This window comes from Polyodon spathula, chromosome 6, assembly GCF_017654505.1.
Source record: "Polyodon spathula isolate WHYD16114869_AA chromosome 6, ASM1765450v1, whole genome shotgun sequence".
In the NCBI taxonomy this organism is placed as follows: Eukaryota; Metazoa; Chordata; class Actinopteri; order Acipenseriformes; family Polyodontidae; genus Polyodon; species Polyodon spathula.
The window spans coordinates 69,096,628-69,229,208 of NC_054539.1; the positions used below are offsets into that span (position 1 = coordinate 69,096,628).

Consider the following 132,581-nt stretch of genomic DNA (forward strand, 5'->3'; position numbering starts at 1 on the left):
TTTATGGATGGGTTAATTAATATGCCTTGATGTCTTACTTAAATTTAACTGCATCACAATCTTAATGTAATCATTATACAACGTCATCATTTATCTGATGTTTACTTAGGGATGTATTGAAGAGTATTAAGTGTACAGCAAGAAAATGGTAGATCTTTTTTGTTGTGGTAAATGAATACACAACTGTTTAAACATTTTCAGGACATCTGCTTTTTGGATAGGAGGGGCGTGTTTCCCGTGGGACGACCACTAGATTCTATTTAAGTTATGTAATCTTTTTTTATATGTGTGCATTTCGTGCACTTCGTTGTGTAACCCTTCTTCTGCGTGAAGGAGACACCGCACTCTCAAGCGGGCAGTCAAAAGCCTCCGAGCTGCACAAGCAAGGGCAGCTGAAAGCAATGTTTTCTTTCTGTCTTCTGCGATACTAACAGAAGAGCGCGGTATGCGGGTCTATGTAAACAGTGTGGTCTTTTCAGCCAGATGCATCCAGATGGCTTGGGAGCACCACGGCAGAGTTTCAGTTTAACTTCAGCGTGAGAACACTTCTTCCAGTCAGCTACTGCTGCTGTATTAAAAATTATAGCAATCTTTCAACTGTAGACTAGACTGTCATCTGTCATAGAATAATAGTCAACAAAGTTATTTGGGCAATAAAGTTTGTACCTCGTAATACTTTTTACCCTACTTTTCAAAGGAAAACGCTGTATGTATTTCTATTTTTTTATTATTTATTTATTTATTTATTTTATTTTACTTTGTTCAGGCTTTCCAGTTCTGATGTCAGCCTAAATAGAAAAGTTAAATTTTAACTTACTCAATGTGCGATTCGCCTTTAGTGGAAGGCAGGGGTATTCAACCACATCCCAGACATCAGAAAAAATGTAACCACCAGAATCTCACGCATTGCATTGACTTTGACGACAGCTAAATCACTTATTATATAATCTCACAGAGGACAACACCATGGGCAGTGGAAGCAGCAGAGGGAAAAAGATTTCATCTGGATTACAAAAAGAGGATCATATGTACATAAATAAAAAAGAAAGGAATGGAGGTGACAGTGATCCCAAAGAGGAAAAGCGCTTGTATAACTCCTACAAGATTCAGCAACTCTCCGACTTCAGCAAGTCTAGCAACAGGTCTGGCCTAGGCTGCCACAGCGAAGGACACGACTCGGATTTTTCAATCGACGACGATGAAGACGACATAGAAGGAGAACTAGATCGAGTTTTGGCAGAATATGAAAGTCGTGATTTTTACTCGAGCAGAAAACATCAAAATAACTCCTTTGTCAGATCAAACACCTACAGTTTTTGTAATTCAAGACAGGTGTACAAAGGGTCTGACTTTAATTCGACGCCTTACATTCAGAAAGTGGACCAGATGAGAAGTAACAAACAACCTGGCTTTGGGCTCTTCGGCCCAAAGGACGTGCAGCAGTACAACCGAGTCCAGATGTGTGAAGGCACAGTGGTCCGTCCTTCGGAAAACAACATACCGGTATTTAACAACAGAGACACCTGCAGCCAAAACATGATGAGAAACGTAAGTCACAAATTAACCAACACAGAGTTGTTATTTGACAAAGTTTCTTAACATCAGTTAATATATGCCATGTTGATTCGGTACCGTCTGTTCACTGGGAAAAACAATGCTGGCATATTGTTGTGCTCTGCGTTATTTAGTATTATACAGTAATTTATTATTATACATTGTACAAATGAGAATCAGGAACGAATTGAATCAGTGGTGTGGCTATAGGCTTATTCAGATATGTGTTTAGTTACTGTTTTATTTATTTAAAAGTTTCCCTGTTATTATCAGTTTTCGTATAATTATCTTCATTTGCCTATTGATATAATAGCCTGTAGCAGTATTTGTCATTTGTAATAATTCTGCAATTCAGGACAGGTTCGCTGTATTAATTTATTATATATAAAGTACTTTAAAAAATATGAATGGTTCTTTATCCTCAGTACATTTTTGCTACACTGACATAATTCCTATCCACTGTCCAAGTCTTGTAAAAACAGTTACCACGCAGCTCCATGTGTTGCAAAATGTAAATGCTTACATTAAAAAGACATTAAACTCATTTTATATAAAACATAACTACCTACACAGTTACACGTACAAATATCTGTAGGCTATTGAAATTCGTAAATATCTTGCAGAACAGTTGTTTAATAAAGGAAACGGTCGACATATTCCGTGCCATGATTCATTTTAAAGACGTAAACAGATCGTTTTGCCAAGTTCCCAAATTAGATTACTTCATAACCTCTTTTTTCTAGGGTTTTTTTTTTTAATTTTTTTCATGATCATTAACAATATAGGGCAGTTTATCATGGATATATATATGTGTGTGTGTGTGTGTGTGTGTGTGTATGTATGTGTATATATATATATGTGTGTGTGTGTGTGTGTATGTATGTGTATATATATATATATATATATATATATATAGAGAGAGAGAGAGAGAGAGAGAGAGAGAGAGAGAGAGAGAGAGACAGAGAGAGACGTTCTCTGTGTATCCGTGTTTTCTTTTATTGTGCTAGTGTTGTTAGTACTGTCCTGGGTATGCCTGATGTTAGTAGCTGTTAAAATTTCTGTTCTTATTGGGTCAAGTTCAAGGGTAGAGCTTATAAAATGTGTGTGGGTTTCTGTGCCCTCATCTGCATATAAGGGGGCGGGGCCGTGGGAATAAAAAGAGGCTGTGCCCCCAGTTTGGGTCACTTTTCTTCCTGGAAGCAGAGTTGCTCAGAGCTGTGGACTCTGAACCTGCCAGTGAGAGCAGCAACAATAAATAGTGTCAATTTCCGAAGAGCCTCTCTTGTTTTTCTTCTGCCTTGCCGTCATGCTACATTGGCATTAGAAGGGGGATGGAGATCGATCAAGGCAACATGAAGAAAGAACCTGCAAGAGACAGCATGATAAGTGCTGGAGAGGCTGCTCCAGTGAGAGAAGGAGTCCTGTGAAGCAGACCAAGTTTTGGCCAGCGCCAGAGAATGGCACCTACCGGCAGGCTCAAGCACAGCGCTCGGCTGGGCTCTGGGAAGCGTCGCGATGAAGACCAAGATGGAGTGAGTGGGGGAGGCAGAGCGACCATCAACTAACGGCAGAGAGTGGTGCTTACTAGTGGCAGAGCGCACGGGGCCCGACTGGGTCAAAAAGAGTGCCATGCCAGAGAACCAGAACAGAGAGGGATGAGCGGAGCTGTAATGGTGGGATGACGGACTGAGAAGCTGCCCAGTTTTGATGGCACCACTAGCTGGGAAGCATTTCATGCCCAACTGATGGTGCTGGGCAAACTGTGCAGCTGGACAAAGAGGACAAGGCCCAGCAGCTGACAGCGGCGCTGAGAGAGGATGCCCAGGTGGTGCTGCTGAATGTTGCAGCCTGAGAACGGCAGGGGCAAGCGCTGTTCCAGTTTGTTGAAGCCATGGGACCGGGTGAGCTCTGCAAGTCCCAGCAATCCGCTCTTCAACTCACCTAGGAGTGGGAGGATGTGACCCAGGAAGAGAGCAGCACCATTCTCCGGCCCACAGTTCGGGGAGATGAACAAGAGGGAGGCGAAGCGGAACAGGGCACCATGCAACTGCCTGAGATCCTGCGGGAGATCGTGGCTGTCCAGCAGGCCATTTTGGAGCGGTCGGCCACACCAACACCATCTACCCACCGCCACTGCTGGAGATGCAGTCAACCCGGCCACATCCGTGCCAACTGCCCCCGGCAGGAGCCGTGGCCCAGACCCAACAAGCCACTGGTGGGAAACGAGTGTGGGCCGATGTAACGGGAATCATCGATCCACTCCTCCAACCCCAACCTGAATGCAGCGCACACCGCGCCAGCCATCGTCAGTTGAAGTTTGGAAAGTTGAATCAGAGAGTCATCCTACACCACAACCACCTTGCTCCTTACCAGCAGCAGGCCCCATCTCACCAGTCACCATGCCACTGCACTCCCCGCCAGGATTCATTTCCGATCACCCCTCCACCAGGTCCAGCCTCACCGGGTGATATGCCGTGGTCAACAAGGATGCTTCTCCCTTCACCACTGGCATCACAGACCCATGCCACCAGCCTGGAACCTACAGTGAACTCTCCCCGCGATCAGGAACAACCTCCCAGAATCTGCGGAAGCCTACCAGGTACCGGGACTTTGTGTCATACGCTGCTGAGCTGGGTGCTGGAACCGCTGCCTAGCTGCTCTGCTTGTTTTCTGGACCAAAGGACGGTATTAGGTCAGTCATTCAAACTGGGTTCCAGTCTGCGGACCTTGCCGGACTGCCAGTGCCAAGCGCGGTTGTAACCTAAACCCACTGACGGGACGCTGAGTTGCTTTTTGGGGACAAAAAATGTGGGGGCAATGTGACATTCTTTGTATATCCGTGTTTTCTTTTGTTGTGCTCCATCTGTAACCACATTGTGTTAATACTGTCGTTCTGGGTATGCCTGATATGAGTGGCTGTTAAAATCTCTGTTTTTACTGGGTCAACTTCAAGGGTAGGGCCAATAGAATTGGTGGGTTTCCACAGACTCGTTTGCATAAAAGGGTGTGGGACCACTGTTTTTGTTCTGCCTTGCCGACGTGCTTCAATATATAGGAAACTTTGGATTTTTATCCAGCTGTTTCATTGGTCAAAAGAAGGTCACATGGCCATCAATAAAAAAAGTGGTCTATATTGCATGTAGCAGGTAATATTGAATGTGATTACATCATTAAGAACGTTTTTGCCAGGCTCCATATTCAAATCCTATTGCATGAAATTTGATATGGTAAGAATTATCTATCAAAATATTCAATTACATCATTATAGAGGATTTTGCAGTCACCCGCACTCTTTCTAGTTTAACCTTTCTTTCTAGGTTAAGTTTCTATTTATTTAATATTTTTTCCTGCTTCGCACAGTCCCGCCCCAATCAGACAAACACAGCAAATCAGCAGGCGTTAAGGTCTGATTGATGGAAACGATCCTCAGAGGAAGTAATTCCCGCCCCCGGACAGGTGTGTGCTTTTGGTAACTAGTTAGCAAAACTATTCATTCTCTTTAGCAACAGTTCACACAGTTCACACTCACTTCATGTTCAATAAAATCAACTCATTTGTGTGAGTTGAATGACCCGACCTGACTTAATGTCCCGGAATTATGGAGCCTTCTGATAACCCTACTTTGGCTTCAGGCAAAATAACCCCTGCCAGTCAGTATTGCTCTCTGGGGCAATTGTTTTCTGATATGTGACTCAAAACTGTTGCGTGTGTGTGTGTTGTTTATATTTATTTTATTTTGTTCTTGTAAACACTAACTCACCCTCATTATTAATATAAAGGACTCCCAGAAGCAGGGAAGGACCCAAGATTTGAAGAACAGCAATTTGGCAGACATGTGAGTACCTTGCTCTATATTATTCAATTGCTGCTTAATGTATAAAATCAAGAGCTATACGATTTATTTTCATCAAGAATATTTTCCTTTTTTTTAAGAACATAGCTTTACTGTTTGTAATTATTATTATTATTATTATTATTATTATTATTATTACATAATTGCACATAACTATTTAAAATTATTTTATAGAAACCAAATGTTTTTGGGTGCTGCTGTATATCTTTCCAAGGATAAAAGTAACAGATTACAAATGGCACTGCCATTAAAAAGTTACAAAGACTTCCATCCACAGAAGGTTTAATGGAATATCATAACAAATGGTCTGCATTAGTCCTACCAGCAGTTCACGAGCAGATGGACTCAATAACAATTGCTATGGTTTTCTAACTTGTATATTAACAGTAAAGCAGTCTATACTATTATAGGAAGGCATATAATATTATAGGAAGGCGTGTTTCTATGTTTGGGTTATATGACACTCATGGTGTGACACCCACATCCTGTTTACTTCCCTCGTGCAATTACACCTATAATATCACAGAACATTCTACTGCCCTTATATAATGTAAGGGTTGCACATCACACTGCTGACCAGCTGTTAGCAGTTACTAGAGGCTACTGTTCTGTCAAAGCATATTTAATAGTGTAGGAATGAAGCCAGGATGGATTGTACTGTGGGACTAGAGAGGTCAGATCTCAATAACTGATCAAAGATCACTGTTGTTTTCAGATTGCACAACAGCAGTGAGAATGCAGCCACGGTTCTCTATGACGGCTCTGAAGAGGAACTCATGTCCAGCATAGAGCGAGAGTACAGCTGATGGGCAGAGGAAATGAACGTATCTAAAACAAAGGCACTTTACATTGCAGAAACACTAGAGTTTGTTCAAAGAGATGGTGAATTGATTCAAGAAATAGCAACGTTAATCAAAATTTTAAAAATATATAGAATCTGTTTTCTGAAAGCAGTGTTTTGGTTAAATGTGATGTTTTGTGTGGGAAAAGCTCGTTTGGTAATTTGTAATGACAGAATTGTTGACATACGGTGTGTATGACAGCAGTGATTCCTGAAAGGTATCGACATTGTTCTGGAGAGAGATGTGATTATCACTTCTATTCCTTCATCGACTGTACCTCATGAAATCAGAAATGTGCGCAGTCTTGGAAACAGAAGCACCTGCCAACCAAGCGCCTGCTGTAAAGAAGGAGCAGATCTGCTGCCTTGCCAGTCAGCAATGAAACTGATGTGCAACAGGGATATGCAGCTTGTATATATTATATATATATATATATATATATATATATATATATATATATATATATATATATATATATATATATATATATATATATATATATATATATATATACACCAGGGATGACATTTGCATAACAAATTCATTAATAACATTTGTTCATGTTGACTGCATGGAAAATATCAATTCCTTGCTCTGAAAACTGAGCGAGAACCATTTCATTTTGTACCTCAATCCATTAATATCACTGCTCACAAATTAAACATAATGTCAAAACTGAGGGAGAGAATGTTTTTCTAACTGCGCTCTGGCGTCTGAGTTATTTGAGCCCCCTTGCAGTATGCTTCATTTCCTGACTTCGCCCAACATACCTTAATTGTGCTGTGCTTGCCTGAGAAGGCACTCCACTCCACAAAGCCTGAATTATTCAGCTGGAGTTTTGGAGGGAAATCCCAGACGACTCAAATGTCGAGCAAGCTGCTGTGCCTGTGTATCTCATTGGCGCCACCTTCTGTATTTTAAAATGAAGTACAACCATTTTGGATTTCATTGTATCTATTTGCAAGAAAGCGACAATTGGTTTATTTCCTATTGATTAATAAAAACAAGCTATTCATAAAACTATTACTTGTTAAACTTTTTTTTTCAATTTGTAACCAATTAAATGTACTTCTTCTTACAAAAACACATCCCGCTGATATAGGTATGTTCATTTAAAGTTTTGTAATCTTTTTGTAAAGCAGCATGTCCTCTCGTTGTCGTTAGCATGGTTGGAAACACTTTAGTTTAAGTGTTGGTTATGTAATTAGTAATATCAGCAGACTGGTGCAATGAAGTGGTTTTAAACCAGTTTCATGAGCTCTGAGGTAGGAATCTCATTGAGGGCTGACTGCTTTATTGCAAGTTGACTGTTCCACTTGTAGTGTGTCATTAAATGTGTCAAACCTTTAAAAAAAAGTTTATAAATTCTTTCTTATGGATCCCTGAAGTAAAATGCTGCCTAATGTAATTATTTTATAGTTTCAGTAAGTTGCATTTAAAGTACCCTCCATTGTTAACATCATGAACGGACAAAAGCTTTCTGTGAAAGTTTGCATTCATTCATTTTTTTAAATAGAAATCCCAAATGATTCAGATATACATCTCTCTCTATATATATATAATATAAATTATATTATATGACTATATATATATATTTATATAGATATATATATATTATTATATAAGAGTTATTTTGTAAAACACGGACGACAAAAGTGAGTCGAAATGACACACATGTTGATCTATAGTGTATAAAACATGTATTCAGTGTGCTTAAGCTCTATGTAGAAATGTCAATAAAAAATCAGCATTTTACATAGCTTGTACTGTAATGTTTTCCCTTAAATTGTTTTATTACATTGTCTATATAAAGGTCAAAGTGAAGGGTGCCAGTAGATGTCTCTCAGAGTTACTTTATAGGGATGCTTAAATGTAAACACATTCACAGGAGGTTCCTTGGCAGAGGTCTGATTATGGCTCAAATCACAAGTGGAATTAGTTTTGTGTTCTCAGCTTAGGTGACATTAGTCCACATTACAAAACCACTGCAGTTTCAGATTTTGGCATGATTCTTGAGAGTGGTCAATTTAATTTAGCACAAATACAAAAAGAAACTAGTCAAATTAATTGACAAATGTTTAAACTAGCAGGCTTTCCTCTCAATGTCTCTCTCTCTCTCTCTCTCTCTCTCTCTCTCTCTCTCTCTCTCTCTCTCTCTATCTATATATATATATATATCTATATATATATATATATATTATATATATATATATATATAATCTTTGTTATATCTACAAACCCTATGGTTGAGCTGAAGTATAGTTATGAATGAACTGCATTACTGTCTTAGATTGATTAAAACCAACCAAATGGGAAACCATTCATTATCAATAATAGCTTGGAAGATGCTTGCAAAATTTGTCGACAAAACTAGGGAGATTAGTTGGCACAGATAACGCAGCAAAGAACATTCTATAGGATTAGTATCAGTTAACTGGCAAATGAAAACACTATGTAACACAATTTTTGTTCCTGGGTAGTAAGTGTTATTTCCTAATTGCTTATGCATCAAAAGTATAGAAAATGGCTATTATTCCCCACAGACTTTGCTTTTGTGACCAGGACAGTGATATTTTGAAATGTTACTACTTCCAATGAGAAAACGGGAGCTTTTGTGTCTTTTCGTTCACATAAAGTCAGAAAAAAACAACATATGAATCCAAATTAACATGTATTTATGCTAAAGTAATACTAAAATGACTACAAAAGATTTAGAAGTGAGTAGTTTTGAGATTTACGATTATACTGTACATTTACAGTATAATCGTAAATCTCGAAAAACTGTAACCTGTAAACCTGTAATCTCTATAACCATCCTCAGGAAGTCAGAAAGAGATATGCTAGGACTGACCCACAAACACCCTAGCAATAGCTGAGCTGAAAACACTTATCTTGCTGATAGAGAAGGCTGTTTAGCATACAAAACCAAATAAGACACCACTTACTTACTCAAAAGATATGAGCACCTGATAACCAGCTATCTCAAAACACGCCAAGAATTCTGGGTATGCAGAACATAGATGCAAGCACAGGTATGCTGTGGGACAGTCGCCTTGTTGTTTCCAATCGGACCTGGGTTCATTCAGTTTTTGTATGTACAGAATACTGCAGCTAAATAAAGGTGAAGCCCCAAAAATAATGTAAACAAATAATTTAATCAGTAATTTCAGAACCAGGCTCGGTAGGAGAAGAAAAGCAGCAGATAATTATTTTTGAGGAGTACGGCCAGAAATTTTATAAGGTTTTCTGAAGTTTGTTGCTGGGGGTCCACACAGCAATAAGTTGGGCATAAAGCACATGTTACTACCATTAACAAAAAAATGGCTATTATTCCCCACAAACTTTGCTTTTGTGACCAGGACAGTGATATTTCAAAATATCACTATTTCCAATGGGAAAACGGGCAAATGTGTGTCTTTTCGTTCACATAAAGTCAGAAAAAAACAACATATGAATCCAATACTGTAAATATCGTATAATCGAAAATCTCGAAAAACTACTCACTTCTAAATCTTTTGTAGTCATTTTTGTATTACTTTAGTATAAATACATGTTAATTTGGATTCATGTGTTGTTTTTTTCGGACTTTATGTGAACGAAAAGACATTTGCCCGTTTTCCCATTGGAAATAGTGATATTTTGAAATATCACTGCCCTGGTCACAAAAGCAAAGTTTGTGGGGAATAATAGCCATTTTCTATACTTTTGAGGCATAAGCAATTAGGAAATAACACTTACTACCCAGGAACAAAAAAAAATAATAATAATTGTTACACGGTGAAATCGATATGAAAAATGTGAGAATTAGTTGTATGCAGAGCTCAATAACTGCTAGTGGTGCACAAAAGCAGCATTTCAGTACAATAATCTTAGCATCTGTGAATTCAAAGTTTTGCAGTGTTTAGGGTTTCAATAATAAAAGCCTACATACTGCATGTATACGCTGGAAGATAGGGTCATTCTGTGAAATGAGCCATATTATGATGAGCAACAACATGTGACAGGTTTATTGTGTTTTAGAAGAAAATAAAATAAGCTGTAACGTTTTAAATGTACATTCAACTGTGTTTCTAGTTTTAATTTTACACAAAAAGGCGGCTTCATGAGGAACTAGGAGCTCGATATTGACGGATACAGATAGACTAAACGGAATCAATCTGGAAATGGAAATGCTGATGCAGGAGGAATGTCTCCAATGCTCCCACAGTATTGTTCAGGACTCGTGCTTTCACTTCCCTTGTTGAGTCATCAATGATCCTTTCCAAGTATACACTTCCCTATTCAGATCGAAAGCTTTGAACTTTTCTTGTGCAAAAAATTGAATGTGACACTGGTACAGCATCTGCTGGGCGAGACAACCAATTGCAGCAGCCTACCCTCTCAGCACAACTCCACAACCAGAGCCTGTGAATCTGGATTCCGATTGGCTAGGTCTTGTTAACGGGTAACAGATGAAGAAAGACAAAGAACTGCGTCTACCCATTCACTCTCTGTGCTTGTTAACGTTTATAACACCTATGGGAAAACCTTACTGTTGCGTAGATCTAGTATATCAGTACTGAATCACAATATCGTGCAATAATTTGATAACAAATAAAATCCACTGCCAAACATTGAAATGGAAAAACACTGGAAGACAGTATATTGTTATTGTTTGGATAGTGACACAGCCAGACTGTTTTCATTAATGATTTAGAAACGTTAGGCCAGGAAATGATAAGCTAGTATGGTTTTCTACAGAAGCATGCTTATTAAACATTATACAAAAGGATCGAACAGGTATTTGATAACGCCTGTATCAAATTAGTATTATAGCCTTCATTTGTACAGCCAGTCAAGGGCAGGGAAAGCCTAATGATAACCGTTTCTCAAGATACTGTTAAAATGTTACATTCATTCTTGTTGCTATGAAATATTAGAGCTTTATTTTGTAAAAATGTTTATTAAATATCATGTAAAGTGATACAGTACATAACCACAGTGAATCTTTTACATAATCATAGCATTTTAACATTTGCGTAAAAATATTCCAATTAATAAATGCAATTCAGTACATACTTTCATATATAGATATACACAGATACATACATTGAGACATCCATACATAGACGAGGACTTCACACAAAGTCTTTGGCAAAAGAGTGCAATCTTTTTTGCAAGATTATTTACAACACAGCACATTTTTCCTTTAAAAATCGATAAGCAAGTTCAGTGCAAGGTCTGCTTTCCATAAGCTAGTAGCAGTCTTTCTTTACAACAAACCGCCAGACTCCTACCAACTTGCATATGTAAGCGGATGGGTTATTTTGAAGCAGGAGCAAGCACACCTAGGGGAAGAACGCGGTTTGAAGCAGAGTGCTTCTCTGTGGTTATTCTGTTCAGTTTTCCCACTTCAGTTTGCCAGTTCGGAACTCTCTTGGTGGTCATGTGACGGCGAGCATGTTTTGTCAGGTGGTCGCTGCGCATGAAGCGTCGATCACACACGGGGCACGCAAACTTCTTTTCTCCGGTGTGAGTCCTACGGTGGCGTGACAGCTCATCGGAGCGTGCAAACTTTTTATCACAGCCTTCCCAATTGCAGCTGAACGGTTTTTCACCTAAAAATAAATAAGCACAAAATTACCTAAAACAATGAAAAACCTTTAGTCATATATTTTTAACAACCCAACTTAGAATGACACCAGTACAAATCCACTAAGGCTTGTACCAGTTTTACTGACATTAAAATATATTTCCAACACATATACAATACAGGTGGATCTAGTAAGAAGCAGTACTTGTATCCAACCCTAACCCTAGCCTGACCTTCAAACTGATTCGCAGACCTCCTTCAGTGGTATTTTATCTAGCGATATTAACAAGGTGCTAGTATTAAAATCCACCACCTGTTTTGATTATTAACAAGACCCCATGGTGCTCCCATTTTTAGAGACAAGCTTTTGTCCTTACCTAGTTTTAAAGTTTCTATGGAAAAATACATACATGTACTGCAAACATCAGCAACTGATTCTGTTGATAGTTATTATTTCTAAAGAACACATTTATGTATCTATTTACCTGTGTGAGTGCGAAGATGTGCTTTGAGGTGGGAACTTTTGAAATAGGTCTTTCTACAACCTGGGAAGTTGCAAACATAATTCCGTCTCCGACAAAAGTCCACCTGCGATGTACAGCTGGGACCTGAAGGCAGGAAGACTGGCGCAGGAGCCAGGGGCAGTAACTTTGTGTTCCCAAGGGTCATTACGGTTTGTGGGCACTGAGGAAGTGGTCCAACATGGGACTGTGGAAGGACAAACATGACAGTGCCTTGTGGTACCACTTGGCCTCCCATAAGGAATGGCTGTGAAAAAGGAGACATCTGGGGTAAAATGGGTTTGACCCTACTTGGCTGTGCCTGTGCAGTCTGGATGAAAGTGGGTATATTTCCAGCATGACTGCCTGCATGGTTCATTTGGCAGATTACAGGAGGGCTAGCCACAGGAACAGAAGGCATGGGGCTGGCTGTAATTTTATTTTCAGTTCCCCTGCTGTGTTCTGGCACTACTGAGGACGGTGCTAGTGCAGGCAATTTCTGTTGGTCCTGCTTTTCTGAACAAGACACAGAATGCATTTCGTTTGGAGCAGGATTTCTCACGCAGTCCTGTACAGTCTTTAAGACGGTATGTTTGCTGTGCTGCTGGTGCTGCTCTGCTGAAGGAATGTGCTGGCAAGGGGAGCTGTCAGCAGTGTGACGTATTACGCTGGTTGCCATGGCTCTGCAGGGACGGGAAGCAGTCTGTTGCTGGGGTGACTTCTGGGTGGAACACGCTGTGAAATCTACCAGAGCAGGCCTCGCACAGCCAGATACGGTGCTGCTTGATAAACCAGTTGAGCAAATGCCTGAGTTTACAATGACAGTTTTTGGTACAAAAAAACTCAACGGTGAAGATGTAAGGATTGAGGTGGCTGTGGATGCCTCAGCAGAGTTAGGGCTGTGTGGTGGTGTCATACACTAAAAGATAAGAAAATAATAATAATAATAATAACAACAATCACAATAACAATAATAATAATGCATCAATTGACCAACAGCAATTTCAGTTTAAAGGTTAATTCTCTAAGATTTAAACACTCAAATAATAATGTTACAAACACTGTGTCAAACATGCAAATGAGTCAAGTAGATCCTGGGTGAGTCTTTGCGGTGTGCCTAGAACGCACTGAGCTCTAAAATTGGGTATTTACAGCAAGGGTTTGAAATCCGACTTCTCCTGCACCCCGTCCTGGATTCCAGGTATGCTGCATTACTGAAATACAATTTCAATGTGTTTTCACAAACAGGTCCCACTTAAATCCCACTGATCAGACATTAGATTAACTATCAAGGGATACTGACACCACTATAGGTGAGGAGCAGTTTATTAAATAGGGCCTGGGTGCTCAGACACCTGTACTAAATTGAGGCTAGAGGGTGCAGAACTACAGTTTCTAACCCTGCAGCTAATCATGTGTTTTTAACTTTAAAACAAAAGAAGTAACCCAACTTCAGACCTGTATTAGAATTGCAATGTGCAGTTCAAACTTTCTTAAAGTGTTACAATGCAGATATGTGATTTTGAAAGATTGCACTGTACTGTACTTCTCACTGTTACTTACCAGCGATGAACACAAAACGAAGTCCTTCTGTAGTTCCACTAGGGTCTCTGTCTGAATTAGTGAGTCACAAGAATCCGAGGCTGGGGTGAGCGGCCTCGCCCTGAACTGGTCCTGCCTTTGCGCCCTCTGCCCCCCGGAGCTCATACACAGAAGAGCCTCTACCGCCTCGAAATCGTTCTGTTCCAGCGTGCTGCAGGCGGAGCGCTCGCTGTCGTGGCGCTTTCTTTCCATGATAGATTCACAGATATCCATTATGTCAACCTTAACAAAAGAAAATAATGCGTAACTGACTGGGAGTGCACCTCAACAGATAAACCTAAAAAAAAGATGTCAATACATTTTCTGGTGCAATACTCAAGAATGTACTGCAATGTACACAGGGCTTCTCAATTAAAAGATTTGTTACCCAATTCATGTTGAAATAACCCCTTACCCCGTTAAACAAATAAATAAAATACCTGCAAAAAAATACCCAGTGCAGCTGGGCAATGTCCCGCCTTCCTGGCTTGTATCTCGCATTGATTTGTTCTGAATACTGTAAACCCACCCCACACACTGAGTGGCAGCACATTCATACATTTCTATTGGAGGATTGTAACAAACTATATTACAGTACGATAGGGAGTATTTCCACGCTCATGGAATTAAAAACCAGAATTACAAATTGTGGTTAAATATAAAAAAAATAAAAAATAAAAAAATGGCTAAACAAACCCCCCCCCCCCCCCCCCCCCCCCCCCCCCCCCCCCCCCCACCCCCCCCTCACCCACCCCCATAAGGATTTCATTGTGGACGAAAGGAAACGTACAAAGCGTTTAAGTACTGTCGAGATGCTATACACATTGTGACAGAAAAAAACGAAAACAATGTCATACAGTATATAAAAAACGACCCCCCCTCAAAAAAAAACAATTTACATATAACTCGAAGATATCTAAAAATAAACCACCTAAAAATTAAATGAATAAAAACCGAAAAACAGAAGTCCTAAGTAAACACTAGGAATTTGGGAATCGCTGGAAAGCTTCACATTTCACACTAGTACATAATAATGTATTTGTAATGTATCTACGCCAAACAATTTCTGTAGCTCGGTAAGTCGTTTTGAGTTCATAGTATCTCTAGTTATCTCTTTCAAGAAAGCGACACTGAACCGAAGTTTAACTTGTCAAGACAGGGTGCCCATCAGTACCTTCATATATGCTTAGTTTACGTGAAACCGGGACATTCCAATTATAAAAACATTACGAATGCAAATTAAACAGAACTTTAAAAACATAATTGATGCATCAAATTGATTCAAACAAAGAAACTGTTTACTAGGTGACCGATGTGAACAAAGTGGCAAGACCAAAGAAAACCCTATGGCATTATTTTCTTTGGTGGCAAAGTATTCTTCGAGACTGGATAAACTATCCCCTATACTTACAAAGAGAGGAATACAGAAGGTGTAATCCATTCAAAAGAACAGCACGGAGCAAACACATCCGAGAATGCCTTTTGAAATAGGATGAACATAATGAATCTGTTAATTAAGGACATCTGTCTCCGGTAATAACATTGATAAGAATTATAAACTAGTGCTGTAGTAATACGTGTTGGTGTTGCTGTTCTTGTTTGAGGCACCTTCAGCGAACAGGAAAACGTCTGTAACTACACTTCCGTCAAGATCAGGTAAAATAGGTACAGTCTGCAATCTGAGTCACAGACAGCGGCTAACACGAGATTATATAACTGGCACTCTTTAGCAAAGTTCTGTGTCTTTGTTGCTGATCTACTCTTACAGCACACCCTACAATTTAATCGAAAGCAAGAGAACCTCCCATTGCAAAACATATTATCAGACTGTGTGACATCACCGGGCAAACAGCCTGGCGAGAGCAACAGGCGTGGATCCACAGGGGGAAAAAAATAAATACATCAGGAACTATCCATTTCCAGCGTGCACCCCCTGTAGTACAAGTAGTTCACTCTTACTGAAACCACCCTCACAAATACATGGCAATAACGGTTTTGCCAAACCCAGGCTATGTATGTGCTGTGAATTGCCCTGCTCCATTTGTTTTCTTCCTTTTTCTCTAACAGGAATAACTTTTCATAATGTGCGGCCACGATTTTAAAAACAGCACATAAACACGTTTCAGCGTTTACAAATATTGTTCTTTATAATGCATTCAGCAAAATCTTACTCAAAATGGCAATCAGTATCTACGGTAATATCGCAGGTATGTGTTTTAATAGGTTGCATTCGGGGAGTAACATTGTAATTATAATAGTGTATAATGTAGAGAAATGACCATCTTTAATACAGAAGCGTTTTTTTGTTAATCAAGTGTTGCAAATGGCAATATAATCTCTGCAAAACTAGACCCGTTACCTCTACAGAAATCGGCAGTTGTAATCTACAGAAATGTAGTAACAGTTACATAACTTGAGGTTCTTTTAGCATCAGTTAAAGTAAAAAATGAAAAACTTTACCATAAGAATAGCATCTCCTCTACTGATAGAGCGGAACAAAAGGCTACTGATAAAATGGAATATAATGAAATATGCCATTCATAGAAAAATATGAAGCCATACATTGCATACAACATTACTGTACTTACCCCACTCGCGTCTTCCATTTCAAAGCTCTGACAGGAGGTCAAACTTCTTAAATAAAAACTGTATAGTCGCTAAGTTAAAACCAGTGCGACCGCTCTGCAGTTACAGCCCTTCGGCATTAAACCCGCTCAACCTCAGCTGTGTTAATCACAAAAAAGGAAAACAAAATAAAGCGACCCTGGCGGATGGCAACACGCTACCAATCACAACCAAAGGTGTAAAAGCTCTCGACCAATGGGCGAATAGATAACGCGTGATCAGTGCATGATCGCGGGGTGATTGGAGGAAATAGGGTGCTTGGCTGTAGAAGGCGTGTCGGGGGAGTCCCCGGTGTCAGAGTGAACCTGATGAACCAAGAGCAGCGAAAGTAGGGGAAAGGTCGCCGCGCGGAGGAGACGCACCGCTGTCTGTGCCAGCGCTCCAGGGCAACAGGACGTGCATGTTTTAGCAATGTCTTAAAAGACAACTGCTAAAGTTTTACGCAAATAGTTATCTGGTCATTGTAAAAGGTAGTATTCTGTGATACAGTTTCTGTTACTGTAACATTGTCGATTCCATAAAGTTATCATTTCACTAAATTTGCCTTATATGCCTGGCCTGCCGTTTACCACCAGTAAAGAGAAATTGCAAAAGCTCGCAGTCCGATTACATCCAACGAAATGTGTTGATTTATTTCTGTTCATGGAACTGCTTCTGCTTAATCAGAGACGTTGTTGAAACCCAGGCACTCATTAACTCACTGCGTCCCGTGTTGTGATTTCTAGCTCCAGTTCTGCCAGTTTAGTCAGTCAGAACTTTTAACTTGCTGCACGTGCAATATTAGTAGAATATTCCAGTCACGTGGTGGAAATATAAGACTAACAGTTGCAGACAAAAGAATTGGCACCCTATACTTACTATAATTCAAGAAAACTTGTAAAATACAAGCATTTAGTAAACATTAGCCACCAAAAGAATAGGACTAAGACCAAAATACACAATTTCTGGTTGTTTAACAAACTATCTTTGTAAGAGAAAAACAAAACAAAAACAACACTTAACAATTTCAAATATTTGTTCATGACAAACGTATTGCCACCTTTACCGTAAGTCTGTAACATGTAATATAATTAATAAAAAATATATATTCACTGATTGAAAACCATTTCACGGCAATTAAACTGCATCATAAAGTCAAGAGCCAGAAAAAGAGGTCATTGTTTCCAACATCTGCTGAAAAATAACATATTGTCAACACAGCAGATGATGGTCAAGACAAAGGAAATGGCTACAGAACAGTATCAAAGAAATATGCAATACCAACGTCCACAATCACAGCAACGATCAAGAGAACAAATTCAACTGAAACGCTTGAAAGAACTGGCGCTCCAAAGAAAATCGCAGGCACAGCAGGGAGGAGAATCATCCGAGCAGCAAAAAACAAATCCGAGATTAAAAGAAAGATTTAGAAGCATCACATCATACTGCATGCATAGGACTGCACAGAAGAAAACAGAGAAGAGTTGTGTGCACACAGACCTCGCTGCAAACCACTTTTAAAGAAAATTCATATAACAAACCGTCTTAAATAAGCCAAGAAATATGAGCAGAAATCTGAAGAATTCTTCAACAAAATTCTTTGCTCCGATGAGTCTAAAATATAACTTTTCCCCTAAAATGAACCATAGTATGGTTGGAGAAAAAAAAAAAAAGCCTTCAATGAAGAAAATCTTGTAGCTATAGTTAAACATGGAGGTGGTTCCATCATGCTATGGGAGTGTTTTAACAGTTCAGGGACTGAAGACATTCGTGTGATTGAAGAGCCAGTGAATGCAGTATCAATACATTCTGCACAGTACAATGATACCTTCTGCTCGTAAGCTGATTAACAGAGTTTATCTTCCAATGCGACAATGACCCAAAGCATACGGCTAAGTCAACTGTGGAATTCTTGAAGAAAACAAAGTTATTTAGAGGAGAAGGTATACCAGATATTGTGACAGATTACTTGAACATGTTTTCTAAACCAATAACCTAACTAGTTGCTCCAATTTGTGTTCTTTTACATTCCACAGTAGGTTCCCATCCCCCAGCCTAGAAGCCACTAACATCAGAGCACTGAGACTGTAAACACCCAACCATCAAGGAGGAGAGGGGAGGGGCTAGGTGACAGACACTGGAGATTGTTTTCAGAACTAGCCAGCGGGAATGTTTGTCATGGCACTTCATAGGGGTCTAAATCTATTTGTTTATTATTTTTACCTTTACGATCATTATGTCCAGAGACCGATAAATTACTGCTGACGGAGCCATTGTCAATTATGGAGGCTTCAGACAGACTTGAGTGAATGCGTATCTTGTTATTAGGAAATTATCTCTGCATAATATTTCTACACAACGAGAGCGAATGTGAGATTCCAGCTACTTAACTTATCCTATATGTTAATATATAACTATATGTTAATATATAACATTCACATCTGATTACTATGGAGTAGAAAAGTATTCCTGGACTCTGCAGCTTCCATAATTGTCTCAATCAAAACTACAGCAAGAGCTCTACTTATATAATATCAACATGGGGTGGATGCTGTGAGAAACTAGAACCCAGAAGTATATACAAAGTATATACATTAATTAAAAAGTGTATTCCAGTTTGAGATGGTCCTGCCGGTATAGTAATAAGACCCCTTTATGTAACCACTCAGTCTGGTTAAGTGCCACAGGTTCACCTTGGAATTATTGACTAATTACCCCAAGAAGAAAGCCTGAAAAAAAGCATTTTAATTAATTTTAATAACTGACCATCAAAGGAGAAAATCAGCATTTATTCATTATAAGAAAAGTGGATGTAACGACCCTGTTAAATGTCAATAATGCCAATCAATTTATGCCAGCAAAGTAAAGACACCACCTCAGACTCCACAATTGCCATAAAAGCAGTACAGTTATGCAAGCTGTCTTTAAGTTGTTGTTGGAAACTTGAAGTGTAACATGAGCCTGACCTGCAGTAACACTTGAACGCGATGCTGTTGAGCAATGCTCGGGTAGCTTTAGGCATGCTCCTTGTTTAGTAAGTGAGGCAAACTGAATGAACCTAGCAAATAAACTAGGGGAAAGGTTACTCTGAACATGCGAGCAAAAAGGGACTAGTAGAATAAAGACTTTAGCAACAGAATAGGGGTTTCCTCTTGACTACCCAGAGAACTGAACTCGCTTAGGCGAGGCCAGACCGATCGACCTCCAAGGCCGGGAAGTGAGGGTCTTCCCCCAAGGGGAAACTAAGGAAATATAGTGGATGAACTAAGGTCTCACTGGCTAACTGAAACATCTAGTTGAGAGAGGTCAGACTCAGCTGACGCTCCGAGGCCACATGGAGAGCCTCGCGATCTATACAGGGAGAACAAAAGCGCTGGAAAAGAGATTAAAGAAATAAACACACAAAGAGGGCAAGGGGCATTCATCTGTGAATAAAACACTCCACCACTCTCTCTGTCGCCACCTCAGATGTTCTCTGGCTCACAGAAGATGGCGATTTCGTCTCTCAACTGTCAACATGTTACCCCTGAACGGCCTCCAAGCCTGCAAATCATTTTCATGCAGACAGCGAGCTACAGTCATTCTGCTGATGCGCGGGTTATTTCTTCCTGGAATATCTCATGTTGTAGCCACTGCAGTCTGGAAACGATTACGCAGATGGATCAGTTATCTATGATGGTCCTGGGCCGGTGTGTTGCTTTCCAGGACATGGCCTGTCCCTCACAGGGCAGGTTTCCTGGTTTCTGTGGACTAGTCTGCTGATTGTTGAAGCAACAACAATTGGGCAACTCCTCTCACAGACAGGCCGCCTTCAAATCATGGCAACCAGGCGATCTTTGTTATTCTAGCGGGGCATGGTTGTATGTTTCGCTGTTCTTGCGTTAATTAAAATCATGTCTTTTCGAATGGTTACTTATACAGATTCTTAAACAACTCATTTGGGCAATTTTACAATCAACTCAAATACCAAACACAGAGCACCTGGCGTTTTTATGAAATCACATGACTTGAGCTCAGTATTTTGTTATCCCAAGGAACAATACTACTCAAACAATCAACAAACCTATCTGCTCACTATTAAAAATGTAACTACCCTTATGTATGTGCCCAATGAGCTCCTGATGTAAAACTTAGACTGTTGCGTTTTCAGTGTGCATCAGTATATGTTCCACTGCTCCGATACCTAATTATTTAAAGTGTTGTTGTTCAAACGTATAGACTATGTGATCTAGAGCAAACGTACCAGCATGCAGCAGTTTAATCATAGTGTTGGATTTAAAATATTTGTGTATCCTGAAAAAAAACAAAGAATGGAAAAATGAAGATTCTCAGTACAACGAAAGGAGGATCAGCAATAGAATTAATAGAGCTGATGGTTAAGCATTAGGTAGTACTTATCTAAGAAGAATAAGCCCAACAACAATAAATTATGCTGTAATACTTCAAGTCCTCGATTGACCTTGGGAATATCTTTTCCAATAACCCAATTTCATCTGGACTATTTTAAGTAAATATTTAGCAGCATTGTAATAAGTGACCTGTGTTGGGCTTTGAAGTGGGAATGCTGGCACCAGCGAGTAAGCCTTCAGATAGCATGTCGACCCTATTGAGGAAACAGCAACAGAGTTTATGATATCATAAACAGGGTTTATTAAACACAGCATATTTCATCAATGTAAAATAAAAAAAAAAGCCATATTCAATGTTTTCCCTTTGATATAAACAAAAGAACAGACAGCCCACTCTGTTTTATGACAAATGGTTACGTAGTTTGTGTATAAGAAGTACAGCCTTTTACTAAGGAGACTGATATAAAAAAAAATAAACATAACAATTCTATGAATCGAAATATCCATAGCAGTGAGACAATGCATGACTGAAGTTACCATTTTGAATGAAAAAAATTCTAACAAAAGCAAATCCTTGTTAAGACAACATCTGTACATGGAACACATTTTGTACCCATTCCTTAACAAAATACTGAGAAGGAGACTGGTGTAAATTGTTTTTATAAAATACAAATATATATTTATATTATATATTTAAAATAATGTATTGCACTTACTATACACATAAGACTGGATACTTCTAGATAGGCTATAGTAACATGGATCAGACCTCCAGAACTGAGGCAGTAGAGTTTTTTAAAATAGAAACAGATTATGTAACTTTGTAATTTCAGTGATATAAAGACTCTGGCTGGCAACAATTCTACACACAGTTATGGAAACAGCACACTTAATAACACCACTGACACTTGCATTCCATGATGTTCACATTCCACTAATCATTGAAAGCACCAGAAATGTCAATACAAAGGGCAGTGGTGTGCCCCTCCCCCCTTCTTCTTAATGGTGGAGTCAGCTATATATATCTATATATATATATATATCTAGATCTATATATATATAATATATCTATATATATATATATGTAATTACATGCCATTCCAATGGAATGTGTTAAAATATAGGCTGTCTACTTCACATTGCTTGTCTATGATGCTGTGGACCTGCAACCTGTGGACTTAAACCAGACCCAGTTTTTGTGCATAACTCTTTATATTATGGCCATATTAACTGTAATGTACTTTTTTTTTTTTAACTTAGTATTAAACATTTAAGCTTTTCAATAAATATTTTATTGGTAAATCTTTTTTTTTTTCCTAGCCTCTGACTTATTTATAAATAACTGTTACGAAGAACAGAAATGACATCCTACTGTTGTTATTTCACTGTTATAAACAGTGGCGCATCTCAAGTACTGCTGCCTGCTTATCACAAATGACTTAAATCAGACACCTTGGATCAATGTAACTGTTAAAGACCAGCTCTGAAACAAGCTCTGTGTTTCTCAGTTCAACAACTGAGGACAGGTTGAAACAATAGAAAAAATATGATATTACTTTTTTTTTTTTAATGGAAAGAGGTGTAGAGCATGGTTAAAGGTTTTAGGATGCTGTTAAGATCACACACATGTTTTTTTTTTTTTTTAATCAATGGAATTTTGTGCTATTTACTAAAGATTTAGTATAATTTGGTAGCAAAATATGGACCTCAAGAAGCAAAGTACAGGCAAGACATTCTTATCTCTTATATTTTTACATTATGTTACTGTATTAAACATTATTATTATTATTATTATTAATGTATTTATTTATTTATTAATGGCATGAAGTTTAAAACAAAAAGTTCTTAAGAAATTCCTTCACACAAAAACATGGGAACCAATTTTCCAAATGCCCAGTTGATACCTGAAAGGCAACAGTTTTCAAGAAGCAGAAAACAATTCAACGCACAAGATAATAGATATGTGTAAACTGGTGTCCTCCCTGTACGCCGTAACACTTGGTACACTTAGCGTATTGACAAGCTTTGCAAGGCGAAATATTCAGGTACTTGATACATGACTAATGGACTGTACAATATTCTACTTCACAAATGCTCAAATTCTGAATCTCTCCGAATTATATTTCAGTAAGTGTGAGTTTATAGGATCCTCCCATTTCCTCAATCGCTATGTGGAAGGTGTCTTCATTGGAGTAATGCTTCACAATGTTGTCATCCATATTAACCAGGATCCTGGAACACATGAAGTGCAGGGTTAAGTTCAGCTGGCTAAGTCCTCTATACTCTTTTATGAAGCTATGAAACTGCTGATGATCAGGTTCCATGGACTTTACAGGAGTGATAACAAAGGCTTTATTAACACTAGCGAGGGCTGCCACTGGTTTTCTTGCTTATTTTACTTAAATACAGCTAGCTCTTGAAGAGATCAAAAAGAACTGAGATTCATGAAACAGATGAAATGCATAACTGACAGGGAGACCCAAGAACGTGGGGATGCACCTGTGTAAGCTAAAGAGAACAGCTTTCTGCTGTCTGATAAAAGTTGGTTTTGCTGACGGTACTCAGTAGGGGCGTGTCGATACTAGGATTTTCTGAGCAATTACCTTTAATACATATTTAAATCAGCAGGTATTAAATAAATCAATGTGTCAAAACAAGAATAGCTGGCATCCATCACCATTGCATTTGAGTACCAATCAATGGTGAACGTCCGTTTTAAAAGCCAATTTTGTTCTCATCCTGGGTGCTGCACCAAGAGAGTAAACCGATAATGAAAATATGTTGCAAAACTAGCAAATGCAACCTTTCCTTAAATAGAACTCAAGAGCTACCGCTGTGGAAACTGGGAGATGTATTTTTAATGTCAAATTTAATCAGAAATTACATCTTGCCCGGGACTACACTGCAGAGATGAGGCCCTTCTAAGGAAAGTTTAAAAAAAAATAAAATAAAATTATATCTTAAATATAAAAGAAATATAAGACTGCTTAAAAATATAAATGAGTTGTAGTTAGTTTGATCACAACAGGTTCTACATTAAATAACACTGCTAGATTGGTACTGATTGATCAATAATTGTGAAAACAAGGGAAACAGAGGGAGTGCATTGTTTTGTGTTGAGTAATTGACATGTTTTATTGCATTTAATTAATACCAACTTCTAAATTTCTTAAAAGGTAATTAGGCTAGAAGAACCACCCCTCATTCACCTGGAATAAAAAAATGCTTAGGATCCGTAAGGTCTTCCTACAAAGACCCAAAACTTCAGGAGGCCTGGCGTTGCCAAATTGTCACTTTAACTACTGGCCAGCCAACATCCGTGGCATCTCCTTGTGGCTACGTTTCAGCCCCGACCAGAACATTCCAGCTTGGTTAAGCACAGAAGCAGCCTCCTGTCAGGACACCTCCTTACTTGCGCTCCTGTGTTCTCCTCTTCCATTAACTAAATCTCATTTTAGTACTAATCCTGTAGTTGGACAAAGTCTCTCTTGACTGTGTACTTCGATTCAACCCCTACTGCAAAGGTCTGATACCTAAAACATATAATAAAATTATGTCTTTACACTGTACTTTACTTTCCAACCTAAACATACTCTAGGAGCAGGATTTCGGATTCAGAGTCTGGGATGACGACTGGGAGTCTGCTCTCACTCGAGTGCACTCTTCATCGGTTTGTGTCTGTCATGGCTTTATAACAGTTTAAAGTTCTGCACAAGGATTTATCTGGGTTTAGACCCAGCCTGTGACCAAAGTGGGTGAGCCCTTGCTACCCTCATCCATATGTTTTGGTCCTGTCCTAATCTACCTCACTTCTGGATGCCTGCTTTCGAGACCCTCTCCCAAATCATTCCACACCCTATTGATCCTAACCCTCTAACTGGATTGTTTGGTATAAGACTATCTGACATTTCTTTAACAAAACTCCAGTCTGACTCTTTGGCTTTCTCCACACTACTAGCTAGATGCCTGATTCCGTTTGCCTGGAAACAAGCTGCCCCGTCCACACATGCTCAGTGGACGAGGGACCTTTTGCAGCATTAAAAGCTGGAAAAAATAAAATATACACTTCATGGATCTACTGAAATTTTTTTTACTTAGCTTGGCATGCCCTTCTGCTACATACTAATGAACTTAGATTTCCACGAATCCCCTGATCTATACCTATCTGTCTAACCTTTTCCTTTCTTCTGAATGCAAACTGATTGCTTGCAATCTCTCTCTTTCACCTTTCACTCTTCCTCTCTGTTTTTCTCTCTGTCTTCTAAATAAAATTTAAAAAACAATCCTGGCAAACAAATTGATTTCATGATTTCATGATGCTTTATGTATTATATTATTATTTGAAATGTGTTTATTACCTTTGTTATTTTGTAAGTCATTGTGTGTAATTTCTTTACTTAACAAAACCAATAAAAAAAGAGGAACGGCCCCTTACCAATCTGAGAAGGAATTTCTCCAGTTGTTATTTACTCACCCTTTTTTGCACTTCTTGTAAACTTTTTCCACTTTTTCTATTGGCACATCATATTTGTCTGAAACCTAAAACACAACACCCAGCAATTATATTTCACGCTGGAATCTTCAAAACCCAATAACAACATAAAAACATTGTTACAGTTATAAAGAGCAGCTCACTGCCTACATCACTGGTTCCCAATCACCTAAGGGTCAGTTAAATAAATTAGGACTTGAATGGAACAAAGTCCTGAATGGGTATGGACCTTGAGGGTCAGATTTGGGAACCACGGTCTCAAATGGTTCATGCTGTCAAATAATGGCAAGTAAGTAGAATCTGAATAAAACTACACAATGTGATATAGCCCAGGGTGAATGCTGGCACACACAATGAGATATAGCCCAGGGTGAAGGCTAGTGCGCACAATGAGATCCAGCCCAGGGTGAAGGCTGGCACACACAATGAGATCCAGCCCAGGGTGAAGGCTTGCACACCCAATGAGATCCAGCCCAGGGTGAAGGCTGGCACACACAATGAGATATAGCTCAGGGTGAAGGCTCACACACACAATGAGATCCAGCCCAGGGTGAAGGCTCACACACACAATGGGATCCAGCCCAGGATGAAGGCTGGCACACACAATGAGATATAGTCCAGGGTGAAGACTGGCACACAGAATGAGATCCAGCCCAGGGTAAAGGCTGGCGCACACAATGAGATCCAGCCCAGGGTGAAGGCTAGCGGATACAATGAGATATAGCCCAGGGTGAAGGCTAGTGCGCACAATGAGATCAGCCCAGGGTGAAGGCTGGTACACACACAGTGAGATATAGCCCAGGGTGAAGGCTAGCGGACACAATGAGATATAGCCCAAGGTGAAGGCTAGTGCGCACAATGAGATCCAGCCCAGGGTGAAGGCTGGCACACACAATGAGATCCAGCCCAGGGTGAAGGCTCGCACACACAATGAGATCCAGCCCAGGATGAAGGCTGGCACACACAATGAGATATAGTCCAGGGTGAAGACTGGCACACAGAATGAGATCCAACCCAGGGTAAAGGCTGGCGCACACAATGAGATCCAGCCCAGGGTGAAGGCTAGCGGATACAATGAGATATAGCCCAGGGTGAAGGCTAGTGCGCACAATGAGATCAGCCCAGGGTGAAGGCTGGTACACACACAGTGAGATATAGCCCAGGGTGAAGGCTAGCGGACACAATGAGATATAGCCCAAGGTGAAGGCTAGTGCGCACAATGAGATCCAGCCCAGGGTGAAGGCTGGCACACACAATGAGATCCAGCCCAGGGTGAAGGCTCGCACACACAATGAGATCCAGCCCAGGGTGAAGACTGGCAAACACAATGAGATCCAGCCCAGGGTGAAGGCTGGCACACACAATGAGATCCAGCCCAGGGTGAAGACTGGCACACAGAATGAGATCCAGGCCAGGGTAAAGGCTGGCGCACACAACGAGATCCAGCCCAGGGTGAAGACTGGCACACAGAATTAGATCCAGCCCAGAGTGAAGACTGGCACACACAATGAGATCCAGCCCAGGGTGAAGGCTGGCACACACTAATGTTTGGAACCTCAGTGTCAAGACAGATAGCCTGATTAAATGTGTATTGCAGATATACCAATACACAGGCACACTGCAATTTAACCCACATACATAAAAACAGTCACATTTACAAATAAAACAACATTAAACATTGTAGTCCCCAGAAAAGGAATGTGGCCACTATAGGCTTGACTGCATGCTGAGATCACAGGGCTCTTTTTCTGCTGGCAACAGTAGTTTTCTCTCCCAGTGGACCAGGGCATTCATAGACCATTCTTTTTATAACCAAGCAGAGATTTTTTTCCTAACTCTCCTGGCATATTGCCAGGCAGCTCATTGGAGCTGTTCATTCATTAAAGATGACATCACCAACAAGGCTTAACCAATCAAAACCCAGGGACTGAACTCATGATGACCTCCCTGTCTGTCTGCGCTGATGACTAAGTCATTGAATTGCTGTGACTTCCCCAGCCTCCCTTTCTGTTGTGAAGATCCAGACTACAGAAAGACTGGATACTCACTGCTTCCATCAGTCCTTTCAGAGATGGGGTCTTCAGCAAAATTGCATCAAAGGCTTCCTCAGACTCTTTCCTTACATACAGCAGTACTAAAGGAATGGGAAGAAAATGTGTGTTACAAAAAAAAGCCTTAAACAACTTGTGAAGATTCAGCTACTGTTACTTGAAGGGTAGTTGTATTATAAGTTAACATTACTCTGTGATTAGACTGATGACTCAGGCTGGCAGGGCAATAATTGCAGGAATGAGAGCATGTGTGTTAAAGCACATCTCTAGTCTGTAAATGCATAGGAGCAAAAAAAAAAAAAAAAAAAAAACGGTTCAATTCACATTTTACAGAACAGAGAAAAACATATGCACTGCAAGCGTGTTTTATTTCTTTTTCCTGGTCACCTGACAAAGCTAGCACTCTATCCAAACAAACTGCAGCTGAGTTTTCCAGGACATTGACTTGAAAGGGCAAGCGGCTGTGTTGGCATGTGAACTTGCCAGGTACACATTACAAGAACAAGCAACATCAATTAGGGGTATACTGAAGTTCAGCTTTATCTGCTTCTCCCCCTACTCCAATGCCAGAGATCATGCATAAATAGATCAGCATAACCTATACGCTGACCCTCTCTAGAAGTTCTAAGGAGTGTCTATACGTTAAATCACCATTTTATGACAGGTTCTGAAGATATAACCATATGTAGGTACATATGGGAGCCTCAACTGTTTCCAGGAAATAGTCAACCCCCAGACAGGATTATCAAATGAGTCTGTTCAAATATATAAAGCAAACATCATAGCCCTTTTATTTGTTGTTTTTAAAAAAGGGTGTCCTATACCAAACCCTTTATTACAACTGCAGTTGTTCAAAGGGTGCCAGGGATCCATGAAAACAAGCTCAAAGATAAAAGTATAATAAAAAATTATTTAAAAAGACATAAAAAAAAAAAAAAAAACCTTTTGTGTGCTCATCTATCCTGGCGACTTTTCTCGGAGTTGAGCCGAAGTCTTCATTGGACACAAAGGATCCCCTTTTCATCCCAGCCCTAAATGAAAGCAAAACTGGACAGTGAGAATCAGCTTGGGCTTTTCGAAATCTGTGCTAATGCTACAAAAGCCCAGTTTTTCCAATGCTAACACTACAGCATTACAAACATGCAGCAGTCATTTACAAGCAATAAGAAAAAAAAAAAAAAATATATATATATATAATATATATATATATATATATATATATATATATATATATATATATATATTAATAACAATCCTTACCCTTCTGTCATATCTTCTGAGCCATATGGCTAAAAATAGAAAACAGAAAGTAACAGTTATTTTGTGCACTCTTAAAAAAAAGTTCATTTCTGCACCCATGACTTTTCATACTGTGGAGGTTGGAGGTTGTAGACTTATTTTATGACACATTGTCATTTTTATCTGGCCCTGCCAGACTCTTCAGTATTGTGTTCTGTGCCCACTGTAGAGAACATCACATCTACACAGTAATGGTTTGGGTCTGCATAATATCAGGTTTGGGTCACAACAATACAACCAGATACAGTATAGTTAAAAGAAGCTTTAACAAAAGGGCTGGGGGGCAGTGGTGGGGCTTACATGGCGCTGCAGGTTCGCGAAGTGGCGGTCAGGGATGAAGAGGATGGGCTGGGTCTCGAATTCACCCATCGTTTTGAAAGTTGTGATGTCAGTCCTTTTGACAATAAGTGGCATCTTGACATCTGAATCTGGAAAGAGAAAACTTCTTGTGGATGTGCAATCATAGATAAAGGTGTGGCTTGATATGCCCAGGGCAGCAATTATCATGCAGAGCTGCATGGGTTTCTCGTTCTTGTTTATTTACAGAATATTTTAGATATGAAATAGTTAAATACAAGAAGCTTTTCAGTATAGAAAACGGTTTTGCATGTGGATAGAGTTGTTGTGTGTGTGAAATGTATAGAAAATGTGTTTCGTCTTTTAAAAATACATTATCATCTAAAATGTAGTGCAGAAGCATTGCTTTGCGTAGCACCCAGCCTAACTGTGCCCTAAAGTCACAACCTCCCTCGTAGTTATTAACAGGATAATGTTTTCCTGTTTCAGATAGAAGAGTCCTGTTATTCCAGCTATAATATCCAAAGCCAGTGCCCGCCTCATTGTAATATTACAGGAAAGTTGTTTCCAGTGTGCACAGGCCCCGCATACGTACAGGTACTGAGGGGAGCGGGGAGGTCAGTGCCCTTCCCCTTCCTCCTGGACTGCTTCCTCTCCTCGTCCCGGATCTTGCGCTCAGCTCCCTTGTCGCAGAACACTTTGATCTGGCAGAAGGCACGGTGAATGGGCTTGTTGCTGTGGTTGCTGTAGCTGTACGTGTCGATCTGGAGGTTGAGGGGAAGGCCCTTGACGCCCTTCTGAGAGGAGAAGTCAGTGCTCAGACAGTTCACAGAGATGAAGATCTGCAACAAATGATATAGAGAGAGCCAGCATAAGCACTGGTGACCACTGGCCGTGTGTGTTCTGAATAACTAGGTTACATATGTTTGTTTAGGACAGAATTAATCTAGGACACCGTGAACATTGTTAAAAACCTGCTGTACAGTACACATCTCTTACACAAGGATACAGGAGCAATGAACAGTCCATACCCAAATAAATAAAGATGCAATATGTCATACTGAATTGTTTTGCATTTATGATCCATGGTGAGGTTTTATACCCCAGCATTTATTATGATAGCTCTGTGGTGGTTTTATTTAAGGATTTGCTGCCTTCCAAATGATAGGGTTTTTTTGCTATTGTGTTCAGTGGTAAAGAGTGTATTGTATTTATTTCAGTACTGTGATAGATATGCACACATTTTCAAAAGAGCAACATACGCATATGGCCCCCTGCTGGTAACTTTGTTTATTACTTTTTCAACGCTTTCAGGATAGTTAATGCTTGAAGGCTATGGGAAATCATTTTAACGTTTATTGCACAATGACGGATATCAATAATTAATGCATGAATGAATTGTTGTTATTAATAATACAATCAAATAACCAAAATAAAGTGTATAAGTATTGTGAGAGACTCACGCTCTCTCGGCTTCTTTTCCAGCACGTAAACACTGACCCAACACACAGGAACGTGTTTTAACAGCGCGGCTGCGCTGCTTTTATTTACAAAAAACAAAAGAAAACGAAACAAAACCTAACTCCGTTTCGGAGTACTTACTAGCTGTTCACAAATCCCTATACTTCCAACTGGACAGCTATGCCGTTTACGAGTTACAAAAACCTTCAAACAAACACAGTTTACACAGAAACACAAACTTAACCAAATGCAAGTCAGCATTGCTATGAAAAGATACACCAGGGGGCTGAGTTGAGACGGCACGGAGTTTTTTGTTCCCCCGTCACAAACTTCAGTGCAGACACACTGTTTGAGTACAACAGACTCCTCGGATTTCAGCAATTTCTAAAGGCATGAATCTGAGAGGGGTGGATAGGGTGCAGGAGTGTCTGTTTGTGTTTTTCTGTAAGTTATCGTTTACAAACTGCTAAAAAATATATTATTTGAAGTGACAAAGTCGGGATGAGTGATTATATGACAGCGATTATTATTATTATTATTATTATTATTATTATTATTATTATTATTATTATTATTATTATTATTATTATTATCATCTTCCAGTTCATTCATTGCAGGTAATTGGTCACTCAATTTCCTAGTTACGATGTACATTTGTAACTGTATTCAAGGTGGCTACCGAAACTTTACATTTTGTGAGGCAGCGCAGTGATTTATAATATGTGACAAGGCTCCAACTGTCCGTATCCATCCAATATACGAACAGCTGGAACCTTGCTCGACCAATCACATTGCTTGTTTCACGTTCCATTGCCAGCCCTGGATATATATATATATATATATATATATATATATATATATATATATATATATATATATATATATATATATAAAATACAGCGTTTTTAAACACAAATTACTTTTATTTGGATGATTAAATGTTACAATGACTTGCCATAAAAATAAACTTCAGAAACTGCAGTAATGTTGCAAAAGTATGATTGCTTCCGTCTACGAACACTAGATGGCACTACAAGCACAGATATTCTAAACTACAATCTCCGTTTCGCTGGCCACTGTTTAAGTGATACATCAAATAAGAGGAAAACTGATAGCCTTGTTTAGAACTTATCACTGAGGCACAACAGCCTTTGTGTATTGTGCAAACGCAAATCCTACATTTCCTCTTTCAATAAAACAAACGAAGACCACAGTTTTAGCAGTACCTGTAGCTCATATGCTATGGGATAGAAACACAGGATCTATTCTGCTCCTCACAATCAAACAATGCAGTTTTGTACAGTCAACTGTCCCATGAAAACACCTGTGCAGAGCTGCTGGTTAGGGAGTTATATCATCCTGAACCCACATCCTGTTTCAAGGAAAACCCAGCATAAGTCTTTCATGAGTAAAGTTCATACACATTGAAAAGCAATAAAGACTGGCTGCCACCCTGTTCTTCTGCAATCCACCAAGAGGAAGTGAGAAAAAAAGGGGAATGAAAAAGTTGGATGGAATCTTGGGGAGATCTTGAGGGGTGTTCATCACGGAGGAAAACAAACAGTCAACATGCCTGAGTGTGCAGCTCAGAGCTAGTCCCCTCATCTCAGGCTTAAGGGTCTGTGTCTCTGGAATTACTACATGAAGCTGCCATCCAGTCTTGCAAACCACCTTTGTCTACCTGTCTGGTGAGATTCCACTGCGGAACTGTCAAAAACAGACTTCTGCACAACAAAGTTCCTCATTCTCTGGGGCAGTGTTCACGGCTTACCAGAAATACATTTCGAGCAGCCATCATACACAAACAGTGCTTTTTGCGATGCCAACTGGGAAATTCAAAGCCCCTCTTTGCCCCCTAACCACTTCGCCACTGTAACAGTAAACTGCAGTTTACCTGTGCCTCATGAAAAACAGTAGACTTCACTGTGGAATCAGAGGAAGTTCTCTGCCTGGGGGAGTTTCAGTGTCAGTGCTCAGAGGAGTATCTGTTTCCAGATATAATCCTCTTTAATAAAACAATAATAATAACCGGTTTCTACTCCACAGCCAAGAAAAGCTAAAGTGACTTTAAACAATGTGTGCGTTTCTAAATAAAAGCCCAAACTTCCTCATCTTCAAACTCTAACTGGCATCTCCTGCCACTTTCAACCATTAAAGTGAGCGCTAGCTGGCGGGACAAGGGGCCTTGTTACTTTTACAAGACTGCCACTATTGTTTGGTAAATGAAATGTACCAAGAATAGAAGTCTGGGAGTTTTTCTTTTCTGGCTTAACTTTACCATGTAACTTACTATATGTGCATTTAATCAAACTTTCTTTTATATACATTTTTTTTTTTTTTTTTTAACCTATCGAGAAAATTTCACGTATTTGAACAGATTGCCTATTTTGGTGACAAAGAAGGTATGCAGTACATCATGTGGTTACCCAAAATGACCCACAAAAATTCAACTGTAACAGAGCTTAACATCATTTTTTTCGGGCTGCCGGGTGACTAGATAGCACCCTCCAATTCAGATTTTTTTCAGATCACAGCAAATTGTACAAAACCCCGAGAAATGATCACAGAGCAACAATAGTTTCTAATTCATGTCTGCCTCACCTTTGCTTCATCATTTATGTCCCAGGTGAAGGAGATGGCGTTGTATGAAATCTCTTCAATGTTGCTGATCGTACTGAAGCTTTCTTTATAATCAGCTGTTCAAAAAATGATGAAAAATATTAAAACACAAATATACAATGTAGTGGAGATACCTGGAGGGGATGCAGTGGAGGAGGCTATATTTTCATAATCGTTCACGCAAATTTAATTTGGCTTAAAACGTACAAAAAGACTCCCATTGTACCAGAGCCACAATGCTATGTAAGCAAATGAAGGTGGAGTAATTAAAAACAAAATGTTTGCCAGGAGAAAGAGGATTTCTCTTGTAAACAAAAATGTGTATCCAGAACATGTTCCCTCCTACAACAATGTTCGTTTTCTGTTCACACAATAACAACTCATTTCAATCACAGCGCCAACACTGTTGCAGGAGGGAGCATGATCTATATACACTTTATCATGCCTGTAAAATAAATGCTCTTGATCCCGAAGATCGTTCAAGGAAAAGTTAAGAAATGCGTTTTCAGCAGATTTATTGCCAGTTCTAACATGTGTCTAGTTTAAACAGTTTGTTTCATTGTCAAATCACAAAAAACAGTATCACCACAAAACATCAACAAACAAAAAAAACAATATGCAAATGGTAAATAAGTGGGCAATGAGTAATAGGAACACAGACAGCCAGAATAGGCCATTCCTCGTGTAGCTCAACTTGTAGCATTAGTTAGCCACTTTGTGCAATATGCAAATTACTTTTGAGAAAGCAGGGGTAGATGAAGCCGGCAGATCTCACAACTGTAAGTTTTCAAGGTTTGATGTAAACAGGCAATTATCTACCACTCACTGTATTTGAGTCACGTTTTTGGTAAAACATAAACAAAGAATAAACGTTGTCTTTGCTTTTTTTATTATACTGTACATTGTCAGCTTGTCTGTTTAAAAACAAACATGTTAAAAAAAACAACAAATAAAAACAGAAATGACAAAATAATACTGCAACGTGCAATAAACTGAATTTACAGTACAGTTAAACTAGGCTCCAAGTCCACTGCAAAAAGGTGCACCAGGATGTAACAGCCATAACCACTGACTTGGCAAACCTGAAGTGGGCGCTTACAAAAACCTGTTTCTGAAAAGGGGCCATACATCTTTCTCATTCCATCACACAGCTCCACTCACTTTGCTTATTTGTATTAAGCAACGATTAGGGGTTGGTTGCCGAATCAAGGACGGGTAATCAAATAGACACTAAAATAGAACCTGCTTAATTATTTTGATTCTGTACACCCAGCAGTTACACTGATGACTTAACTGTTCAAATTTTAAAAAAAGAGTAACTGCAGCCGTAAGGTGTGAACAGATAAATGAACAGAAACAGCAGTGAAAAAAATATGACATGCTGTGCAACAAACACAGTGAGCTAGTGATCAAGCAAAGCAAAGGCTATGAGTGGGAAAGTGCAGGAAGAAAACCGACTCGTCGATCAATGCTCCAGTCACATACTGTAAAGGTAAGCAATATGGTGCATAGAATGGGTTTACTGAAATAGGTATTTGTAGGAGACAACATAGGGGCCTAACTTTCCTGTTTGGGTCTTTGTAACCATTCTAGTGGTCCACTTTGACTGCCTTTATGGAAGTGGAAATGAAGCATGAAAGCAGAAGGTTTCTTACCAATGTCAACGCATCTCTGTTTGGCGGTGTGTTGTCGTGAGTGCCAATATTTCCAGTGCTTGAGCTGGTCATCCCTGCATTTCTCTTCCCCAAACACAACCATGACGACACTCTGCAAAATAATATAGTGAAATCCTGGCACCAGTATTTGTTTTATTATCCCAGTACGATTTAGAGTATTATACAGCAACTGCCAAACAGGCAGGGTTACAGTAAGGCGTCCAACAGTCCTAAAAACTATAGTTACAGGAACATTAAAAAAAGTATTTTAATACTGTTCGACTGTCGTAGAAGTACAATATCAATACAGGCTGTCTGAGGGGAGAGCGCTCACCCGGACTTTGCCGATTGGGTGATGCAGTCCTTTGGCCCTTCCGTGCTCCTTCAGTGTGATTGGATAAAACTGCCCCTTGTTCAGGTAGGTCATTGTGCCATCTCCCGACTTCTGCCGAAGAGATTTAGAGGCTTCCAGTGTGTACTCGAAATGATTCCTAAAATAAGAAACCCATACTATTTATCAAAATAAACAAATTAATAACTAAATAAATAATGTCCTTTTTTATTTATTTATTTTATTTAGTTGTCGCCAATGGATTTTTTTTACCCTGGTTTTCTCCCCAATTTGGAATGCCCAATTATTATTTGTATCCTGGTTCACCGCTGCAACGAAGGCTTGAACCCATGCCCTCCGAAACGTGCTCCTGCCAATCCATCATTTTCTGCACTCCGGATCCACAGCGAGACCACCAGACCTATAGTGCCGGAGGACAACGCAGATCTGAACAGCTCCACTGCAGAACAGCAGGTGGCCTATCAGCCACAGGGGTTGATGATGCACGGTGAATGGTGGATTCCCCTGCCGATCTAATCCCTCCCTACCTGGGCAGCGCTCTACAATTGTGTGCCGCCCCTTAGGAACCCCCGGTCCCGATCGCCGGTGACATAGCCTAGATTAGAACCTGCGATCTCCAGGCTACAGGGCGCATCCTGCACTCTGCGTGGAGTGCCCTTACTGGATGCGCCACTCGGGAGCAAAATAAATCCAAATATACCGTGTATACACGGTATACCGTGTACAGGAGATTGGATTCTCATCACAAATGTATTCAATAAGACAGAAATGATGATTTACCCTGAGATGTTGTCAAATGTGTAACCATCCGGCTCCATTCTTAGCTGCAGGTCTCTAGGGAAAGAAAACACCTGAAACGTTGAGAGAGATAAAGAAGATTGACGTTTTATATAAAACAAATTATAATACAGAAGCCAACAACATCCTTGTGCAGTATCAAACTGTGCTTTATTAATAAAAACTTTATTTAAATAACTCCTGAATGAAATCTTTGTGAATGGGCCCTGCCACATAATTTAGCATGTTTACATGTTTTTGTTGTGCATTTCCCATGCTTAGTATGATTAATCATGTTCCGATTTTAAATATAATTTTTTTTAGGTTTTACAATGAATGTCTGCATTTTACTATGTTTTTACAATAGTATACAGTAAACCTTTATAATGGTAAATATGGAAAACAATCTTATATTTTTGTATTATTATATAATGAAAGCATGCAACATTCTAATTTCCACTCTGTGCTACCACAACAGAAGTTACGGCTATCCAGCTCCTGCCAGGAAAAAAAAAAAGAACTTGGTTTTTGAAGCACATTACCCACTGTGGATTTTACCTCCTGGGCCTCGTCCTTGAAGCTCTCTGTGAAAGTGGAGTCTGGCGTCTTGCGTTGGGAGTTCTGTGGCAGGGAGTTGGGACTGAAGTGGTCTGGGTTGAGACGACGGTCGAACACAACGATGCGGCTGTCTTGCTCGGCACAGTGTACACCAGGAGGGATCCCCACCGTGAAGCCGTGGGACGGAGCTTCAGTCTTCATGGAGTAGTTGGGGACTGTGGCAATTGAGAGGGTTACCATGGTATCTGGGGAGGGGAAGTGGTTCCTCTTGTCCTGCTGGTTTCCAGGCATGACAATGTTGAGTGGAAGCCCCTTTAAAAGCTGTATCCTGTTCTCTCCTGCCAACGTGGCTGGTTCTGGCACAGAAACCATGCAGTTCCTGAACAAAGAACACACATATTTGTGTAGGTGTTCTTTCCATGTTGTAATGCACATCAACAATACATACAGGCTGTTAAGTGAACATGCACTCCTATGGATACGGTCACAGGTGTGCATGGGAAGTTCCACAGCAGAACATCTTAATTCACAATTACCAAACCCATTGGTGGTTCAGTTATTGGAAGAGTTTGTATGCATGTTGTATAAGTACTGTTCTAATTTACTTACAGCATGCCATGCATTAAAAACAAAACTACCCACTGACACGGAAATTTCTCACATAAAATTCAAATATATATATAGATAGATAGATAGATAGATAGATAGATAGATAGATAGATAGATAGATATATTGCTGTAAGTTACATTTTAATATATTGAGCAGTTTATTTTTTTTTATGATCTTGTACTGTATGGTCTTATCTGGGTTTGGTCCCCAAGCATGTGTCAAGGCTTTTAAAGAATCTTAAATGAACTAGCCGAGATACTTGCTTTGAAGCCACAATTGCCCATTGTAGTTCGAGTACATTGTTTCACAAAGCCCTAAGGTGAATATGTATACTTTTTATGTTTAAAATTTTCAGCTAAAGATTGGACTGGAGATGAGAAGGAGGGGGTTGTGGATTCAGGTGGCTCCTGGTCCACTTAGTAGCCCATTGTCTCGGTCTTATTTCATTTGTAATCGACACCATCATACCTTTTGGTGAGATCACCATCAGTCAAAATAAGTTCTGGTTTTGATGGCGAGAGCATTCTCTTTTCTCGTGGCACCTAGAGGAGATCGTCACACGGTTAGAATCACGCACCCACTCTTACACAAAGGCATAACAGAGGCATTGAGCCAAAGCCTGAAACCAAACTTGCTTTGAATGGGAAATCATACCATGTCTAGTTCAAATCTGCTTTTTCTTTTTTTTCTTTTTTTTTTTTTTTTTTTTTTTTACTGTTCCCAAACTGTAAGCACCTTGTAATAATCGTAGAGCAACCCCAAGGCTGCTGCGCTGTCGTCATCTCCGTTGATGCTCATCATTGCCTTGGTGGCAGCTGTGAGCGGATTCTCCAGGAAAGACTTCCAGGCCTCGTCCTCGTTGGTGTAGGATCTCCGCTGGCTGTACGGGGCTTCATTCTGCAGCACCAGCACTGCCCTTTTGCTGCAAGTCAGACATACACATTATTATATACAGCACTACCTACCTTTGACTTGCCCTGAAGCAAAGAACTTACACATACACTTGAAAGCTTGTATTGTTGTTGCTATTATTATATTATTTTTTAATTATTTTTAATCACGGTTGTCGTTTTATCTTTAGAATGTGTTAAATGTGTGTTTGGCTACTGCTGAGGTAAGGCATTGGGAAATCTCTGCTGATTTCTGGAATAAACACTTGCATAAGTAATCCATACATGGGTAACCCACCTTTAGCAGCCTGGCTTGTGAATGTTTACAGCACATGATAAGATGAAAATGAGTGGCTGGACTGTGAAAGACTTTAAACCTGTGCTAGTCTCAGGTACTCATCTTTTAAGGGCCAGCTCGTTTAAGCAGTGATGGAAACCTGATGAGCTCTACAATAGGGGGCCTTCAATTGATTTTTCAAATAGAAAACACAACTTTACCAAATGTATTTCCTATAGATGCTAAATACCCAGGGATACGGCTCATTACAAACTTACAGTAGTATAATAAACACATGTGGATCAAGTCAAAACATGGAATTTGAGCATGCTGAACATGATACAATTCTGACTGGACTGGTTTGTCCAGAATACTGGCCAAGCCAGTCAAGTAAGATTCCTCCAATCTTCTGCAAAGACACAGGTAGTCAGATATGATCATTCAAGCCCTTGTGCTAGTTCTGAAATGTGATCTCAGAAAGTATACCCAATGTGTTCTTTGATGGACAACTTGCGATTTGGGTTGCTATAATCTGCCAAAATCCTTCTGACAAGTAACACACCGAAATGGCTTGGACTTTTGATTAGACTCGAAAGCAGATTCTCTTCCGGTAAACATTCTATAATTTCCAAATGCCACATCGACTGCTGCAGTCACATTATAGATATAAGACTTATACATAACTCTCAGAACCTACAATAGCCTGGCAGGCACAATAATGTTAACATAACAAGATGCAACCTGTACAAATTGCCTTGAAATCCGGATTAATTAGAAACATTACCACTAATAAATATGCTGCAAATAGAAGAAGCTTTCTCCTCAGCTATGAAAGCTCAGACAAATGCCACAAGCAGTTCTAACAGTAACTAACAGTGTCTTAAATGATCTCATATTGAATCACAATGTTGAGCGATTCTGTGCTTTGAAAATGTATAAGTGAACTACACAGAGCAGGTCAAATTGAGTATAGCTGTGGTCACTTTAATTCGTTTGAATTGTAACACTCATATAGTCCTGTCTTAACTGCACAGGGGTTTCAGATAACAACAAATCAAACTGCTCTGTTACAGATACGTCTCTGTTGAAGAGTTTTGAAAGACTAAATACTGAACACTGAGGCATACAGAATTTCCTGAATTGTTTAAAAAAAAAAGAGAGACTGAAGGACTGGCCCTACAGTCTCTTCAGAAATGTACACCTGAGTGTTCTTCATTGCTTAAATAGTTCCTAATAAAGAGGTCACACTCTAAAATAATATATAATAATAATAATAATAATAATAATAATAATAATAATAATAATATCAGTTCCCAAGCTTAGTAGCTTGTGTCTATTCAGCTCTTCAAAGAATAGCACTAATTTCTGTGACCAAGCTGCCCCTCCCCCTTTTTACAGTCCTCTAACAGATTACCTGTGAATTAGTCAGAGGAACACATCAAACAGGATAATAAGACAAACCGATTACCGAAAGCACCATTTTCTGCCAGTCAGGTGTAACTACAGGGGGTTGTGCTCAGACAGGCACAAGATCCTGTCAGGTATGTTGTAACTACCAAAAAGGTCCATCAGAGAGTTAGGAGAGAAATACATGCAAGACATTGCAATAGAGAACATCTCAGGGATTACTTCCGCAGAGCAAATGAACCTGCCTTGTGAGGGCGAGCACATTTACTCAAAAGTATTTATAACACTGTAGGGATTTACTGGGAATGGTTCAGGATGGGGTGCTTATTCCCAAGACACAACACTTTACCAGAAACGAACTGTAAATACTTGCTTGTCAGTACATATATACACACACAGTATTTTCTGACAGTAGTTGGTATATATATATATATATATATATATATATATATATATATATATATATATATATATATATATATATATACACACACACACACACACACACAGTATTGTTCTGACAGTAGTTGGTATTTAGAGGCGTCTTGTTAGCACCGCTGTTTAAAGATGAATAGAGATTCCGTAATGTTTTCTTTAATTGAAATACTTTACGAACATACAAATGGGTGTAATGAAGCATCCCATTGCTGACAACAATGAGCAGCGAATGCACCGGTGTTTTTAAAGCGCTGTGTATTGAAAGCCTGCTGGCAAACCGATTGTTTAGAGATTTTAAAGAAGCCAAGGAACAACGCCTTCAAGGTGTTCCGCTTCACTGGAGCCTAATGTCTCTTCGTAATTTTCTTACGTATCTCAAGAAACTAGTACAGAAACCAACCAAGTAAGATACTAATGTATTACTAGCTTAGATTAAAACCGCAATTATTTAAATATGTAAGAAAACTGTGTGGATAGAGTTAATCAGAAAGAAACATGTTGAAGAAATATATACACAAATTAAAGCATACTAACAAGCAAAAAAGAAACGCATTTTCACTTGGACTGAAGTATATATATATTATACACACACACACACAAAGCGTCGTAGTAGAACGTTTTAAAAAAAAAGTCTCAAAACCTACAGTTACAGCTTTTAATTGCAGGTGCTCATATTCACCTGTGCGAGCTGCAGGTTGCAACTTGACAGGTGAGTCTACAAAACGTATCTAGCTACACATTGACTATATATCACACACACGCACCCGAAACTCCCGTCTGCTAAAATACAAACTGATGCAAGCTTTACCTGAGTCAAGCAACTGTGAATAAGAAGGCGGCTATCTATAAAGAAATAACTCGTATATTTTAATCCATCTGCCCAAAAGACAGGCAGAAATACATATCATTCACGATTCTCCACCTGAACAAACTGAAGTAACAAAAGCACAAAAGAAAGATATATTTGGCATAAACAACACACCTGTCCCTGTGGACTTCTCAATACAGTGAGACGATGAGAACTTACTTGTCCTGCTCTTGTGTCATCTCGAACGGTCGAACTGGACTTTCTAGTTAGGACTGTAAATCCGATCCGGCCGCTTTATTTGAAACCCTAATTTGAGACGCAGAATGACGGCTATGTGAGAGGAGTCCCAACAAGAACGGGTTTTGTTCGCTTTTCTCGCTTTTTGGGGTGTATACAGATTGCGAGGCCGGTTTTACATGTGATTGGGATTGGGATTGGATTACTTAACGAAGGAGGAGACTGCGGTGCAGTAGTATTGGTTTGCTGAGCTGGGCAGGGCAAATTTGTGAAATTGCTCAGGGGAAAAGCTGTCTTGTTGCGGGTTATGAATGGTGTGACAGAATTTGTAACTTATAATTAGTTTTATTTTTACCTGTTGCTTTTGCGTGTTTAATTAGTAAAACACTGCATTTAAAGAAAAGATTAATGTCATTAAAAAAACGAAGAACCGTATACCGTGAACATTGCAACAGTCCGAATTACAGTTACACACACACGTCAAACCCCTGTCCACACTAAAACCAATGTCTTTGTGAAGAACTGCAGTGTTGGATAAAATACTTTACTGGCCAATCTTGATACCGAAGTTGGACCGTTTGATTAGCTTTTTAGGCATAAGGTGCTGAAATTGGTGTAGCAGAACCCTATAAAGATATCAACGCACATTGGTCGCGTTCGTGTAGCATTAGGGGAGACAGGGCTGGTTATCACTCTTTTTACTTCATTATTTTCCTCAATCTGGTGACATGCTGCGAGGTTCTGTTCCTCGCTATATTGAAGAATAACTCCTCACGTACAAATTGATGTTTTGTTTTGTTTTTTATTTCAGCATAACTTTATTCCAAATATGATATTTAGACAGTTGAAAACACGCCGGTCACCTGGGACAACGTGCCCCGTACTGGGCTTGGGTGTCACACGATATGGGCTTGGTTGTCACAACGTATGTTCTTGCTTTTACAGTAGACAATAATGCAACATTTTTCTTTTTAAATAACAAAGCTTCTACTGTGTATAGCGAAAGAAAAAGTTGTATTTTTACTTTTTATGTGAACATAAAAAATACAGACCTATATATATTTGAAATGTTGACCCGTTACAAAATAATACCACAGCCTCCACAGAACCAGAGGACAAACAGTCAGTAATTTAAATAAGCATCATATGGTGACATATCCCACATTTTGGTGTAGAAAAAGTAGAAAGAAAAAATAATACTTCTTCCTATAGGATTTACATGTGACAACCTGCCCCAACCAGACTTTACATGATAATTTAATTCTCTCAGGACTACTGGGAGAACCTACTGGTTTTGTTTTTACACCAAAAGATATCCAGTATCTGGTTCTATTTAACATGGCTACCAGTTCAAACAAACTCCAACATAAATAACAAGATATGCTTTTTTTTTTTTTTTTTTTACTTTGGGTATGATAACCTTTATGTTAGATAGAATGGACCTCAAATTACAAGGTGGCTGACTTCCAGACAATAGAACACACATTTCAGTGTTAGCATCACCTGTCTGCGCCATCTGGTTTCACAGCTATGAGCACTGTGACAACCAACCAATTGCAATCTTAACATTCGTTTTTAGAACAGGACGTTTGACACACACAGCACTTACAATAAAAAGACAGCACTGGACGCTCAGGGTTGTGTTCAAGGCGAGCTTCCCTGGCTGAATATATCTTCAATTAAAGATGTGTTCACTGACCTTCATTGTTTAAATAAATAAATGAACATCAGCCTACAGTGTATCTATCACATCACTTTGTCTTATTCACTTGATTAGTGTATGCTTGTGAAACTGTTGAAAAAAGTAAATATGGACAAGGGGCGAGTGAAGGGAAACAAAATGTTATGTTTAGTTGTTTCGCAAAAAAAAAAAAAAAAGTGTCCTGAAGACAAGCAACCTTTCCATTCCTGTGTTGATGACGAGGGAGAGGATTAAACAAAGAAAGCTATTCCGCTTTAAATTATAATTAAACCAATACCATTTCTCTTTAAGCACTGTTGTTCGTACAAACCACACATAAGAGCCGCCCTTCAGTTTATTAAAAGGGCATGGTTTGTTTTTATTCTGCTGGGCGCAGATTTAGCGCAGTCACATCCATTCAGTTAGGCTCTTGATGATGCCCAGCCCGTAAGAGAGCCTCAAACGGTGACCCTGCACTGTCAAAACAAATATTTACGAGTTAAACAACTACACTTTTTGCAGCATATTTCGATACATCTTCGTGTTGTTTCAGAATATGCTTTAAAGTAGACACACGTTTGAAAAAATATGCGTTTCTTAAAACATTTCGCTTACATTCTGCTGAAGATGAGAAGTTAGTTTGCGTGTCTGGCTTGGTCACCCCAGGGAAGGGTGGCCTCCTGTATAGCCAGCAGGCGAAATTAATGAACTTTACCCTAAGTGTTGTTGAGTTGTTGTTGGTAAGGGCGCATGAAACAACGTCGCCTGTGCAGCAGGTGCAACTGTACAGGGGCCTCACGGGCTCACAGGGCCCTTGAGGAGTCTGAAAGCTTGGAGATTTATTATTTCTTTATTTTTGTTTTAATAAAGAAATAATAAAGTAATAATATTCTTCACATTCAGATATTACAACCTTCATGTTTGTATCATTGTAGCTACCGGTGCAGTGTTAAAAAGTGGTACATGTGCAATAAATTGCGATCTGATGGGTGCTTTCCTATTGTCAAACAGTAGTAAATTTACCATTAATTATACTTTTTTTTTTTTTTTTTTTTTGCAAACTTAAAATTGGAAACAGACAACCAATTTATCTAACAAGAAAAAAAAAAAAAAAACATTTCACTACAAGCAAGACAAAATGAGAAGACCACCGCAAAGTTGCACAAGTAAAAAAAAAATGTACAAGACCCAATGTATTGTGATAAACATTGCTATACTATATTTCTTAATGGTGGAAAATATGATAAATTACATTAACGATCGAAGCGACTGGAACATATGATGCATTCAATTGATGTAAACGATTTAAAAGACCGAAAAGTAAAAGTACCGGATTCTAACGTCTACTTCACTGTTCTTAGAGCAAGCACCACTTTTAACAGCGTACCTGAAAATAACACGACACCGCTGACAATAATTCACTTTGTATCTTCGCTCGATCCAACCCTGCGATTTTCTTTACAAATAAATAAATAAATAAAATTGGACGGAGATTCGCTTTGACCTGATTGGGTTTAAATCTCTGATAATGGAACTCGAATGTTGTCTTGCAAACTATGTTTAATCACCGTTACAAATCAATGCGCCCGAAAACATGTACATACAGTATTCATGTATTTTAACTTTGTCTGCTTGTTGAAAGAAAATATCCATTCTTGTACATGCAACTAGTCTCGACTTGAATGACGAGTTGAAATCAAACTGCACGCAGTCCGATTACTTTCAGCAACTTTATTTAAAAATATCAAGCTACGGTAGACTTTATGAATACAAACTGTGAACAAGTAACTGAACAAACAGAACGATCAGGATTAACACACACTGCAGATAACTATATATTTTAATTACTAAAACATTTTGATTTATTTTGCTAATAAATGTTAGGCCCTAACGGTACCATAACTACTGAAACGTACACAAAAATACGAAGATACGCTCCCATCCAAATACTTTTAATCTTTACAGGTTTTACAAACAGTTCACGAACCACGTTTGCTTTTCTGTACGAGGTACCTGAACTGAAGAACATCTCCATGTAAGAGAATATTATTATTATTATTATTATTATTATTATTATTATTATTTGGCAATTGGAATTGCCTACAAAGCTTCCAGCGCTGGGTTGAAGCGCGGGTGAACCTCAGATGGAACTCTTGAGCAAACCCCATTACTCACAGAACAATGAAGAGAACGTTTATTTCAACAAAAAATAGCGCTGCATAAAAATTACAACAAAAAAAAAATGAAACAAACTGTAAATGTTTGTTTGAACCTCCCCAGACAAGCCATACCATCAACTCCAACACTTGTGACATGCTTCATAGTAAATCTGAACACATGTTGTTTTGCAACTGCTTTTGACTTGCTGTATCTGAATTATTTTCAACCATGTCCACATACTGGAAGAGTTGGCATGTCTACTTTGTTACTGTTCAATCTTAGCACTTCACATTCAAAAGCCAGCATACAGAAGCTGCAGGCAAATATACAGAAGCACACTTTCATACTGTACAGTGCATCAGTGAAAAAAAAAAAAAAAATCCCAACAAAATCATACTAAGAGGCAGGGTTGTGCATGTTCTCCTGTATTTGTGTCATCATTTATGTCTACACAATTTCAAAGTTCATGCTCAAGTGTATGCAAAGTTTCCATGAATTTGAGATCAACCTCTGAACAGTATGGCACTGTTAACTCATAAACATGGGATCAAAACTTGCTTGCAAATGATGCACTCGTTTTCTCCGTTTTACCGAAGGATTCTTTGGTGCTTTTGCTTTAAGAAGCAGTCTTTCTACCTGATGAACCTCGGTATGCAGCATGGCAGAGTCTACTTTCAACATGAAGGAGAACAGATTAAGCACGAATATGTAACTCCGGGGTAGATGTGGCTCCTCCAACTTGAGATGCTCTTTACAGTACCTGGAAAAAAAGAACAGCTGCATTAAAACCCACCAAACTAAATACAATGTTCATTTTTATCTGTAAGCATTTCAACATTCAAAACAAAGACCAAGAGTTCAGACTGTCCGCACTGCATCACATCTTTCTTAAATGTATCCCGCATTATCTGAAGCTTGCTTGCAATGTTGAGCATACCAAAATATTATGACAATAATGACAAATCGCAAACAGACCCAGAAGCTCAGATTATGTTGATAAGGAAACTAGGTTCCCTATTAGTTAATTTACTATTTTAAATCAAAATACCAAAAACTCTGTTTTCATAAATAAAATTGATGTCAGACCCAACTATTCTGCCTTCTGTTTTTGCTAACCATTAACAATCCCATATTCACCATTCAGATCTTTGTTCTACGGCAATAAACCCCAAAATCCACAGGGGTCTAGACTCCAGAGTAACAATCCCCGAGCCACACGCAGAAATCTACCACGGCCCTGGCAAATTGTGTACCACGCAAGCCTACAAAAATGGTGGATACAGAAGTAAAAACTACACCTTTCATTTTACAATTACTTCAAAAGGTACACAAACATAGATGTCTTCTTGTGAGACACACTATGCTTTCTAGAGTCTGTTTCCTTCTGATTTTTATTTTAAGCAGGCCTTTCTCTAGGCTCAACTTTCTTTTTTTTCTGAAATTGATGATGACAGTGATAATAGAGCCCCACACAGGGGAGGGAGTGCTGTTGCAGCAACAGAAGTGTTGCATCTTAAACAGACAGTCCGTTTATAGGGGGATAGTTTAAACAGCAACGTTTCAGCAGAGGTCTCCAGGGAAGATACTATCACCACATTTACTGTTTTATGTAAACAATTAATCCTTCTGGATGCACTATGCATCTTTGTCCTTTATGTTAAGCAACCTTCCTCAACAGTTACCTGTATGGGGTTGTTTAGGGAACCACTAGCTGTAATGTATGAAATAGATTAGCTGTGATTAAAAAGAAATGTTGGTCAAAAAAAAAAAAAAAAAAAAAAAAGTTGCGTGTCAAACAAATACAATACAATTGGTTCTCATTTGTTTCGATTCCAAAAAATACATATTAATTTAATCCAGAACATACATTCCCAAATTATAACCCTTGACTTAAGGTTCTGCATACTGTCGGTAAGAGTTTTTCAAAACATAACTGTTAGTGATGAAAACTATTATTTAAAATAATATTTGAAAAAGTTCCAAATGGATGACAGAAATACATTGATTTGCCTAAAGCAAAATCGCTGAAGACAACACCCAAAATGTCCATTCCACCCACACTAATGTGTGTGTGTGTATTATATATATATATATATATATACACACACACACACACACACACACACACACACACACACACACACTGAATGCCCATTTCACCCTCCCACACACACACACCACATACATATATATATCTATATATATATATATATATATATATATATATATATATATATATATATATATATATATATATAGACAGGCACTGAATGCCCAACACAGAGCAAAATGCACTTAGACTTTACAATGGGTGGAGGGGTTCTTTCCAGCAGTTACAACATTTAACCTCTCCCAGCTAAGAACCTGTTGTAGTAAACAAGGATGCCTGTAGTCAAAACACTGAGACCCCAGAAGCCATCTATAAGCATGCAATGTTACAAGCAATAAAACAATTAAAGCCACAGAGAAAGACTGGTGCTGTGCTTTCTGTTAATGGTCCAGGTAGAGTTCCCATGGTTGGCACTAAATTGTCAATTAACTGTAGCATCCTGGGCCACAAAAAAAAAAAAAAAAAAAAAAATCAAATAGCAAAGAAAAAGATTGTCTTTTTTTAAATAGTTTTTTTTCTAATGTTTTTAATGTTGCAAAAGTCTTAGACATGTTGCATTATGAGAATCCGAGAGGCCACGTACCTTGAAGTACACATCTAGAGTGATTTTACTTTAAATGTGCATGGTATGGAGATCTTGTATAAAAAAAAATAATTGACAGACAAAAGTTATTGCAGTAGTGTTTCAATAAAACACATTTACTACAAGTGCACCAACTATTTGGAGCCTTGGTTCGGTTTTCTCGGATTAGGCTGGTTGCAGACTCGCCCTCGTTATCTTTGTCTGAATATTCACTATCACTGCCCGACAAAGTTAAACTGGGGCAGTTGGACCTCAACGGTTCATATAAGTATCCTTCTACTTGACTCTTTTCATCCATAATAAAATTGGATAAATACCGTCGCAAATAATTTTGTTAGCTGCAGCTACAGCCCAGCAGTGTTCTGAAATAGGGGAATCAACGACCCGACATCCTTACCTGAGCGCCATGCGAGAGACCCAATGCATAGTAGCTTAACACTGTTTTAACACTTTTATATCGTGAATTGGCCCTGCAGGGCCTTTATATCGGGTCACTGAAATGATTCTATATGCTCTACCACTACGGGTACGCTTTAATGTTCTTTTGTGCTGTAAACAAAGTATGTTTGGAAGAATTTCCGCTTCAGTGTTGCGCATGCCTGAAATGATGTAATGAAGGATTAGGCATACACTGCTAGATTACTGTTCACACTCCTTCATAAACTTGCAATACCAGTAATTGTTAATTGAAGTAGTAAATGTAGTTACCATAAATGAACAGCTAGCTACCATGCCCTTTTTATTTTGCCATACTACTGCAAGTATTTTTATTATTGTAAGTAACGTGATTTGTAACAGCAGCTGCGTTGGTAAAGTGCCTTATGGTATGTATCCAAGGGTTACTGTTGAGATCCGCTGCACCCCTACCTCAAAGACTCTCCTTCACATAGCTCTGACTTTGATTGCCTTTGCCTGGCAAAGTTTACTACTTAGACCCAGAGCAACCAGGTAGAACCTGTTTTTATTAAAATAAATTAATTTAAAAAAAAAAAAAAAAGGAAAAGCTTGTGTGTTGACTTTCTGGGATGAATCTGTACCCTGTGGGAAGCAGGCTCTGCTCTGGGATACTCTGCAGTTAGCATCCTGGCTGGAGCTATACAAACATATCCAGGATGTCACACAAATGAGATGCAAATAAAAGAGCCTCTCATAATCAAATATTTGAAATACATATAAAAAGTAGGCACCGACCTGGTTCAGGTCAAGATGTTAACTGTCACACCAAACTGCGGACAATCAGGAAAAGTCCTGATTTCAGAGTCTCTGTAATATATTTAATTTGCAGCGACAGAAAATTCTCAACACCATTCTCGCCAGCTACCGAAGAAAAGTTAACAGGCCACCATCCACCCCCCTCTTTGTAGTCGCTTTTGTCTTTCCATACATCAAGACATTTCCAAAATAAGCCAAGTTACTTTTAATTAGTATTTCCTTTCCTCATCCTTGGCACCTTTTCAGTGTTGTCATGTTTTTCCTCTGGGTCTCTCTAACCTTGTTGTTCATTTTCTCTTTTTCAATCGCAGTAAAAAAAAATTTTAAAAAAAGAAGATAAACTATTTTATAATGTTTGAAATCACTCTGAATCCGACCACAGATATTGCTCATAAACTATAGCTTATATTCTAACCTTTCCCTAGTGAGGATTATCTACTGTTAGTGCACATAAACAGATCCTGACAATGACTTATTTTGAAGTGTTGGTCTGTGTTAAGTACTGGTATTATAGCATTGTTAGTACTCTCTGTGGAAGCCACATATTTGATTTCCAACTTACATGCAGGTAAACTCAAGCACCTCTGAAAATGAACCTCTGAAATGAAGAGTCTTTGCGAAGGTGCAGAATAGTAAGAGCACCTGTACTGGTTTTGATGACTACAACAGCTGTTAACAGTACACCAAAATTACAGGGGCTGGACAAACAATCATGCTTCTGTGCGAATGAATCACAGTCCCCCGCAATGACTGCTTAATTGGTTGTGCTGGTGGCATATCGGTCATGTACTTTAAAACATATTAAAAGTCAGTTTCAGCAGATCCAATAGCTTTTGAAAGAGAGCACAAATAATAGATGTCTCAAGTGATGATTTCCCTATCACAGATGAATAGTCATTTAACTCTCTAGATCAACTTAAAAATCTTTCAGGTTAAATCACATTGAAACAATGGCTCTCCATGATGCCATACATTATCGAATGAGGTTCTGGATTTAGCACTGACTGTGCTGGTGCTTAACCAAAGATTGCTTTTGTTATTTATTTATTTTTACATCAAAACACTAATCAGGGACAAATGGTCTGACGGAAGTTGCTGGTGCACACAAATTAAAATTAGCCAACACAGTAAATCTTCTGTAATACAATACTGTTTACTAATTTTGACCTAGCCATGCTACACCTCTTTTCAGCACAGGCAGTGGGATAAACCGTCACAGCAGCGTACAGTAATGGAGGGCAAGTCCAGGCTAAATGCAGAGCACAACTCTCAGTACAATGTCAACAGCGTATGTTTAAATAAATAAATAAATAAAAAAATAATAACAAAAAAAGTTGTATGGATCCCCCCCCCCCCCCCCCCCCCCCCCCCCCCCCCCCCCCCCCCCCCCCCCCCCCCCCCCCCCCCCCCAGATATAATCTATGGTCCTGTTTCACCAGGACAAAGTAGGTCGTGGTGTCCAGTACACACAGCATGTGAGATAGAATTTCAAAAGGGGTACCACGATTGTGCTACCATGACATGTTACTGTATTATTTATTTATTTATTTATTTATTTTAACACTGCTGGTGGGTCTGCTTATATTAGGATTCTTCACAACCAAAGTGGATTAAATTAACCACATCCCATATTTACCACTTAGGGTTTTTTCTTTAAAGCCCCTTAAACACAGTTGGGTCCTGGTGTTGGTTCTTCTGGTCATTTGGGATTAGGAAGTTTTAACTGAATTCTCCTGTGGTTGGTACACTACTATTGAGTACAGCCAACAGTCACGCCTGCAACCTCCAAACAAACACATAAAGGAAAACTCAAACTCCAAAACAAAAGAATGAAAATCTGTACCAACTTACATTTTTTTGCACTGCTTCAGTGCAGTGTGCCAGTAGCCGGTGTTTACAGGTTCACAGACAGCACCCTCCTTCAGGAACGCCTTTAGGCTGTGCCCGTGGAAGCATGGCTTATCCTGGCTCTCCTCATCCCAGGTAAACTGGAAGCTGGACGGGGGCTGCTGTGGAGTCCTCGGGACAGATCCAGTGAGCTTCCTGAACTGCTGCTGCAGGTTGACCACCATGCCTGTGCCGAACAGAAACCAGATTCTGTGCTCAACCACAACAGGACACATTGCAGAGTTATTTACTGGAAGTCAGGATCAGAGATAACCCTTGTTAAAATGAATATTCAGGAGGTGTGGAAGTCTAACAAAACAGACTTTACCTTCATTTTGATTAATATTCCCATTACTGTGATGAATATTCATGTTATTGAATATTCTGTCCCTCGCCTTTCTGGGTGAGCGGTCTCACTGCTCCCATCTCAAACCGTAACCCCTAATCAAAAAGTGATTTCCTCCAAAAGAAACATCCCCATTACAGAAGTTACCTACGTTTTTTTTTTACCACAATACTTCTTGTTTTGGAGGAATAGAAGATGGGCTTCTTGCATTGCCACATGTACCTAAATAAATAAATACAAAGGACATCCTCATGTTAGTGGCATTTTCTTAATGTTACTTGTGAGAGAAAAAGAGAGAGAGAGAGAGAGAGAGATTCCCCCCTCCATTTATAAATTCACTTTAAAATGTCTTAGGCAGGGTGGACATCCCCCTTTTTTATCTGACTTTGAGGAGAACTAGATCAGTAGTAATACATATCTGGAAGTGTGTGCTGCGTCAGTGTGAATGAAACATGCAAATGCTATACAGCATCAAGTGAATGTTCTCTGTGAGCATCACCCTCTCGCATAACCTGTCAGCTCTTCATGGATACAAGACTGTCTCATTTTAGATACAAGTACAGTTTATACAAAAACAAAAAAAAGAAACCAGTCTTAATAAAACAAAAATAATGCTAACCCAATCGTTACTGAAGTCCCTGGAGCTACATTAGTCATTGTTATGTAAAGAGGTTGGCAACTATAAAACGTATTGATATACGGCTTGTTGGTAAACCGCCCTGTTTTTGCTGAAATGAACTCTGTATGAATTTAGTTCAGGTGAGTGGGATTCTAGCCAACAATTAAAATGACACCGCCCATTTGCTGCAACTATCAGCACTCCAGTACATGGGGTTCATTCGATCCGTTTTTTTTGTAGAATATCTTCATTGTTTTAATAGGTAAGTGAATACAGAAGGATAAAAGGCAATCTTCTAGACAATGCTACCTAAAAAAAAAACACACACGACCCCAGGTTTTATTTCCCCTGTAGCACCAACAATAGTGCAGATCAATACAAAATGCTGCTATGATCAAATCATTTCCCTGCAGAAATAAAATATCTGCATGACATGAACACCTGGCATAGTGTTACTGTACCTGGCTAAATCCTCTTCCACACCCTCATTCGCCTTATCCAAGGCCCGCTTCATAGTCTTGTACCATTTTCGGAAATTAAAACTTTCCACACCTATCAAAGAAAGTTAAATAGCACAATTTAGATAATATGTATTGATGATGGTAAAATTACCAAGAAATACTTTGTTGAGGGACAAGAAGAAAAAAAAGAGTGATTCACCTTTATTAAAACATTTAAGAAGCAGTGCATGCACCACATTGAGTTTGAAGAACCTAACAAAAAACATCAAGCCAAATGTAATGGATATGGTGGGCAAGGTTTTGGAACATGATTTATACAGCTATACCATTAGCAGAACAAACTAAATTGGAGTTGTGTACATATTTTAAATGTTGCACCCTTAATGAATTATTACTTCACATAATGAGGTTTTCATCTGCACAAACTGATCAACACATTTTCCATTTAAAATTCCAAAGGGAGGTGTTAATGCCATACTAACCACCTGTAAAATCAACCATACAGGAACTGTGTTGAGAATATTCAAATACATTTAACCAGAGTAGCATTCCTGCAACCGCAACATTTACAGCACCAAACATGTAATTATTGTATATAGTCTTAACTGCTCATAAATAGAATATGGTAAAGTTTACCACTTTTTTAAAAAAAATTTTAAGCATTTCAAAAACTAACATTCATCAAAACAGGACCAGGTGAATGTGAATTAAAACGTCTCTCAAAACAAAAAAGGAAGCAGAATTTGATTGCCTTTGAATAACCATCGTCCCAGTCCCCTCTCAGCCTCAGTTTACATTGTGGCTACTCCATGTGACGCACCGCATTACAAGAAGCTATTCAAAAGACACGTGGTGAAAGTGTCACAGACGAAAACTATAGGTTTACTCGATTTGTGTAAAAAGTAGCTAATAAGTTGCAAAGATCAGAGGCCAATTCTGCCGAGTCAGTGCACAATGGTGCGGCAAGTCTACGTTTTTGAGGTTTTTTTTTTGTTAATGGTAGTAACATCTGCTTTATGCCCAACTTATTGCTGTGTGGACTCCCAGCGACAAACTTTAGAAAGCCTTATAAAATTTCTGGCCGTACTCCTCAAAAATAATTATCTGCTGCTTTTATTCTCCTACCGAGCCTGGTTCTGAAATTACTGATTAAATTATTTGTTTACATTATTTTTGGGGCTTCACCTTTATTTAGCTGCAGTATTCTGTACATACAAAAACTGGAGGAACCCAGGTCCGATTGGAAACAACAAGGCGACTGTCCCACAGCATACCTGTGCTTGCATCTATGTTCTGCATACCCAGAATTCTTGGCGTGTTTTGAGATAGCTGGTTATCAGGTGCTCATATCTTTTGAGTAAGTAAGTGGTGTCTTATTTGGTTTTGTATGCTAAACAGCCTTCTCTATCAGCAAGATAAGTGTTTTCAGCTCAGCTATTGCTAGGGTGTTTGTGGGTCAATCCTAGCATATCTCTTTCTGACTTCCTGAGGATGGTTATAGAGATTACAGGTTTACAGGTTACAGTTTTTCGAGATTTACGATTATACTGTAAATTTACAGTATAATCGTAAATCTCAAAAATACTCACTTCTAAATCTTTTGTAGTCATTTTAGTATTACTTTAGTATAAATACATGTTAATTTGGATTCATATGTTGTTTTTTTCTGACTATGTGAACGAAAAGACACAAAAGCTCCCGTTTTCTCATTGGAAATAGTAACATTTCAAAATATCACTGTCCTGGTCACAAAAGCAAAGTCTGTGGGGAATAATAGCCATTTCTATACTTTTGAGGCATAAGCAATTAGGAAATAACACCTACTACCCAGGAACAAAAATTGTGTTACATAGTGTAATGTGACATACAGATCTACATACATACAGTGTACGGACAGAGACACCCCCATATATCCCCAGAATTAAATACTCCCATTAACTTACTCTAAATAATGTCAGTAGCAAGTTTCACCACCATTGAATAAGCGTTTTTTAAATGGAAAAATGTTAAATTGTCACCTACATACATAGGGACATTCATTGGCAGGATTTTGTTGAGAAATTAAAACACAGAGCTGAATTGTAACAGAAGATACAAATGATAAACACTCTACCGTTCAGTGTTGCAAAGTGGTCTACTGCCGTACCTAAACAACACAGATGCCAACAGCTACAACTCTGCCGTAGCAGCTACTATGTTGCAGGTTCTGCTACAGCGCTATGTCAAAGGAGTAGAATTCTACGATTTTTATTCAATAAATCGATACTCCCTTAACGTTTATTACATATTTCAATACCAAGTGTGTTTTCACTTTGAATTTATTGCCCTGAATACTGTATTTCACCGACTGTATTTTAACTGACATACTAAACGCTCTGAGATGGGTTTCTTAGTAACTGGTTTAGGGGTCCTTCTGAGACTGCTGCACAAATGTCATCTTGCTATCCTTATCAAATCACATGTTTACTTGGTTGTTTATCAGTTATTAAAATAGGATCAAACAAAAAATGTTACTCTCCTCTGTCTAAAAGATGGAGGCTGGCTTGTCAGAAATAAGAGAGGAATTGAACAAAGAATGGTTATTCATTAAAAGAAGTGGAGTGTCTAAATCTCATGTCAACTATGGATACTGCCAGACAGATTACTCTGAAACACGGTGGGCGTCATGACTATCACTCAAATAGGTAAGAAGAAACACCAGCAAAATCTGACACTCCCCATTACTGTAGTTTGTGCTAAAGGGTTTTGAGGTTTAACTCGCTTTAATTAATTAATTATTGGATACTACACAGCATTTTGCGTTTTGATAGTTGCAGATTAATACAAATGTAAACAAAACATTGTTAAATGTTTCTTGGTGTTATTTTGATAGTTTTTATACAGTTTTGGGGTTGAACAGTTCAGTCCAGGTTTGATAGCACTTAAGAGATCCTAAACAATCTTCATTACTAGAATAAGCAGAATTCCAAATTTTATATATATATATATATATATATATATATATATATATAATATATATATATATATATATATATATATATATAGCAGCCACTGGCCTTAAAAAAAAGAAGGTGGTAGAGAGAAAATGAAGGTCTTTATATTCTCCAACCATGGCGTGAACAGCCAAAATATGTGTTTCAACACCGCCCTGTGGAGATGGGGGCGGGTGAGTTGAGGTCACTTTGTTAATCTGATCCTGGACCAAGCCCACAGGTCACCTTTTAGAAATAATTTTCTACTGTTAATTAGTGGTGGATTTGAACCAGTCATCCAAAAAAGGAAAATGATTCTTATAGATCTTGATATTTTATCTAAAGAAATATCTCCTTCTGTCATTTAATCTCCAGCAGAATTTAAGAGGTGCACAGGTGAACTGTATAACTTACACATGCATTACAGGACCATGTACAGCCTGTTCCCTGCTGTATTCCCCTCTTCATACGCATGTCATTCATCTGAAACACTATTGCGATGTCCATTTAATCTGCAACACCAAGGACTCTGCCAGACGCTTCAATTCTAAATGAATTATTCTACAGAATAAATACCTTCTTTGTTCTTTATGTTCACTGACTCTGCATCATTAGATAATGACCTGCAAAATAAAAATCCACAATTACAACTCTCTCAAATACTGCAGAGTGCAAAACCTTTATTCATCGATTATCAAACACAAGGCCAAAGCTGTTTTGATAAGGAACAGTAGGACGTCTGTAAACCTTGAAGAGCCGTGTGAAGATGCTTGTGGGTCTTAATTCAGTGCAGAGTTCACGCAGACATACAAACGTGTATGTCTTTACTAATATAACAAGGAGACAGATAAAAAGAGGAGTTGCTCCTGTTTAGCCAATTACATTGCGGGAGTCTACAGTAAACATGTACAGTAAAATAATAACCATAGTAAATAAAGCAAATACTCTGTGTAAATTATATATAAGCTGTTTTTAAATGTAGTTGTATATTTGCAGATCTAGCATGTATTGATATTTGTTTTCTGTATATTCTTTTGTACTCAAATAACTAGATAGATAATATGCATGGATGGCTAATATATTACAATGTGATGGAATTATTTTTCTTCAGTCTCGTCAGTCAGCTGGTCAGGGTGTCTTTCTTCTTCAAACCCAATGTCCACACCACACTGGTGTGAAAGTGCACCCATGAGATAATAATACATAATAAACACATTTTTCCTTTTTGTTTTGTCATTTTTGCTACTTACTAGTTATATAAAGCACTTTAAATACAAGATCTAGTTTGTATCGTCACTTCTGTAATACAAATAAAAAGTTGTGTGAATAAACACACCTACAGCACTGAGGTTGGAAAAACTTGCAAAGAGGACAATGTACAATATGTGCTTTTTTCTTCTTCTCTTATAGTTTGTTAAACTCAGGGTTTTTTTCCCATAGTCTCCCCTTACATCGCATGACGTGCACATGTTAAAGCACACTGCTGTGCTGAAGGGGTGCACCATCTCACGGGAGGCACTTTCACATGCTTCACTGGGTCGGTGAAGACAAAGGGTGATAACCCAGTATGTCATTCAGAAGGTTGAACTAAGGAAACATGTATAGATTTGCCCACTTTTCTTTTTTTGTGTGTGTGTGTGGGGGGGGGGGGGGGGGGGGGGGGGGGGGTTGTGTTTTTGCTTTATTCTATAATATCGTGCTGTGTGCTTTTAAAACTTTATATCGATGATGAACTTGATCCACAGTTCTCCAAAATCCTCTTCATGATTTTTCCGACATCCTTTTAAACACTTCTGTACATCTCCGTTTCTTGCCATCAAACTGTTTTACGACTTTAAAATCTTTTCTCTCGCGTGCCGTCACGTTCACTGCTGTATGTGTTATTGCACGTGTCTGTTGTGAGTTACACTTCATAGTAGGAATATGTTGTTTACATGGCTTTATATTCCACTGGTATTCCACATACTAGTGGAATATGCAACCTCCAATATTCCAAATATGCAGAGGTGGAATATTCCTCTTCATATTCCTGATATGCTGTTTCCATGGCAGAATATATATTCAGATTATTTAGTATTCCGAATATTAGTGGAACATTACTGGCCATGGTAACGCACTGAATGGCAATTCATGATACTAGATGGCCATTATGACCCATAACTCTATGGGCACGATCGTCACAGAATGGAGAGCAACAGTTAAGCAGATGGAAATGAAGAACTAGTTGGCCAGGTCTGATGCAAATTGTTGTCACAACTACAATGTTGGGTCTTGGAAGGCTCGATTCTAAAGATTTCATTACAAAGGGACTGTGCAGGACAGAAGAGAGCTCTGCACAGAGTCGGTGGGGCAGGGGAAAGCCCTGCTTGTAAATAAATGTTTTGTGGTGTATTGTATTATTATTAAAAAGAAATGTATTGTTTGGTGTTTATTTAAAACAGGTGATGTTATTGGTGTTGTGTTTAAATGTATTGTGTCTATTTAAAACACAACGGTTTGTTTGTTATTGTTTGGCAGCATGGATTGGGTTAAAACCCCATCCCTCAAATGGGACCATCTCCGGATTGATTCATTTATAGCCAAACCAGAGATGGTCACATACACAAAAACCCACAGCTTTGGTTGAACAGGATGGGGGTGTTCAGACTGGAGAACGAGACAGCAAGGTAGAGAATTAAAAATGAAAGTAAAAAGATAACAATTGCTCCGTTCTTAAGCACGTTGGGATTGGAAAGACACTTTATAAATAAAATGTATTATTACGTGTGCTGGAAGCACCAGCACGGTGATTGTTTGGTGGTTTATTTTGTACAGTGTTTGAGACTTGTTTTGATTCAACCCTTTATTTTGCTCTGTGAACGTTGTTTTTGTTTAATTATTTTAATTAAACAAAATCAACCCCCAGTCCTGCCTCTGCATCAGCTTCCTGGTCCCAGGAAGACATCACTCAGCCGTCCTGTCACAAGAACCACCTCAGTTTGTCAAGATAGGTAAAGAATGTATAAAACATAGTGTAACTATAAATGTAGCCTGGTCCATGTCAAAAAAGTAATTTCATTGTCCTGACATCACAAAATAATTTATAACTTTCCCTGTCAGTCACTTGCCGTCCTTGAGCCTTCTTTAAGCACACACTCCACAAACGGCTAAAGAAATGTCCACAGCTAAAACTTTTTTTTTTTTTTTTTTTTTTATATACAGTGCCTTGCAAAAGTATTCAGACCCCTGACCAATATGCTCATATTACTGAATTACAAATGGTACATTGAAATTTCATTCTGTTCGATATTTTATTTTAAAACACTTAAACTCAAAATCAATTATTGTAAGGTGACATTGGTTTTATGTTGGGAAATATTTTTAAGAAAAATAAAAAACAAATATCTTGCTTGCATAAGTATTCAACTCCACACATTAATATTTGGTAGAGCCACCTTTCGCTGCAATAACAGCTTTAAGTCTTTTGGGGTAAGTATGTACCAGCTTTGCACACAGTGTCGGAGTGATTTTGGCCCATTCTTCTTGGCAGATTTGCTCCAGGTTGTTCAGGTTGGTTAGACAATGCGCGTGGACCGCAATTTTCAAATAGTGCCACAGATTCTCAATGGGATTGAGATCAGGACTTTGACTGGGCCACTGTAGGACCTTCACCTTTTTGTTCTTGAGCCATTCCAATGTTGCTTTGGCCTTGTGCTTGGGATCGTTGTCCTGCCGAAAGGTGAATTTCCTCCCAAGCTTCAGTTTTTTAGTGGACTGAAGCAGATTCACTTACAGTATTTTCCTCTATTGTGCTCCACCAATTCTTCCTTCAATTGTAACAAGATGCCCAGTCCCTGCTGATGAGATGCATCCCCACAGCATGATGCTGCCACCACCACACTTCACTGTAGGGATGGTGTGTCTTGAGGCATAGGCAGTGTTAGGTCTGCGCTACACATTGCGCTTTGAGTTTTGGCCAAAAAGCTCTACCTTGGTCTCATCTGACCACAAAACCTTTTCCCACATCACAGCTGGGTCACTCTCATGCTTTCTGGCAAACTCCAGATATGCTTTCAGATGGTACTTTTTGAATAACGGCCTCTTTCTTGCCACCCTCCCATACAGGCCAGTGTGATGCAGAGCTCTTGATAGGGTTGACTGGTGCACCATTACTCCACTCCCAGCCACTGAACTCTGTAGCTCCTTCAAAGTGATTGTTGGCCTCTCTGTGGCTTCTCTCACAAGTCTCCTTCTTGTTTGAGAGCTGTGTTTTGAGGGGTGGCCTTTTCTTGGCAGTGCCTGTATGGTGTGATGCAGCTTCCACTTCCTGATTATTGATCCAACTGTGCTCACTGGGATATCCAAACACTTGGATATTATTTTGTACCCTTTCCTTAATCTATGCATTTGTATTACTTTATCTCTAACTTCTGTAGAATGCTCTTTGGTCTTCATTTTCCTTCAGATTCACAGCCTTACCAATGATCCTTCAACAGTGGGGTTTTTATCCGGAAAATGTGACAGCAACTTTATTGGTTCACAGGTGGAGGCCAATGGTAAGAAAATTGTGTCCTCGTTAGGGCAATTTCTTTCATCGGTGCAAACTGGGAGCTTCCACAGCACAGGGATTGAATACTTATGCAAGCAAGATATTCCAGTTTTTTACTTTTCTTAAAAATATTTCCCAACATAAAACCAATGTCACCTTACAATAATTGATTCTGAGTTTCAGTGTTTTAAAATAACAAACAGAACGAAATTTCAATGTACCATTTGTAATTCGGTATTAATAGAGAATTGGTCAGGGGTCTGAATACTTTTGCAAGGCACTGTAGATAGTGCTAAATCCATATAAAACATGAAGTAAAAAAAAGATATGTAGAAAAATGAGCTGTGGTTGATTTAAGGCTATGCATGAAGCAACTACTTTTAACAATTTCTAAAATATGGCAAACCCAAATTGTGTCAATAGAATATGGTTTGTTTGTACGACATGATTACAGTAACTGAGACAAGCCTAGAACATGGCTGCGGACCAGTTATGTGACCTGCGAGCGTGACACACAGACATACAGTTGCACATCCACACCATGAGTTTAAAAACAAAATAATTAAAATTAAAAATTATGTATTTTGTGTACTTACCATTCAAATTCGTCATCCAGCTTAAAAATCAGTTTTAAAGCAACTATTACAATGGCTGCCGCTTTTACGTCATAGTTTATAGGGATGACAGGTTTAGCCAAGGGGTCAAAGGTTAAGGATGCCTCCTCACCCATCCCAGTCTTTTTTACCACTCTCCATGTGTAGGTGTGCATTTCATCTGGAGAAGCAGTACAGAACAGAACAAATAACATATATATATATATATATATTAATGAGTACACTCTGGTCATGTGATGGGAGTAATTCCATAAGCACCATACAGTATAAAACACAAACCAACTCCAAAATACAGGAGGAAAGATATTCTGTGTATACAAATTGCAATTTTTGCAATTATTGTTTTGTATACAGAATTGTAATTTCAAATGTATTTTACCAACCCACACCGATTCCACTAGCCTAGGGGCCTTTTTATTATTAAAGCTATTATTTGAAACAAATATGTACTCGATTTCTATTTACTGAAGAAACTTTTACAAGCAATGAAGAAGAAAACCAAGTATGCATAAGATCAAACAAAGCCAAAGAATTAAGCTATTGCCAAGTCAACAGCAGTTTTTAATCTACACATGGCTAACATGTTATTATTGCTCACGCAAAAACAGCTGCCAAAGATACGTGTTCCACCTTTGTGTTTCCATAATTACTCTCCTGAAAAATTAGACATTTCTATTGCTGAGATTTATTTGTAGCTTTTGTTGTACTGCAAAACCACCACATGGTCTACATATGATCAGCTGAAAATAACTTCAGCCTCTAGCTTGCATGCTCTACTCTCAAACAAGCACAGTGACAAATGACTGACAACCAACACCCCAGCACCTGTCTGTTTTGCCTTCACTCCAAAACCATTTGATTAAAAGGCCTGTTGCACTCAAGTTAGTAACGATTGCTGGAAGGTAGTGTATGCACCAGGATGTGTAAGAATACTTTAGTGAGGTCCTCATCTAAGGTAAAGCCTGGGGATTGCAATTCAAATTGATTGTTTTACATACCTGGCAAATTAGCTTCCATGAGGTATTTCACGCAAAGTACATTGGGATGCAAAACACAGTTTTCAGTTATTTCTGGAAAACGCGGCAGGTCCAAAAAAGCTGCAATATTGTAAATGTGTTGTAGTACACTTTCACATGACGGGAAGGACTAGAATTAAAAACAAAGAGATAAAAAAAAAAAATCACTTGTGACCTTAAACATCTAAACAGAGTTCATTTCCCAGTTATTTTGTGTTTTGCCATAATTTCTATTTACCCATTCCAAACTTTTTTTTTTTTTTTTTTTTTATCACTGTGGACTGAAGTGCAAGACTTGTGTGGATAATGACCTCATGCATATTACCTGTCAATTAACCCCAGGCTACAACCATCACAATGAACCCTCCCTAGTTTAAACCACCTTGCAATTCAACCCTTCTACTACTAAAGCTTTGCATAAGTCAGGCATGTCTGATCAGATCTGCGTACAATACCCAAACTCAAGAGAGTCAGGTCAGCGTCTCGCTCTCATTGTAAAAGCCTGTTAACAGAGGCGCACCTCCCTGAGATTAAATACAGCAATTAAAATAGATTATCACAGATTGTGTAAAGAACTGTTCAACCTGACAGATTTCCTTACAATGTATTAACTTAGACATTGTGAACAAATACAAAAGCAATGCTGGTGGTGCATCTAACCCACTAAATCACCAAACACACTATACAGGGTGAATCAGAAAGGATGCCGCAGCTTAACATGATATAGATCATTTTTGTGTTGGTGCAAATTTGTTTAGATAAGGTTATGTCCCTGAGCATCTACGAACTTAGTGACAAAGTTCTGTCATAAAAAGTTAGGCATTTAATATTTTAAATATTTAATATATAAAATAACTTTCAGGTAAGCAGCTCCCAAGATAGAGCTGCAAAGCAGATATCACAACTGGAAAAAGGAAGGTCATTATTACAGCACATAGAAAGACAGACTCCCAACGGACAGCAGTGTATCAAATTTGAAGTCAATAACTTACCATTTACAGGGTTTTCAAAACAAGCTGGCAACCAGTGCGATCCACCACCTAATACTATATTTGCGCCAGCTACTTTATTAAATATTATTAGATTTGAGTATTATCACTCAGTCCATTTTGTTGTATTATCAGACTGTAAGGTCTGATATTCCGCTATGTATCATGTATATCGTATATATATATATATAATATATATATATATATATATATATATATATATATATACATTCATACATACATACATACATATATATATATATATATATATATATATATATATATATATATATATATATATATATATATATATATATATTCGAAAAAATAGACAAATATGTACCCAGGTGCTTGTCAGAGATGTTTGGGTTCACGTATAGAGGCTGTATGCCTTATAGAAGAAAGGCATGATGGGATATCAGCCGAGCCCTTGTCAGCGGATCTACAAAATGTACAGAATGCGGTAACTCCAGTTTAATATAACAGTTGTGATGGTGACCAAACGTGTGTTTAAATTAACAGTTGCATTCAAGAAATTTAGAACAAAAACACTTAAGGTTTGGGTGTCGCACAAGTCGTGCCATGAACAAAATGCTCTGAAAACAAACAAAATTACTTTCATGAAAGGCTGTAATGCAGCAAAAAGATCAATAACTGAACAAAAAGGAATTGAAAATGTTACCGTACCAAGCTGAAAAGGTTTTTTGTGAACTCCAATAAACCAGCGTTACCTTTCACCCCCCTCAGCCCTACGTGCCATGATGAGATCAGTGCCCCTGAATGCCTTGTACGTGCCACTTACCTTAAAACGAATTGAAAACCCTGGTTTAGTCTACATAACGCAGAAACCAAAATCAAAAGGACCAATGGCAAACATCCATTTTTATTAGACGACACTAGAGAGGACCATTAATCAAAACTGCATACAAAATGAAGAGCCAACAGAATATCTCAAAACCCTTAGGGTCTAAATTACACAACAGTCGAAGTACACCAACCAACTCAGAATTGTAAATTAAAAAGGACTCAAAAGGTTTGTTGGGTTTTTTTTTTTTGGTTATGCAACATTAAGAGTTTGATTTTCACGTCACACAGATTGGTACAAAGCTGGCATTTGGTCACATGCCATACAGCGGGGGGGGCGGCTGAAGGTGAAGTTAGTTACGTTTATTAGGGATGCACCAAATCCAGGCTTCAGTTTCAGATTTAGCCTGAATATCTACTTTGTGAGCAGGGTTTCGATGACCCTCTATCCGCATCCCTCCAATGAGTGCAGTTTTTATTTAAATAAAAGACACGAATCCGGTGTCGAACCTAACTTTTGTATTTAATATTAAGAACACGTTCGATGAACTGTCGCAGCTCTCGACTCCCTAAATTACTGGTGGCGCACGCACTAAACACGTCAGGCATCTGCTGAATGCAAACATACCCTTGTATGCAACAGCACAGTCACATCACACACTTCATGGAGTAAAGTTATGCAGTAAACATGTAATATACTGTAACGGCAAACTGTTGTAGACTTGTGTGCTTTGTTTGTCAACATGCTATAAAAAAAAAAAATTTAAAAATCGGTGCACAGAAATTTCTATATATATATGTAACTGTCAGATGTGCAAGACGTTGTTGCAGAATATGCTTTAGTAAATTCAATTTAACGTGCCAGTACAAGTTGAACCAATGGGAAACTGTGTTTCATTCCATTTTTTTTTTTTTACTATTTTGTAGCCTATTTGATATGTGTTACACACACAGTGCATTTAAATCAGCGTGGGTTTTATTTTGCAAGGAGATTCTGGTCACTCATAACGGTAATTTTTCCTCATAGCTCTTGGGTCAGGTGGCACAGGTTGAAACGTCATTAAAGAAAAGAGAGTGTTATTATGGCAAAAAATGCAGCTCTGCTTTCTTGTAAAGGTAAAGTAAACTGTTCTGTATTTTGTTGTGTTCTGTTGTGGGGGTAGAGGTCTAGCGGTAAACTGTGTAAGCTTCAATCGGAAATCTTATTCAGGGATATATTTCCATTCGGCAGGGCCTAACTTGTAAAGAAAGAAGTGCCGGGGCGCAAGCAATGACAATAATACCGTCCCAAAGATCCGCACATTCAAAATCATAGCATGTTAATTTGAAAGAGTATTGCACATGCTAGTTTTACATGTTTACATCACATATTCTACATCATATACAAAGTAGTAGTACATGCAGAAAAAAAGAAAAATTAAAAGGCAACCGCAGGACAAGTAATCCATTTTTTATTTAAAAAAAAAAAAAAGCCTGTATACATGTTTTGTTATAGTTTTGCATTTAAATGGTTTAAAAAACAAACAAACTAAAAGGCATTCATAGGACTTGGTTTGACCCATGGTCTGCACTATATATATATATATATCAGATGTGTATGCAACAGAAGCCGCTGGTAGATTACAAAAACGATTAATTAAATTGAGGCTAGGTAGTTATCTTAGTATGTTTTTATTCTCTATTAATTAAATGATATTAATTGAAAAAGACAAAAGAGAACAAGAGTTATTTTTGTATTGTTTTGGTTTAATATAATATAGCAAGCTAATCCTTCCGATACAATATTTTTCATTAAAGTTGTTGTTGTTTGTTGAAATTAGTCCACTTTAATGCTTTGTTGTGTACTACTCATTTAATCAAACCAAGTAGTGTAAGAAGTTGCTTGTATCGTTCATGGCGTTTTTCAAATCAAGTAAGCTTATTTATGTATAAAAAACAACAATGGAGTTGCAGCCAGTGTCATCTTACTTAAACTTGGCACTCAAACTGAAATCATGAAGTAATTTAAAGTAGGCTACAAACTGTCTCTCTTTAGCACACACACAATAACTTGCAGACTTGACACAACTGTGCTGAGAATTTAAAAAGAAAGCATTTGATGAGATTTAACTCAAGATAGAGGGAATGTGACGGCACACCCAGAGGTTCCATTCGGTAATAAAGATACTGTTAACGAAAAGGCTCAAAACTATAGATTTTGCGCGTCCCTTGTTAGTAGATGCCAGTCTGATTTTCATTTAGTTTCCTTCAGTTCTCTTGACATATTTTGTAGATTCGGTATTCGGCCGAATCCCAAAAACTTCAGGTGTTCAGTGATTGAAAAAAAGTGTCTACTGTAAATGAATATACAGTACAGCATTCACACAATCTGGAAGTGTACCTGCCTCAACAGCCCAGTGCAAGACATAAGATAAAGAGACAGAAACAATTACACAGATCTGAAAGGCTTTGAATCCCATTCAGTCAACCAGGCATTTGAAAAGGCCAAAAGTGCACGTAACTTTTTTTTCCTATGGGAAATCTGTGATTCCTTTTCTCTTTTTAAATACGCAGGAGAGAAGATGTAATGATGCACCCAAACCCACTAAATCAACATTTATCTATATTAATACAGTGAACCACAAACAACTGTACAACACATGCATGAGCACCCGAATCCGGGCACAGCTCCTGGAACAAAGGAGGCTGCAATTCTAGAAGCTGACAAACCAATCCAGGTGGAACGATGAAGGATCAGGACAAGTAAGAACAAGCAGAAGTGTCACTTGCACAACTGCCAAAGTGAGCCGACTACAGTGCTACAGTAGAACTAGATCGCAGGCAGAAGCAATTTGTTCACCCACTCGCTACTTATGGATGCAACGCATTGGAAACTGAAACTATCATGAAAAGAAAGAAGAATAAAACAACTTGCAACAGAACCACTATACAGAATGCACCTGCTACTCAAAGAAAAATGTAGCGCCCGCAATAACGTGCTCTAGATTCAACAATATTCATGCGTTACAGTACGTTTCTTTACTATACTATTACGCTTTTAATACTTTAGAAGTGTCTCCGCAAGATCACCCTGATGAGATGCCTTCTTGATTTTACAGTTTCATTGCACAATGTCATTGGGCCAAACAAATCTATGCTGCGTCAAAGAACAAAGCAGAACTGATCCATTATTGTAATCAATTGTAACTATGTCCTCAAATAAACTATAGGATATGTGCATTTTTATCAGTAAAATGAAAACATGCATCTCCATGATCGATAGTTATGGTATGCATGTGTGACATGTGCAGCAAGTACATTTCATCATTTATGACCTACTTAAAACAGAATGTTCACTGGCAACTATAAGAAGCAACGTTACTGGTAATTTCACATAACATTGTGCCATGTCCAGAATCAGAGCAAAGCTGTGAATAAAAACTAAATATCCCTCTTAAAAAACAGGTTGTAGAATGAATATATGGATTACATATCGCTTCATTGGTTGAGATTTTTTAAATTTATTTATATCAGACAAATGACCTTGTTGAAACTTTATCAAGCTAACCATAAAGTACAGCAGTGTTATCAATATGGCCAGAGGTTAAAACAATGGAACCGTGAAACGGTTTGGACTGGACACCTGCAATGGAACTAGAATCTTAATCTCTCAGTGTTTGGGATTATCCAGGAACCATGGAATGGCTTTATTACTAAACCACAGTTCAAAGTCATATTACATTAGTGAATTTCATCAATACTGAAAAGAGTTTATGGCATATTCCCAAGATGATTAATATTCCCTATCGAGAACAATGTTTTTCCTGGTTTGTTTTATTCCCAAACCAGGATACTTTAAGCTCATCCATCTCCCATGAAGAGAGCGGGCTGGGAGACAGGACCCTCATGACATCTAATCTGCTGCTGAACATGCCAGGTTATGGGGGTCCAGTAATCATCTTCCCACATGAGCCACATTTTCCCTTTAATCATTGCACAAGGAGACCATGGCCTCATTTATAAAAGCAATTTGTTCAGGTCAGTACTGTATGTACACAAAAGTATAAAAGCATATGCAGTACATCACAACACTAAAGCAGCCTATGTCAAAGCAATAAAACACATCAAACATTCCAAGACCTTTAAGATTATGGCGACTACAGTGCCCAATACAGAAGGTACAGAAGGCAATACAGTCCAAAACTCAACGGACTACACCTCACCATCACTCTCTCTAAGCTGCAGCGACCTAACTAGCGTTACCCACACTAGCAAAAATTCAGCTGCAGTACAACAATAGGGTACTTATGTTAAACAGCCTGGACTCAGACACAAAGTTATAAACAAGACAGCAATGACATACGAAGGAGCGCAGGAAAGGGAGGAGGCTACATGAGCTTGGGCAGTATTTCTACAGCCCACTGCAAAGAAAACGCAGAAAGAAGGGTAACAGTGTACTGAGAGGCTACCAATCACGACCCTGGCACCTCCCAGTCATATAATTAAGTGGTAGCGTTATAGGAATAGCCACGCCTTAGATAATTGTTTCTGGGAACTGCCCAGTTAAAAAAAAAAAAAAAAAAAAAACAACCATACAGGAAGCTCTCCTAATATGCCACACATCAGCACCCTTACTGAGAATGCAACCAAGCCTGGTGCCGATTTCACACACCGAAAGAAAGCATTCTTGGGTTGTGCCTTGCTAAAGTCTCGAGGCTAAGTCATTTTTTTTTTTTTTTTTTAAATGTAGGAGATTTTATCTGGAAACACCCATTTCAAAGAAATTCAGGAAACACTGCAGAACAATCACGGGACCTGTGAACAGTTTACCGAAGGGAAACTCAATTGCTGCAGTAAAAGAAGATGACCACCCCAGCACTCACAACAGAAGCACCAACAGGCAGGGTCAAATGAAATGCATTCACATAGCTTTGTTTGTTTGTTTTGTTTTAACCACAGGCATTTATAGAGTAAACATGTATCCATTTTTTTATATACACACAATGGAGATGACTTCAGTACTTTAAACAAAGTTTATTGTACAATGCCAAAAGAAAAGGGCGTCCCTGATAAATAAAAGTCTAACAATGCCTCTTAAATTTTCATTTCTCTCCTCTTCTGATCTTTTCTCTCTGCTTAAATCTTTTATTCAATTCTCTATTTAGTCAGGTAAAATCAACATACTCATTTGCAGTGGAGACCTGCATCCACTACCACTGCTCTTGTGAAGTCACTGTGTAAGTCTTAGCTGTGTAACTACGGCAATCCATCAAACTGCCCTACACTTCAGACAGCCAAGGCTTTTGCAAAGCAGCCAGACTTCTCAGTGTTTCCTCTGAAGACGAGGTCTTTGATCAGTGTTTCACCTGCACAGAGCAGCGTTTCTGCTGCTATTTTATATGTTAAAAGGGAAAACACATGCAATGCAAGTACATGCAAGTCATTACTTTTGTGATGTTCTAAACACTCTTCATTGCGTTAATGTGGTGCAAATGATGACACCCCATTTACTGTACTCCACCTCAAAACCACCACACTTACTTTCATGCAAACAATTTCTTATAGATCGCAGCTCCAAAAAGCAATACCAACTTTAACGAAATGCATCCTTAAAAATTGTTTTGGAAGACACAATAACCTTTAGATGGAATTGAAGCTCTTAGTTGCATCAGGGGCCTGCAGACCTAAAAAAGGCTAATTGCATACAAGCAAGCTATTCCCCGTGATTACGATGAATGTGGACAGCTAATCAGACTGGCTTTACTAGCGTGTAGCTAGTTTGTTCTATTCAAGTGATTCTAACAATGAATAAACAAGCTCTTCACTTCACAAGCTCTTCACTTCGCTGAGCACTATGTGGTTCTCCTTTTATATCAGCATATTAATTATCTTGGGAATCCAAAACCACAATCTGATTCATTACTGACCACAAGATTGGGGCAGGAGAGATTGCAGCACAAAGTGCCAAATTCACAAAGAATTTAACACCAGTTGATATGGAGTGCTAGTTTTTTTGTTAATGGGAAATGCAAACTAGTAATGTTAGGAAAATTCAAAAAATGTAAAATGATCAGAAAAGGACCAGTGCCGTGAAGCTGGCCTACTAGGTAAACTATTTGTATAGCACTGAAGTTCTAAATTCACAGGAGATAGACAAAATATTGACTTTAAAATGCTGGTGTTACCCTAATATTTTAGATATTTAAAACAACAAGCGTCTTACATCTACCCGGAAGATATGCGTATCTTTTCCATACAACTTCAACTCCTCAGGAAAGCTCTGATACACATTGATGTAGGGAATGTGACCCTCGGCAACAAACCTGCACAAAACAAAGCAGACAAAGTATTAAAGCTAAAGCAGTACTGGAAATAAATGGATTACAAAGTAACTTCTAGTCCAACACTGTATTCAGTAACTTCTTGTGGTTTTTCACGCATGACTGGAAGTTCGATTTTTTAAAAATAAATACTAAATAAAAAATAAATAAAAAAAACACATTAGTCAGCAAGCATTACACATTGTCACAAAAAAATAGGACGACAAAATGTGGGCAGTTAAATATGAGTGTCAACAGTCAGATTTGATGGAAAATGTGTAATTGGAATGGCATAAACCTACACGTGCACTAAAGATGCACCATCATGGAAGAAAAACATTACAGGATTACAGAGGAAAAGATTCCCCAACTGAGATACCAACAGGAAATGAGAAGGGCATCTTGAACGTTCTCAGACACGAGGCTCTGACAGTGCAGTGGAAGCTTTGTAAAACAACTTCCACAGTCTTATTTTTCTGAAAGCTGTAAATGTTTTTATCCCATAGAAATAAAAATAAAACTGTTACAAGAGCACAACAATGTGGCATCCATGTTAGGTCACAGGCCAGTGTGAAGGTAACCGCTTAAAAGGTCAGCGTTCCCTTACCTCAAGAGCTCGGACAACGTGATTGATTCCCTCAGCCACAGTAAGGACATGGAACAGAAAGCCAGCGTCATGGGCATGCTCATGAGCATCTTGGCTCGCTGCCGCTGGGGTCTATGCAACCTGCCATCGACAGAGCCGGAGCACACTGACATTATGTCATCTGAAAAACACAAGAGTCACTGAACTCTGCCTCAGAACCCAACATGCTGCCTATGTTAATGAAATCAGACAACTCAAGTAAAGGAGGAACAGTGTATTGGCTATCTGGACTGGTTGACTTGTAACAGTTAGGGTTATGAACAAACCTGACAGTGGTGACCTGCTCCGAGACGTAGAGGCCAGACCACTGTTCTCGTCAGACTGCCCTCCTTCCGGATCACTCTCGGACAATGAGGACAAGCCACCCGGGGACTGCGAAGATTGAGACGACTCAGACACCTGGGGGAGAGGTTAGAATGGGATTTACATTGATATATGTGCTGATTACATGCTGTTAGTTTAACCCTGATAAAAAATGGTAAAGTCAACAAAATGTTAGCAAGAAAAATGTATGCATCTTTACAAAAGTGTTCCTTCGACATTTCATGGTTCGATAATTCTTGAACTTCATGGTTAAGCCATGTTGACAATTGTACAAGTACTATATTTTACTGTAGAACACCCCCAATTCAATCTCTCTTTTTTGTGGTATAAAAAGGGAGCACTCTACAGTATATAAAAGTCTGCAGTTTGTGAAAGGGTTTAGGCCTGGACACACCAGCACGTCGCATTGCGTCACTTCATCTGGAGTCACTTTTTTATATAATGGGTTTCAAAGTACCCTCAGACACTAGGGCATTGCGTCACGTCTAGGAGTGACGAGTCCAGATTTGACACCCCGCTCATCCAATGCATCTGCACTCAACCGACAGCAGTCAACTCCTGAGTGACGTCACCAGAAATGAAAACTAGTATCTCCACGTATGTGAATATCTTGTGCACGTCCGTTGTTAAGTGTTACTAAATATTTCAATTGCAAAATCGTAAAAATGAATAAGTTATAAGCACTCGCTTCTGCAACCGCCAGACCCACAGTTTATGCGGCATATTGAAATCAATAGAATATAGCCGACAGTTTAGTCTGGGCTGTGTAATAAAATCAAAGTTATTGTGAAAGAACGTATTATATACTTCTGTCAAGTGTTGAAACACTAATGAAATAATTCTACACATCATAAATGATTTATTAGCAGTTGTCACCAAATATACACATCAAATCACAATACAGTGCGATATAGCTACAATACTTTTTTCTCGTCTGCCTGTCCTCTGAATAGTTACCACCAACATCTCAAGCCATGCGAGCCCCCCTGCACTCCACAACACTCCTCAGGCAGAACCAATGTGCCACCCAGGTGTTTAAAAAAAAAAAAAAAAAAGTGCTTATTCTAAGCTCTCTGCACAAATCAGCAACCATCGGGACTGACACTTAACAAAAACTAGAGACTGTTGCATTTTACAGCGCAACAAAGTATGGTGTGTATACTGGATCACATGGCACGGCTGTATTCTGTCAAAGGTGATACTTGCAGGTGGCCTGTGGCTGTTTTTTATGTTTTGGGCCTGGCACCCATCAACGCTTTGGTTTTGCAGATGGAGTGCACCAGCACCACAACCACTCGGAGGGACTTCATTCTGCAGCTACAGCAGAAACATTTTGATTCCCTGTGCCAGCGCTGCGAATAAGACAATGCCAGGTTGCTAAATGCAACAGAAAGAGAACTTGTGATGTCTGCGCTCGTTGTGAAAAGGCAGTCTGTAGAAAATGCACTGGTCCAGTTGGAAAGCGTGTTTTCTGCTTATATTGTTCTTTGAAAGCTGTAATAGAACTCTAAAACAGACAGAGCCTTTGAACTCTGTTTCACTCAAAGCGCCTTCATGTTCCATAAGTTATGTTTTATGCTATTTTTATAACTAGTTATTTATGTTTTATAATATGTGCATACAGCTTTCTACACTTGTTCACACAAATTTATTGCGTACATTTTATTACAGTTTTTCATGTTTATGTATATGTGCTCTTTTTTAAACATAAAAGAAAACAGTTTCATTTTCAATGTAAATATGGTGTTTCTGCTCTGAAAATGACATGTACGATGATCATAAATAAAAATATTAAGTTGTATCCGATTGTTTGTTTTTCATACCCAAGCCGTTTTATAATGGAGCCGCGCATTTTGCGGGTGCGGCAGTCGTATGGAGTCCGGAATCTCAGCAGTTCTAATGTTAAAGACAAAGGTTCTTTATTTCAGAAGACTAAAATAAATTAAATTAAATTTTAAGACGTTCAAGTCAAATGGAAATTTATGTTCAAACTTATGCAGAGTACGACTCTCTTCCTCCGCCTCTTCTACTGATGTCACGCTTTCCATGACTTACGAAAATTTTCTTTGTTTATTAGGTAAGAGCAACAGTGGGGGGAGGGAGGGGATTTTCACATTAAATGAAATGCTAAAGGATTTTAAAACAAACAAACAAAAAGAGGCAATTTCCAGGCCTTTATAATCAACACATGCAAAACCTCACAAGTAGATTTGTACTGCCACCTTGTGGCTGCTTTAATGGGAGGCTCTGAAATGCAGTTTTTATTTCTATAGTTTTAGATACAGGAGGCTGTGTGGTCCAGTGGTTAAAGAAAAGAGCTTGTAACCAGGAGGTAGCCTGGTTCAAATCCCACCCCTGCCACTCACTGACTCACTGTGTGACTCTGAACAAGTCACTTAACCTCCTTGTGCTCTGTATTTTGGGTGAGACGTTGTCCTAAGTGACTCTGGAGCTGATGCATAGTTCACACACCCTAGTTTCTGCAAGTCGCCTTGGAGAAAGGCATCTGCTAGAACAAATAACAATAACGTGCAGTGGTAGCTCTCTTATTCAAGCCACACTTCCTATCCGTCTTCTACTGCGAATAACAAAAAACTGCTTCTACAGTAATTCATACACACTGCATATAAAATGCTGAATCCGTGTGCAATTGGTAACTGCTGGTCTGCTTTCACACTTAACCTTAAATATCATCATGACTAAAAGTGCTGAACCAGGTTCAACCCTATGCTTCCACAGCTGAAAGAAAGTGCACTGAACCACTGTCTGCAGCAGCCATTTATGAATTGAATCTAGTCTATGCCACTGGACGCCCTTTTGACAGTGAATCTAAATCTGGTACTACAGGACCAACTCATTTAGCATGGAAGATTCAACTCCAGAGTTGTTCCTTTATGAATAAAGCTTGATATTCATGAAACCTATCTAAACTTGTGTTAGCTTCTTTTGCCAGACTATAACTGTTACGAGAATACAAAACAATCTTTAAAAAGGGTCAACTCTACATTATTATTATTATTATTATTATTTTTTTTTTTTTTTTTAATTACACATCCTAGGTAAATCAACAGGAAAATTAAAAGTCTAAGGTTCGCAGCGTATCCAGATCAAACTCCCTCCTGCAACAATGCTGATTTTCTGTTCTGTTCCACCACTCCATGCTCCCTCCTGCACCAGCACTGTTGCAGGAGGGAGTATGAACTTGACACACTGCCATGTTTAGAAGAAAAAATCTTCCCCAAATAAAAGCTGGAAAAAGTAATTCCCTAGTTCATTTACCTATGGTGTGTGAATAAATAAAAATATAAAAACTTAACAGGAATATGTTGATTTTTAATCTAGTACCCACAGGGGGTCGATGTAAGGATCGGCGTAGTGCAATTAATTGCACATGCAAAATTCTAATTGCCTAGTGGCCAGGCAATTATTTTGCATTGCAGCCCACGTAAGCTTAAGAGCAATGCAAATTAGGGCTGTCAGTTAAGCCTCCAAATAGCAATCGATTAATCAGACACACAAAATCGATTTGTTCGAATAAATCTCGATGATTTTCGCTCCATTCCCCCCACGTGATTATTTTAATATCATTGCTGTTAAACATTTTTAGCACAACTGAACGCGAGGCATAATTATGCCTTGGTGGCATCAGGAGAAAGAAAAAAATAAAAAAAAACACACAAGCCTAAAGCAAGTTTAACATACTACAGGGGTATCACTAAAATATCTATTCCAAACAGATTACAGTACTTTGGAATGTAATCTATATAAACTAGACACGAGGTTATGAAAAACGTCTTTTTTTATTCAGTAACAGCTGCAGGATCATGCATTGCATCTTGTAAATACTGTACCACCTTCACTATCTGTGAAACACACAGTCTCTGTCTAAATTACCATCATAACAACAACATTATAATAAATTGATTTAATTACCACAACATGCATACCCGCTACAGTTTTTATTTTTTTATATTGTTACATATTCATTATATAAGAGTTCATTTTGAAACTTCAAAGAAGCGCAAACTATGTACAGTCAGTTTTCTTCAATGTGCACAATTTATTTACAGGCTGTTTGCCAGGAATACAAGCCTGTCATCCTGCTCTGGATTCAAGGTGGAACGTTTTTTAGTTTGTTTACATGGAACACACACACAGGGACGTACTTACAAAGCCTTTTCAAAACTGATTGGCTGGTAGGATGGGACCAGCAAATCAGATGCTAGTTAACACGAGCAGGAGAAGAAGAGCACGCCCACTGCTTGTCTGGCAGGGCGCTCAGTTCATTTTCATTCATAAACTTAAATAACGTCATTAACTATGCATGTTACAAAAATGTACTTACTGAATAAATTATCCAGCATTTATATTGATGTATATAACGAGGAATGGAATCGATGTTCAATTTAATGTACAGCGCTTTGCTGTCGAGATGGTGAATGATGAAATTTGCCTCTAGTTAACACAAGCTAGAGGGGGGAGGGACAGAGCATGCTCAGTTTTTTCAAAATTAAAATGATTAGTCTAAGTGTATATTTTGTATGTTTCAAACATATTCTACCATAGCACTTCTCAAACACTGTCCAGGTATTCAGTACATATTTTACTGAAGCACTACAACCGCTATAGGTACCCCTCCCAGTGCTTTGGCACTCTGCAGGGATGACCTGCAGAGTGAGATGACAACGCCTTACCACCGCATCCTCCAGCATCCCAAACAAAGTGACCCCGGGTTTGAATATGCAGAGTATTCTCTGTCTTGCCCTTCTCTTCCAAAAGTTTTCCTGCCTATCCTCAACAACAGCCAAGTGTCGCCGCATCAGGAAGTGTACCACAGCAGCCATCCTGAGGACAGTGACTGGTCTCTGAAGGTGTGTGCTTTGACACAGCTCTTAGTTACTCGCTTCTACAATGGTTTGCACTTTGTAAGAAGAGGTGTAAAGTTTTTGGAAGGTCAGCAATTGTCTAAGTTCAATGCAAAATCCTTATATCACCTTATAATGTTTGCACCTGCTTAGTATCCAGATCCTGCCCAGCTCTATGCTCTTTTCTTGAATGCTTTTCAATATAATTGCAACTAATTAATGATGGCAAAGTACAAATTTGATAGCGGGTGTAGAACACCAGGTGAACTCCATTCTTTTTATACACTGTATTTTTAGTGGCTGCTAAGTCCCACTTCACAGCTACTAAACATGGTTTGCATGTGCAAAACGCTAATTTGGGGCGCAATATGGGTGTTTTGCAGCCGCAGGCCACTTTGCACATATCCTTAACCCTGTAAACACCAGTATGTATAATGAGTCTGCTCTTAAAATATTACACAGAAGTTGTCAAGCTGACTGCGACTCTTTTACTGGTATGGATCTGTACCACACTGACCTTTCTTAATCTCACCACATCTTCCAGAGGTTTTCTGGTATAGGCTTGTCTACTCTTCTGCAGATATCGGCGCCAGAAATTGCACAGGACTTCATCCTTCAAACACAAAACAAGCCACACAGTTTCATTGGCTCAGACAACCATTTACAAACATCTGTCTCAGTAAAGTAAATTATGCAAATAAAAATAAATTAGAAAAAAAAGACACAGACCCAGAAACAGTTAAAATAACATTTTGGTTTTGTTTTCTCCAACATACTTTAAATTGTGGGCAGACCCCAAGAGCTTGAATGGCATCAGCTTGCAGGTTCAATATAAACTGAAACCCCTCGCACACGTACCACTCCCGGCCTTGCTCTAAAGAGAAAAAAACACGGAGTGACCATGATTTCAAAAAGACGCTCCAGCACATGTTTTACAAAGTGGCCAGAATGCTTCAAGGGGTAAACAGACACCACAGAATGATCATTAAAGGACTTGAATGTGGAGCACATAATACAGCTTTAAGATCTAAACGTAAGCAAACATACTCACCGAGTTTGGTTTTCTTTCGCAATCCTCTATTAATAGAGAAGATTCTTGTATTGGCAGTAAAGGAATCCGCAGTGGTAACCTCTTTTGTTTTCTGTCAACACAATAACCGCTGTGTGTACTTTCATAATGCAGTGCCTTTTATAGTTCAAAAAGCAGTTTTCAAAGTAAATCACCTTTACATTTCAGTGTTGTCATTGCTAACTACTTGCATACTTGAGCAGTATCTTATTCCCAGGAGCGAGCACCGTTTCTGTGCACTAATATTCATGATTTGACTATGTATGTATATGATTCAGATTAGACCTGAAGTCACAAATGTTTGTTTTTTGTTTTTGCTTGTTTGTTTGGTTGTTTGTGTGACACAACAAGTTCCCGTTAACTCACCTCAATCACGTTGTGGCAGGACCTGCAATAGAACTTGCCTTCGTCAGTGATACCCCACTTGACATCAGAACACTGAGCACATGGTTCTGTATAATCTCTCTGCGGGGGGATAAATAAAATACTAGATTTTATACCTCGAACGAGATTGTCTGTGTGTGTTTAACCGTGCGCAACAATTCTATCTGAGACTTGTATTCATAATAAATTAATTAAAGTCAAAATGCAATCGATGGTTTCCTATAAACCTGCTTCACCATGTCACTTAACGTTACAGTATGTAACTCGTACTATCATTTTTAACACATTTGAACATATAGCCACTTCAACACACAATGTAAACATAGTTATCAAAACACTGAAGACGATACGTAGGTATAAGGTACTATAATTGACAAGCTTACTGTATCTTCCTCGTCCATTACTTTCGGAAACAAAGCAGACGTTGCATACTTTTTACTTCCAAACTTTCTACCAAGCTCATAGCTTTCACATGGACCTTAAAACAGCGCTGCTTCCGGTGTAGCACAAAATCCTGCCGAAGTACAACAAAATGTTTTCTTCTGTGCTTCGCGCGTGTTATCACTGAATAAACAGACAAAAATAAAAACATATTTAGCGTTTAGACTGTTCCAAAAATCAGAAGCCTTAAAAGTAGTTAAGTCCAGAATGTTCTGCAGGCACGGTACACTGAACTCACACACTCAAAAATAGAAAATTCTGCCACATTTTTTGGTCGTTAAGCTTTAATATGTCATTTTAATAACAATAAAGTAAGGAAAGTACGTACATTATGAATTTGTTTATGATATACAAGTGAAAACATTACTGCTTATTACCTTTCAATTCAGGGCGGTGAGTGTCGGATGTAATAGCCACTAGAGACCGCTAGAGGATGCAAAAGAACACAACTCACAGCACTCAAAAAGAAAAATGCGGAAAATAAAAAATATATATATCATTTACAAAAATATACTAAAACAAAATAAAGTTGCAACTTTAGCCCAGGGCACATCATATGAGACTTACGTCTAACCGCCAAAATGACCCCTAAATCTAAACCTTACCATAACTAACAAATCCCCTGGACCGGATGAGATCCTCCCAATAGTACTCAAAGAAGTGAAAGAAGTTATTTACAAACCGCTCACCAAGATCATGCAACAGTCTCTTGACACGAGTGGTACCGACAGACTGTAGAATTGCAAATGTAATACCGATCCACAAAAAGGGAAACAAAACTGAAACAGGTAACTACAGACCAGTAAGCCTGACTTCTATTATATGTAAACTTATGGAAACTATAATAAGATCCAAAATGGAAAATGACCTATATGGTAACAGTATCCTAGCAGACAGTCAGCATAGTTTTAGGAAAGGGAGCTCGTGTCTAACTAACCTGCTTGATTTTTTTTGAGGATGCAACATCGACAATGGATAATGGTAACCCTCCCTCTCTCTCATCCCTTCTCTATCTCCTCTGATGACTTTGCCTCTTTCTTCTCTAAAATCTCTGATATCTGCAAACTCTTTAACACCTATCTCTCCCCTCCATCCCCTCCCGCTCCAACCCCAACACCCTCCGACTCACCTACTAACTCACCCTCTTTCTCCTCCTTCTCTCCCATCTCAGACTCTGACCTCTCCAACAGGGCCACAAACCCACCAGGTGCACCTCGGACCCACTCCCCACACTCCTCTTTCAAGCTGCTGCTCCTGCTCTATTCCCCTTCACCTCCTCCCTTCTCAGCACCTCTCTCCTCTCTGGCCTCTTTCCCACTGCCTTCAAACAAGCCTCTATCAACCCCCCTCCTCAAAAAACCTACCCTCGACCCCACCTCCCTCCAGAACTAGCATCCTGTCTCGCTCTTACCCTTCCTCTCTAAAACCCTTGTGCTCTCTGCTTTCCTGTCTAACCACTCTCTGCTCAAACTTCTTCAATCTGCTTTCCGCTCTGCTCACTCCACTGAAACTGCTCTCCTGTCTGTCACTAACTCATCAAATTCTGCCGGTACTGCCTCTCTCTCCTCTGTCCTAATTCTCCTCGATCTCTCTGCTGCCTTTGACACTGTCGATCACTCTATTCTCCTATCCTCTCTCACTGACCTGGGAATCTCTGGCACTGTTCTGGTCTGGTGCTCCTCCTACCTCTCTGACTGCACCTACCAGGTAACCTGGCATGGCTCACCCTCCACACGTCACCCTCTCTCAACAGGAGTCCCCCAAGGATCAGTCTTGGATCCTCTCCTGTTCTCTCTCTACACCCGCTCCCTGGGCCCCCTCATTGCATCCTATGGTTTTTTATACCATTTATATGCTGATGATGCTCAGATCTTCCTCTCCTTCCCTCACTCTGACCCCACCATCCCCTCCCATATCTCTACTGGTCTGTCTGCTATCTCCTCCTGGATGCACTTGCATCACCTCAACCTCAACCTCTCTAAATCTGACCTCCTTTTCTTCTCCTCCTCATCATCCCCCTCCTCTGATCTCTCTATCTTCATTCCTCTGGAATCCACCATGCACTCTCCCTCCTCTTCAGCCAAGAACCTCAGAGTAACCCTTGACCCCTGCTTCTCCTACTCCATTCTAGCACGCACCTGCCATTTCTTCCTGAGCAACATACAAAGAATCCGACCCTTCCTCACCAACTACTCCACACAGCTCTTCATCCAGGCCCTGGTACTCTCCCGCCTAGACTACCTCAACTCCCTCCTAGCTGGCCTCCCTGTGTACGCCTACGTCAGACCCTTATCTCTCCCTAAACCCTACCTCTCCGCTCCACCTGCACTAGAAGACTGTCTGTACCTCCTCTATGCTCCCCTGCCTCCAGAGCCCGCTCCTTCTCCACCCTCGCCCCACAGTGGTGGAACAACCTTCTTACGGATGTCAGGACTGCCCAGTCCCTGACCACCTTCCGGCGCCTCCTCAAGACACACCTGTTCAGACAACACCTGGAAAACTCAACTCTTCCCTTCTGGACAATATAGAACTCTGCCTTTAATGCACTTATCTGCTCCCTATTTTCCTGTATTTAATCCTGCACTTAACCCAATCTGTAGTATTTTGTATTTCACCTGCACTCGTATCTAACCCTGATGTAACTATCAACACTGTTATCTGCTCTTGAACTGCCCCGATATCAAATCTACTGTGTTTTGTATTTAGTCTTATTAGGACTGAAGTCACTGTATTTTGTATCTTGCTCTTAATTGTTGTAATACTTGACATGTATTTTTTGCATACAACTGTAACTCGCCCTGATTAAGGCAATCTGCAAAGAAATAAATAATTGTTTGCCCCTATGCAGGTTGCCACCCATTCCAGGTTTTACTACAAGCTTGAGTAGCGACAGCATATAGGTAAGAAGCTCAGATTTGTCTTATTAATCTCATAGTAAAACCAAGAATGGATCAAAATGCTAGCAATGGAAGTCATATTTCTATCCCTACCCTATATATCTTCCAGAGAAAAAATGAAGCCATCTGTTATTGTCACGCATAAAACTTGAAAAACCTGCCATAACACTATCTGTACTCGACCGTTCAGTTCTGTGAATTTCAGTGAAGTCTCTGGAAAAACCTAAAAACATCTAAAATGATAGTAGCATGTGCTTCCTTGGACACAGAAGCACCTGCAGTTAGTCTTCACACTTAAATCAAGTGTGAAAGTGACTCAGATGTTATTACCTTGGGTCAAAGAATAAAGAGAAACTGTGCAAAACCCTGGTCCTGTTTGCATTGATTACAGTTTTGATCTGACATTCTTCACTGATTATGACTAGAGTTGCTAAATTGCCTGCCTGTGAGTTGCTAGACATGAAGTAAATTGATTGAAAATTGTATCGCACCCTATTGTACAATATTGTACATGCATGGTCAATTTTGATGGTTCACGTCTCTTCTCTGGAGTGAGAAGCAGCTTGCCTCATCAGCAGCCCTAAACCAAGGGTATCCAACCACTCCAGGTAAAAATATAAACTTAACTACTTCCGCGCCTGGAGGGAGGCTTAATTAAACAATGAAACAATCTAGAACAGGGTTGGCACAAAGGCCAGGAGAGCAGAAGGGCCGACTTTGGACACCCTTGCCCTGAACCTTGGCTGGTACAGAGTGTAACCATTAGTCTGCCCCCCTGCAACATGCTGCTTCTAGTCAGTGGAAGGAAGAAATACATCATTAAGAAACTATAGAAGTGGGCTGTTTCTTATATCCACTGGGGGCAGAGTGTTGTGGACAGACCGTTAATGATCTCACTGAGGTGTACCAGCTGTACCGAGTGTGTTTCAAAAGCACACTTCTGAGTTTTAAACAGTAACCAAAGATGTGATGACTGAAATGATTTACAAAGGGAATCCAAACAAGAACCATGCATCAGTTAATATAACTGATATTTCACAGCCACATCAAGTTGCTCTTTAAAAATGGACCCCTACCCAGTCACTCCTTCACTCCGAGTCATATACTGACTATCAAAGCGGGCTTGTGGCTGAGCATCCTTTCTGCTTGTTTAGGAAATGCAAGAGCAACGTAGACAGACCAGTGACCACTATGTTCAGAATTCCACATTTCTTGAGAAGGACGATATTGTACCCAAATAAAATGAGTCATGTTTCCTTTTGAAGGATGTTCTACAGTATATGTAGGGGACAGTATATGCAGTATAATTTCCCATCAAATCACTGATATGGAAATTCCCATATCAAGCAACCAGGACTGCTTTGCTTATCCGTGCCCAGGCTCTATCTCTAACCATCTGGTTCTATGATATTTCTTTTCATCTTATTTTTAGAGGCAAATGGGTTTATAGGAACAAACTAAAGGTCATTATACTCTGACACGTGAAGCCCAGATTATCTTCCTTTTCAACATTATTTAACACTGGGGCTCAGAATAATTACTGGAACCACCATGCCTAACATTAATACTACGAACATGCAGTATAATACAGTATAATATGCTTTCATTTAATTCTGCCTTATGTCTGGATTTTTTTTCTGTGCAAGAATGTCAGTTTGAAAGTTTTAAACAAGAAAGACTTAAACAACTTCTGAAATATTCAAATGTATTCTTCACTCGATTGGCCCATACAAACAGAGGCACAAAACAGCAATGTTTACACACAGGTACCCCTAGTGCTTGTTCATTGACTTAAAGTGAACTTCAATAAATGGGTGATTGCATATCAAGCAAATAATTATTCATGCCAAAATGAGGTGTTAACAAGTGAGTACACATGACTGAACAAACCATGTTTTCTACGGTCTGTAATTCAGCATGCTTGTTACAGTTAGATGCTCCTGCTATGACTCCAGTTTTATGCAAAGTGCCTACTGTAAGCCCTCTTGGCTATGCAAAACAGTTCCACTTCAAGCTCTCTGGATACCTTGTCACGAAGGAAAACTGTTTTAATTGGATCCTTTCAAGGTGCCGCATATTTTAGAGGAAGGCAACAAAACAACAAAAAAGCTTGTCTTTAAATCTTAGAGAAAAGGAGGTGCCACAGTTGATTTTCAAGCTATTTTATGTATACAGTGCCTTGAAAAAGTATTCGGCCCCCATCCCTTTTTTCACATTTAAGATTCTCGCAGCCTGGGAATTGGGAATTTTTATAGGTGAGTCACACATTCTTCTTCACAGAGTCCGTCCTGCCCCAATCCCCCCCCCCCCCCCCCCCCCGCCAAAAAGAAAGAAAATAGTAAACAATAAAATAATAAAAAAAAAAAAACTGAAATGTCAGCATTTTTTAAATATTCATCCCCCTGGATCAATACTTGGTTGAACCACCTCTGGCAGCTATTAAAGCCAGTAGTCTTTTTGGAGACGTCGCTATTAACTTTACACACCGTGATGGAGAAATATTTGCCCATTCCCCCTTGCAGAATTGCTCAAGCTGTGTCAAGTTAGTTGGGGAACGGTGATGGACAGCAATTTTGAGGTCTTGCCACAGATTTTTGATGTGGTTAAGGTCAGGACTCTGACTGGGCCACTCAAGAACATCTATTTTCTTCATTTTAAGTCACTCCAGTGTTGCTCTGGCAGTGTACTTTGGATCATTGCCCTGTTGAAAGACAAACTTCTTCCGCAGTTTGAGTTTTTTGGCAGAGGGGCACAGGTTTTTATCCAGGATTTCTCTGTATTGTGCGCCATTCATCCTCCCATCAATCTTGACAATATTGCCAGTCCCTGCTGCTGAAAAGCATCCCCATAACATGATGCTACCACTGCCATACTTTATGGTGGGGATGGTGTTACCTGGCTGGTGTGCAGTGTTTGATTTGTGCCACACATACCGCTTAGCATTCAGGCCAAAAAGTTCCACTTTAGTCTCATCAGACCACAAGAAGTTCTGCCACATAACTGCAGTATCTTCTAGGTGACGTTTTGCAAACTCTTTGCGGGCAAGATTATGTTTTTTTTTTCAGCCAGGGCTTCTTCCTTGCCACTCTCCCATAAAGGGCCTTTTTGTGGAATGCCTTGGAGAGTGTTGATACATGAACATCATCGTCCATCGCAGCCACTGACTTCCGTAACTTATTCAGAGTCACAGTTGGCCTCACAGTAGCTTCCCTAAGAAGTGCCCTTCTTGTCCGGCAACTAGGTTTAGAGGGGCGGCCTGATCTAGGCAGTGTGGTGGTAGTTTCGTATTTTTCCTGCTTCTGTATGATGGACTGTATTGCGCTCCGAGGGATGTTCAATGCCTTTGAAATGGTTTTGTACCCTTCCACAGATTTGTGCTTCTCTATAATCACGACCCTGACTTGCTTAGTATGCTCTTTCTGTGGGACCATACAGAGAGAGCGGTATTTATCCCCCAAATTCATTTAAAGCAGGTGATACACTCATTTCTTACACAGGTGGAGTCCGTCAACAAATTGTGTGACTTGTTGAGGTAATATATTGCACCTGAGCAAATTTAGGCTTGCAAATACAAAGGGTATGAATACTTTTTTAATCTGATAATTTCTGTTTTTCATTTTTAATAAATTGTTGAAAGCTTTTGGAATTTTTCTTTTGATTTGACATGGTGCTCAAGGCTTTGTATATCAGTGGGAATAAATCCTAATTGAATCAATCTCAAATTCTGAATCTGATACTCTTAAATGTGAAAAAAGGAATAGGGGTTGAATACTTTTTCAAGGCACTGAATTTAATTGTTTATGCTTGCAGTGTTTGTTTAAAATTTGACATGGAATAAGAAAGCACTGCCTGTTATTGATGCTGAGCTTGCATTGAGCTATACAGTATTTGGGATTGTTTTGTGTTTTATGTACCCTCTCTTGAAAAATAATTCAAGCCAAAAGATGCTTTCAAAGCTCACTTGGTCCATTTTTAAAAAGAAACTCTTAATCATTCAAGATTTGGTTACGTTACCTACCACCATGCCTCTTACAGGACGTGTTTTGATGAATTTGCCTGCGGTGTGTTTCGTAGGGTCAGCTACACCCTTCTTTAGTTTATTGTCAACAGCTCCAAGACACCTCCATTACTTCCCATTATGGGCTACCTAAGTCTGTTTACATCTGTTCCTTTTCCTACAGATCCCGGCCGCAAGCATTATAAAGAGATGTAAGGATTTTGCAAACCATTGTAGAAGTGAATAATTAAGAGCTGTATAAAACCACACACCTTCAGAGACCTGTCATTGGCTTCAGGATGGCTGCTGTGGTACACTTCCTGATGCGGTGATGCTTGCTTCTTGTTGAGGACAGGCAGGAAAACTTTCGGAAGAGAAGGGCAAGACAGAGAAGACCCTGCATATTCAAACCCAGGGCCACTGTTTGGGATGGGTTGTCCTCTCCGCTTGCCTCTGCGGTGGTGTCAGCTGTGTTGTGGATGGCGTTCCTCCTCCTGTTCCTGCTGCGTTGCGAGTTTCGCTTTTGTTCACTTGCTGCAGGTCCTGCCACCTTTTCATCACCTGGTTTACTGTCCTCCTGGTGACACCCACAGCACTGACTTTCTCCACTAGACCATATTGCCCTCTTTGGTAGCACAACTGATGCTTTCCAAAGCTTCCAAAACTCAATTTCATTCTGAGTGACCTCAACCGACTCTCAGCTCCTACTCAGAAAACTTTTCTTTTCTGTGTGCAAAAAGGACTTTTCTGCCCTTCCTCTGAAATATTTTTTGTTTGGTTTGATTTTCGTGCTTCCTAAATCTCATACAGCACCTACTCTGTACTCCTGGCTCACCTCACCCCTGAGCTGTAAGTGAGGATTACCCCGATGCGCAGGTGGTGCTCATTGCGACCATGATTGCAGCTCATTATTTGTGCTTGTTGAGTAATTTGCATTTGCTTTTAAGCTTACATAGGCCGCAATGTAAAATAATTGCCTGGCCGCTAAGCAATTTGGATTTTTCAGTCGCAATTGTTTACACTATGCCTGTCCTTACATCAGCCCCTTGATGAGCCACCACTGGATCAAACCCTCTTTCTGCCTGGGGGTTTATAAATCCTCATTCAGAGCGTTCAGTCACAGTACAGTTGTCCAATACATCAGCACAGAACTTTGAGCACTGAAAATGCTGTGATCTCCAAGAATACATATTAAATGTCTCATCAGGGGGCCTCTGTTTCACTGTGTGTTCAGGTTCAGGGCTGTGAAATTCATTGCTGTTTTCCAGGAAATTAACTCAGGTTTAGGCTCATCCCTATTTAAAAACCTGAGACTTGCTGCTTTGTTTGTTGTGTTTTACATATTTATTTATAGATCTCCTTTAAAACATCCATTTGGGCAACTTTAAAAGATAATAAAACGATTTACAAACAAGCGTACATACATCAGAAATGTCCCTTTCCACTCCAGCAGCGTTCAGGGTGATTTCTATCAATGCATCTCAGTCTCCGGGCTTCGCAGTCACTGATTCAAGCTGAACTACAGTGTGTTTGTTGCCATGGAGACCCTCTTAGAATGATCTGAACGGCATCTAGGAGGTACTAGTCATTGTGCTGCCTTAAACTGCCAAACACGGTGGCCGTGTTTTAAACATTAAAGGGTCTTACCCTTTGTTTGCACAGTATATTATATTTAAGGCCCTTCATTTGCATTTTTAAATAATTAATTCTGCCTTCCATGCAAAATTGGGGTTAATTGTGGGGGACCGATAAAAGGTTCTTTCCATTCGCCGTGAATGCTAAATATGGCCAGGTGACCTTGCAAAGCTGTGTAAATCACTATTTCTTCACAGTTTTTGTGAAAGTACCTTTTAATCAGTTTATTAACAGTAAATGTAGAAAGCTGCTCTCTCAGAATTGCTTTGCTACAGAACCTGTTGGATCCTGCAAAGTTATTTAGTGGCTCTTTGTTGGTTTTTAGATTTTTTTTTATTTTTTATTTTTGTGTAACTGCCTCCTGTAAAACGAAATGAAAAGCAAAACGATGACGTCTCAAATGAGTTCTAAATATAAGCTTTACTGTAGATGCATTTTAAAACATGTTATCTGGTACTAGGTTCTGTGAAAGGTAACTCTCAGTATCGACATTAAGCCTCATTCTGGGGTGATCTGTTTGCACTACCTGGGTCATTTTCACTGGCTGAAAGCATGTTACTAAATAGGGGTAGCAGCTGATTGGATATTGATTAGAAAAAACCCATTGAGGGGCAGGGACTATTTCACTCTCCATGACAGCAGGTGAGAGGCCTAGCGAAGATCTGCCTCACACAAACGAATGCTGTCTCTGGTCAAACAGTGGGCCATGTTCACAATATTGCTATCAACATTTTACAACAAAAACAAAAATACCATGACAAAGCTTGAGATAAATAACTGAAGTAGGGTCATTTTTGAGCTCATGTTTGTAGTTTCTTGTTTTCTGTAATATTACCAGTTGTTTTTTCTTTTTACAAGAACATAAAAAGATTTATTTCAGGTCTCCTACTCAGTTTTATAGACATGCTGGGGACAAAGAGGGCCAGCGATGTAGAATATTCCCTCACCCGTGTCCTGTGGATCATTAAAATTGGTATTACACTTTAAAAACCATTGACACTGACCAGAACTTGTAGCATTTATTGTAGCAAATGGTCTGATTCAAGTGTGATAACATCTATAAAAAGAAGAAAAAAAAAAAACACTCAGGGCAGAATAAGAAATGTTGTAAAGATTTTGAAAATGTAAGGGCTTCGTCTTAAGGGGAGTGTGTCCTTCCATACCCCTCATTTTTTTTTTTTTTTTTTTTTTTTTTTTTTTTGAACCTTGGGGTTTATTTTCTTAAATGGAAAACAAGCTCTGGATCCTGCGTTGTTTGATTTCTCGCCTGCAGAGGGAGCCCTTCTATATTATTTGGCCCTTTTTGGAGCATTGGTCTTCAGTGTAGCTGCAGACTGGCTCCTCAGAGTGACAGCACTGCGGAACATTCCAGCGCTCAGGCCCTGACAGGATTCCAGGAGCTGTGCAATCTGAGATCCGCTCGTTTTCTTCTTTTAAGTCAAGGTGGTTTGACTCCACCCAACTGTTCGGATTCCGCAGGAGCTCTGGGGAATTGTAAGTCTCAGTCTGTCACAGCTTACATTCTCTGTGTTAAAAGAAAAATGTAAATAAAACAATAATCTTATAATTGTTGTTTCAGAGACTACACTGTCTGTTGTAAACCAAACAGGAGCTGGCTCCAGAGTGGTGATGGGAGGGCCCTGTGTTGATTGATGGGCCTGAGTAATAAGGAGTATTTTTCCAACCAGAGTGCAGGTTAATGGAGCCTGCCATTGGGTTTTAGTACTCGGGCTGCCTGACTATGTGGGGATACACAGCGCTGTATGATGTCAACAGTGTTCAAGCAACATGAAAAGCAATGGCTAGGCCTACAGAAAGGGAATGTGAAATTGTTTCAAATCTTCATTTTAAAAGATATGAATTGGCACAGAATGGAGAAATCTCACAACACATTTTCAATACAATAAATACAAGGAAGAAAAACGAAGAAAAGGAGCTTGAAGAAATATCATTTAACAAACCACAACATGATCATTTTAGTTGAAAGCTGAAACAGCACTATATTATTCTCTGTTTAAACAGTTATAATCACATGTGTTGTCTTGTAAGTAATTTCATCACAGATTGTTACAGTAAACAAGCACACAGAAGTCCTAGTGGCCTCTGGCTGGAGCTAAGGGTGTTGTCTGGCCTCAGTAAACAAACATATAGGATTCTTCTGGAATGTCTGTCATGTTAGGTTCTTTTACAAAATGGGGTGAAGTTAAACATCTAACTAGTCTATGAATAGCCTAATGTGTGTTTTAAACAACCTTTATTTTCTTAAGAAACACAGAAACAATAGAGTTAAGAAGAAAGCTGTAGCTCTGGGCTAGGATCATGTTTAATCATTACTGTGTAGCCCAACCCTCCTTTTACAGATCATCTGAGAGGTTAGTCAGTGGGGTTGAGGCTGGTTTCAGGGTGGATCTCCTGTCTGGTCAGAAAGCAGACTGTTTCTTTGAAGTTTTTCTTTACACCTGAATACATTACATCATTTACATGAGTCAAAGTGTAGATCTGCAGCCTGGTGATATGTATACAAATATCAGGCATGGGAATCTTCAGGCATGGAAGTACTTCCTGCAGGACCTGTCTGCCCCCCCTGTCAGTGATTTCTGTTGTTCTGAATGTTTGCAAAAGGTTATCAGTGGGGATGTTTTTGAGATGCCCTGTATTTGGTTAGAAACTTTTTACATCCCTCAAATTTGCACATGTTTCTGCCATTTACATTCACTTTAAACCTCCGTGGTAGCTGGGGAATTGAGAAATATACATTTATATTTAATTTAGATTTTCAAATGCAGTACCGTAAATGGCTTTGCTAGGATTGGTTGTCGCCCATAACCACAGTATAAAAAACAGCAGTACTTCTGGAAGAAACTGTAATGACAAACCTTTCGACAAGGAGTCTTTCTACTTAGAATTTATATATATATATATATATATATATATATATATATATATATATATATATATATATATATATATATATATATGAATCTGATCAAGAGAGCATGTAGTAACTCTTATATGTTGAACTAGCTCTGTCAGTTCTTGTAAGGTAATCAAAGAAAAAGCCTGCATAGTAACCTTAATAGAAAAAATTCTGTGGAATCTCATTTCTGATGTCTAGTATTTTATTTTTAAAGAAATGTAAGAAGTTATTGCAGCTGTGAGAGGAGCCAGTGTCAAGAGTAGGACTGTTAGGGGAAGGATTAGTTCATTTATCTAGGGCAGCAAAAAGAAATCTAGGATTATTTTTATTTGTTTCAAATTAGAATAATATGACAATCTAACCAATGCCAAAGCCTTCCTATATTTAACCAGGTGGTCCTTCCATGTGATGTAATGAACGTGCAGTAGATTCCCGCCATCTCCGTTCTAGTTTACGACCCTCATATTTCATCTTACGAGTTGTATCATTAAACCACTGTGATCTTTTTTAAGAGACCCTCTCTGAGTTTTGATTGGCGCTACAGTATCTAAGATACCAGTCAAGGTGGTGTTGTAGGTTTTAACCAGCTCACCTACTGATGAGGACTCAAAGAGTGGTAATGAGCTCAATACATCAGAAAGCTTAACAGCAGTTGAAGAATTAATTACCGGGGATTTAAGTGTATGGTCCAAAGTCTTTGTAGATACTGGCAGATTCACCTCGAAAAGAATATCAAGATGATCAGAAATAGTAAGAGGGTTATCACATTCTTAACAGCTAAACCACAAGAAATTACCAGATGTAAAGTATGGCCATGCGTAGGACCTTTGACATGCAGGATATAATCTAAGGAATCCAGTAGCCTCAAGAATTCAGAGGAGTTAGAATCAGAATCAATGTCAACATGAAGGTTAAAATCACCCAATAAAAGAATACTATCATATTTGACTGTCACTATAGATAGCACATCTCCAAAATCAGTTTGAAACAGCAGGTTTGACTTAAGTGGTCAATAAATAATTACAATATGAACAGGTAATGGACTGATTAATGTCAAGGTTAAAACTTCAAAAGATGAATAACCTTCAACAATTTCCTGTTTTGATTCTAAGTTCACTACAGAAAACAGTAGCAAGTCCACCTCCCTGCCCAGTAGAGCTTTCTGGAAAACAGTATAGTTAGGTGGAGAAGCCTCAATCAGGGAAACATTGTCATTCAGTCCAAGCCATGTTTCAGTTAAAGAGAGAATATCAATGTTGTAATCCTGAATAAAATCATTAATTAATGGAGCCTTATTAGACAGAGACCTGACATTAAATAAACAAAGGTTACCGTAACAGACACCTCTTTGCTTACTCAGTGGGTAGCGGGAATGGCAGGATACTTTACCCTGAATTTTACATGCCTCTTTGTATTCCTTCCGCTCCCCAATTCCTAGTTTAAATGCATTGCTAGGTGATGTTCGATGTTATGAGCTAGCCCTGCTTGATGACCTGCAATGTATTATACATGAGCTGGTTCATATTTAAATTTCAACGTTCATTTTTTTTATGATGACACAGCTCAGATTAAAGGTTCGGACTATCCCAAATGAAAGTTACCTTTGCGTGTGAGGCCGCTGCAATGCAATCTAGCAACAAATGATTGTATAATCTTTGTAATATGCCTTCTTTGTTGAATACTATACACTTATCTGGTTGTTTTGAAGACTGTAAAATGTACAGTGTTATTTAATGTATTATTATTATTATTATTATTATTATTATTATTATTATTATTATTATTATTATTATTATTATTATTATTATTATTCAGACTGTTGCAGTCATCTGCATTGCAGTAACAGCATCAATAAGAGCAACTCTGTCCTGATCATTCATAAGGAGCAGACACTGTCTTTACAATCCCCAGGTCTAATCAGCACATTGCTACACTAAGCTGCTGGAGATGCTTGCTGGAAGGGTTTGCTGATCTCAGGAGGATTCCTGCCAGTGGTCTGTTTGTGTAAAAACCTGATCTCTAGCATCCTGTTCTGTTTATATAAGATTCTGTTTCTGTGCAGCTCTTTATCAATGTTTGTCGTGCATGTGATTATATTGTCTATTTGCTTTACCGTGCTTTACTATTGTTATCTGTGCTCTACCGTGCTTGCCTATAAATGTTTTCACTACAATTTTACGCTTTACTATAGTAAACTTTGCTGAAGATAAAGTTTTCTTAAAACTATCTTTAAACAAAATTACAATATATAACTTATACCCTATAATATAACAGTATTATAGGGTATATTAAAATATTACAGCATGCATGGAGTGATCCATGAAACTCAAAACTAAAAGACACAATTATAATAATTTCATGACCAATTTCATTCCAAGGTCCCTGGAGAATAAACTAGTACTGCTTTTACTTAAGAATTCACCTCGAATGCATGCAATTTAATTTGCTCAGAAATTAGTACTTTATTGAACTAAGGGGCCGTTCATGGCCTTTTAAAAAGCAATGACATTTATTATTGTTTCCTGTATGCATCTCGATAATACAGGTCACTTGACTGGTTCATAGATATGGCGGGGGCGGGGGGCTGGGGATTGTATGGTACAGCATGAAACTTGGCAGGTATGGCAGCAATGTAAACAGCAACCTTTACGATCACACATTTGTCCGTCACTTTCTTAGTTATGGCTTGGACAATCATCTAATATGTATATATATATATATATATATATATATATATATATATATATATATATATATATATATATATATATATATAACATAATATAGAATACCGAAACCTGGGTATATATATATATATATATATATACGGACCTATATATCTATATATATATATATATATATCTATATATAATTATATATATATGGCAGTGTTTTGGTTATTTATTTATGGCTCGTTAACTACCTGATTATCAGCAGGCTCTTTTAGCCAATAAGGTTGGATATCTTTGTTGTAGTTTGCGCTTCCATGTAGAAAAACAAGCTACAGTCCAAAGGTTGTTTGTTATCACTGTCTCTTGCTCATAACAAAACTGTTTTCTTTGTTCTGTTGGCAGGACTCCAGTCTTACCCAATACAGAGTTACCCAAGAGGTCTTATAGATGTGCAGTGCAGGAAAGCAGGCAGACAACGGAAGTTAGGGTTGCAACCTTAAAATTTTGTATAATTATTTTTAGAATAGAACAGAACAAACTCAAAATCAAAACTTTTAAAAGAAAATAAATATAACTATGTACAGCTAAAAAAAACCTCCCATGTGCAGGATTAATTACGGCTTCTTTAAACAAAACCGGCATGTAGGGTTAATCAGGGCAAGAACACACAGAGCTCCTCTTCTCCTGCAGAGCTCCTGCAACCTACCCCTTTTATACCTGAACTCAGGTAACTCCTCCCCTTGGAACCATCCAAGAATAGATAAAAAAAAAAGTACCCAAATTTAAATACAAATAAATAAGAGTAAACACTTAAAAGCAATTATAAATTATAATGCAAAACAAAAATAATTCCAAAATCTAAAACTTGGACTTTAAATAGCCCATAAAACCCTGTACCTTAGTTAGGTATCCCGGTCTGCTTTTTATAACAAGACATAATGTAAACTAATTTCACCTGCACCCTCTATACAGGACTTACAGATGTCATATTAGGTCCCTCTGCACAAAATTCATACCTACCAAGTCTCTTGAGATAGAGGAGTGATCTCCCGTCTTACAGTGAGACTCAAGAAACTGCCAATAAATTTTCTCTAACATACAATAATTGCTTTAAAACAAAAGTAATTTTTTATGTCCACATAGATCCAAGCAAGGCTGTAGTTTTTATTTTGTTTACATGGGATGGGACTTGTACCATCACACCCAACCACATTAAGACAAGAAATCCCGTTTGCAGACTGTTAGCATAGTTGGTTGTCATACAGCACTTAGTGTCGCACTATTTATATTTTTTATCTTAACAGCTAATGCAACTTTGTATATGCATTGTGCTTGATGGTGTTGATCCTATATCAAACGCTTGCCAAGCCTGTTCATAATGGTAGATCTGGTGATTCATTTTTTAATCAGGTAGGATTTACCTAGCCTTCTCCTGATGAGCCCAGCGCTCATTGTGGAGTTATGTGTAGGCTGACTCATGCTTCAGTCAGAGAATCGATCCCAAACCGCTGAGGTGATGGCTGAAAGGGATGACTGATGCTGCGGGGGCGCTTTGAAGTGTGTGGAGACAATCGAAAGGGGACTCCAAGGCAAGGGTGGGCTGTGAGGTTTCCCTTTATAACCACTGGACAGCTCTTCTGAGCTGTGGGACAACAACAGCAGCGGGCATTGGTCTTTCTGAAGACTCCAGGACTGGGGGCTTTATTACACCAACAATCTCTTCTTCCTGTGGCGACACTGTGTGTAATGTGCTACAGCTCTGGTTTTTATAGCTGGTCCTTCAATTCCCCCAGCCTTCCCGGTTTTACATTTCAACCAGATCTCTGTTGTGCTTTTTTTGTATATCTGTATTGCAGTCTGGCGATAAATGCAGACTTTACCTACTCACTGTTAAAAAGTCTCAGAGGCTATCTGTAGGTGCTGTTTTAAAACAGTGATTTAGTTCCTGGTTAAAACGAAAACCTGGTGAGTACGTCAGGACTGGGGTTGAACACCACTGTGTAATGAGAACAGTCCTGCTCTTTCCAGATCCTACCCAGGGTTTCTGTATTCATCGGATCTTCTAGCATCTACTGACTCACTGCCTGCCTCCGTGTGAATCAGTAATAACAGAAACCGTAAAATCAATTTCTGAAAGTGAACAAGTACTTTGGTTATCAAGTGAAAGCAACTGAGAAGAGTGTTCACTTCCAACAGTTGATCAAAGTTCACGATACATTACCCACGTGCAGGGTGTTGTCACTTACTTAGCAAAACATGTCTGCCCTTTATCTAGCAATCAATCAATCAATCAATCAATCTTTATTTTAAACAGCGACTTTCATAGTGGATCACCATCACAAAGCATTTTACAAGATGCAGTAACAGAAAAGTCCATAATACTTTAAATACAGAGAAGTGCATAATACATGATATAAAGTTAAAAAGAAAAAGCCTAATGCAATACAGTGAAAAAGGAGACCACCATATAGAGAGTTGCAGTAGTTGAGTCGAGAGGAGACAAATGCGTGACAAAGTATCTTCGCATCTGGGAGGGAAAGGTAGGGAGAACTTTGGAGATGTTTCTAAGATGGTAGAAGGAAGATTTGACCATGGAGGAGATCCGGGCATCAAAGTAGAGGTTGCTGTCAAGAAGTACACCAAGGCTTTGTTCTGTGGGGGAAGGCAGCAGCAGACAGTTTCCGAGGTTCAGGGGCAGTTATATTTATATTCTTAAGTTGAGTTTTAGATCCTACTACAAGGAGTTCAGAATTCCTAGTGTCCAGCTGAAGAAATTTGGCAGACATCCAGGCCTCGATGTCTTGAATCCAAGCCGAGAGCCAGACCATGGCTGAAGGGCTTCTAGGGTCAAATTTTAAGCAGCTCTGGGTGTCATCAGCATGGCAGTGAAACATGAGGCAGCAGTTAAATGGCCTTAAAATGAGTGCTCCTGAGTTTGAAGGGTAGTGGAGGATAGTGGAAGGTTGATTAGTCAGAGCATCTGTATAAATGATGCAACTGGGAAATCAGGGACCACTGTGTGTAACATAAAAAGAAACCATGGAGCTGTGGCAGTGTGCACACCCCTTGTGTGTATTTTATTATTTCTGTATGTATTCGTTTGTTGTTATTATTGTGTTTTATGTGCGGGCGGTCGAGTACCATCCGTTTTTTTGTTTTGCTGTTTGAGACCGGCGAAAAGCCGGTCTTGTAATATATAGTCATGAGGATGGGGTTAAAACCTTTGACATAGAACCCTTGTGGGAATGTGACTGGAGCCTTAATAAGGTAATTTATTAATAGGCAATTAAGGCCCCAGCCACAAATATAAAAGACCCACTCTGGGCTCACAAGGCTGAGAGTGTCAGGGGAGAGACGTAATATGGGGTGCCATGTGTAAAAAAAAAGCGGGTTTTTTTTCTAGATTTAGCTTAAATCTTGTATTTTTTCCACAGATTTATAAATGTTGTGAAAATAATTAAATATTTTTTTTTTAAATGTGTACATTCAGATATAATTTATAAATCTAGTTACAAGATTTAACATTTAGCTAAATATATAACTAAATCTTAAATGATATGTTATAGTGATAAGTGCCCTTTAGCAGCAGTAAGAAACTATGTTTCTTCTTTCTATGTTGGTTTTATTCCTTTCGGAAGATTGCTTTTACCCTTGCGTTTGCCACTAAATGGGGCCCTAACATTTATTAGGTCCATTCAAACCTACACAATTAAATAAAATGTGTCTGCTGCCATAATCATCTACAATCCACAGTCCTATCTGTAAGATCAAAATACAGCTAAAGAAAGAAAGGATCACATTATCTCCACCAGCCTAATTGTTTCTATGGCGAAGGAGACATCTTGATTTCCACCCTGCTCATTTGAATTCCATTTTCACTGGACATTCCTGTCACATAGCAGAAGTGACAGCACAGCTCACAGTGCGCTGTGCACTGAAGCGGCTGCACAGATCCCTCAAGGCGTGTCACTTTATTCATTTATCAGTGACTCACCCACAGGTGAAAGAAAAAGATGCAACGATAAGAATGCATCTGTGGAATTTGCATAATCATTGAACAAGGTGGGAGCCATGGTGGAGTTGACACTGCTGCCTGTCTGCTCCCTCCCTGAAGGGACAGGAATGGAGTTGACACAGCCGCCTGTCTGCATGAGAGTACTTCCAGGAAAGCAAGCCAGTTGCCCGAGGGGAGAGGCACTGTTCAATTCATTGGAAACCCTTACCCCTACAAACCCAGTTAATTGGTCATCCATATATATTTCCCATGCCCAATGGTTCAGCTTGACAATGACCCAAAGCTACACTGGAGTGGCTAAGGAACAAAAAGGTAAATGTCATTGAGTGACCAAGTCAGAGCCCCGACCTAAATCCAATCGTAAATTTGTGGCATGACTTGAAGATTGCTGTCCATCAATGCTCCCCAAGGAACTTGACAGAGCTTGAACAGTTTTGTAAAGAAGAATGGTCAAATATTAGAACATAAGAACATAAGAAAGTTTACAAACGAGAGGAGGCCATTCGGCCCATCTTGCTCGTTTGGTTGTTAGTAGCTTATTGATCCCAAAATCTCATCAAGCAGCTTCTTGAAGGATCCCAGGGTGTCAGCTTCAACAACATTACTGGGGAGTTGATTCCAGACCGTCACAATTCTTTGTGTAAAAAAGTGTCTCCTATTTTCTGTTCTGAATGCCCCTTTGTCTAAACTCCATTTCTGACCCCTGGTCCTTGTTTCTTTTTTCAGGCTGAAAAAGTCCTTTGGGTCGACACTGTCAATACCTTTTAGAATTTTGAATGCTTGAATTAGGTCGCCACGTAGTCTTCTTTGTTCAAGACTGAACAGATTCAATTCTTTTAGCCTGTCTGCATATGACATGCCTTTTAAGCCCGGAATAATTCTGGTCGCTCTTCTTTGCACTCTTTCTAGAGCAGCAATATCTTTTTTATAGCGAGGTGACCAGAACTGCACACAATATTCAAGATGAGGTACAGTTTTAACATTACTTCCCTTGATTTAAATTCAGCACTTTTCACAATGTATCCGAGCATCTTGTTAGCCTTTTTTATAGCTTCCCCACATTGTCTAGATGAAGACATTTCTGAGTCAACAAAAACTCCTAGGTCTTTTTCATAGATTCCTTCTCCAATTTAGTACCTTACACTTTTCTCTATTAAATGTCATTTGCCATGTGTCTGCCCAGTTCTGAATCTTGTCTAGATCATTTTGAATGACCTTTGCTGCTGCAACAGTGTTTGCCACTCCTCCTACTTTTGTGTCGTCTGCAAATTGAACAAGTTTGCATACTATACCAGAATCTAAATCATTAATGTAGATTAGGAATAGCAGAGGACCTAATACTGATCCCTGTGGTACACCACTGGTTACCACACTCCATTCTGAGGTTTTTCCTCTAATAAGTACTTTCTGTTTTCTACATGTTAACCACTCCCTAATCCATGTACATGTGTTTCCTTGAATCCCAACTGCGTTCAGTTTGAGAATTAATCTTTTGTGCGGGACTTTGTCAAAAGCTTTCTGGAAATCTAAATAAACCATGTCATATGCTTTGCAATTATCCATTATCGATGTTGCATCCTCAAAAAAATCAAGCAAGTTAGTTAGACACGATCTCCCTTTCCTAAAACCATGTTGACTATCTCCCAGGACCCTGTTACCATATAGGTAATTTTCCATTTTGGATCTTATTATAGTTTCCATAAGTTTGCATATAATAGAAGTCAGGCTTACTGGTCTGTAGTTACCTGGTTCAGTTTTGTTTCCCTTTTTGTGGATCGGTATTACGTTTGCAATTTTCCAGTCTGTCGGTACCACCCCTGTGTCAAGAGACTGCTGCATGATCTTGGTTAGCGGTTTGTAAATTACTTCTTTCATTTCTTTGAGTACTACTGGGAGGATCTCATCCGGCCCAGGGGATTTGTTTATTTTAAGAGCTCCTAGTCCCTTTAACACTTCTGCCTCAGTTATGCTAAAGTTATTTAAAACTGGATAGGAACTGGATGACATGTGGGGCATGTTGTCAGTATCTTCCTTTGTAAAAACTTGTGAAAAGTAATCATTTAATATATTTGCTATTTTTTTTTCTTCATCTACGATTTTGCCATTTGTATCTCTTAAACATTTAATCTCCTCTTTGAATGTTCGCTTGCTGTTGTAATATTGGAAAAACATTTTGGAATTGGTTTTAGCTCCCTTAGCAATGTTCATTTCTATTTCTCTCTTGGCCTTTCTAACTTCCTTTTTGACTTGCGTTTGCAGTTCCGTGTACTCTTTCTGCGTACTTTCTTTTTGATCCTTTTTTAATGCTCTGTAAAGTGCCTTTTTCCGCTGAATATTTTTTTTTAATTGATCTATTAAACCATTTTGGCAATTTAGTTTTACATTTAGATTTGTCTACTTTAGGGATGTAATTGTTTTGCGCCTCTAGTACTACATTTTTGAAGAACAACCATCCTTCTTCTGTGGGTGTTTTCTCTATTTTACTCCAATCTACTTCTGTTAGTCTCTGTTTCATACCTTCATAGTTTGCTTTTCTAAAATTGTAAACCTTAGCTTTAGTCTTTACTTTTGGGGATTTAAAAAACACTTCAAATGAGACCATGTTGTGGTCTGAGTTTGCCAGTGGTTCTCTGACCTCTGTTTTAGTTATTCTATCTTCGTTATTTGAAAAGACTAAATCAAGGCATGCCTCCCATCACTCTCAGACACCACGTTTCTGTAACACCTATCACATCATAGTTACCTGTTAGTGCAGTAGCTTCAAGTTCTAGAATTTTGTTTCTGATACTTCTAGCATTTAGATAAATACACTTAATGGTTGTCTTACCTGAGTTGTTGTTCTTGTTTTGATGCGGTCTCCCTTCTGTTTTTTTGTTGATTTCTCCCCCCTTCCTTTCTAGTTTAAATGCTTCTGAACCTGCTCGAGGATCTTTTCTCCGAGTAGACTGGTTCCCTTGTTATTTAAATGCAGTCCATCCCGTCTATACAGATAGTCCTCGTTGTAGAATGTGGTCCAATGATCAAGATAGGTGAAGCCTTCCCGTGTGCACCACGTCTTCAGCCATGCGTTTTGATTAATTATTTCCAGCTGTCCATATGGTCCTTTGCAAGGTGCCGGTAGTATACCAGAAAATACCACAGTTTTGGTTTTCTCTTTTAATTTCCTTCCTAGCTCTCTGAATTTGTTTTGCAGGGATTTTGGTCTGTCTCTTCCAATGTTGTTTGTACCGATGTGGACGACTACTACCGGGTCCTCTCCTGTTCGTTCTAGGAGCCTGTCTACATTCTCAGTGATGTGCTTGACCGAGGCAGCACACTGTTGTAGTAAGGGGGTCCAAACTTCGAATTGAACTTGCTGTGTTTCTCAATATGGAGTCCCCAACAATCATGACCTCCCTTCTTTTTGCTGTCTGGTCACCACTGTCAATGGGATCCTGGATGTTGTTCCTTTCATTCTCTTGTTGTTGGTTCTGCTCATCAAAATTCTGAAGTGACTCAAATCTGTTGGTTGTTTTGATTTCTGGTGGTTGTGTTTGACGAAGTTTCTTTTTTTCCCTGCTTCTGCCTACCTGAACCCAGCTGTTCTGACCTTCTATCTCCCTGGTGGCTTTCAGTCTGTTAGGGGTGATGCAGACTTCCATGAATTGTGGGTGTGCCAGTTCCTCAAGATCCTGTTGCTGTCTCACTTCTTCCAGCTCCATTTCTAGCATACTTACTAGTTTATGCAAATCCTGGATCGCGCGGCACTTTACGCACACTTGGTTTAGCTCCGCTGGGTTTTCTCGGATTTCCCACATCATGCAGGTGTCACAGATTACTGGCTTGAAGACCATGTTGAGGGTTTTTTTTTTTTTTAAGTTTAGTTTCTTCTGCAGCTGTCAACCTGCTTTTCATACTGCTTCTATATTGTCAAATCTAGGTGTGCAAAGTTGACAGAGTCCTATCCCAACAGACTAACAGCTGTAATTGCTGCCAAAGGTGCTTCCACCAAGTATTATCTCAGGGGGGTGGAGACTTATCCAATTATGATCTTTCAGTTTTGTATTTTTAATATATAATTTTTTTTCTCAATAAAAACTTTTTTCCCCTTAACAGTGTGGAGTATGGTGTGTAGATAAGTGGAAAAAAATCCTCATTTAAATGCATGAAACTCTGAGGCACTGACACAACAAAGTGTCAAAAAAAAAGTTCAAGGGTGTGTAGACTTTCTATATGCACTGTATATGCACGTAACCTTAGTTAGATGCCCTGTCTTATTTTTACTTTTTATGTCTAATAAATGGCATTGAAAATTGCTCTCTTGGTGTTAAAACCCTCCCAGTGTTCTCTATGCGGGAAAGTATGTGCTGTGCCAATGCCACAGGAGTTTTTGCACTTGGATGAGCTGTGGTAATAATCTAGGATGCATTCATTGGGCATTCCAAGATGTATTGGATTTCCTAATGTAACGATCACACAAATTATACCAATTGTATTCTTAATGGAAGGACTGGTTGAATAGGTGAGGAATCTGCAGTGGAAGCATGTTTACTTAGAGCACTGGCCTTCATGCCTTGATTAAAGTTCACTATCGTACATTTAAGTCATGAGAATGTAATCAAATAAGCCCCCTCTTCAAGTGAGAAGTCAAGACAAGACACCCCCTTATTATGTAATATGCAAACCTCTACCAGCTTGCAATCAGGTAGCTCTTTAAAGCACTAACTTAGAGCTATATGAGCTTGCCCTTTATTTAATTTGATTGTTACCAAGATACAGTATTTGCTTATTTCTTCCATTAGGCCATCTCACTGCTACCTGCTAGCACTGACCTGTGTATCACTGCAGCTCACAATGATACCGACTGGTGCTTTTTGCTTTGTGAACTGATAGCATGCATTCACAGTTAAATAAGTTAAATAAGTCTCATTTACACATAGGAAAGTAAACAGCTCCAGTATTTTTGTATTTTTGGTTCAAGTTTGACTCATTTTAGATAGCCCTCACAATCATGTTGACCATACATGTACCTAAAGTTCAATAATCACTGTCTTTAAACTTCACTAGTAAAGGCAGGAACAGTTTGAGTTTTGGTATACTTTCTATTATAATAAGAATATGAATTGCAGTACTGTATTTATTATAATATGGCATATATGACTATACCACTGCCTTTTAATTGGTGTTTGGTGTTACTATGACAATGGTCACTTTCTATAATAAAGAATTCCAAGCCTAAAAATGCACAAATGCATCACTATGAGTGGGACTCAATAAATCTGTTTGCTTTCACTGGTGAGTGGGTTATTAATTACCCTTGTGCTAATGCATTTGAAGGCTGGCAGGGAGTAACATTTGACTCATGTTACACAGAGCAGTGGGAGTCGGTGGAGTGTAATGTTGGCACACTGAAGAATATAATAGCAATTATCTGGTAAGTATACTGTAACTGAAGTGCAAAAACCCAGACATTTGTATAGCTTCAAAACCATGTTGCACACTGTTTTTTCTCATGCTTAAACCGTGAACTAATTAAATGCTTGGTAACTGCCACCACAGCCAATTCATGTCCATCTTGTACAAATGCGCATTGTTCATTGTCATACCATGAGTGCTGGTAGCTAGCTAAGCTGATTTCGTCAAAGATAACTGAGAATTCAACTGGGCCAAACTGAGAAAGGAAAAAGAAACTGGAAGGGTTTTCAGTGGTACATTTGTATGGTTCCTTCACCACCAGTTCCTGTGCCTAAACTAGGGATTAAATAAGAAGTAATGGGCATGGTTCCAGATTGTATGGCCAGCGTTTTAACCCTGTAATGCCCAAGCGTTTTTGAAATGAGAAAAGTTAATTTCCCTGTCCAGCAACACATCATGTACTGCGTATGGAAAAGTCTGGCTTGTGAGGCTGGATTTAAAAAATAATAATATCATGTGTGATACAAATGGGCATTACAGGGTTAACATTACGCTTTGTTTTTACCATGGTGTTTTGAAATGGTTTAGAACTAGGAAAAAACAACTAAAGCCCCTTTCACACTGGCATGAAATACCTGGGTCAGAACCTACCCAGACAAGACCAGGTGTCATGCAGGTCGGGGATGCGATTTCACACTGCTTTTGATAAAGCGCAAATAAACAATACCCATATCAATGCCCCGGAAGCAGCTTGTTACAGACTCTTCCATCCAAGCTTCTCTGGATTCAACCGTCGCCCCAAATGTTGATTTTTAGAGCAAATGTTTCTTCATCCCTGCTGCAATCTGGCTCATGGCTAAACAGTATAAACGGAAGTGAAACCTTGACACAGACATGACTGTTTGTTATTGCGTCAGCTCACGGACGGCCGCCAAGCATTTTGTCTCGCTCAACTTGGGTCAAAACGTGTAGACCCACATCCTGAGGTGAGACACTGTGACCCAGGTTAACCTGTGTACGACCCAGGTACGTGGTTTCACACTAAGCAAGAATGTGACCCGGGTAGCCAGGACCCAGGTAGGAGTGCTAGTGTAAAAGGTTCTTAAGGTTAACGTACAGTTCCTATACAAGTTTCCCATAGTAAAAGCATAGCAAAGTGTAATAAAGCCCAGTTAAGCATTGTAATGCACAGACAGCATATTAAAGCTTGATAAAGCATATTAAAAAACCTGGCAAACCAGGGTAAACTATGGTAAATACATAGTATAACCATGGTTAAAGCATGGTGAAAGTGCAAAACTTCCACTTTTATGTAGGATCAGAGACAAGCAGCACTCCTGTTAGATTATTGCTGTCCTGCTATTTCTTCACCTCATACATGAGGAATATCTGATTTCAATGGGAAACCAACAGACGTGTAAAACAGAGATCTGTTAATGTTACAGGCATTCTTTCAACAAGGGAGTTGGAGGCAGGGGTCACAGGCAGAAGACAGATCGAGGAATTCCTGTATCTTTATCCCAGAAGATTCGATTGAGATTTTGTATACCACTTGCAATACTTCATTTCACCCTTTACAATGAAAAGGCAGATCTGTGTGAGCGTGGCCTCCTTTCTCCACAGTCCCAACCTGCCGCAGAATAAGACAGAGACGTGACCTGTATAGAAGCACAATGCTGTGCTCAGTTGAGCTGTAACTGGATAGAAAATAAATCATAACAAGGGTCATCCTGTGCAACTATTAAAGTGCGATCCCTCTGTGGCTCCTGTGGTGCATCAGAAATCAAACTCTGCTGGCTTTTGAGAAGCAGGCACACTCCTTGCCACTGGTCTAAATAGGCATGTACCTACTTGTTCCAGAAGAATCTGCTGTAAAAGCTGAAAAATGAATCAAAGGGAACAAAAATAGCACTGCACTGATTTTCACCAAAACTGTTGTCTCTGGTTCAACAAACCAGATGATAAATTTGCTTATTTCTAACTACAATATTTTCATATAAGTTGAAAGAAGCCACAACAAAATATGTGTAACATGATAGAGGATGTTTATTACTTGTGGCATTAGGAACATGACTGATTATGATATTGCTAAATTTCAAATCTAGTTTGCATGCATGCTTGTTCTGGGAATTGTATGATAATCATATAGTTTGCATGCATGCTTGTTCTGGGAACTGTATGACTAAAAGGAAAAGTATTTAGCCTGTAATAGTCACACTGAAAAACTGTACAAAAAGATATGAACAATTAATGGATTATCAGTTTTTGACTCGCCCACCAGTTTCCATTTGTATTATACTGACTACATTTTACACAACACAAATACATAAACATGTATTTTCAATGTAGGTTAAAAACAGTAACGTTCTTTAATTTGTTAAAAATATATATTTCAAAAACCATATGGGTCACTATACCAGTTGTTTAAATGTCTTGTTATAGATAACATTGCCACTGCTGAGTTTTAACAATATGTAGCACCAGACCCAAAAATAGCCAGTGCTGCTGTAAGAACTCAGTGAAAGTCTAAAAGGCTGTGTTATAATACTATATATAGCTATTTGGTTACTTGTTTAAAAACTTCAAAATGATACAATTTTGTAAAACCCCTATCTCAGTTAAATTAAAAATGGATGAAAAATATGCTTATTTAGACTGCAGTCTTAAACTGCTTACAGTGCTTTCACTTTAGGAAGGTGGTTATATCATAGTGTATATATATCTATATATATATATATATTATATATATATATGTATATATGTATATGTGTGTGTGTGTGTGTGTGTGACTTTCAGGGAATCATGACCTATATTGTTTACAGGCACAAGATTACGCAATCCTGACTAGGTTTGTCTGAACTGCTGACCTAGTTTTCAATGTAATGATCTTCTCGAGGTTATCAGGTTCACAGTTTTCAGCTTGCAGTTGGCTCTTCACAATGAACACTGCAAGTTATAGGAATACAATATATTACTAAATTTGAAAGAAAAAAAGTTAACAATAATTGTATGAATATTACAAACAAATGAGATTATAAATAGGCTTGTTTAAACATAATATTAATCCGAATAATTATATATAGATATATATATATATGTATATAAAGATAACACATCTTCTTTTTAATGTGTCAATAACTGTCTGAATGCAAGATGATGTGCTCTGTAATTAAAGATGGCAATTATGGAGGAGTCATTATAGCTTCAGAACAAACGTCTTTCCTCGCTTGATTCACACCGGCAAAATAAATCACCAGCTGCGCGAAAAAATATAGATAAATGGATTTAAGAGAAAATTACACAAAGATCTTCTGTGTTAGTATGTGCTCCTATACAAAGAATTAAGAGGCTGCAGCAAACAAAAGTTAGGCAACAGCAAATCATTTGTAGCAAGACGGGCTGGGGTTGTATACTTGTACCAGTACTTGCTCGCTACATAACTTGGTACTGGATAACTGCCTCTTTCTTAAAAAATATGTTAAGGGTTTTAATGAGCAATCCGCCTCAAATTCAGTGTTACCCAAAATATGATTCTTGCTAACAATGCTGAATGACTAGGTGGAGCACTTGTTCTCTATTTTACCCCCCAAATTATTTTCCTTACTACTGTAAGTAAATATCTATATACCAAAGCCTCAGTTGTTTTGCCAAAGTCTTCAGTCTTTATTTGTTGAGTATTACACAGATTTACAGTTCTGTTTAGGTCACAGGCCTGTTTAAGTTACACTGTAGATAGTGCGGCTGCGATGACTCTAAATAACCCAGAAACCCAGAGGGATTTCATAGCAATTATCCAGAAAATGGCTAAATGAAAACAATAGGACAATCCAACTTGCAGGGTAATTGTTAGGGAACAAAGAGATGGAATACTGAATTGCCATTAAATTACTTAGAAAACTTCAAGCAGCATTATTATTGTGTACACAAAGTGCACAAATTACACCTTGGTTGCCCAGAGACAGTCCCAAAGGTGAAATATGAAAGTAATTTTATTTAATGTGGAGATAGTAAAACATGGTGAATAAAACACACATTATAGTATAACAAGAACAATCTGCAAATTCAGAGGGTATAAATTATACATTCGTTTTGTATTTACTATGCAAGAGCAAAGTAGTGTGTAAAATGGCACAGGGCCAGCAATGGTAAGTCTGTCCTTTTTTTGTTGTTGTGTTTGTTGTACTTTTTACTACGTAACTCCTCAAAATGTTTCTGTGCAGAGTAATACATACTGTCAGGACATATGTAAACAAGGCTGCCTTTTTCTGGACTGCACTAATCCGACTCTCTTCCTTGATGCAATATTATGTAAAATGAATGGAGGAGCAGGACAGCCCGGAGATAGAGTGGGGGAGTTAATGTTTTATCTGGCGTATAGGGCTTTTGCGAACAGCCTGCAGCTACTTGGGTTTGAAATGGGCTCTTTGCGTGGAATAAAAGCTGGCAGCAGAAGTGACAGAGAGGAGGAGGAGGGCACTCATTCAGGAGGGGGAGGTGGTGGCATTCATTCTGCTCGAGAACTGACAGAGCTGGTGTTGCAGGCACACTTACATTTAAAGCACTGTTGTGCTGGGTGGTGTTTTTTACATGAAAGGTCATTAGAAATGATGTTACTTCCCTTTAATCATTAAGTCAATGTGAAGATAGGCTTTATTGTGATTATAAACTGGTTAGCTTTTTGAAAAATGACAGCTTAATTGCAGCTGAGGAGCAGAGCAGTGGTGCATGTGGGAGTGCACAAAGAGCAGAGTCTGGATTGTCTTTCTTTACTCACACCCCAAAGTGTCCTGTTGTTACTGAATTGCGTGTCTTACACTGGTACCCTATTCACGCTACTTAAATAATTAGCAGTCATCAAGTTTTGAAAGCATCATATTGTAACCACGTGGTTGAAACGTGCATTGATTTTGTGTTATTTAAATAGTGCAGTAGAGTATTGGACTTTTATATGCTGTGAAAGTCATCATTACAAATCTAAATCTGTATGCTTGTGGTAACTCTTCGTTTTTTAAAATGTATTGGTTATTTATTAATAAAAAAAAAAGTGTGTGCCTATTTGACTCCAAGAAAATATCTCAAGAAAGTGTGCTGTCTCCAGCTTCTTCAGCCTCTCAAATCTTTCATCTCCTTGACAACATCCACTATTATAAAGTGGAACCTGGAGCCTTAACACCCAGTTATTAAGATAGTAGAAATCCCACAAGACCCTTCAATGTTATTGTTGCTTTGGCCACAAGGTGCAATGGCCTTTTGAATGCTTTGCAGTAAATATGCTGCATTTAGTGATTTACAGTCTTATTTTTGTGATCTTGAGTAACCCTGTAAAAGAGGCGGTACAGTAAGAGGAGGAGGCTGGGTTTGAGCTGGTCATCATGCACTCCACCACTGAATGTGATAACCACTCTACAGCACAAAGGAACCACACTTGTGTGCATGAGTGTTCAGAAGCTGACAAATCACACAAAACTGCCCATTTAGTCAAATACATATAGGGCAGCTGGCTCTTTGAGCTAATATATATATATATATATATATATATATATATATATATATATATATATATATATATATAGAGAGAGAGAGAGAGAGAGAGAGAGAGAGAGAGAGAGAGAGAGAGAGAGAGAGAGAGAGAGAGAGAGAGAGAGGTGTGAACAGGTGACCACTTGTCTTTTCCAGTCTCTTCTTCTGATTCCCTGATTGCCGCCTCAAAAATGTCAGTTTTACAGCCAGGTGTTTCTTCTCTGCAGCCCTGAAATTGGAGAGCACTGCTCACGGAATGTGCTGAGAGAGGAGGGGGGGGGGGGGGGGTAGGGGGGGGGGGGGCCTGCTGAAGGATGAAGTGTCTCACCTTGGTGAAGGTCACTCGAATTCCCAAACACCAGGCTTCTGTGTTGAAGTGAATCTCAGGCAGCAGTGCACTTACTTTGGAGAGGAACTGCATTATTAATACAGCCAGTCACACATGATAAGGGAGAAGAAGCCTGATTGCTGCAGACAGATGCTGTGACGAGCAGTTTGCACTGTTGTGGTCAGCTGTGCTTTGCAGCGTGTTAATAAATCAAAGATGTGAGAACCAAATATATAGATCATTAGTACAGTCTAACCCCCCTCTCATTTTGTCACTAAAGCGGTGTGGTTAATGATGGAGTTTACTGTTGTTGCATGGTTCTGGACAGACAAAATACCTGCATGGCAGGGCAGAGGAGAAGCCCTGTGTGTAATTAGGGGGAAGGGCAAAACCCAGCTTATAAATGCTTTGTGGTGTAATGTATTATTATTTAAAAGTAATGTATTAGGATTTGTTGTATTTAAATGCATTGTGTGGTTTGTGATTTGGTGGAGGTTGGCAGGGATGGGGTTAATTCCTATCCCTGCCAGAAACGTGAAAATGTGGCTGTTGCTGTTTATTGAATTATTGTTTGAGTGTTGTAATTATTGATAGATAGTCACTGGTATAAAAAACAGTCTGTTTCTGTGTTCAGTGTGTGTGGGAGGGGAGGTTCACAAGTAACACCCTGTTTCTCCAACACACCCACACCCTCTCCACCGTGGGAGGGGAGGTTGTGTGCCCCCGTCCATCCAACAATGATAGGGGCAAGGTTTTTGGGGGTGGGCGGGGGCAGGTAGGTTGTTACTATCAACGTTCGGAAAATTTTTAGAAAATCTCCCACAAAGCTGCTAGTGCTGGGTATTTGTTTGTTGGATTGTGTTCGATTTAAGACAAACTGGTTACTCGTGCTGGGATTTGTTTGCTGGAAAGTACCCTTTTATTTCGCTCTGTGAGCTGTGTTTTGTTTAAATATTTATTTAAATTTTGTTTGAATAAAAATGGCCCACCAGCGCGCTTTCATCCATAGTACCTACATGCTTCTACAGCGCACAACTTCATATAACAACAAAAGTAGCTTCTCACATTGATGATTAATATGTTATCCAAGTGAAAGTCTGCCATGTAATCTTTATTGTGATATAGTGAAGAGGACTTATCATATTGATAATATTTTATAAAAAAAATTTTTTTCCACACACATACATATGTATGTATGTACATGTATATATATATATATAATATATATATATATATATATATATATATATATATATATATACACACACATTCATCCTTGACCATGACACACCTGAGTGACTATAACTGAAGTATATGCACTTAATCACCTAATTAGTGAGACAGTTGATTGGACACTGGATATGGAGTGATTTCAGCTGTTGAATTGCAAGTTTGAATATAAGCAATAAAGAAAATCTAAGGAAACAAAAAACAATATGCCACGTCTGCCAAGAGAGCAGAGCCTTCATGCAATCGGCATGTTGTAGGCTGGACTAGGAGAGCGTATTGTTGCTCGCCGTCTTGGGTGCTCACAGCCAGCAATTTCAAACCTGGCGAAATGGTATAACCAGACACACTCTGTCAATGACAGGCCACAAACTGGGAGAGCAAGAGTCACAAAACCTGCCCAAGATCGACAGATCATTTTAAAGCATCTTCGTGAAGTCAAAAGCTGCAGACATCCCTGTCCATCAGTCAGCTCACAACGTCTGGCCTGTGGGTTTAAATCAGTGGATATCACAGAGCAAGCCATGGTGAAGGAGCTCAGAGGCACACAAAGGTGTTTTTGCTAGGCTTTTATAAAAAAAAAAAAAAAATCATGGACCTTCTATTTAATAGTTCTCATTGCCTGTTCACGCTTTTACCCACTGCTGTGTAGCTGAAATGCATCCCGTGGTTTTGAGCTATTCAATGTCTTTGATCCCTGACATGCACTCCCCAGCTCCCTGGCTCAGGAAAACAGGCATAGGGAATGGAAAGGGTTTCTCAGCTCCACCCACACTGCAGAGAGAAGCTCTAATAGTCATACTCCAGTGCAGTAGCTGCACAAGCATCCCTTTGAAACCACACAAGTTTCACATGACCTTCACTCAACCTTTGTCTTTGCTTAAACGTAACCTCCTGCTGGTACAACCCCTTTCTTTGCTTTATCATAATTAATATGAGTGTTTAGCTCTTAGAGTGACAAGGCATCATGAGAGCTTAAGGGAAGGAGACAGCTTTTGTGCCTGCAGCTGATTTGTAAACAAATTGGAAAGTTATGTTTGGAGTGCATGTTGTTTGTGATGCTGAAAGGATAGAATGTGAACAACGAGACCCAGCTGGAAAGTTTGGTAACAGTGAGCTGTGGCAGGGTATAAGCTCTGCACATGTAAACAGGGTGTTTTTGTTCAATTCAATGAAGTATAAGCCCCAGCCACATGGTATATAAGGAAAGCCAGTCCTTCTGTTTGTTGGAGGAGTTTAGAACGAGTTTAGTGAGGACTATTACCAGTCTGGACAATCCAAAGCATTTATTTTGAACGAAAAGTGATCATTGTGTTTGTGTTTAAACTTTTATTTTGGCCCGCGTGCCTGGTTTCTTTCTTCTTCTGTTTGTTTGCTTTTCTTGTGTTTGTAAATAAATGTGTGCAATACCACTTTCACTGCAGCTTTCCAGTCTCTGCGTCTCATTCCTGACGATATGCTGCAAAAAACTATGCATGGTATGAGATTTGGATTGTATAACCTCATTGGTGTTTGCAGTCTACAGGTTGACTTTTTCTAATTTATTTCAATTTCATTTTTATTACATCAGCCCACACTAATAATGTAATAGCTCTAGTTTAGTTCAGTCCACAGGTTTTGTAAGCCACTGGCAAGGGATTTGCCTTCTACTGTACTGTAGTCTCCCACACTCTTTTTTTGAGCTTCAGCTGAAGAACAATTTGATTATGAAAGTCCCTGAAGACACCAATGGCTGTGAACACTGTTGGCAGTATTTAGGCTTCTGAAGCAATGGATTGTGGAGGACTGCAGGAAAAACAAATGTAACATTATAACAAGCATATATGTTTAAAAAAAAGTCTACACAATTATACTTATATCAATCCAATCCAAAAATTGTTAAGTACAAGATGATTGTTAATTATTATTCTGGGTTAATAAAATATTTTAGATTTTATTTTTATTTAGTATTTTTTCTAAAAAGAAAATGAACATAGGACCCATTATATAATGAAACAAAGAACTGATTAAAATCATTAAAAAAAAAAGTTTTAATGTCAAACTCCTCATTAAGACCCCTAGGTTTTGCCTACCCGACCAGCTCGGAATTTCTAATTGAGAGACATATAGATGATACACTAGTGTTGTACTTTGCTACGTTCCTCTTGCCTTCAGCTTCATAGTTAATGCTGGGAATTATCATTATGTCATTTGATTTTAACGCATAAAGAGTTTCTTATGGATAGGGCCCTGTGAAATTCACAGGAGAATTAGAACATGACTAACCTGCAATTCAGTCCTAAACCTTAACATGTCCATGTATCTACTCCAGCTAAACTGGAGTAAACTAATAATTAAGTAATCAACCCATAAAATTATTGCTAATTAGAAATCACACCCTGTGACAGAAATACAATGAGTTCTGGTTATTAATCTCCTTCTCGACCTGTGAGGGTGCTAAATAGCGAAAGAAAAGTATATGGACGGGCTGGCCTGACAGTTCGTTTCCAAGGTCGGGAAGTCGGTCAGCCTGGATGGAAGCTAGACTCTGTTGCAGGAAAGTATTGGCCAGGAATGTGAAAGAGGTGGCAGCTGCCAGCTATAGAGGCAGCTGAAATCGTTTACCAAGGGATCGTGCGGGGTAGCATAAAAGGGGCCAGAGAAATGCTAATCTTTTCCTTCGCTTGGGGTTTGCGCTTTAAACCTGGAAGGACTGAGAGCTGCAGTAGAAACTGCCGAGGAATTTTCGTGAATTTGTTTTGGGTGTTAGTAATTGTCTTGTTATTGTATCACTAGACAGCTAAACACGTTCTGGAGCTGTCGCTTTTGGGCCAGCACAAGCCAGAACTGCACTGCACGAACTGTCACCAAATAACCTGTCACCCCACCACGAGCACTGCTACACGCACCCGGGACTGGTGACCATGTTTTAGTATTGTGGGGCGGACAACGTTTATTGTTTGGGACTGTAAACCCGTTTGTTTGGCTCCGTGCATTACACATTGTTGTGTATCGCCAGACCCGGATTACAATTAAAACCACCTCCTACCGGATTACAATTGTTTGCGTTTCCTTTTGCACCGCATCACCTCTGCACCTGTTCACATTCACTGATCAAATTGCTACACACCCTAATTGGGGGGGGGAGGGTGGACATAGGTTGTCAAGGGTGTCTTTGGCTCATCACGCATCAGCCACCCCTGTAAGCTGCCCAGAGCTGCCTTGTCCTCTGACGCTGTAGCTCTGAGGTGGCTGCATGGTGAGCCTGCAGTGTGTAAAGAAGCGCATGGCTGACTGCACGTGCTTCAGAGGACAGCGTGTGTTCATCTTCGTGCCCCCACCCCTTGACTCAGCGTAGGGGTGATAGCGGTGAGCTGAACCTAAAAATGATTGAACATTCTAACTAAATTTAACAAAAAAAAGCTTGTACATTCTAGGACCTTCAACTCATCTAGAAACTGTTAAATTCAAATCAAAGTTTATTAACTAGATATTTAATTAACTGAAACTGCATGTTTTTACTTCCCTGACACAGGAAATAAACACACATAGTAACATGCATGTTTCTACAATTGACACGGAATAAGAGAACAAAGACACAGGTAATGGCACAGGTGTACATAACCTGAAAAATTTTATCTACTAGCATAACCTGAAAACCAGATATTGTAACATGCATGTGATCAATTTGTCTGCTACAAAGGACTCTAGGAACATGTACAACTCCAGAAGTATCTTCATATCACTAAGGGTTCGCACCCATTTTAGGCTGCTGTTTCATTGTTGCTGTGTCACTTTAGAAGTGAAAGTATAAAGTACAGCATAGTGAAAGCATGGCAAAGCACAGGTAAGCAGTGATATGGTAAAGCATATTAAAAATACATGGCTTTTTTGATACACATCAGGGCTGAAGACATTTAAATATTTATACTTCATGGGTCCTCTGTTTAAAGAAAGGGAAATGTTATATTAACAATTCGCAAGATGCTCCTGAGGGAAGAGTGATCATTTTTATGTGTTGAAGATGTGTTAGTTTTTCGTAGACACTCCTGGAGCCCTGGATGTTCCTACGAGCAACACACTTATCTCGCAATCTAGAAACAACCATCTGGATCAGAAGCTCGGTGCCAAGAAACACAGATGAAGGCAAGCAGAGGAGCTTCAAAATACCCTTGAAAGATAGTGTGCCAACCTGTACCAAGCTGTCGAAACTGACAGAGATCACACCCACCCAACTACTGATTTTCATAAGTGGGTTTTATTTTGGTCAACGCAATTATGACCAAGCCATTATTTAAAATTACAGTATCAGGGTAAGTGTGATTAACCAACACCATACAATATAGTTAAGTATTATAGCTGGAAAGAAGAGGCAGATTTGAGATTGCACAAGCCAGTGGGTTGAGTAGCTTAGTGGTTAAGATTATTTTGGTATTGCTTGGGAGCGGAAAATGTATAATACAGTGTGATGGTTTACTTAGGTACCATAAAATCTAATACTGTGCCTAAAAAAATGTTAAAAAAAGATTATATTTGAACACTTTGAAAACTCTATTACAGTACACTAGAAGTACTGTCCAGGTATACCCTGTAATTCAAGGATTGTATTCATTTGATTTTCTCCATCATGTCAACAAGGACTTTACTCCAGATATACCGTACATGTGCGTATTTACTCAGCATACTTTCAGAAACTTAGAAAGAATAAATCACATGCTGGTCAGATTTACATTGATTTTAGCCAGACAAGACTTACAAATATTTGCTGGATTCCAGAATAAGGTTCTGGATTATAAAGAGGATCACACCATTAGTTTCAGTAAGGATTTGATTAAATAAATAAATAATAATAATAATTTCAATATAAATCAAAGTGAGGTTACTGATGGATTCATGCTTTACCTGTAGTACTGCAAGCATTTTCCCTTTCCTCAAGACTTCAATAAAGAGACTGATGTCAGGGTGATCTATTTAGTCCAAACCTTGAAAACCCCTTCATCTCTGCCTGGGTAAAGCACAAGTACATGAGTATCTCTCACTCTGTGTTACTGGCAGTGTGCCTCAGCAAAAATCAGTACAGGTGATTTATTGTGGTGGAGGAGGGTAACAGAGCCCTAAAGAGAAGTTTTCACAAAGAACAATGCTTTCTTGTGTTTGCGCACCATGAGTGAGAATATAAACAGAGGTTAATCATTATAAAGTAGGGTGCCCTTCTCCCTGGAGGTTTTTAAAGATAATTGCTATCTCTGCATGCCCACTTACTGAGAATCAACAGCATATTGTTATTATTATTATTATTATTATTATTATTATTATTATTATTATTATTATTTGCATGCTACTCTGAAAAGCAGTGATAAGATATAGTTTGCAAATAAGACCAGAAGACGTTATGAGAATGATGAAGATTCACAGTGAGTGTTAGTTAGCCTATTATCTGAAGTGCAGTAAAATGAAACTGCCTTCCCAGTGACACTGTTTTGGGCTCTTCCCTACTGTCACCAGTTGTTTTACAGAAACCAGGGGGATAATACCCATCGCTGCACATTACACCATTGGAACAAAGATGCCAGACCTACTCACTTACAACTTCCACAGCAGTAGGTAGTGTAGGAGAGAGTGAATATGAGCTGTTGCTAGGCAGCATTCATGAGACAAGACCCTGAGGGTGTAGTACAGTACAGACTTGTTAAGTTTTCCTGTTCATCAATTTTAACAGCAAGTAGGTGTGCGCTTCAATATGAGTAAGAAATGTCATATCGAACACGCAACTCCCACCACCTCCTTAACTGTATTACTTTATCAGACCTGTGGGTTACATCTTATCACAGGCTGTGATTTAAAAAACACATTTCACAAAGAAATCCTTTAAGATTGCTCTTATGGTGAATCCATTAATCAAAGTAATGAGGAATTCTAGTTCACTGTCATGTGGCTTTGTGCCACCCATTTAAGCAGGCTCCAAAAAGGATTGCATTGTTGAAGAATTGTCAAATTCCCTGGGTTATTGTGGGTAAATAATAAAAATGAAATGTAGTGCATGCTTCACATAAAATTATTAGTTATCTTTTCAATTTGACCAATACCATTAAAGTATGCTAAAGCATGTTATTGTTATTAATTATCCATAATGTAGACAAGACTTGGTTTAACATCTATAAGTTGATACCTCTAACACAATGGTGAGTCATTGTTTGAGTTCTCTTAGAAGAAACAATGCTTTCTGCTGATCCCCCAGCACTACTTTCCATAGAATAGCTGGGTCCTCCTTTGAACAACTTACCAGGTCCAACAAAACTTAGGAATTGTGATTTGAAGAGCTCAGAATTCAGGCTTGTGTATTGACTTTCTCAGTTTTAGCTGATAAAGGGTAGCTGGTCAAAATAAGGGCGGGGCAGTCTGAGCACCTCATCAGAAACAGCCCTGTCTTTGAGAAACACTAGTGGCTGGGAGCAGAAAGAAAGCGTATTCATAAAGGGTTTTTCTCTACATCTCTACCACTATGTGTGTGTCCCATGGAAAGTTCACACGGGAAGACACCAGCCAGATGTCTGCTCTCCTCTCCTCACACCACCCACTACTCTAGATTAAATCTGAGAAATGGGGCGTTGACATGACACACCTTGGCAAACACCAGCCTCTGTCAGTCAGCAGGAGCCTGCTGGTATGAAGTCCCAGTTGTTGTGTACCTAGGGAGAAACTACCAGGATTTCTCTATGCTGACTCCTAGCTCCTTTAAATTTGTTGTTAACAAACAAGCACCGAAAACAGCTCTTACAGCCCTTATACAGAACAAACCTCTTACATACTACAAGCAGCATGACAGCTGCATCATACTTAAAGGGAATCCCTATATGTCATTTATTTTTGTTGATGTGTGTCAGTTTCCACAAAAACAGAGCTCACTCCCCTCCATCAATGTTTACTTTCTCTCTACAATATAGAGTATTGATATTTAAAAATCAGAACAGCTGCAGAAGGCACAGGTTGGCTCATATATATTTATAATTAGCCATCACACATTTCTGTATGCTCTACACAGACACAGGGCACTTTTACAATAGTTTGGTTAAGAATACAAAACTAAAATAAGCTTTGGTAAGATAACTACAATCACTCGGAAAGGGTATGCTCATAATGTGCACTTTTATTTCTCTTTGCCATCTAATTAATGTATTTTATCAGTATTTTTATCAGAAAATTGTGAAATAGAAAATGATCGTACTCATAATATTATTGTTTTTGGCACATACCTACTGAACACCCTATGAGTTTGTCTTTCTTTGTATAATATATTGTTCCTGCAGGGCAATCAAAAATCAACAGCATGTTCAATAATAATTACCACTGGCACTGGATTTTTCTATTGCTGAGAGGGGTAACTTTGAAGTTTATTTTGTAATATGAGATTTACAGGATTAAATATTGGGCCATTAAGGGGGTTGGTTCCCCTAGTTTTAAGAAGAACCCTTAAAATGGTTTAAAATTCAACAGAGTGGTTTTGTTGACCCTGCTGGCTAGTTCCATTCAATGCTGGGGTCAGCACTTGCGCTTTGACTCTTCTTCAGATGGTAAAGGTAGCATTGGCTGCCACAAACTCTTCAAATATCAACCTACCGTATCTCAGATTTTAAAAGTCAAACCAGTGAATCGTGTTATTGCAACTATGGTTTGTTTTTGTGTAAGTGGTGTGAATTCACTGAGGTGACTTCCCATGGACACTTATAGATTGCTGATGAGAGGCACAGCAGAGTCTGTTCTAAATGTAACTTTGTAGGTAGCGATACATACCGTGGAAGTAGTGATTACACCATGGTTGTACCTCGCCTAATTCTCTCGCATTAAACACCCTTTTCTATAGTGCTTATATCAAGAGAGAGCTCATTCATTATTCAGCGGATGTCTCAGTCTGATTAGAAAACAAGGTATAGCAGTGAATATACAGTCTACCAAAATGGTTCTGGTGGATGTTAACAATGAAGAGGTAGTCATATTTGACTTTTTTTTTTTTGTTAATGACTGTGACTATCATGGGGAAGTGAATTAACACTTTGTATAAATCTGAAACTGTCTCAGAAAAAGCTGTCGCCTTTTTTTCAGGAAGTCAGTTATAAATAAGCAATGGTCAAGATTGCAAAACAGGATACTACATAAAAGGAATTAGTAGGAGTGACAGGCTGGCCAACTAGTGACATTCCCAGACCAGAAAGATGACAGAGAAACACGCAGACAGGGGCTACGAGTTAAAGAGCCCTCTGGTGCACCGTTTCTATTGAAAACAAAATTATACATTAAATATTTAGACATAAACGACGGTCACAGAGCCAAAATAAAAGTTTAAACAAAAACATGTTAAAAAAAACAAACATATAGCAAACGCAACACATAGGTCAGGCTGGGTATAAAACAAAAACAACAACAATAATAATGATATGCATATATATGTATTCTATAACATTTATTTATTTATGTATTCTTCTTTTCCTCCCTCCTCCTCCCTGTGTGAAGATCCTCAGTGTCACTCCCTGTGCCTCAGGCTGTGGCAGGTGCTTGTGTGCTGGGCTGCCTCTTCTATACAGCTTGTCTGCTCTCTCTCTCTCTCTCTCTCTCTCTCTCTCTCTCTCTCTCTCTCTCTCTCTCTCTCTCTCTCTCTCTCACGCAAACGTACACCACAACCAGTGAAAGCTGCTGGTTTTTATACTGGTGACCATCTCCAGATAAGCAATAATCTTAATCAATTAATTATTCTGCAGATAGTCACCGTCTGCACAGGGTTTTTGTTTGAATGGCCAACAGTTCAATACAAGACAATACAGTATTTCTGCCCCTCATTATGTGCAGGGCTTTTCTTCTGCCCTGCCACAGTAGGTAATCAAAGGGGAAGTCTCCTAAATAATCATGTTGCACGAAAGAATTTCAGTGCAGAAGAAACCAGGAAGTCTGCATGGGATGTTACTGATTATTTTAATTGTCTGGTGCTGATATAATAAAGGAATAATGCACTACAGGGCATGTGTTGTGTAGGGATAACATCATGCCTCGGGTGGTTGGGCACAAGGCATCCAGTACCCGATAAGTGATGCTATCCCAGCACAACACACAACCTGGAGTGCAATGTTCCTATTATACAATGGCTCACACTGTAAAAAAGCAAAGAAGACTCATTTTATATTTTTTAAGTGAATTTAAATTAGACAAATGTGGAAATAACATTCCTGTTTTCCATTTGTGAAGATCTGAATGAGCCTGAGCATCTCCTATGAATAATGATGGAATACAGCCTGCAGCAAATGTGCCAAACTCACACAGTGTAAGCAGTTAGAACGGGCCTACATTGTAACTACAGTTAGCTGCATTACAACTGCACTCTGAGGTGGCTCAGTGGCACAGGGTGGAATTGGCTCGCCTCCTCTGCCTCTCCTGGATTCAAATGAGCCTAAATTTCTGTTTCTTGTCTTAGCCCCCGCTGCAAAAAACTGACCCCATCAAAAAACCACCAGACTGTTCAGCACTGTCAGTCTGCCTGAGAGAGGCGAGAGGGGGCTCTCATGGCTCCTGCCAGCCGTACTGTACTGTACCCAGTGGCACAGGATAATAAATAGCGTGGAGCCCTTTATGAGCTGGTAAAAAACAAGGAGAGATTTTGTACACTAGCATAGATATTAGGTCAGGTAATACAAGTTTGTTTGTCACATGGTATTTTTTAAATTAATCAGCTGAACTGTTTTATATTTGGCCTCACAGAAACAAAAAATTAGTTTTGCTTTGTACATTCATAATAATCCCTACTTTTTTCCCCCCAAACAGCAAATCTGTGCAGAGCCTATTTCCAACACAATAAAACTGTTAAGAAGATGAACAGAAGTTACAGTTCACATGACGTTATTATGACAGATGACCATGGATTCCTTGGGAACTGCAATGGTATGATTGATACTTTCCAACACTTTGTGATTTAACAGTTACATGAAACAGAGATCCTTTATTCGTGCCATAACAATGACTAATTTGGTATACACTAGAATTATGGATCAGTTTTGCTTGGTTAAATGGCTGGTATTTTGAAAAAGCCCCAACCTTTTGCTGAAAATACAAGAAATGAGAGCATGTCTTTATGACTTCACTGAGTCTGTTTTTCTCAGGATAAATAACAAATGGCAAGCTTTATTTTTTGTGAACTTTTTTTTTTTTTAGCCACGAGTACAAGGTGTCTCTGTGTTACTGGTGCTTTCAGATCTGACATACTGTTAGATAGATGGGTCTCATAATCCATGTTGCATGGGTCAGCAACATTGTACCATTAACAAGTTAGGGGATAACATTTATTTTCCTGCACACTTACAGGCTACTAATTCCTACCTTATTACAGCATATCTGTAAAAAAATAAATAAATACACAGTAATTGTTTGTCAGTATATACAGCAGTGTGGCAGTGTGAAAGCCTTGTCGGTGTGGGTGTGTGTTGTATGGGGAATATTGGGTCTGCAGGGAGGGGGTTAAATTTCTCTGTCAAAATACGTGGGAATGTGGCTGGAGCCGACAATTGAACAAATGATTAAATGGTTAATTAGGCCACAGGTGTATAAAATAGGTGTCCATGTGTGTTAGCAGGATGATTAAGACTGATGTTGGAGGTCTGGGTCCGGGTCCGGGTCCGGGTCCGGGTCCCATGCCATTTATTTTCGTGACTTTTTGTAAAACCTTTTGTTTTGGTCCATGTGCTGTTTATTTTGACAAGTGGGTTTTTGTAAATGTTTTGTCTATTTTATATTTTTGCCTACTCGATTCCTGCCTACCTGAAGTTGAAAGGTTACTGAGTCTGTAAATAAATAAGTTAAACAAGTTCTTAACTTCATAAACTGTTCAGCAGTTCTTTCAAGTAACTTTTTGAAATAGCAAAAAACTAACAGATGTACAGGCACCTCTGCAGACAGCCTCGTGGTCTGGATTTCTGAATATGTGCCGATAAAAAAAGGTACATAACACTGGAATAGCATACACTGTAGTCAGAGCAGAGGTTGTGAGCGAAACCATTTTGATTAGATAAAGCAGCCTTGCTGGTCTGTTCAGACACTTGACATCCATATTGTGGGGAACAAAAAACCTTTCAATGGATCAATACACACCAAGTTTACACCAAACTATCTTCTGTCACGTGTAGATTGAACGGAGAGCAAACAGACAATTATTGGCACATAATACTGATAAAAGTGATCACGTTTTGCAAAAGGTAACATTGAAACGTCCAACTGACAGTTCAAAAACAGGGCAAGGAAGTTTTAACCATATAAAAATGTGATAAGAATGAAGCCAAGTTTAAACAAGATATGGGGGGGCTGCAAAAAATGATTATATGCCACTATTCAAAAAAAAAAAAAAAACCGTCAAGAGGAATGGCACAGCGATACAATACACTCAAAAGAAAAAAAAAAGAAAGGGGGAGGCAAAATTACCATAGCAATAGTGACGTATTCTCCCTTGCTCTTATTGGAGGAAACCCCGTGGCCCCAGCCGCAGCCTACCGGCCACTCGAACCTACCCTTAGAGCCCGCCTCTAAGATTATTGGGCAGGAGACTGAACGATGACGTGCGACTGGTGGAGAACTCGCTTTTTATTGGGGCCGTGTACGCCTAGGCACACCTAGTCTGTCAAATTGTTCGGTTGAGACAGGAGGATCCTTTTTTTTTTATTCCTCAAAGCCCGGCTAAAGCGTATCAATTTGGAGGAGCCGAACGGAGCCAGAGAAGGTTAGTCTTTTGTTCGTTTTATTCTCTCTTTCCAGATTACACCGTTGAGCTTTATCTGGGTTGCCGAACGAGGACACGGGTATTAAAATGGAGCGCACTGAAATAAGGCCAGCACCCATGACTGGTCAGGCTGGTGTCAGTGTAGCGGCACGGTTTTTGCCGCATCCATTTTGTCACCCAAGTAGTATCCTGGCGATTGCTCTTCCCCTACTCGAGGAAGCCGCCATTTTCTGCGAATGTATATGCCTAACTATTATATTAAGTTTTTGTAATGGTATTTTGGGGGATTATCTTTGTAGTGGGTTGGTGTGAAACGCTAAGTAGAGGGAAGCACCGCAACCTTATTTGCAGGGGATACAGTGGAAGGGACCTCAAAATTGGCATTTGGAGCTGGTTGGCACGGGAACACGTTATTATTACCCGATTACTTTTAATCGGCAATGAGTGTGGGGTCAAGATGATCTGTTTGCATGCGTTTGGGGTGAAAATCGTTTGCCGAATCGGACCTCACTGTTTTATTTTTGCGTGTACCTTCCCCAGCTACAGTCTCTGAAGCACCCGTTGTGAGAGACAAGTCGATTTTACAATAATTTCTTGAAATTGTATGTAGCTTGCCTTCGGTATGGTTAAACACACCGATATTAAGTCGTTTACCGAGGTTTGCTGTGGAGTTGTCTGGCATGCACGGCTAACAATTAAATTTGATTATGCTTGATCGCCCCCCCCCCCCCCCCCTATCAGGTTTTTTGATGCATTGAACAGTTTTTTTTATGCATGTACTGGTGTCTGTGTTTCTGACTGAATTCGTACACGGACTGATTTTGTCTTGTTTTTACTTGTATTCCTTTCAGGATTTGAAGGACTGAAGTTTTTCAACATCTAAGACTGCTCGACGGTTTGCAAACGAGCGTTATCTGTCATCTCATTTGTAAAACATTGTAATTAATAAAGCGTAAATAGCTAGATTTAAATATAATGGATAAAACGGAGCTGATTCAGAAGGCAAAGCTTGCTGAGCAGGCAGAGCGCTACGACGACATGGCAGCTTCAATGAAGGCGGTGACCGAGCAGGGCGCCGAGCTGTCCAACGAGGAGAGAAACCTTCTCTCGGTCGCTTATAAAAACGTTGTAGGCGCCCGGAGATCCGCCTGGAGGGTCATTTCCAGCATCGAACAGAAAACCGAAGGCAGTGATAAGAAACTTCAGATGGTGAAGGAATACCGAGAGAAGGTGGAAGCCGAGTTGAGAGAGATTTGCAATGATGTGCTGGTGAGTACAGCGCGAACGCAACGCCCACTTGGTGTGCCGAAACTTCTAGAGCGCTAGGGTGGGGGCTGTCAGGTAGATGGTTATCTGGTGGGGGAGGAGAGAGTCTACACGATGTGCCATTCAGTCAAGTTCGGACTTGGGTCACACAGAATAACTACTGTATGTAATAACACCTGCTGGAGGAATCGGATTGTTTGTGCCGGTTGATTGCACACATACGATGTTAAATTTACATTGACATGTTCATATCAATAGATAATGAGTTTGGTTATTTTTACAAGTACACGCGAAAAATGAAACTTAAAATGCGTCGGCGGCTTGACAGGGATTTGTCCTGCCAACGACGCGGTTTCAATAAATATATGGGGAGTGTGTCGTTGGTGGACTTTGACATTTCTGCAGTACTAACGTGGTAGTGTGATCTAGAAGTTCATCAGCTTTAAGTCTTCTGTAATAATCTGCGCCGTATTTGTTTTATATTTATTGCATTTATATAGCGCATTTTGTCGCAAAGCACTAGTACATAACAGAAAAAGAACAAACCACAATACACTTGTCAGTTGTATGTGTGACATGCTGTACAAGTCAGACCATTTAAATAACAGTATACTCAATACAAAATCAGCAATTTAAGTAAACCCACCGATAACGCTATTTTATAAATATGTTTTTAGTCTTGACTTAAACTGTAATGGCCCCAGCATCCCAGACAAACTAAGGCAGAGCATTCAATAATTTCGGAGCTGTACAAGTAAAGGCCCTGCCTCCCGTGTTGCTTTTGTTGCCCTAGGAATAACCAGCAGCCCAGCATCCTGTGATCTCAGAGTGATGTTTGGAAGATACAGGGTCTGCAACTCCTGCAAATAACTAGATGCTAATCCATTCAGGGCCTTGTGAATTAACAACATCTTAAACAATTCTATACTGCACAGGGAGCCAATGTAGAGAGTCCAAAACAGGGTTAATGTGTTCACTTTTCCTGGTTTGTCAGAATTGGGTACTCTGAACAAGCTGGACACCAGAAAAAAGTGCATTACAAGTCAATTCTAGATGAAACAAAGGCATGCACTAGTCTCTCCACGTTAGATACGGAAATAATTGGTCCAAGTTCGTCTTTCTGTAATGGTAAACCATGCATCTCCTGTGTCCGCAGTATTGCTGCAGGTGCACCACCCATTTGCCACTGATCAATAAATGTTTTGCTGCAGAACTGTGTGTATAATTCACCAAGAGTTGAGGGTTAGCAACATAGTGGTGTTTCAAAGTTGTGCTCTTAGGGATGGGATATCGACTGCTTCTCCATGGACCAGACTAGCAGTGTTAGAAATTCAGAATGCCTTTTGGATCTGGGGTTCAGACTTGTAAGGAATCAGTTTGATGGGAAGTGGGTATCGCAAGCCAAAATGCCTGGAGAAACACCCTTGCACAAAACTTGACAATTCTAAATATATATATTTATAAATATGGGATGGTGGTGTCTTTTTTTTATAGATCTTCAGTATACCAGGAGGTCTGAAGAGCACCTCTAAGAATTTGAATTCACAAAGGAATTGAGCTCCCTACCCAGCCACATGCACTTTTGAAATTGCTGATTTGCTAGCTTTAAATGAGTGAGACACCCCTTTACTAGCAAATAAGCTTGTTTTATTAATGTAATAACATGTGCTCTGTGTTAGCTGTGCAGGTGGTGTTGGTCAGTTTTGCTAAGGTGTGTTTAAGGGTGGAGCTGGAGTGACATTAGGTAATCCAGGCCTTGTTTGAACAGTGCTTTGTTCTGGCGGAGTTTAAAACTGGGTGGGAGCACCAATCAGTCTAAATTGATATTGTCTAAAGTGTGTGTTGCTTAACCACTATCAGTTTTCCCTTAGCAGGTCATTAGCTAGATACTGCTGGTTAAAGACAGCAAGGATTTTCTTTTAATGTTTTAAATATTCAAATACTTCATTTTCTGTTGGCTCTAAAATACAGAAAAGGGAACTCTTTTGTATGGCAGAATTAATTTAGTTAACACATTAGAATACATTTCAAGCGGTGTGTTTGGAATAATTGTCACTGCACTAATTGTGTAACTACCTCATATTGTACATCTATCATTACAAAGAAACAGATTCATTGAAGAAATAAATGTTGGTGTCATAGTAAAAAAAAAAGCTGTGACCTATTTTACTACCTACAAACTGAATGAATACTGCTTCTCTCGCCTGCCTGGAACGGAAGGGGCTATTTCCTTCCTCCTGTCAAATGCTTGGGGGGGGGGGGGGGGGGGGATTGATGTCACTGAAGTGATGCAATCGAGGGCCCTTTCAGTATTAATGCATGGGCTTATACTAGCAGTATAACATGATGTATATTGAATAAATTGCTGGGTGGAATAAATTAGCTGTGGTTATAACCCAAACTGTTTCTTAAATAAACAACAACAAAAAAAACCCTTTGGTTTAAGCCAGCCATTTCTGTGCATTCTCTCTCTACAGTTAGTTCCTTTTTTTATTTTCTAGCTGCAGAATAACTTTTTGCTGAATTTCAATCTTTTTTTTTTTTTTTTATGTTGGTGATTTGTAAACCAGTCCTTTTTGAGTGCATGTTGGCATTGCCCCAATTGGAAGGTAGAGAAATCCATGCCTGTTTGAGCAACTGATACTTCAGTTAAACAGTTATTTGTAGTATTAACACCCTCTGCTCCTTTTTTTTTTTTTCCTTCTAAATTGCCTTTTTTTGTCAAACTGACAGTCGTCACTTAACTGTAGCAAATGCATATTTCAGAGCAGCGCTTGTATGATGGGGGGGGGGGGGGGGGGGGGGGTAGGAGGGGGGGGGGGGGGTAGGTTTTTCTGTTAATTAACACAATAATTGATTTATCAGCCGAATAAAGGCTAAAGAACTAATCTTTCAAATTTATATTTGAGCAGCATAACAAACCACCAGTCTGCCCTGAGTTTAGGAGAAAAAAACTAGAACATATGTAGTGTTCTTAAATTTCTGGTAGGTGCACACAAGAGTATAAAAATACACCTTTGCAATATAATAAATTATTTCATTTTCATATATATATATGTATCTTATAATTTAAATGCTTGTTTGAGAATGTTTACTTTCATAGTGCCACTAAATGTATTGATATAATGAAACAAAATTGCTAGCGTTACCTGGAGGCATTTGTTTTCTTCACTTGTGTGGTCAATCTGCCCTTAAGAGAATCAAATTAGGTTCGTGTCTCTGTAGATGTAGTTAGCAACATACTGAGTTTTGCACATGGCTGCTTGTATGCATACTGTTTAATCAAATGAACCACCTGTCCTTCCATTTAAGATAACTCCTATCTATGCAGTTACCCTTTTTTACAATAGCAATACCATGGGAACAGATGCACAAGCTTTTCCCTGTGCAGTGCATAGCCAGCAGTATATCTTTACTGTAGCTTTAAAATTAAAGAAGCAACAAAGTTGTTTAGTCTACATCAAACGTTTGCCATGTGGTTGTGTCTTTTTTTTTTTGTCATTTTTGCAATTTTTGTTCGTTTACATTAAAAAAAAAAAAAAAAAAAAAAAAATTAATCCCGTCTAATAGTCAACTTCCACTTTGCTACAGTAATTTTACAGTGAGCTAGTGTCCATACTTTCCAATGTATGCAGTGCTCACACAGCTCAGGGCAGAGCCCTTTCGTAGGGTCATGGACGAGAATTATCCATTTTCCAACGCGCTAAATTTATGGCTGCAAAAAACTGATTTGTATTCTTTAGAGCAAGTTAATTGGAGCATGAGTGTCTATGCATACAGTGGATGCAAGTCCTTGTGATCTAGCTTAAGTCGCTGATGGCTCTAATTTTGTATTTACAGCTGTAGTGAGGAGTGGAAGTCAATGACCTGCTTGATTAGGTTTTAATCTTCTTTTGTCATCTTCAGGGTAGGAGGTGTTGCTCTATTTACTGGCCAGTATTTGTTAGTGGAAGTGGGCGTTGATCAGTGTCGCACTATAGGCCAGTGTTTGTCTTTTTCATAACAACGCCCCCTAAGGATCAGCTGAGCTTAGTCATCGACCCCCTTGCCACAGAAAATACAAAAAATTAAGAATTGATTTTTAACAATGCTGTTTTAACATCAATTACATTTAATTCCACTAGCTCTGAGAATTGCAGAGAAATAATTCATAAAATAATTAAACCCCAGTCACTGGTGTAATCAACATGTAGATGGAACAGCAACATTAACACTTTCTAATGTTTAGGCTAAAATTATTCTTCAATTAACTATTTAGTAAAAAAAAAGTTTGCACGAGTAAGGTACTGGTATCTGAATCTGGCAGTATCCAGAAGGCACTCGTGCTCTCAAACAGTTTTACATAGGCTACATTTAAATGGCTTATTCAGTTCTACTGAAACTTGGTGTAGTGTTATTAGGTATCCTTGTAATGAGCTTGTAAATCTGCTGCTTTAATCAGATGTTTGCATCTCCAGCTTTTTGATGTGGATTCCAAGTTTTCAATGTCAAACTTAGAACAAATTAATGGACCTCTAGGCTTTGACTTGTGACCTAATTTGGCTAATGTATTTAGGAGGCTTTGAGATATTGGCTTCATATTGTGTACTCAACTGTAGCGCTGGGTTAACTTTGTTGCCGCATTGTTAGTGCCTCAGAACTGAGATAATTTGAGGCATGTTTGCAGGATTATATAATCATGACATACTATATGTAGCTGACCCTTACATTGCCCCCTGACAAGTGGAAGTTAATTTCTGTTGTATAAATGATGTATGTACTTTTGAGTACAGTGACCCTTGAACCACGCTAAGGATGCTACATTATGATATGCACCCAATTCATTTATTTCAAAGTTGGTTGTCTTTTTGTATTTATTCTCTTTGTAGTAGGTACCCTTTACAATGATGCAATTAGTTGTTGCCCACCTTAACAAAGGGTCATTTGTTTTTTGAGATTCAAGTGGCTATCATGCTGCCAGTCAGCGTTTGGTCTGGGGGGGTGGAGGATACTGGAATTAATGTTTTGTAAATTCAGTAACTGCTCATTATGCTGTAGTCTAGTACCAACTGTGTTTAACCCCTTTCTCCTGGTTTGATTGCATTTTGTATTAAAGTGGAACTAGTGAATGGGAACCAGTCCTAATGATCAGAACTACAGGTTACAGGATGGGGGGGGGGGGGAATACAACACACTTGGTTCCAATGCATATCACAGAAGAAACCAAAATTTCTACATTGTGACATAGTGCTTAGTCTGTCTAAAATAAGAATCTTTTTCACACCCTCTGTTTTAAGCGAAACATTGTACAGACTAGTTACACTGGTTATGTTCAAGGTTGTTTTCTTATTAATTGATAATACTGTTGCTGATAAATGGGTGATATTTAAAAGGACTTTTTTAAATCTGTTCTAGGGACTGCTGGACAAATACTTAATCGCCAACTCTACCAACCCAGAAAGTAAAGTCTTCTACTTAAAGATGAAGGGGGACTACTACAGATACCTTGCTGAGGTTGCAGAAGGAGATGCTAAGAAACGTAAGTGCATTAAGATGTATACTTTGGTGTAAAATGTGGGCACACAGTTCATTGTCTGACTTTAGAATTGAGGGCAATGAAAATAGTTCAGCAGTTTGCAGAAAGCCTTAATCCTTTTTACTCTGGAATGTTACCCTAGATTTGCAGTGATTGACTCTGTGGTACTCATTTGGGTGTAGGGGAGATCTGTTTCAGCTGCTGCTCTGTTTAGGTCTGATTTCATTAAAGTGAACAAAATATAATTCTTGAGTTAAAATGGAAACGGTATCTCGGCCATATCACATTGAAGTTCACATTCCTTTTTTAAAAAAGCAAGCAGAAAATAGTTTGAGGTGTGTGTGAAATCTGCAAGTCCTTAAGAAAATGTATTTATAGGTTAATGGCTCGACCTAGCTGGAAGACCAGAAACAAATTTCCGTTTTTTTTTTTATTTTTTTTTTTTTTCCTTTTTTGTAGCACAGAGCTTTCTCCCGAGGGCAGCTAGCCAACAGTTGGGGTTTTGTGGTTCGTTTTCATATAGGTATACAGCTAGCTCTATTTCGCTATCTATTTATTAAACCTTCTATTCAAGCGTTTCATTGGTCAAAAGGTCACATGGCCATCTAAATCAATGTTGCCTGGAGGAGGGGGGGGCTTGCATAGCATGTAACCAGCAATGTTGAACGCAATTACATCATCCCACTGTCCTAAATCAATCTCCAGAATGTTCTTGGCGGGCTACCTCATACAGAGAACACCAGCTGTACTCTGCTTCATCTGTGCAGAGATAGTTACTTCTGCCCGTTCATTTAAAAAATATACAACATATCTTCACAAATTGTTGGGGGGGGGGGGGGGTTGACAGTTCTTGCTGCTTGGATCATTAAATGGGGTTTGTTATTGTGAAGTTTGACTAATATGTTCAATCACTAAAATAAAATGAAGTCAGTAGAAATCCACAGGGTATCCCACTGAAAGTAGCCTGGTAGGTATTACAGCGTACAAATACGTAATCGCATGATGGAGCAGTTAACTTACACATTTGGGGCTACTTTGTGGGACACCCTGTACCACACTGACATGATGTAGCTTGATTCACAGGCTTGCAGAGATCCTGAATTAAAAATAAAAAACAAAACCAAAAGTACTCCGACTGACAGGTTTCAGTTCTGATGCTGCCCAATGCGTTCTGTGATACTGGAACTAATGTATTTAACAGTCTTTCTATCCAATAAACTGAACAGTTTTAAAAAAAAAATAAACATTTCTCATTCATAAGTCCTTTTTACTTTTTAGTGCTTTGCTCCATAATGCAGATCTGTCACTTACTTTTTCTATTCAAACGACTACTGCCCTTACTGTGTTGCATGCACTTGAGTATATTAAAATAGTGCCGTAGAGAATGAATTGCTGTATGCTGAGAGGGGTCAAGACAAGGCGATTAACGTGTGTTAAAATTAAACCAAAAATGAATCGCAGAAGTTAACTGCAATTGGCAGCTCGCTCTCTCTCTCTCTCACCCACCAATTGGAATTTTTATTAATCAAGACCCATCATTCAGCCTAAAAAAAAGTTAACCCTAAACCTAGCATTTAAGTCTTGTTACACGAACTTACTAATTTCCTAACCAACTCACAAATTTTCGAATGTGTGCTTCTTAACGTCCCTTTTCTGTTTCACAGAGACGATAGAGAGCTCTCAAGGAGCCTATCAAGAGGCATTTGAGATCAGCAAGAAAGACATGCAGCCCACGCATCCCATCCGCTTGGGTCTGGCCCTCAACTTCTCTGTATTTTATTATGAGATCCTGAATTCTCCAGAGCAGGCCTGTACATTGGCAAAAACTGTAAGTACTGCAAACCTGGAAATTGTACACTTTTTTTAATGTGGCTTTTCATGAGGGTGAAACAATTACACACACTAACTTATTGTGGACATGCCAATATATATGCTATAAAATGCATTTCTGAATCATTTTATAGTGAGTTTCACAGCTCTGAAGATCCATCTTTTGGTCAAAAAAACTGATCGAGGTAAGTTGCCTTGTGGAGTATCTCCCCCCCCCCCCCCCCCCCCCCCCCCCCCCCCCCCCCAAAAAAAAAATATGGAACACTGTATGGATTCCATAGTAAAGTAGACATTTTGGGTTGCAGGAAGTTATGAGTGTGTGAATGTTTACAGGTGTTGGTGATAACCTTTGAAAGCTTGTCTTTTTTTTTGTTTTGTTTTTTGACTAGTTATAAATGTTTTTCTGTCTTAGGCTTTTGATGAAGCCATTGCAGAGCTTGATACACTGAATGAAGACTCCTACAAAGACAGTACCCTCATCATGCAGTTGCTTAGAGACAATCTTACAGTAAGTGTTATGTATTCTGCAGTTTTTGGAATCCATTCAGTAGAGGTTTCTTTGATGTAAACCCTTACCAAAATGCAAAGAGAATTATGCAATGAATCTGTATTTGGGATTTCACTTGTAGCAAAAAGCAAAAGTTTTTAATTAAACCATTTTCTTTTTAGAAGGTGGCTTGCTGTTCAAACTGTTGGATACATTTTCAATAGAAAAAAGTACACCACAACCCTGCTTGGTAGCAGTCACATGAATTACCTCCAGATACAAATTCACAAAACAACCTGGAATGTTATATTTCTGTGTTCTTTGATTCTCATCAGGTTAATGAGATTTGGTCTTTTTTAATGCTGTCGGTTTACTTGGCTTTTGGAGAGCAGTAAGACTATACATGTGTACAGTAATGAAGTGTCCCTATCAAAAGGAGGGAAGTGTAAGTGTTCTTTCCCTTTCTTTTCAGTTATGGACGTCCGACAATGCAGCAGATGAAGGGGATGCTGGTGAAGGTGGCGAGAACTAAACAGCACACGGGGTCACCTCCCAAAACAACAAACTTTTTTACACGTCTCCATTCCTTATTGCTCCACTCAAAATTCTTATAGCAATGAAATCCCATATTATTGACTAGCTGCAGCTTGTGGGGGGGACCTCCATTCTTTGGTTTGTGTTGATTGTTTGTCCTGGCCTTCCTGGTGTGCGGTTACTGCTGTAGAACAGTAATAGTAGCTTAACTTTTATATAAACATTAAGTAACTTCCAAAAAAAAGTAAAGGACTAAAGTGTATCTGAGATTAAAAGTATGGAATCCAAACTAAGTGACTGGTTTGAATTCTGGTCCTTTTTTAATTAAGTTGTAGTCTTTCATGGGGGGGGGGGGGGTACAAATGAGACTCAAGGCAAGGTTGCCCCTTCATAGCCTTTGCTGTACCCTTTGGACATATGTAAGGAGTTCTGAGGCAAACCATCAAAATGACCCTGTATTATGCTGGCTTGTTTACAGGGCAACCTGTTTTTGTTTTTTTTTTCTGTTTGCTGCTGCAGGGGCCAGTGTCTGCTTAAACTGGGGAGGCGACAAGCATTTCACACCCAGGTGCTGTCATTGGTTTCAAGCCTTCACAAACACTCCTGCCTAGTTCTGATTCCCTTCAATGTGTAACATTGCAGCATGTCTGAGTAAAAGGTGGCACTTAAGACAAAGTCAACATGCATGTCCTTCAAGTACACTGGAATGGAATCAATACTATACACCAAGTCCAAGTAACCAATGTGGTACTTTTTCAATGCAGGGTTGTGCACGTGTACAAGGGTGTTTGGTCTGTCCAGTGATTTGATATTAGAGATTTGGACCACTGTTGTGTGTTGCTAATCATTGATTGTAGTCCTCAAAAGCCTTGTTGAAATGTTTAATGACCTATGTAACAGCGATGTAACAACATGAAATAAAATGACGTTTTATAAACCACTTGGATGTCTGTCCTGTACGTTCTTTTTTGCATATTTCTAAAAAGAAAAAAAAGCTGTTCTCCATGACAAATACTTTTTGACTGTTGTCAACACTACATAACTTGGCTCATCTGTTGCTCCACATTCTGTCCCTAAATCTTAAACTATGTGATATACAGGGTCTAAGACTACTTGGAAGACAACAAAACTTTTTCTATATTGGCTTCAAATTTGGTAACAGGCTATTATAATTATTGGTGTAGTAACAATTTGTTAACTGCATTTGGGAATTTGTTAAAATAAATTGGTAAGTTGGTACCTGCAGGGCCGTGTTCTAGTAATCATCATTTCTTGCATTGCAGAAACTGCAAGTAGCAATCTTTACAAACAGTGTGCAAGATGTTGGTACATGCCAGTCACTTCCAGACCAAACAAGTTGTGCAGAGCAGTATGACATCCAGTTTATGACAACTGAGCACATTCCCAGAGCAGTGCAGTACCGAGTTTTAGTTTTCAAATATTTCAATCATGCCTAACCTGGATAGTTATTCCCTGAGACTACAAATTCTCTATTTTACTCTAATTACCAATACAACAAAATGATCTGTTAATATGAAACTGACTACTTATTTTCATATTCAATAACATTTGGCTGTTACAGGATTAGATCTACAGTAGCAGTATTTCAGAACTAAATTAACCATATTATGTCAACTTAAATATGGGAACACTGTTGTTTATTAACCTTGGGTTGTTTGGGCTTTTACTTAACTGGTCTCCAGTCTTTTTTTTTTTTTTGTTAAATGAGGTTTAGATGGTGCAATGAGTTCATAATCTTGATCTGTGGAGGCTTTTTTTTTGTTTTGTTTTTATAAACAAAAGAGAATTGGTGAATGATGAGTAAGTCTGAATATTCCCAAAATTTGAAGTTTGAGGTACTGGCATTGTATCTTTACGTGAACATGTGACTTTGGCAGGGCACAAGTGTACCGAATGGTGAAATTTGATGCAATCTTTGAACACCACTTTCAATCCAATCAAAACTGCCCACATGACTTGTATTGTTCTTCAAAGGTGGTGCTCTTTGCCAAACCTTTATTTACATTAACATTTCCAGAGGCCAAGTCCAAGTCTTATTGAAACTTGTCCTTTAGGCAATCATACATTTATTTTAATGCATGATTGTTAATTTTAAAAAATATTTAAACTTGAAATATGTTTTTACAGCAGTGGGAACAATACATTTGAACATCTACCTGATTTGAGTATAAAGATAATAGATTTTTGAAAATAGGTTATTTAAACTCATTAAAAATAGCTCCAATTAAATCTCAGCCTGGAAGGTTAAGAATATGCAGTATCGTTAAAAAGGCCCAAATGAATTAAAATTAGGTCACAGACTAATTAAAACTGCCTTTTGATAACTTTGAATATGATTAAATAAATTATAAATCAACTGAAATAAGATAATATTTAATCACTTACTTCTCATCACTTGATTCTGATTTTGGTGTTTCCCTATTTTAACTATTTAAAAAAAGACTTCCAACATTATTGCAATATATTATGTCATAAATGAAATGCATGGTCCTTATTTTTCATCAGATATGTTATGGTATCAGTTTACATGTGTCATCGATAGCTAAGCTGCCTATGCATTGTATTTTATATTTCATCAGCCATTGTTAGCTCCCATGTATCCTTGTATTTGTTTATTTATTTAGTCCTGATAATATTTCACAGGAAACCAAAGGGGGAGCTGCACCTTTAAAAATAGAATAAATGCACATCAATGATCATAAAAAAGCTAAAATAAATATGTTCAGTTGAGACCTCTGATTCCAATTAGTTGATGTTATGTGAGCCACTACTGCTCTGTTCACAAAGATGTTGGTTGTATGTCCTCCAGTGGAGAAGGTTACCTACCATTCGATTGTTTATGGAAAAGCTACTGTCTAGTAAAGCTTTTATGAATTCTCTTTAAACACTGGAGCATGCACCCTTTGAGCTTGCAGTAGTATATGACTATTAACTATTTTACTGCAGGGATACATGATTTTCCACCCCTGTTCTAACCCATGCTTTATAAATACACATTCTTTACCTCTTATTTGCTTTCTAGCGCTGTATTGCTCATGCTATTAAGATGTAAGAAGTTTGGTTTTCTGATTTGAAGATTAAGGCCCACATTTGGGAACATTCTAGCCCACTAATGTTCTTCCATTTGAAACTGATAGAAATCTACAATCAAAGCTGTGCTAATAATGCTGAAAGCAACACTACTTGAATATGAACAATCTGAGGTGTGTACTAATAAGCGAAGTTAACTGCAGTTTACATAAACTCTAAACGATGATTCAGAAGTCATTGGACAAGTTGGAGCAGTCTCTACACTTCTGTGTTTTTCCATTAATACATGTGTGTGATATCTGGTAGTATAGGATGTTTAAACAAATCAGTTTGCATGCTTTGCTCTTAGTCAGTCTTTTCACTTTTCCTGTCATTAACCAGCTGGCTGCACCCCTACAGATTGGCATGCTTTGCAGGCAGTGATCCCAGAGACACTGATGGAGTGAAATGACCATGTGCAATAGTGACAGGCTAC

The 132,581-nt window shown here is 39.0% G+C and overlaps 5 protein-coding genes across 8 annotated transcripts; 2 read left to right on the forward strand and 3 right to left on the reverse strand.

Annotated features, from left to right (window-relative positions):
- The first annotated feature begins 327 nt into the window (after positions 1-327).
- On the forward strand, positions 328-7,784 carry LOC121317532. Its single transcript, XM_041253564.1, has 3 exons — positions 328-1,548; positions 5,334-5,389; positions 6,123-7,784. Exons 1-3 carry the CDS (start codon positions 967-969, stop codon positions 6,211-6,213), a joined length of 729 nt encoding a protein of 242 aa, XP_041109498.1. The 5' UTR covers positions 328-966; the 3' UTR covers positions 6,214-7,784.
- A 3,398-nt stretch (positions 7,785-11,182) lies between these two features.
- LOC121317531 (Krueppel-like factor 11) lies at positions 11,183-16,637 on the reverse strand. 2 transcript variants are annotated; one of them, XM_041253563.1, is made up of 4 exons: positions 16,491-16,637; positions 13,885-14,145; positions 12,307-13,240; positions 11,183-11,846 (listed from the first exon to the last, which is right to left on the reverse strand). In XM_041253563.1, exons 1-4 carry the CDS (start codon positions 16,506-16,508, stop codon positions 11,551-11,553), a joined length of 1,509 nt encoding a protein of 502 aa, XP_041109497.1. In that variant the 5' UTR covers positions 16,509-16,637; the 3' UTR covers positions 11,183-11,550. The 2 variants fall into 2 exon arrangements, with proteins under 2 accessions (XP_041109497.1, XP_041109496.1); XM_041253562.1 differs by lacking the exon at positions 16,491-16,637 and adding an exon at positions 15,314-15,419.
- Positions 16,638-21,932: 5,295 nt separating this feature from the next.
- Positions 21,933-41,473, reverse strand: LOC121317533 (grainyhead-like protein 1 homolog). 3 transcript variants are annotated; one of them, XM_041253565.1, is made up of 15 exons: positions 41,066-41,473; positions 37,762-37,948; positions 37,495-37,568; positions 36,405-36,795; positions 35,862-35,932; positions 35,064-35,220; positions 34,730-34,841; positions 33,057-33,151; positions 29,590-29,836; positions 28,998-29,125; positions 28,659-28,687; positions 28,341-28,429; positions 27,396-27,481; positions 25,330-25,394; positions 21,933-23,087 (listed from the first exon to the last, which is right to left on the reverse strand). In XM_041253565.1, the coding sequence occupies exons 1-15, from the start codon at positions 41,083-41,085 to the stop codon at positions 22,973-22,975; spliced, it is 1,866 nt and encodes a 621-aa protein (XP_041109499.1). In that variant the 5' UTR covers positions 41,086-41,473; the 3' UTR covers positions 21,933-22,972. The 3 variants fall into 3 exon arrangements, with proteins under 3 accessions (XP_041109499.1, XP_041109500.1, XP_041109501.1); XM_041253566.1 differs by having other exon boundaries at positions 36,417-36,795; positions 41,066-41,472; XM_041253567.1 differs by lacking the exon at positions 41,066-41,473 and adding an exon at positions 40,847-40,960.
- Positions 41,474-42,525: 1,052 nt separating this feature from the next.
- On the reverse strand, positions 42,526-77,138 carry taf1b (TATA box binding protein (Tbp)-associated factor, RNA polymerase I, B). The gene is made up of 15 exons (XM_041253568.1): positions 77,036-77,138; positions 76,635-76,733; positions 76,251-76,341; positions 75,976-76,073; positions 75,717-75,812; positions 70,277-70,409; positions 69,972-70,131; positions 69,268-69,367; positions 61,255-61,402; positions 60,239-60,416; positions 55,691-55,737; positions 52,143-52,233; positions 51,214-51,284; positions 50,681-50,903; positions 42,526-45,684 (listed from the first exon to the last, which is right to left on the reverse strand). Exons 1-15 carry the CDS (start codon positions 77,051-77,053, stop codon positions 45,453-45,455), a joined length of 1,785 nt encoding a protein of 594 aa, XP_041109502.1. The 5' UTR covers positions 77,054-77,138; the 3' UTR covers positions 42,526-45,452.
- Positions 77,139-119,315: 42,177 nt separating this feature from the next.
- On the forward strand, positions 119,316-129,995 carry ywhaqa (tyrosine 3-monooxygenase/tryptophan 5-monooxygenase activation protein, theta polypeptide a). The gene is made up of 6 exons (XM_041253570.1): positions 119,316-119,423; positions 120,275-120,692; positions 126,084-126,207; positions 127,869-128,032; positions 128,447-128,542; positions 128,994-129,995. Exons 2-6 carry the CDS (start codon positions 120,399-120,401, stop codon positions 129,051-129,053), a joined length of 738 nt encoding a protein of 245 aa, XP_041109504.1. The 5' UTR covers positions 119,316-119,423; positions 120,275-120,398; the 3' UTR covers positions 129,054-129,995.
- Positions 129,996-132,581: the final 2,586 nt, after the last annotated feature.

Bases quoted from the DNA above. Each gene is read 5' to 3' on its own strand.
- LOC121317532 (XM_041253564.1), top strand. From the start codon at position 967: ATGGGCAGTGGAAGCAGCAGAGGGAAAAAGATTTCATCTGGATTACAA. The intron at 1,549-5,333 runs GTAAGTCACAAA...ATTAATATAAAG, and splicing joins GCCAAAACATGATGAGAAAC to GACTCCCAGAAGCAGGGAAG. The intron at 5,390-6,122 runs GTGAGTACCTTG...TGTTGTTTTCAG, and splicing joins AACAGCAATTTGGCAGACAT to ATTGCACAACAGCAGTGAGA.
- ywhaqa (XM_041253570.1), top strand. From the start codon at position 120,399: ATGGATAAAACGGAGCTGATTCAGAAGGCAAAGCTTGCTGAGCAGGCA. The intron at 120,693-126,083 runs GTGAGTACAGCG...AATCTGTTCTAG, and splicing joins AGATTTGCAATGATGTGCTG to GGACTGCTGGACAAATACTT. The intron at 126,208-127,868 runs GTAAGTGCATTA...TCTGTTTCACAG, and splicing joins AGAAGGAGATGCTAAGAAAC to AGACGATAGAGAGCTCTCAA.
- taf1b (XM_041253568.1), bottom strand. The intron at 55,738-60,238 runs GTAAGTACACAA...TTTATTTTGCAG, and splicing joins CTGGATGACGAATTTGAATG to GTCATTATCTAATGATGCAG. The intron at 52,234-55,690 runs GTATTTATTCTG...TTTCTTTGATAG, and splicing joins GAACATAAAGAACAAAGAAG to GTGTGGAAAGTTTTAATTTC.
- LOC121317533 (XM_041253565.1), bottom strand. From the start codon at position 41,085: ATGACACAAGAGCAGGACAA. The intron at 35,933-36,404 runs GTGGGTAATGTG...TCAACGTTTCAG, and splicing joins CCCAGGAGGTAAAATCCACA to GTGTTTTCTTTCCCTAGAGA. The intron at 23,088-25,329 runs GTGAGTAAATAA...CATGTGTTCCAG, and splicing joins TACAAGAAGTGCAAAAAAGG to GATCCTGGTTAATATGGATG.
- LOC121317531 (XM_041253562.1), bottom strand. From the start codon at position 15,343: ATGGATTACACCTTCTGTATTCCTCTCTTT. The intron at 14,146-15,313 runs GTAAGTATAGGG...TCTTTTGTTAAG, and splicing joins CCTTCTGTATTCCTCTCTTT to GTTGACATAATGGATATCTG. The intron at 13,241-13,884 runs GTAAGTAACAGT...CTTATCTTTTAG, and splicing joins TCGTTTTGTGTTCATCGCTG to TGTATGACACCACCACACAG.